The 144,179-nt window shown below is 46.6% G+C and overlaps 5 protein-coding genes across 7 annotated transcripts in view; 4 read left to right on the top strand and 1 right to left on the bottom strand.

The window, feature by feature from the left end:
• The window catches only part of LOC119388778 (uncharacterized), an 18,067-nt gene extending 13,780 nt beyond the window's left edge, over positions 1-4,287 (bottom strand). The window contains exons 1-3 of the mRNA XM_037656190.2: positions 4,171-4,287; positions 2,534-2,606; positions 611-660 (exon numbers count right to left, since the gene is read on the bottom strand). Of these exons, the coding sequence (XP_037512118.1) occupies positions 611-660; positions 2,534-2,606; positions 4,171-4,287 (240 nt within the window). The remainder of the gene's footprint in view (positions 1-610; positions 661-2,533; positions 2,607-4,170) is intronic.
• Positions 4,288-15,096: 10,809 nt separating this feature from the next.
• LOC119391222 (E3 ubiquitin-protein ligase mind-bomb-like) lies at positions 15,097-21,120 on the top strand. The gene is made up of 6 exons (XM_037658895.1): positions 15,097-15,109; positions 16,379-16,429; positions 17,870-17,994; positions 18,079-18,189; positions 20,492-20,596; positions 21,097-21,120. The coding sequence occupies exons 1-6, from the start codon at positions 15,097-15,099 to the stop codon at positions 21,118-21,120; spliced, it is 429 nt and encodes a 142-aa protein (XP_037514823.1).
• Positions 21,121-23,784: 2,664 nt separating this feature from the next.
• LOC119390034 (E3 ubiquitin-protein ligase MIB2-like) lies at positions 23,785-53,424 on the top strand. The gene is made up of 9 exons (XM_037657550.2): positions 23,785-23,790; positions 24,482-24,633; positions 33,098-33,260; positions 38,429-38,583; positions 43,552-43,678; positions 44,398-44,619; positions 49,488-49,645; positions 51,186-51,391; positions 52,181-53,424. The coding sequence occupies exons 1-9, from the start codon at positions 23,785-23,787 to the stop codon at positions 52,408-52,410; spliced, it is 1,419 nt and encodes a 472-aa protein (XP_037513478.2). The 3' UTR covers positions 52,411-53,424.
• A 14,816-nt stretch (positions 53,425-68,240) lies between these two features.
• Positions 68,241-91,324, top strand: LOC119390033 (beta-1,4-N-acetylgalactosaminyltransferase bre-4). Of its 2 annotated transcripts, XM_037657546.2 has the most exons (8): positions 68,242-68,501; positions 69,562-69,762; positions 71,328-71,493; positions 73,923-74,155; positions 76,443-76,627; positions 87,759-87,881; positions 89,556-89,651; positions 90,756-91,324. In XM_037657546.2, the coding sequence occupies exons 2-8, from the start codon at positions 69,589-69,591 to the stop codon at positions 90,886-90,888; spliced, it is 1,110 nt and encodes a 369-aa protein (XP_037513474.1). In that variant the 5' UTR covers positions 68,242-68,501; positions 69,562-69,588; the 3' UTR covers positions 90,889-91,324. The 2 variants fall into 2 exon arrangements, with proteins under 2 accessions (XP_037513477.1, XP_037513474.1); XM_037657549.2 differs by lacking the exon at positions 87,759-87,881 and having other exon boundaries at positions 68,241-68,501.
• Positions 91,325-99,810: 8,486 nt separating this feature from the next.
• Positions 99,811-134,017, top strand: LOC119390032 (beta-1,4-N-acetylgalactosaminyltransferase bre-4). 2 transcript variants are annotated; one of them, XM_037657543.2, is made up of 8 exons: positions 99,811-99,954; positions 107,669-107,933; positions 112,995-113,148; positions 115,119-115,351; positions 117,476-117,660; positions 123,651-123,773; positions 125,550-125,645; positions 133,759-134,017. In XM_037657543.2, exons 2-8 carry the CDS (start codon positions 107,760-107,762, stop codon positions 133,889-133,891), a joined length of 1,098 nt encoding a protein of 365 aa, XP_037513471.1. In that variant the 5' UTR covers positions 99,811-99,954; positions 107,669-107,759; the 3' UTR covers positions 133,892-134,017. The 2 variants fall into 2 exon arrangements, with proteins under 2 accessions (XP_037513471.1, XP_037513473.1); XM_037657545.2 differs by lacking the exon at positions 99,811-99,954 and adding an exon at positions 101,414-101,497.
• The last annotated feature ends 10,162 nt before the right edge of the window (positions 134,018-144,179 follow it).

Genomic DNA, 144,179 nt, shown 5'->3' with positions numbered 1-144,179 from the left:
ACGTTGAGCGGCGCCACTGCTCTTATCGCAACTGGGGGCATCCACGGCCACAACACTGCCACCCCCGCTTCCGCGCACGCGCAGAGCTCTCGGATCGCATCTGTGGTGCGTTAGAATGTAACTATTGCATACTAGCAGTGCTCTGGGCCGAATGAGGAGCGCATTCGCGCACATGTCCTTGCCGCCGCCGCTTGCAAATCCGGCGACAAACCGCCTTCGCGGGCAGCGTCTGCCCCCAGTAATGCATAGCTCAGCCGCGCGAGCATGGCGCCCAAACTTGAGCTTGGGTTCCCTGTTGTGCGCTTCGAACGCGTGAACACTTTTTGCTTGCCGCTTGCGCGTGTTTCGCTTTCTGTCCTTCATTTTTCCCTTGCGCAATTAACTCATTTCGTGTTGTAAGCCAATCGGGTGCTGATCAGTCGCCTACACTGCAAAACTCCGCTGGTCAGCCGAGCGTTGGGACGCGTGTGTTTCAAAATCATGCTGCCACCCTTACGACTGCAACAGCTGATACGAACGACCAACATGTCGTCGTATAGGTAGATGCATGTGAAAACTGATATGCGAACACGCATTTCGACGAAGCACGGGAAAATCAAACGTATCTCACCATGCCATACTCGGACCAGTCAGAGCTCTCGCTTGACGTGGCAGCGTCCACTGGGAAAAAAATAAGCAGCAAGTGCAAAGGTTGAACTCAAAGACGAAAACAACCACGTAATCCAGCGGTTCACTGAATTCACTGAACAACGTCACATACTAGCGCTGAAGAGAAGATCCACTGAATAGCTTTGAAGAGCACTGAATACCGGCCCAAAGCAAGATGTCGTGATCGTGCGTTACGCAAGATCACGTCAGATCATTGAATACTCAAAGAATTTTAACACGAAAGTGTTTTATGCCGGGGTCCACCAAGTACATCCGTCACGGATATGACGTTGATAAAATGGACGCCAACGGGTGAGAAAGAAAAAAACCAAGAAAAAGATACCCCGCTGGGAATCGAACCCACGACGTTGCGGCCGCGACGGCAAGCGCCCGACGCTCTACCGACTAAGCCAACTCGGGAGATGCGAGGCACGGCGCGAACGCGCCTTATATCTTTCACACCTTCTCTTTCGCGGCGGGCGGAGCGGGGCGGTGCCGCCGTCTGTGAGAGGTGAAAAGAAGTAATGCTTCGCGATCGACACTTACTAGCGCTTACTCCGAGATTGCACGTGATATCGGAGGTCATGGTTAAAGCGTCTCAATACCAGAGAGGTAGACTGGCCGCGCTGGCGTCGCCGAGGCACCCTTGACGCACTTACGTTCTTTGCCTTTTCGTGTTAGCGTGCGTCGGCTCATCGGAGTAGTGCAGCTTCCACGTGCACGAACGGGATTTCTCTGCCGCCGACTGCTTCAATTGCGAGAGCACCGACTAACAAAACTGCTGCAATATGCGTTGCAGAAAGGACGCGATTTCGACGGGCGAATGTCGTGCCTTGGTGGAGCGAGAGCAGCGCCTGCGAGACAGAGGCCAGCGGGACGCACGCGTTTGCGGCTCAGGCTACGAACCTCTACCTCCCGCGTTGCTGAAGCGCAGTGTGTGTTAGTGTATGCATGAGCACAGGCGTCGGCTACCCATTGCTAGAAAGCGCACACCGTGCCGTTTCTCTCCTTAATTGACGACGCTTTGAAGAAGTGCATACCGGGTACCAATGTTGATTATGAGCTTGTTGATATCATCCTTACGCGGGATTCACGATTCGCTGTGTCCAAATATATGTTCGCACCGTCAGCTACCACAGTGGTTTAATCATGATCATGGGCGTTAGTCGTCGCGATAGAGACATGCTGTCAACATGGGTGCATCTACGTCAAACGGTTCTATAGCTGCCAAACACGAATAGACATTGTACAAGCTCTCATATATCATAAGCACTACTTCTGTGAAGACACGTTTCACTTTCGTGTTATACCGATTCCTATGACGGAGGGATCAGCCATGTTTTTTTTATACATTCCAGCCTCCGTCATATCCTGAACTTCTTTTAACTAAGCTTGAACTGTAAAACCGGCACTTCGGGAATATATTTCGTGGGCTTTTTGTTTCAGCTTTAACTCAATTCCTCGAGCACGCATTTGAACGTCCTATCTGATCACCGTGTGTCTTGTTTTCGTCGGAGGAGAAATCACTTAATTTCCATTTATAGTTAATGTAACGATAATGGATATCGTATTGCAGAGATGAATACCCGCAATGCAAAAACTGAACGAAAGTGAGTGCGCGTGGTGTAATACGGAGTACACACTGACGTCATCTAGGAAGCCATATTGTTGTGCAGTCAGCCCGGTGAAAGGACACCCTTCTTGCTGATACGCTTATCTCAAGAATAACAATCGAAACTGTGATAAGGGCTACAAAATGGCGTATGGTGACGTTACGTTAATACTGCGCTGTATTTTGGGCAACAATGGTGGTGGGAGGAAGTAATAACTTTTTGTAGCGTTTTTTTTTTGAAAAAGTTTACTCGTATACGTCCGGCAAACTTACCGGACGAAGCCGACCTGCTCGCGCGGACTTTTACGACGCGCACTGTCGTGCGCTTCCTGTTACCACTGGTCCCCTGAAAGAAAAATAAAAATAAAACAAACACCACGACCTATTTAGCGCGAAGGTAAAAGTACTTGCTTAATAACATGTGCGCGCTTTAAAAGCGTTAAGTAAGAATCAGTAGTCATGCGTTTTTTTTATATTTCGGAAAACATGAGGGATGAGTGTTCATAGCAATGCCCTAGCCAATTGTGTTCCGAAACCCACAAGTTTTGAGTGATTAAGGAAGTTAAACGGCTGTATTACGTCTCCAGCTTCATTCTTGCATAAGCAGTTCTGGCGGTGCTCAGTTTACGGCGTCGAAAGCGTCCCGCTGCGTCCCGCAAACGTTACGCTCCATGCGGGAGTCTTCGTCACGCAAGCGTCAAGCAGACTCCCGCATGGGGCATTGCTGCTTCACTCACTATCCTTCTCACGTCTTTGTCTTGTGATGTCATGAGCACGAGCTACCTCGAAATGCGACTATCGAATTCCTCTGTGTTGAACTTCGTTTTTAGCTAATGACACCAGTTTCTTCCACGGGCGCGGCATCGAAATCGATGCAATGGTTTGCCCCAGCCTTATTTGTTAGGCCTAAGAAACTTCCCGCCTAAGTTTGTATGTGGCAAAGAAGGTGCCACCTGAGGCGACAACGGCAGTAGTGAAAGCCGGCCGCGCTCAACGCCATCTGATAATAATAATATTATAATAATTTCTGAGGTCTTACGTCCAAAAATTACGATATGATTGAGGGACGCCATAGTGGAGGACTCCAGAAATTTGGGCCACCCGGGTTTTTTTTTAACGTGCGCCTAAATCTAGGCACACGGACATCTCAACGCCGCGGCCAGGAGTTGGTCGCGCAGACGTTCAGATCAGCAGTCGAGCTCCATAACTACTAGATGACCACGGCGGGCAGTCGCTGCAGATCAAAGAACACCAGATGATCTAAACTTCCGGAGGCCTCCTCTACGACGTGCCTCATAATCATATCGTGGTTTTGGCACGTAAAGCCCTGGATATTATATTATGACGAAAGCCCTAGATGCCTCATCAAACGCGAAAATTGACCGTCAGCGTCAACGCGAGTGATGCAAAAAATCGCGGAATGACGCCACCATATGAGGACGTCATGACGTCACACATCATCAATATCTGTGACGTCATCATAATGTCACTATGACGTCAGATAACATGATGTCACATGATGTCACATGACATCGTCGCTTGGACAAAGGTGGGTCGATCACGGAGGCAGTTCCAAACCAGGTTAGGTGAGGACAGCTTGCGATGCCTCCGATCCTGGAGGCAACGCAAAACCACGTTAGGTGCAGAAAGCTTTCGGAGGGGTGCGGGGAGTGTCATTATATCGATTGAGAAGAAAAAGAGGCTGGCTTTCGCGTTCGAGTCGTCTTAAGGGACCCTGTGAGTTTTTGTCGCAGGACAGTTTATCCTGAGTGATTCGGGACGACAAGTCGAAGAGATGCCGAGCTAGCGTTCCATACGCGGTCGTGGAAGGTTCGGTAGGCCTAAAGAGGTGCTTTCCTCCGTTCAGATCGTTCGCGATTGTCGATAGAATCCCGAAAGCGAGCACTTACACGAGTCACCCGCACAGTCGTGGACACTGTGACGGGTGGTGCCGGGGAGCCCGAACGGTCGCTGTCCGTCGACATCGGGCAGCGCTGAGCCGAAGGAGCCGAGAAGAGGCCGCCCATAAGCGCCAGTCACCGACATTTGAGCGTGCTCAGCGAGCCATCGACGTTGTCGTCGTCTATCTGTATGCGCCCTGGTGGACACTCGCTGTACTATGCAACGCTACGTGGTCCACGTTGAAGATGACCGAAGAGAGACACTTGCGCAGTGCGGCTGTATACGAAAACAGAGAGGATTCGTGAAAAGCTAACAAGGTCCCTTATGCATTCGCCTAGGACGACCAGCAGGCGAAATCCATCTTCATCTTTTCCTTCGCAGTCGATGTATTGCGGCGCATGCAAATACACATATGACCGGCGTAAATTCGAGGGCTGGGTATTTCGGCACATTCGCCGGCGCCGGATTTATTGAGTACGAAGCCACCGCCGGCGTCAACGAAATCTGTAACTCACAACAACCCTCGCTTGAAGAGTTATTGGATGTGGAATTTGCGGTCGCGTTGCGGCGTTGCTGTGTTGGCTGTGCGACGACTTAGCCCACGACTGACGTCTGACGCATCGCAGGCGTCAGTTGTTAAGCTTAAAAAAAAATAACAAACCGGAAACACATCTCTAACAGCGCCGAGATATCGCTAACACTTTTCAGTCAAAACATCATCACGCGCACACGCACGCACACACACACACACACACATACATATATATATATATATATATATATATATATATATATATATATATATATATATATATATATATATATATGATTATTTCGTATGCAGTAAACCTAATCAATTAGGCCCGAACAGCTGTGATGTATGAGGGCTGATTGCGCTAGCGTTCACCATGCGGTGGCCCGAATGACGAGCATTAGCGCGGGTTTTCTGTACGCTTCACATTACTATCGGCAATTTCTGTCACTCCCCACGCTTTACCCAAGAATTTCAGCATCGCCCTCCGAATTTGTGTTTAAATCCTCAAATTTTTTATTTATTTTCTTTATTCCCTGAGTAATTACGGACCCCGGCGGAAACATTGGAATAAAAAGTTTTCGTACGTTCGTCCGTTATCTTGAACGTTTGCAAAGTATATATATATATATATATATATATATATATATATATATGGAGCTAAGTTTGTTCTATGTAGCAGTTACAAAAACAGGACACCTACATCTGCATAGGCACTAACTTAGCGAAGCCTGTGAACCGGTGCTCACTTTCGGAGTTTGAGTGCGACATGCAGGTAAACGATAGCTCGTTTCTTGTTGGAGTGGCCGACATGCGTTTGCCGTGTGAGCATTTGTGTCAAACGAAGAATTTAGTAACACGCTACACGAGACATTAAATACCCACACGCAGAGATGCTCACCGATACGGCCAGTGCTTCTGAAAACGCTTTCAATTACAAGTCACGCAATGCCTTGACCTCCCTTTGCGCGAGTTGTTTACCTTTATCGTCCTTTCAATGCTCCATACGAAAGTGATCTCGAAAGACATGCAGCGACGAGCTCAACTACAGGGAGTTCAGAACAGATGGCGCTACGTACTTGGTGACGGCGTGTTGTTGTTTGACGCCCAGCCGGGCTGCCCGAGAACAAAAATATACAGGAGTAATTATCCGAAAAGAAAAGCAGGATCTACTCAGCACATTGTTATGGAATGTCGGGACCCCAGTTTGAAGAAGTCCACCTTTCACATGCGAGCTGGGATTCAAAATGTCTGGAATTATTAACTGGTGAGCGGTTGAGAGGAGCAGGAAAAGTTTACAAGCATCGGTGGAAAGCAGCCGGGATGGGGTTTGTAAAACATGAGTCGTTTCAAGCGTCAGAGAGAAAGAACTAACGAAATGAAGAAAGAATGAACAAAATGTAGATAGAGAGAATGCTGTAGACTGCAATACGTGCTATAACAGCTGAACATAAAAAACATGTACAGAGTCTATTTGTCCTCGCGCCGTTATAAAGGAGATAGAAATAGTGGTCATCATCATCACCTGTGCCGGAGGCCTCAGTACCACGTCTCTCTATCAACGAGGCACCCTAGGTTTCGGAATGCTTTGATGACCAGAATGTTTCTCGAAGAAATAAAAAAGAGAGGGAAAGGAGGGCGTAGCGCAAGCTTTTAAGAAGGCGTGGTGCAAGGTTATAAACGAAGGAACAAATAATAAGCGTACAGAAACAGCGCTCTTTCTGCGTTTTTAACCTTGCGCCACATCCTTCGTAAATCTAACGATGCACCGATCGACCAGTCTAACAACGCACTTTGTTAAAAAAAAATTACACCATCTCCCACTAAAGGGAACCATGAGGGGATGCAAAGCAGCATTGGGGGCGCACACCAAGTTTCCGTTATGTGTACTCGGCGTTTCCGTTAGTGTGTGACGTTTGTATTGAGTGTTTGTGTTATCATTACGTTGTGTTTGTGCGTTGCTTTCCGTTAGCGCCGAGTGAACGAGTGGCGCCGACGTTGACGTTGCAACTCATCTGAACGGGAGCGAAGCGAGAATGACGGAAGCCGACCGAGTACACGCGCTTATATGCACATGAAATGGGGGAGGGAGAGGAGAGAGTGGGTTACCAGCTGTTTTTGGCTGCGGCACGGCTGCATGACGTGGGAGGAGAGGCTGCGCCGCGGCTGCAGCGCGGGGGAGGAGAGGAGAGAAGGCGACCGAACACCTGCGTGAAGGAGGAGAGTGGGAGAGAGAGTAGGCGAATGCGCAGTGGAACGCGGACGCCATCACCGACGACGGACACAGCCCCGAGCAAAAGCTGCTTCGCATCTAAAACACACTAATCGGAAATTTGATTTTGCGATCGTTCTGCTACCATAGCAATGGCGCTTATGTACACGGTTTAGGATTGAAAACTGGGAAAGTTGGTAAGGATTCGTAGCGAGCATAATCAAAGCAGCGCAAAATGAACGAGGACTGAGAAGGAGTGGACACAACACGAACGCTGACTTTCGACTGAAAATTTTGTTGAAAAAACACCTTAAAATACTGTTATCTGCGTATGCTGTTACAAGGCTCAAAAAAAAAGAAAAAAAAAACCCTCATGACGACACTCTTGGTTAGACGCAAGGAAATTGATCTTAACACTGGACTGTGAACGATTACAGTAGTCTAAAAAGGAAATTGCCTTATCCTGGAGGGAAAGTGAGGGCTGACTAATAAAGTTACGACCTGCCTTCTGTATTCTGTAGGCCTAAAAAAATTCACGCGTCAAGTGGCTGAAAATAGAATCTTTGTGCGATAAAATTCCGCGGTGCACACGCAATCTCGGCAATAAATTGCCAAGTGCGTCGAACATTGCCTCTCAGGGCATTTGGTGCTCCCTGAGGCGCGTGTTTACACATCGCCCCGATTGACCTACGTAGACACTTCTACACGTGAGGGGGATGCTTTACACGACATTAATGGCACCTTGCACAAATACACTCGTATATGCTTATTAGGACATGGATCTTTCACCACTAGGTCCTTTTCTGCTTGTTTTCGCGAGCAGCGCTTGTGTTGTGTCCACTCTTAGTCCTTGTACATTTTGCGCTGTTTTACTTATACCCGCTACGTACACCATTTGATTTGTCTAATCTTCGCATTTTCAATCCGGTTTCAATCGTTTCAGTGAAGCTTTTAGTATACGTTCTTGTGAAATTTCCAAGCAATCGTGGTTTTCCACTAGCATATATCCCTAAGAAATAGGAATTGTCAGACTTGTAAAGCAACATGTATATTATTGCGAAAATGTTAAGTTTTCAATCTCACGAACCGTTGGCTGTCGACTGAGGAAAGTTTGGGCAAATCAATGCATGGGCTCACTGTTCTCATCGTGACATAACTGCCAATATTACAGCTTACTTGCCCTGGACTTGGGGCCCCACCCATGGAGCTCATGACCCCTTACCACAAACTTTTTTTCAATAAAGTTTTTATTCTTGTAATGTTATAAAGCTCACTTACTGCGCCGCCCCCGTTATTAATAAACGTTGTCATTGCAGCTCCCTGTAAAGCAATGGAAGGCAGCGTTATGCCTTCGGTGCTGTCAAGGTCTGTTCAACGTTTCCTCTCACCATAGCACACACCTCAAAAGTTTACACAGTTGAAGCTGTCTCTCACATCGAGGCCCGCAGACACACACACACACACACACACACACACACACACACACACACACACACACACACACACACACACACACACACACACACACACACACACACACACACACACACACACGTGTGTGTGTTTCTGTGACGTGACATGTCCGTTCCTATTTACGGCTTGTCAAGCGGTACTACAAATATATTTGTTGGCGCTGTGTCTGTGTGCTTCACTCCGTTGTCCCGTCTCTGCGCGCTGTTTCACGCTCAGATATGTAACCAACTGGTCTGGCCGCCTACAACCCGTGCCTTTAATTCCTCATTTACCTCTATAGCATCGATACTGACCACTTTGTGCGCACGAGACGCTGCCGCAGTTGACACTTTACCCTCACGAGTCTGGATATCTCTTCGGCAACGCTGCAGCGGCCTGGGTGGCTTATCTAGCCCGTCGAAGAGGCGGCCCTGATTACAGGCGGCGGACGCGAATGCGTCCGGCCCGCCCGCCCTCCACACAGTTTTGCACACGCAGCTACAGCAGGCGTTGTTCCTAGGCATTGTTTTTGTCGAGCTGAGACCGACGGTGTATTCTGCGGAAAATATGCACAGCGTCATGTACTGATGCCGAGCTCTTGAAGAAATTGCGCTACGTATACTACGCCAATGACTTCGGTTTTACCGAGTTTGTGCCTGTGGTGCTACGGTCACGTTTGAGGAAAAGAAGACGACTACAGATGAGATCTGTTTCTTCGACGTTAACGTTGTGTAACACCGCTTAACGGATACCTCTCTGCAAGTGGTAACAAGGTGAGAAGTAGTTTTCTTTTCGTCGTGCCTTTGCTGTCGGTGTCGTCGGGATTAAGTGGGCGACTGTACGTGTTTTGTAGCAAGATGACTTAACCGCGAACCACTACATAGCGCGGTGATGCCACTGACCTCACTAATTGTCGAGTTAACTTACAAACTCCTCACTCATTTGATTCAATTTACGCAGATACCGAAGGCATGTAAATACTGCTTACAGTATTGACGCGTTTTTAACCTTTTTTTCAGTTCTCTTGTGTTCAAACGGCACTGCGTGCTAGTTTCTGAAGCCGTTGAAAGGAGAAAATGCTTCCGACCAACACACCTGCTAATGATATATTCACTTGTGGGGTTCTACGAGCCAAAACCACGACACTATTATGAGGCACGGCGTAGTGAAGGGCTCCGGAAATTTCGACCATCTCGTGTTTTTTAACGTGCACTGGCACCGTGCATTACACGGGCCTCTATCATTACGTCTCTATCGAAATGCGACCGCCGCGGCCGGGATCGAACCCGCGACATTAGGATCAGCAGCCAAGCACCGTAACCACTATATTATCGCGGTGGACGCTACACTTCCTCGAATGAGCTTGGAGGCCGTTGCTTGATTTCGTGGTTGACATTTCGTTTTTGGAACAAACTCCGTGGGGAGCACGTTTGGTTGATATTGTAAAAATTTCCCGCCTCGTTACTTCGCATTAGCTTTATTGGCCCGAAACTTCCTGGATGAACTAATAGTGTTGTGAGGAGTGTGTCACGTAAGGGTGCTGCAATACCCGATAAAGGCAGCTGGCTTCCAGACAGGGAGGCACGAGAAGAGATCAGAACAGCACAAATGCCGACTAGCAACCTGGTCGTCACTCTAACTTCTTTTATCATGAACCCGTCCCTGTCCACCGCGATGGTCTAGCGGGGACGGCGCTCGGCTGCTGTCCCGAAGGTCGCGGGTTCGGTGTACTGTGCGATGCCAGTGCACGTTAAATAACACCAGATGATCAATATTTCCGGAGCCCTCCACTACGGCGTGCCTCAATCATATCGTGGTTTTGGCATGTAAAACAACAGATATTATCATTATGAGTCCGTACGAACTAGCTGAACTTTCTATCATTCTGTCCTGCAATACAATAACGTATAAACTCAGCTAAGTGCCTTATTATCGCGGGCTTTCTTTAAATGACGAAAATTAAGAAGGCTGGAACACGAAAAAAAAAAAAACTTCATTGGTTGTACCTGGAGCCCTTCTACAAAGTGATTAATCGTATTTGGGTTTAAAATGAATAGCAATGTGGTTGCCATTATTAATATAAGTTAACTAATTAGGCGCTTCACAAGAACACTCTTAAGAGAACCACATAGCGCTCAGACAGTTAATATGGCCTTGGCTGCACCCTGCTTTGGTTCATCTCGCTTGTTTTAATATCCTTGGTTCAACTGGCACAAAGCACCAGTATCCATCTACTCGTTGCGGGACTCGGTAGTTCACGCGATGTTTTGGGCTGTTCGAGATAGATAACAATCTTTTCATGATTACCCCGGCGACGTTAGCCTGATTCATCGCCTGGCATGCTACTGCAGGTGTCGGGTGTTGAATATAGTATATACAAGCATCACATATACACACAAATAACGCGTGCTGTGACGAACGAAGAAAGATAATTTTCGAAGGCTCGTTTCTTTGTTTGAAACAACCTTAACGAAAACCTCTGCTGGGTTTCATTAACGTACAATCTAAGTACACGGGCACACATATACACAACTGGTATGCGGGCAGCCTATATAATTTGAACATGTGAGTGAGTCGAATGAGATTTTTCCCTTTGCCCATTTGTATAACATTGATTGTTGCCACATGTGGGCTCGGCCCGAAAGATTAATCTGAGTTGATTATTGCTGCCATCTCCCTCTTTCCCAATGTCTTCTTTGCGCGTGTTCAAAGTGAGCCATCATCGCAACAATCGGAGGCGTGTAATACTACTACTACTACTATTAATAATAATAATATTAATAATATAAAATAATTCTTGAGCTTTTACGTCCCAAAACCACGATATGATTTTGAGGGACGCCGTTCTGGAGGGCTCCGGAAATTTCGACCACCTGTAGTTCTTTAACGTGCACCCAAATCTAAGTACACGGGCCTCTCTCCCGCCTCCGGCCGCGGCGGCCTCCATCGAAATGCGGCCGCCGCGGCCGGGACTCCATCCCGCAACCTTCTGGTCGGCAGTCGAGCGATATAACCTGTAGACCACCACGGCGGATCCCATGGCTCGTCAAAGATGCCTGACAGGGCAACGCATAAAAACTAGTTGGCACGCGCGACGAGCCACTGATGTGCAGCCAAAGTTCAGGGTCATCCCAAAAGAGCTTACTTCTCGTACCCGTTTTATCGCTCTTACAAGCAGCATTTCCTAGAACGCTTATCTGGTGTTGGTACTTCCGCTCGAAAACTGGGGCTGACGACGGATAAAAAAGCGTTTGCGTCAGTCAAGCCTATCGCGTAAGAGAAGCGCCGATAAGCGCTTTTCTTGATCGGCGGAATGTTGTAACACTTCAATTTCCACAACTTCTAACGCATCAGATCAGCTGAATAGACTATGTGTAGGAATGTGGCGCAAATAAAAGCGTTGAAAGCTACAAGAATTCGAGCAACATGCTGGTGTTAAGGAGGCACGGGGGGGGGGGGGGGGACCTTCTTGTGAGGCATCCAGAAAACCACGAAAAGCTCGGCTTATCTCTAGTAGTATTGTGCATAATGTGCGGAAAAGACGACCACAAAGCGCGCGGGACGTTTGTGTTTATTTATGGCCGAATATTGCTGATAATATTGTTACCTTTATTCTTCATATATCTTTACAACTCAAAGTGTGTGTCAACTGACCGAAAGGCAAGCACTTAAAGCGCGACGCACTCTGTGATATCCATCGAGATAATAATAATAATAATAATAATAATAATAATAATAATAATAATAATAATAATAATAATAATAATAATAATAATAATAATAATAATTGATTTATTTAACGTGCCCAGGAACAACCGTAAGGTCTTTGTGCAGGCGCACGCAGAAAAACAAAAAAACAACAACAAAAATAAACAATACAATACAGACAGTTTTCAGAAATAAAAAGAGCAAAAACACGTAGACAAAGAGAAATGAACACAAAAGAGGAGGAGTAAAATAAGACAACACGAGAAATATTGACGGGGAATAAAAAATTAGATTGCATATATACAACTACGCGGAAAGACTGAGAAGGGAAGACTTTGTACATTGTGTCACACTATGTCAAAACAGTGCAAAGCTCGGATAATAATAATAATAATAATAATAATAATAATAATAATAATAATAATAATAATAATAATAATAATAATAATAATAATAATAATAATGGTTGGGTTTTTACGTCCTAAAACCACGACACGATTATGAGAGACGCTGTCGTGGATGGCTCCGGAAATTTCAACCATCTGGTGTTCTTCAACGTGCACCTAAATCTATGTACACCGGGCTCTAGCATTGTCACCGCAGCCGATAAACCATCGAAATGCGGCGGCGGCCGCAGCCGGGTCTCGATCACGCGATCTTCGGGTCAGCAGTCCAGTACCATAACCACTAGACCACAGTGACAGGGTTAGGGTTTAGCCTAACCCGCGAAATGCGGCCCCCGTAGCCTGGATCCAGCCTATACCATACCACGCAATACGGAAAACCAGTCCGTTTGCTCCGTGTCATCACGTTTCACGCCGCACGTGTGGGGGCCATGACGTACTTTGAATTGGCCAATAAAAAGAGCTCGTAGTGCGCTTTTCTTATTAGTATTCCGCATTCCGTGGCACGGTATAGGCCCGCTGGAATCGAACCTCTGCACCCGTGCATAACAGCGCGACACCGCAGCCGATAAGCCACCGTAGCGGTAATCTTCTCCAGTCGCTACACTGTTAAAACTAGCTGCATTCAGCGCGTATCAACCAACCTAAGTACAATCACATTTAAGATCAATGAACTCTGAAGTGTTTATCGGGAGTTCTTCGGTCCGCGGACGTCTTTTGTATTCCGTTAATGCGCGAATGCAGTCGCTGAAGGCTGGTCACTAAGCGCTATCGCACGTAGCCTATGTGCTCACTTGTTCTAGTTGGTCGGTGCTCTCAGCGGACGCTGTTCGTGTTAACTCATGTCACGGAAAACACAGTGTCAGAGTAAGTCTACAATATATATGTCTACTTACATATTATATATGTAAGTCTATTATTATATTATTATATAGTAAGTCTACTTACATATTATATATGTAAGCCGCCATTGTGACGCTTCGACTATATTGGCAGTGATGGGTAGTACACACATTTGCTTGAAGTTATGATGATGATGATGACGATGACCTCTTACTAGTGGCGCTTACCCACAAAGGGGGATGGGCCTTGAATTTATGGTAGTACACGGCATTGGAAAAAGAAGCTATGGTAGTACACGGCATTGGCAAAAGAAGATCGTGGTCCGCGGCAAACCTAATTTAGTGAGAATTCAGAAAGCAAGTGCTGCCACTATGTCTAAAGTAAATGGGAGGAGATAATATAAAAAAACAATTGAACCATCTCGGCAAGAACATAATTCGGGAAGCGGCAAACTTTTCAATCTTTACAAAATATGAAAATGCGCTGATAGCGCAGATGAGACAGTGAGGATTCGAAGTACCCACTTTTTGTTATTTGTATTTCGTCTTATACATAGAACTTTCCACATTCCCCATGACGTGTTTTATGGTTAATATTACCATGTACTAAGGAACATTATGACGTGGAAAAGGTGTGGCCGTGAAGTATGGGCTACCTTTGAGCGAGGCTCTTATACCACAGCAAAATCATTCTGCAAATTGATGCAGTGTGATCGAGAAATATTCAGCGAGAGTTGATTATGATACATGAAAACACGTCACTGACGATTCATCATTATCATCAGCCTGTCTAAGCCCACTACAGGGCAAAGGCCTCTCCCATGTTCCGCCAATCAACCCGGTCCTGTGCTTTCTGCTGTCACGTTATACCTACAAACATCTTAATCTCATCTACCCACCTACTTTTCTGTCTCCCCCTCACGCGTTTGCCATCTCTTGGAATCCAGTCAGTTACCCTCAATGACCACCGGTTATCCTGCCGACGTGCTACGTGCCCGGCCCATATCCATTTCTTCTTCTTGATTTCAACTATGATATGCTTAACCCCCGTTTGTTCCCTGACCCACTCTGCTCTCTTCCTGTCTCTTAAGGTTACACCTATAATTTTCCTTTCCATCGCTTGCTGCGTCGTCCTCAATTTAAGTTGAACCCTCTTTGTAAGTCTCCAGGTTTCTGCTCCGTAGGTATGGTAATCGTCAGTGCTCCGCACTGATGATTACCATACCCCCTATTGCGAAATTACATCGCAATTGAGGACTTGGGCGTCGGATGCGCTGAGCCACTGCTTGTGCAGTGCGTTTAATAGCAGCGGTAGACGAAGCACTTCCACTGGTTGAGTCTAAGACGCGCCGACGCGCATGGTCCTGACACCTTTCTTTTGGAAGGATTGAGAGAGAGAAAGAGAGAGACAGAGAGACGGAGGAAGATGAGAGACGGGGAGGTCCACCAGAATCACGTCCTGTTCGCTACCCAGCACTGGGGGAAAAGATGGAATGGGTGAAAGTTGTACACATCGCGGTGGTCTAGCGGTTATGATGCTCGACTGCTGACCCGAAGGTCGTGGGATCGAATCCCGACCGCAGCGGCCTCATTTCGATGTAGGCAAAATGCTGGAGGGCCCGTGTACTAAGATTTAGGTGCACGTTAAAGAACCCTAGGTAGTCAAAATTTCCGGAGCCCTCCACCACCGCGTCTCTCATAATCATATCGCGGTTTGGGGACGTGAAACCCCCGACAATTACATTATGAATGGGTGAAAGTGGAAGGCGGCCGCGCTTGCAGGAATGATTGTCAGAGGTGCGTGACTGTACGGGAAGGCCCCGTACAAATTTTCGCTCGCGGCAGGAGTCACAGACGCGTGCTGCCACGTTCTGCGATCCGCGAGTAGTGCACGGTACTCGCTGTTCTTCATCCTACCCTGTGCCAGTCTTTCGGTTACAACATACGACGTGAAACCCGCGAACTGAAACACGTTATGTTAGAGCTGAGCTCTAATATAAGCTTACCCGTTGTTACATGAAATGTATCAGGGCCAGCAAGCGTATTTGTAAATCCTACCCAAGTGCTTTGGAGCTCATTTCCAAGTTATGCGAAAGTGCCATGCAAGTGGCTATCGCAGTTCGAAGGTTACGGGTTCGATCCCCACCAACAGCATTTTTGTCCTTTTTTTTCGTCCACTTTAGTTAATTTCGATTTATGTTATAATTACTACTCTACAGTTACACTACATCTAATGTCCCTTCTGATTTCCTTGGCTTAATTTTCTGTTGGTTTCAGAAGGTTGTGTCTAACAAAGGAAACGAGCCCCTCGAATCATTTCCTTGATTTCCTTCTTTCGTTTCTTGTGGGAGAGCACACCTTCCTCTTCAGAGTTCTAGATGGTTTCTTTATTCTTTTCTCTTTTCTATTCTTTTTTTTTTTGTTTTTCTAAGCGTCCGCTGGCACCATAGATATACTTCCGTGATTTCTACAGTGAATTAACAGTCTCATGTTCCCAGCGCAAACGTTGAATGTGGAGAACGATAGTAGACAGACACAAGCGCGATAGCGACAAGTGCGTTATCACACCCCAAGCTCAACTTTTGTAAACGCAAGATTATGTCACCAACTTGCCCAGTGAGCTATATCTGGCTAATTTGTATTTCTTTGTTTCTTGAGGACGACGGGCTTGTGCAAATGCCTTCGGCTGGAGGTCCTGTTCTGTTCGCCTCTAATTTCTTTCGTTCTTCCCCTTCTTTCTCAAAATACGTCTTTCTATTCTCCTTTTCTGTTCACCCCGCGCAGGGGAGCCAACCACAAGTCCTTCTGGTTAACCTCTCTGACTTTCTGTTTCCTTCCTTTACTATTAGGTGTGCCGATGATCCAGCGCAAACATCAATTTTTTAAAAACAAATTTCTGAAATGGGCACTGTTTCGGTTTGGTAGTCATTTGGTGTTGAACTTACGAAGCTGTTATGATCAGAAGGACATCAGTAGCAGCATGCGTCTCATGACACATCGTGACCGCGACAGCAAATGCAATACTAAGAATATAGGCTCTCATGTAATTCTCTTTCCTTCATGTAGGGCTCTCAAACATGGGAAAAGGGCAGTCCAAGGCCGCAGAGCCTCCACAAGGTGAGGGAATATATTTTCTACTGCTCTGTGGGGGCACCTGAAACATTGTGGTTGGTAGGAAATTACTCACGTTATCATTAGCATGAGTTCGCACACGAACAATTCGACAGCGAGTACACTATTTTGTTCCGTTTGTTCTCTAACGTGTCAGATTTGTATTAGACTCTAACACGTATGTCATGGGTACATCAAGCAAAGAAACAGTCTGTGTAGTGATTCTGAATCGCGTTATTATGCAGTTACTCGAAATATGTGCTGTAAGCAGTGTTTTTGTTGTCCATGTTTGAATTTATGCTGTTAGTACGTTTGTATATGAATAACATTCTCGGTAACCTTCTTAACACTAAACTAGCGAAATATTTCGCCTGTATTATAGTTTTTTTTCTTGTTAATTTTATTGTGGCATGTTCGTTTGGTTTTTGTCCAAAGTAAAAATTGCTGCTGTCTCTTTGAAGCTTTTCAGACGTTTCAAATGAGCTTAGCGTCTGTTACGGCCCTTCTTCAATAACACTTCGCATAAATAGATATAGAAGCGATTTGTTTCTATATCAAGCTTAGCACACCACCGCGAACAGATTGCGGGTATATTTTTTGCGTGCCGAAATCTATCACATTGTAAAATGCACGAAACTTTTATTTTATTTTTTAATTGGCAAAAAGGATGACTTTTTCGTGGACTTTCACCAGTAAACGTTGTGAAGTTATTTGTTGAGGAAATACACGCGTTCAGGATGCCGGCACGTGTTGGCATCGTCGAAGCGAAACTGAAAACAAGATGATAATTGTGAACACTGCTTTTAATGCTTGTTTTAATGCACTGTATCATAAGAGGAGCTTGCCTAGCACTCAAGCTCACTTGTTGAACCGCCCAATATAACAGTGTTTCATATTATATTATAATTAAAAAATGGGTTTTAAAATGAAGGCGCTGTTTCGCAATTACATATAAATGATGACAGAAACGATTGCACACGGTGTCGATTGCACAATTTATTTGTGCTACTGCCAACTTTGTGATCTTAAACATTGCATCAGGCGAACTCTTGGGTAGCTTTTGGAAAGTGTGGTGCGACAAAATCCCGCACTTCAAGGTGCCAATATTAATGTACACATATATGTTAAGGGCCACAGTTAAGTCACGAAACTATCTAGACAAAATAAGCTTTCGATGATAGGGTTCTGTTTAAAAATGTATTCGCTAGAAGCGAGGTCTCAAGGTTTAGAAAATTTTTAGATTGTAAGCTTCACGGCACTTGAAAGACTGCAAAGAACCTCCTCAGTACAATTATTCACAGTGGCGTGGGGCGGAACGCCTAGCTACACATTTCTTGTAGTGCTTAAAGCATGATGGTTTACCTTAAAAATGAAATGTGAGCGGCTCGAGTTTCTCTTTCTTTTTTTTTCTTTCTCGCTGCAATCACCGCCATTTTTTTTCACCAGGTGATGGCGCGGACAAAGAGCCAGACGGATTCAAGGTCGGCGACCGCGTGGCAGTCACCATGGACGTCGAAAACTTCAGGCTTCTTCAGAACGACTATGGTGGATGGGAAGCCCAAATGTCTCTCGTAAGGTTCTCGCATAAGATGTGGCGAGTATTTGCACATAAGCTTGGTACAATATTTATAACGCACAAACCTTCGCTTCTACAGATATTTGGGAACGTCGGCATCGTCCAGAGGCTGTTGCCCAGCGGTGGCCTCATGGTTAACTACGAGGTGGCCAATGCCACGTGGCAGCTGAACCCTGTAGCAGTAGAAAAGGTGAGCCACATTATAATAATTATTATTAGACGTTCGTACACAAATACACAAGGACACAGAGGAAAGAGGGAAAGAGCAGGCTGACAACAGCTGCCTAGAGGGGCACAACGCCTGCCCACTCTTTCGGGAGGAGGGAAGAGATAGTGGAAAGGAAGATGGGAGGAAAGAAAAAAGAAAGAAGATAGGAAAATAATGGAAAAAAAATGAATTATATAGGGTTGTAAAAGAAGTTCACACGCTCCCTCATGCATTTGCCTAAGACGACTGGAAGGCGAAAATAATTTCCTTCTTTTTCTTCTCAGTCGAAAGCTTTTGGCACCAAACGTGGTTTTGCACTGCCTCCGGGATCAGCCCACCAAGCCACATGTCACGTGATCACGTCATCCCATGAAGTCACGATATGTGACGTCAAAAATTTTGGCGACCTGTGACGTCAGGACGGCGTCATCACGTAATGACGATCTTTTTGCATCATTCGCGCTGATCCCGACGCCAAAGGATACTTTTCGCGTTAAATGAGGCATCTAAGGCTTTCGCCGTCATGATAAGCTCATCCGTGACTTGTGACTTAAGTGGTGGTACTTTCACTCTTAGCGCCGGCTTTGTTTGTACCGTGTGCAAACAACGTCGTTTAATCAAAAACTCACGCGCTGATAGTCCGCAATGTCCTTGATGTGAAATTAGATGAGGAAACTTGTAGTGCGGAACTATAGGAGGAGGAGGATTTTTATTTGCAGTACGCGGATCTAGCCTTGCATATACTGCCGGCAATTATTTCTTCCGAACGACTCCTATCAGATGTGACGCTTAAGAGTTGTTACGTTATTTGAGTGCATCGGACACCAGACGTAGCGGGTTTAAGATGATGCTAGGTTCGTGAGAAACACATTTATTGCATATCGTAGCGCTAAAGGTGATCTGGCGATCTTTTGAAAGCAAGCGATAATTTAGGAAAGTACTGACTGGACTACTTATAACCTACGAATACTTCTAAGTGCGCTGTGCGTGTTTTAATTCACCTGACTATTTTACAATCTTCCCGGCCTTCGCGTAACTTCCCGTGAACTTCTTGCGCGTCTACCTATGCACTCTCGCTTTAGAGTACTTTAGGAATTTGACTTTAACAAAAAATTCTGCTGTTCGCCTTTGAGAGTGAGTGCATTTTTATGTGCTTGTCACAAGTGTTTTACGTATGCGCATTTTTATTTGAAAACTATAAGATGTGCCAGTTACAGGTGCCATCATCTATTACATATCTTTTATAAAAAGACGAATTCATGCTGGAGAAAGTGATTGTAGAAAAATGCCGACAGTTGTGCTGTAGCACATGCCTCATTCATAATAGCAACTGCAGTCGATGAACAAAGATAGCCTCAGCTTCGTAGCTTTTTGACAAGGGGCTCACTTTGGCAGCAAAAAATCCTGTTGTTGAAACTTTTCCTCCTTTTTGAGGCTTACTGCTGCTCAACCGTATCCAATAAAGGACCAAAGATAAAAAAAAACTGTGGAGCTTGCCTGTACACTAGAGGGGCGGGAAAAATAAGTGCCAGAGTTCATGCCCCCAAAAGTTTGGGAACAAAACAATGCATTTGCATGTATCTGCACTACAAAGGTAATCTAAATGAAGGAGACTTAGTAGCGTCCACTGTTTTTGTGCGAGAGTGCGAACAAATAGATATTGAAATACCGGGGTTTGACATGACAGAACGACGATATGACTGTGAGGCACATCGTAATAGGGGGCTTCAGATTAGTTTTGACCACCTCGCTTTCTATTACGTGCGCACAGATTTAACTATACTGGCACTTTTATATCTCGCAGTCATGAAAATGTAGAAGTGGTCGTTGTGGCTGGGAATCGAACTCGCATCCTTGTGCTTAGCTGCGCAGACCCAAGTCCACTGAGCTACCACAATGGGTGAACAATAATAGTGTATTTCTGGTATTTCCCGCCATCATATTCAGTATATTGATGATCTTAAGGCATGACAGAAACGCAGAATGACCAGTCATTGTAATGACTTGGGCAACATAGTGTGCTTGGCAGCTCTAAATGTTAGGTGTCGGTATTAAAGAGGGAGAGAGAGAGAAAGAAACGAGGTTATTAACGGCTTGAAATAAATTTCCTCTGTTTTTTCTAAGCCTAAAGAAAATGCATCTATGACGAAGTCTATACGAAGTCAAGCGCCTATAGCAGAACGTCCGAACAATTGGAGTGAGTCTTATAGCCTCTATTGCCTCAACTTGTTCCTGCTCTTGCTCAATCTTACACAGAACAATCCGTATCTGCTTTTTTACTCAGCTCATCGCCTACAAAACGGGAGATAAAGTGAGGGTATGTGTGGCGCTTGAAGCGATGAAGGAGCTGCAAAAAGGCCACGGTGGATACAATGAAAATATGAGGCCGGTGAGTATAGACTCATTCAATGTGATCGCCACGCTTTCTGTCCTTAACTATACGCGGGAGCAAACGTGCTCTAAAGGCTCTATCTGTTTTGGTCTAGCTGGCTTGCAGTGGAGAGGTCTACGTTTATGTAGCTTCGGCTACTCCATTTCTAGAAGTCCTGCAGCGCAAAAAAAAGTTACCCAACAATAAATACGGACAAGTGAAGGAACAAAGACATATAGCAAACTGAAAGAAATACAGAAAATAGCATGGCAATGGACAGTTCACTTCCAGGAGTTCACATTGCAATAGAACGTTTACACGTACACATATCTGTTGAACTTTTACCCACAGTATACGGGCTACCTCATCACTTCATATATAGTTATGCGTAGCAGTTCATCACAAGCACTTATTTAGACCAGTGTCCACTAAGAAGTCTTTTAAGATGTTCGCCTTTTGCTGAAGATGCTTTCGGGCTATTTCAGTATGGGCCTTTTATTGTGAATATCTTCGCACAGAGGATGGGAAATCAGCCCAAGTAAGGTCGACATTAGATTTAGATTCCACATAATGAACGTCTTAGAGAAAATCAAACTCGATGAGCTAATGCTCCTATGAAATCGTTTAACAAGATGACGTTACATGAAATCAGCGCGTGATAGGATCACGTATTCACGCCAGCGCATTACCTCAACTACATTACGCATAGCATATTGTTTACCAATATAACGGTTTTACAGAAATGAACATAGAAAGGGCGACAATTAGATATCCAGGCTAGAAATTCAGGGGGAGAGAGATTGAAATAGAGCAAAAAAAGGAATGAGAGGTAATACATGGAGGGTGAATCAGAGGAGCGTCCTCCATCTGCCCTACACAGCAGTTGAGGGAAAGGGGAAAGGCAAATAACGTCGGAACTTTCCTGTATGGGGTCGGACAAAAAACGGGACATCGTTCGGCAAAAGATAGCCCTCGAAATAAGTTATCAAGCTATCAATAGTATTACGAAATTTCCAAAGTGCTGCAGCGACTACTTCGGAGGCGACCCTAATCTTTGAGACTCGGGTGTCTGGCGGCAGCACTCGCTCGTCGGCGTTCGGGTGCCCTGGTCAATTCCTCGGGTTAACTTTGTGGTTCGCGCGCTGCCGAGGCGAATCTCGGAGGCCACGTAAAAAGAAGCGCGCGGTTGAGATCTGCTCCGCCAGGTGTCGCAAGGATCCCAGCTGCTCAAATTTTTTCCGTCCAGCCTGACTCCCCCATTTCCACTCCCATTTATTATCAGTGAAGTTTATTCATCATTCTCTTTGCAGTGAACTCCATCGATTTAGCTTCATTATTTATCCTTACAGTTAATTGACCCTTATCTTCAGTAAAGGTATGCTCCGCTATCATATGTACCCAATATAAATGTTAACTTGCACCAGAACTATCGATTTGTTTTTAAAAGACTTTCAGAATATTCGGAAAACCGCAAGTAAGTGCTCGACCAGAATTGCTTGGAACAGAAAGGAGAGTATCAGTCGGTGCTTTCGCCACTAAAAAAATATTTGCCTTTTTTTCGTAATTAGAGATAAAAAAAGACAATATCACTACATGACGCATTCAAAACAAAATTAATATCAACATAAATGAACGGTAAACATAGACGCCTGCAGGACGATATTACTGCACACCAGCTTCTCGCGTGCCAGCGTAACATTTGCATACTAAAAGAGGTTTGTCGTTTTTTTGCAGTCCATCGGAAAAGTAGGCGTGGTCGTTAGAGCCATGCCCAATTACGACGTGCTCGTACGCGTCTGTGGCAAAGTGTGGCTTTTCAACCCTCTCTGCCTGGAAGCCGCTCCCAACTCGCCTATAGACAGACCAGGTAATGTCTTATGGAGTGGACATTTCGCCAACAGTCAGGAAAGCTGAGTTAACCCTAGCAGCTTCTTTTGCAGGATTTACTGCTATTGACAAATATTGCGATGCGGGTTTGTTGGCACGACCAATCAATCAATCAATCAATCAATCAATCAATCAATCAATCAATCAATCAATCAATCAATCAATCAATCAATCATCAATCAATCAATCAATCAATCAATCAATCAATGCAACTTTATTTCGACGGATAGACTAGTCGCTGGTCCAATGTAATGTGCAACAAAAGATGTACAGGACAGCGAAGAGGAAATAGGACAATTTATTTTAAATCGGCGCTTTTTAGCTTGTGACCATAAGATAAGGACGCGTAAAGTAATGTGAACATGATGTAAAGTAAGCACTAAATGGAGCACATTAGCGCAAGCAGGGCGTCTATGTTTTTGAGTGCGAGAGCATTTCGTTGGCTATCACTACCCACCTTGCCTCTAGTCTGGCTGGCTGTTGTGACCGGATACAATGAGCACATACAAAGAAGTAACAAAAGAAGAAGTAGTCCTTATATGACGAATTGAGCCAATGCTTGCAGCGTGGTAAGCGAGCGTTTATCCTTGATACCATGACAGCACTTGAGAATGGGCGCGGAATATGTGTGACCACGAAGGTGAATGGTACTGTCACCATCGAGCCATCGCCATCACGTAGGCGTTCGTCTAAGAATCATGCGAGAATAACTGTACGTGCTCCGGAAACGCGCAGTGAGTTTCACTGTTGAAGCGAATTAAAGCAACCATCACACTCCGCAAAGCTTCAGCTTGGGATAGTTGGTACGGTATTCTAATGTGGTTGCGCTGAGTGAAATGCACAAAGGGCAAACAACAAGGAGAACTACTCAGGTAGTGCTTGTCCGCGTATACCTGTTTGCGTGATCGTGACAATTCACGATCACGCAAAAGTGCGAAGAAGCCGATGCACGAGTTCAGAAATGCAACGGTTATAAAACGCTGCACCGTGCTTTCGAGCATAGGTTCAGTAGTGGTGTTCAACCATTTCTTCACACGCTTCCCCAATACGCGAAAAAAAACAACATCTCAGTGCTCGATTGCTGTTGTGGCGGGCCACAAAGAGAACACGTTGGTTGGCATTTTGACAAAACGACCGCAATTGTTACTATGCAAACTGCCTTCTTTTGTATACAAATGTGCCAACCAAGACATGTCTTGCCTAGACTTTTCTTTTGCTTTTCAGACAGCTCCAGTTCACGGTCTTCTGGCGATGACAGGGATGTTCTGACCAGTGGCATTGAAGACTTACGGCAAGCGATCGAAGGACTCGGTGAGCTTATGCAGGTTGGTTACCGTTCTACTAAAAAAAAAAAACAAGCCAGGCCAGTAGGAACAAGCTATCCTGCCACGCCCTTTCGTTAAATAGAATAACTTATGTTCAAGGTGGACAACCTTAAGATGCATGTAATTGTGAAAGTAAAGCTGAAGAAAGCGTTGCAGTGACACCTTTGTTAACAGAAATCCTGATTTGCACGCCTTCGCAGTTACTTGCCCTAACGTATGCTACTAAATACATTGGCGTCCAGTTAAAAATGTACCAAAAGCGTTCCTCTCACAGTTCAAAAAATTCTTAGGGGAATGCCATGGCATGTTTGAGTAGACTTGACCATCTCTTCTAATGATTAAAGAAATTAATGCCTGCTTAACAGGAATAGAAGAAATATGTGACAATTGGTATCACTCATTTATGTCACAGTGGAAACCTTTGTCATGCGCGCATTCGTTCACTCCTTCAATTCACTCAAAACGTTTACTCAGGCGATCTCCCGCATTTGCGATATTCCGGACAACGTCGCAAAGGCATTTACTCGCACACCTTTACTAACATCACTGAACTTTCGCAAGGCATACGTCAGTATGCACGTTTTCCTTTCATGGTGATTGCGGTACTACCGTTAACCGATGTTTTCACATTCATTTACTTCAGAAAGAAGTTGCAGGTAGTGTTAATTTCTGAACATCTTGCACTTTACAGAGGGCACGAAGAGGTAGCCTCCAGGAATCGCCCTTGCACACAGCGTGTTACCATGGAGATGAAGAACTGGTAAAGACATTGATCGATGCCGGAAATGACGTTAATGTGAAAGACAAAGATGGCGACACGCCTCTGCATTACTGCGCGTACGGGTGAGTGGGAAGTTTGTAATAGATTGCGATCAGCGCCCAAAGGCGCCATATACAAGAGTATAAATTTAGCTTTAGTAAATTGAGTAACGCTAATGCAATAACGGAACAGCCGAACTTGAATTAAGGACAGCGTTAGCGAACGAGAACATATACAAAAGCCACATATGGCCAGCTACCGCTTCGAAGGGCCAGAGTAGGGGCTAGTTGGCTGTGCATAGTTGGCAATTGTCACGCGCTGTCTGAACACGAAGAAAGATGGAAAAAACAAAAACGAAAATTCCACGTACCGTGGAAGTCGATAATATGTGAAGCATGCGGCGGGAAGGTGACTGTGGCGTAATTTTTTTTACTGAGCGAAACGTTACGAAATTATGCTAAAGATTTGTATACATTTTATACGCACACATGTATGCTGAAGAGCCGCATAGTGTTACAAACCAGTTGTTTAAAGTTAGGTAACGCTGCCAAGGGAAACGTGGGTATTACAACACCAGAAGCGGTAAGCTGATATTTAGTTCTTATAATTGTCCGTTATCGTGCAGAAAGCACGCACGTTTCACCAACCCGTGTGCATGTGTGGAAGGGGTTCACTAACAGTTCTTGAACAAAGTCATCATCACCGTGATCAGTGAGCACTAGACGCTGGTCATGACTTGTTATAGTAGAGCTGTTAGAAATCGTGGATGCCTCGGTCATTTCGTCGACAAATTGTCTGTATATAGAGCCGGCGAGATGTCGGAATCTGAAGTCACCCATCGCGTTGGTGAGGTTTAGGCCGTTGAGGCTGGTAGGCCTGGATAGGGCTACGTAGACCAACATCACTGGATGGCGCTTGTCATATTCGTAGGCTACCTGGGCGTATGTGACCTACGTAGCCTAGTCTACAAAGCGGCTGTCAATCAATCTGTCATCATCCTCGGTCAGCATGAGGCCATCGCCCAGCCTCGTAAGAAATGAAGAGGACACTGCGTCGTTCTGGCGGACTAAGTGCACTTTACGCTGCGATGATGTGAATATCATACGTAACTTTCGTTAAAGGGGCCCTGCAACACTTTTCGAGCATGCTCAAAAAGCGCTGCCGATCGGTAGTCGAGGCTCCCGAGAACACGCGAGCCAAATATTATAGCGATGCGCACGGCCTGGAATTTACAATAAATTCTCAAAGTCAGCTGAAAATCGCTCCCTCTTCTCTCGACAAATGATGTATTAGTCCGCAAAATATGACGCGATTGTCGGCAGTTCCACCATTGGCTGATGTTATAATCACGATAACACCCTCATTATTACATTCGTTGTTAATTTTGAGTTCAATAAGTAGATAATATGTATGTTTATATTCTGTTATCGCGTTAAAAACACCGAACAAACATTAATATTAGCACTTCCGGTCTCACCGACAGCTCGTCTGCTCGTAGTTGCGTGGTTCCGTTTTCTTCGCCATGCGCAGTGCCGAAAACGTGAATATTTCTGTGCTTTTGACCATTGCCGGTTGCCGTTGAGAGTGGCAGCCGTTCGAGTGTTGCCTCGTCAGCTGGGAACTGCATCGTCGGCACGTTCTCACGACCGACCGAGGCAGCCGTGCAGCATGTCTCCGATAACAATGCTGGCGTCCGGTAATGGCGGCGCTTCGGGGTCGTCTGCCAGTGCCGTCTTACGAGGCGGTGTATCGGAGTATGGGCCGAAACCGATCTCAGCTGTCATTCGTTCCAAACGAGCGCGCAGGTTTGCTTCCATGGTTGGCAGAGCGATGAAAACACTACGGCGTTCGAGGTGCACACCCAACATTACCAAACCGACGCTCAGTTTTCAAGCACGCGCGATACACATCGGCTCCGCTCGACGAGAACGACGCAAGCCGACCGGAAGTGGCGGCACAGACCACGTGGTTGCGCCCAGACGTCAGAGAGAAAAAAAATGAAGAAAAAATTTCCGCCGGCGCTCTTGGGCGGAGCCTCGCTCGTTTGCGCTCCCTCCCTCGAGTCGCTGCCTGTCGCTGCCTAGCTCTCCGCGCGCTCGCGGCGTTGAGTTGAGGGAGAAAGCTGCGGAACGTGATCTCTATAATTTGGTAACACCACTTAGACTTGACGGATTCGAAAAATTTTTGCAGCATATGACTCGTGAAGAGTCATACGTCAATAATGAGACTATTCCAATATAACTAAGAAAGGTGTTGCAGGGCCCCTTTAATGTATTCCTCCGGGGTCGAGCAATGCCTCAATATAGCTTGCTGAATGATAGGAATACAAGTGTAATGCTTATTAGACTGCTATAAAAGCGGAGCCAACACTAGAATTACGGACGTTAATCTTATATGACGCCTGTATCTTAGGGAGTACATATGTAGTGTTTATTGCTTTCTTGTAAAATTAGATACCCAGCACCACAACCACAACTGACGTTGCACCGACATTACGCCTACATAGGCTGGTTTTCCAAACCAGTTTGTAGACCTGGCGTGGCTTAGTGGTAGAATACCTGATTGACACGCAGAATGCTTGGGTTCGATTCCTGCTTGGATCCTGATTTTTCTTCTTTCTATTCGTCGGGTCAACGCTGCCGATGTCGGTTTTTCTTAACGCTCTCGAATTTAAATTACTTATGTCTGTTCTCGCTGTTCCTGGGTAGATATAAACTGTCAATCACCTGTGGCAAATACCCGTGCACCGCGGCCCGTAGTAAACGGGTATGTGCCACACGTGTCTGGAGGAAAGGGTTTGACGACGCACGCGCCAGGATTTTCACGTTATCCATGTCATGACCACACAGTCATATTCGTCAAGTCCTCTTACCCTCCCAGGCTAATTTTGGTCTACACAAAGTTAAAGAGGCGATCACGAGAGCACCCAGACGTAGGCGGCTAGATAGATAGATAGATAGATACGTAGATAGAAACGCTCAAAGTGCCAGAGGTTCGCTAAGAAATGCTTCGCATTTAAAAAAAAAAAAAACGCCAGGCCTTCGCGTGAAGCGCAGCACAGTCACAGCGAAAGCTAGAGAGAGAGAGAAAACTTTTATTTGTGAAGGCCTCAAGGATTATCCTCGTTGGGTGGAGCCCTTAGTTCAGGGCCCCATTGGCTCGCGCCACACAACGTGCCCGCTGGATCAGCCGACGCTGCTCCTGCGGCTCTGAGCTGGTCAGCGCAGTCTCCCAAGAGGATTGTGAGGGTGAAGGAATAGGGCGGCAGCCCGGTGGTTGTGGGCATTCCCAGGTGCAGTGATACACCGTGGGCTTCGCTCCACAATAGGGACAGTATGAGGGATATTGTGTGGGGTGGAAGAGATGAAGGATGTAAAGGCAGGGGAATGAATTAGTCTGAAGCTGCCGCCAGGCAACAGCGTCTTCTCGGTTGAGTGATTTGTGTGGTGGTGGGAAGTACATGCGGCTTTGTCGGTAGTGTTGTAGCGTTTCAGTGTAGTTGAGTGGTGCTGTTGGTGCATCGTCTGGGTTGGACAGCTCTTCCGATGGCGCCCGGTTTGTGAGCTCTCAAGCTACCGCATTAGCGCGTTCATTGCCATGGAGAGAGGCGTGTCCAGGTGTCCAGACGATACGCACCCTGTGTAACAAAGTGGGGTGTATTGATGTCAGGATACGGTGTGTGTAGGGTGTGACCATTCCTTTCGCTATGTTCCGACAGGCAGTTTGTGAATCGGTAACCACGGTAATTGGTTCGTCCGGTGCTGGTAATTGTGAAGCGTGTAGAAAAGCTAGAAGAGCGGCATTTTCTAGAGCCCGTTATAAACTATCTTGGGGCTACTAATACAAGTACACTAGCAAGGTACCCACTACGCCATAAATCATAATTTTTGTGAAGTTGGGAAGCACCCACTACGCCATTATTCGTCACTCTGCGGAGAAGCGACGTACCAACTACACATCTGTAAGGCATTATGTGCACTTTGTTGACGCGATGGCTGATGACGATGATGAATTATGGCTCAGCCCTTTGTAATGGGTTGGAAGTAGGGGTGTGCGAATATCAAATTTTTCGAATACGAATCGAATACGAACATCCACCCTCGAATATCGAATCGAATATCGAATATCAAAGGAAAATGCCTCCACAGTAACAATATTTTACTTACCATGTAGCTATTTGAAAAAAAAAAAAACATTAACAGCCTGACTGGTAACACAACATACACTGCTATCTCCAGAACACAATGTCCAGGCTAGCACAATGCACATCACAAGACAAGCAAATATCACGGCACAATGAAAGTAATGACTAGATGTTATCATGAAGAAATATGAGTTGCTCCAGATGATCAGGCAGCAGGCGCTCCCTTCTAACAGAGCCACCCCCCCCCTACCGCTGAAAAGCCACGCTCGCTTGGAACAGAAGTGGCTGGTATAGGGAGTTACATGGGGCAAAGCTTTGCCAGACTGGGGTATCTGAAGGTGCCTACAGTCCGCCACCAGTCACGTGGGTCACTGTCTTTCTTCAGAAGTGGTTCCGCATAGTGAACGAGTGGTAGTGTGGCACGTTACGGCCGCACAATATTCAAAATGTGCGGTTACATGATCGCCAACAGCGCTGCACGTCGGAGATGCACCAGCAATAAATCATACGTATTGGGGCGCTCGTCGCAGGCAGATATCGTGCCTCCGTGTACTTACGATGTTTATCGCCCCTCTCGGCAACGTTTTTAGCGATACGAACGCACCATAAATGTGGAAGACAAGTTATTTTTTGCATGATAATCGAATTGCATATTCGAATTTTTCGAATATTCGAAGTTATCGAATATTCGAACTTTTCGAATACACGATTTTCGAATCGAATACGAATATTTCGAATGTAATATTCGACGAATAGTCGAAATTTTCTAATATTCGCACACCCCTAGTTGGAAGCATTAAATGACCCATTAGTTACGCAATCCGCATTGTGTGACGCCCGGTCGTTATTTTACACTCCCACAACGCTATATAACATACCTTGATGTGAGAAATACAGAGAGAGAGGGAAAGAACTTCATTGAGACCCTGAGGAAATGGATCATGGGGGCCTTATGGGTCCTTTGGCAACCAATAGAAGTGCACTTGCGAAGAACCCACTACGCTATAAATCATCATATTTTTTTTAAGTAGGGAAGCAGCCACTATGCCATTGTTCGTCATTATGCAGACAAACATGGTACCCGCTAAACACCTGTAAGACATTTGTTGATGCCGTGCCTGTTGACGATGAAGAATTATGGCAGAGCCCTTTGTAATGTGTTGGAAGCAATCAACAACCCACTAGTTGCTCAATTGGCATTGTGTGACGCCTGGTTACAAAATTCGCCTTGTGTGACACCTGGTTGTAACTTTGCTCTTCTACCATGCTATATTATATATGTTCATGTGGTTCCTTCGTGACATGAACCGAGCCATGAAAGGAAGCAAGAATGGCCCGACCGCTGGAAGGCCAGTCATTCCATCTTTCTTTCCCTTTCCCCATCCCCTTAATGTAGGGTAGCAAACCGGATGCTACGATTCTGGTTAACCTCCCTGCCTTTCTCTCGTTTTATTATCTCTCTCTCTCTCTCTTCGCGACATGAAGACTAGCTCAAGTTTGCGGCGAGACGACAGCGCCGCGCTGCGGCTCTGGAGAGAAGCTCTGGCGCAACTGGGTGCAAGCGCAGCCGACTCAACCTGTTTGTCGGCAGCGGGAACACGCGCGCGCGCGCTGCTCAGTCGGTGCGGGGAACTGGGGCGCCGTGCCGAAAGCTTGGCACGCTGAACCGAGAGGCTTGCTGTGCGAAGCTGCATTTCCACGTTAGCAGAAGCGACCCCGCGGAAGCGCAAGCGAGGTCCGAAGTATCGCGGTGTCGTAGCCTGCACAACAGTGCAGACAACACCAAGGCACGCGATTCACGTGCGAAACTGTATCGGTTCCCGGGCCTGTCGCACGAGAAATAAAGGGGGCAAGCGCCGATAGCTGACAGCGCTGTCTCACCTTCTATTTTGGCTGTCTGAGTTCATCGCTTTCGTTCGTTTCGACTACCTGAATCGGTACGTAACGCGGCGCATGTACGCAGCGACTACAGCAATGGTTACTCGCTGTCTTCTAGCATTGTGAAAGTCCAGTTACGGTTGTAGGTGAAACAACTTTGTGTCTTGATTCCCCGTGTTCGTGAGACCTACCCATCGTTGTTGAACATTCACACTCGTGTTATACCGTTAGCGTTGCGCAGTTCGTTGAATTCAACTGAACTCGGCACATTGTCAGAAGTTCGGCGCCTGCAATTCACGCGTCGGGAAGGCTGATTTACCACGCCGGAACGGACGTCTGTGCATTTTCAGCAAGCTTTGACATCGTTCTGCAGGTTTACTTTGTTTTGTTTTTTTTTCACTTTATTAGGGTGATATATATTTAAGCCACTAAATATAACTGGAACTTAATACATGCTTTGCAATTGCAACCTTGAAGAAACCACCCTCTGACTTTGTACGATTTTCTAGGCGCGTTCGCGCAGCAGGTTTTATACGCCTGTCAAGTCGATATCCTCATAAAAAGAAAGTGCAAGCATGACGCGAGAGCCGAAAAAACGAGGCGAACAGTTCATTTTGCTTCAAAGTGGTTAAAGCTCAGCTAGCTGCCTCGCGTCTTAATCGGCGGGTGATTCTCCCGCGGCACGGAGGACTGGACTCCAACCTTCTCAGGAAACAGTGCCATGGCCGTATAATTTCATTTTTTCGCACGCCGCAAACGTTTGTTCACGAAAGTACACGGCTGCTACTGTAAGCATGCCATATCAAAACAACAATCATATGATTTGTAGTCCACAACGCCGATTATCGATATCATTTCGGAGTGCATGTGGACCATTATTCATCTTTAACATGACAGAATGAGACTTACCTCGAGGTATACGTCCTATACGGTGTAATCGCGACTTGGGAAATGCATTTCGCTTTGAGTCGGGCGTCGTTGTCGTCGATCGTCTGCTCTTCACCGTAAACGTGATTGACGAGCCTTTGTCCTTTTATCAAGTTCACTTTACGGAAGTGCCAGTCAAGCTTGAAGATCCTTTTGAAGCCGCACTGCAAGCGGTACATTGTGAGGCGCCGCAAGTGCTCCACGAGAGCTCTGCACGTACACGGAAGCGAGCGGCAGCGCGTTGGAGAGAAGGAAAACGCGTGTTGGTTGCACCCAGATTGTATTTTTATGCCAGAGATGGCGCTGCCTGTCGAGAGCAGCAGCGCCACTAAGCCATGCTTGGGGAGCCTATAGGGTCTTTTTGCAAAGCACCTTGAAGCACCAGCATGGCTCTGAGGTAGAATTCTGGGCTACCATGCAGAGGGCCCAGGTTGGAACCCCGTTCCATCCTGAAAATTATTTCTTATTTTGATTTTTTTTTTATTTCGCGCGATAGCGATTACGGACACCGGTGGCGGCGGCGGCAGACAACTACGGCGCCAAAAAACGGCCGTTGTTGTGAGCTCATAACTTCTTTTGCTGTAAAAACAGACACGTACGTAGTACACAACGCGAGCGCGAACTGACAACTCGCTTTCGTATAGTGTACTACGTGTGCATCTCCGTGTTCAGACAGCACGCAACAATTGTCAATCGTCGGCTACCTCTTCGTGAGGTTTCAGGACCAGCTCGCCTTGACAAAACGAATTCTGAGAGCATGTGCAGCAGTTAAGCAGTGGAAATATAAAAAGAAGCACTATGTTGCATTCTAAAGGAAGCTACAACTTTACACAGCAGGAAGTGGAAGATGGAAGCGGCGATGAAAGAATCCTTAAACAGGGGGTGCGCGCTCGAGCCGACGTTTCGACAAGTGGACTTGTCTTCTTCAAGGCTGGAACTGATTTACGTGAAAATCAGTTCCAACCTTGAAGACAAGTCCACTTGTCGAAACGTCGGTTCGAGCACCCACCCCCTGTTTACGGATTTTTTTCAACTTTACACAGCATGTTTTGAGAACTTTAGTTACACAAGACTGCCAAAGGGCGAGAATATGGTTTGAAATCCGGGTCATCAAAATCGTCACCGCTCAAGCTTGGGTCCTTACCTATTCTACTGAAGTGAATGGAGAAATTTAAAGCAACACTTTACAAGTTGAAATTGATTTAGTGTTGCGCTTAAGTGTGCCTTTAATAATTCGTTGCTAAACATGTTCAGTGTCCTATAACGCATCCCTTTTGTGAGGTATACAGTAACAACCACCTTACATGCGCTGTCATAAGTAACTTCTTGCACAGGACAACTGTGGTATTTTCTTAAGATATGCTAGCGTTCTTCCCTGTATTGACCGGCAGTGACCATGTTCACTTGTTTGTCCATGTGCCGCACGCAGTTTCGTAGAAACTAAGGTCCCGCTTTAATTCTTTAATCAATAAACTGAAGTGTTTCGTTATATCATTGCCCTGTCTACTTTTCCTACAGGGCTGAATGACTTAGAGGTCATCTAGAGAAGTGGCAGCGCATGAAGGTTAACGAAAACAAAATCTGTGTGCATTTTGCAGGAACGAGCCCGGTGTCATACGCCTTCTTGTGAGAGCTAGAGCGGACTTGAATGCTGTGAATGAGAAGAACCGGACTCCTCTACATGTTGCTGCTTCAAAAGAGCACGCGGACTGCGTTCGGACCTTGCTCTCCTATTCACGTAGGATCAACGTAAACTTGCAGGTATGTCTTGTTTCCGGCATGTGCAAACTGCTTCCTAATAGTATGGCGGTATCTTAAGCCAATTCCGGGTGTTAGTTTGTGCCCAGTGACACGAAAAAGGCAGATGGTGGTGTTGATGGTGATGATGTTGCCACAGGCGGGGTTAGCGTGGCAGACCTGGCCGGCAATTGCTCCGCCTGAGCGACTCTTGCCATGTAGCATATCTCACCATACATCACTTAAACCTGCCTCTCGTAGAAAACGTAAAAGTATAGTGGCCACTTCCTTGCAAACCATCTGCACATCTGCCAGAAACACAAGGGGCCAAACAACGAAACGTTCCTTTCCTTCGACCGCGTCCTCACCTTACGTGAGGCCTCCTTACAGCCAAGTACCGACGGAGGAAGCAACCATACTCTGAAAGCTCCCTTCACCCGTCCTCGAAGGAGGAATGGTTGCCGCGCTCCTGCGTTCGAGATTATCGAATATAAGCTTTGCTCACAAGCGTTTATTCTGAAAAAAAAAAATGTTGGGTCACCACATCACTTCCAAATTGAAGTGTTAATATAGAGACGCGTGTAAGCTTTCTTCCAACTGCGATTACTAAATATGAAAAGCCACCGTAGTCGAGCGCAAAACGGGGTGCGTTCTAGCAACACTGAAACGCCCGCCTCTTTAAACGCTGTCAGTGCGCGCACGCTCGCGTCTCCCTGCAGAGGTGGGGGGGGGGGGGGGGGGGGGGCGGAGAGTTGCCTCGGAAACAAGCATCACGTGGGCTAGCTGTGAGGTGAAGCGCTCGTTCAGGGCCAGGAGCGGACCTAAGGGCACACGGAGGTAGCCCCAAAGCAACCTTAAGCTGAGGAAGCGCCAAGGAAGCCTTCACCGAGGGCTCCTCAGTGAGGAAGCTTTCAGAGTGACATAAGGCGGCCTCACCGAAATGAAGGCTTCCTTACTGAGGAAAGGGACATTTCGTTGTTTGGCCCAAGGTCTTCACAGCATCCGTGGGGAAACCCTCTTTTCTTCATAGTGGTCCATCACTCTCTCCCTTTCGGCGCAAAAGCGCTTACAGCACCAGATGTAGTGATGTATATCCCCAGGTTCATTGCACTCAGTGCTCAACGGGGAAGGAGCGCCCCTTGCTTTAAACAACCATGCAGGAGTGTAGGCCGATCGCGTTCTTACTCTATACAGAAGGGTTGGCTCGGCCGCACTAAGTCCTCTTATGACACAGGGCTGATGGGACGAATTCCATAAAGACCGAAAATGGCATTGAATTGTCTCTCTTGGTACTTGCTGATTACTAGGAGCTCTGACTGTCAGTTGTCTTGACAGTGCTCCGTTGGCTAGGGTATCTGCTCTTTCGTTGCCGCTGACACCAACATGTGAAGGTATTCACTGGAAAGCTATCCTGATGCCTTTTATGGTAGCGTGTTTCTGTGATGCTAGCGACTGGCGGCAGAACTTGTTTGTGGGAGCTTCTCGAGAAAGTTGTTGGATTGCCGACTTATTCGCGATGCGCAGCGCCTATAAGGGCGCCACGAAAGCCGCGAAGCGGCTGCCGTTGGAACCGCTGGCGGGTCGCGTAGCAGACGCCTCATTTGCGCACGTGCGATTAGCCGCTTGTGCGCGTCCCAGATAATTACTTTTGCGGCGATTGTGTAAGCAAAGGAGCCGCACTTTATAATAGTGGACATGTGTCCGATGTCACAGCTGTGTGGGACTACAATGTCACCATACGCGCCAAGTGTTTGCCACAGACAAGCGTCAACAAGCTTCCCTACGAAGTGTAGCTCATCGTAAGTACACCGCTTTCTCTATAACGTCCCGATCACTAACGCCTGCATGCGTTGACGCGTGAACCAACGTTTTTTCTCTACACAGTAGCTTCGTTTACGTGCCATGTGTTTATATAATAGATTTTGAGGGTGCACGCGCTGTCGCACCGGCGTATAGATTTCACAGGGTCGGCCACGCGAAGGGTCAGCGTTGGTAAAACTTTGAAACCAGCACGATAAACTTGTGAAAAAGTAAACGATAAGGTTGTCGTCATCAGTGCAGAAGCGCACAGCGAACATTCTGCACCGATGATCGCATTCCAGTGCCATCAATAGGTAGAATGCAGCCGATTTCGTACAGCACACGTGTGATTCCCCGGCGCTTTTGTAAAGGAGCCGTCACCTGCCCTACATTATCTCGCATTGCGCTTCCCGCCATTCGTTTTTCAAGAGAGCCTAGATATCGCGTCTTATCAGTAATAACAACCTCATGTGAATTCTAGCGTCGACAGTGCAGGCGAGGCGACCAAGTGTAAACGTAGTAGCGTTCGCTGAAGACGTAGCGACATAAATGGAGAAATAAAAAACACGGTACTCGTTCTAACACTGCCGTAAACAAAGCGCGATTGCTTAGCTTTTACGTCGTACAGCCGCAATCCACCGCCGCCGTCGCTCTCGCTCATGAAATAGCACGGTAAACCTGTAGAAGTGCGTTCTTGGCGATTTTTTCTGTGTGTTTGAGCAGCCGACAACGCAGCAGTTATTTTTCGACATCGTTGAGGCCTGACAGAGTCGTTAAATCACGGTGAAAACACATCCATCCGTACACTCGCGTAGACGCTCGCGGGAACACTGCTCGCCGGGACCCGTCAGCGCTTCCGAGCCGTGGCGGCAGATGGCGTCGTCGGCGCTTTGCGCATCGCCTATAGTCCGAGAGAATAGCAGCTTGTTGGGCGGGTCCATTCTTCAGTTCTCGAAGAGCAGCAGCAACAGCGGCGCTCTCTGCAACTGTCAAAGAGAATGGGTGGTCCAAGCGACCAGACCATGTAGCTCCGATAGATGGAATCCAATATGCCACAGCAGAGCTGTTTTTGTCGATACTGACGGAACCGTCTGTGTATACGTGAAGATGGAGTAGTTAACCCCCAAATGCTCGAGCATCAGGCAGCGCGCTGCAGTAGAAGGTGTCGATCGCTTTGATTGCAGCCCAGGTATACTAAGGTCGCAAATAACGTCTTCAATCAACTAAGGCGGGCACTTTGTTGCCTTCTTTTGGGGCTTTTAACACCGAGGATATCTTGGGTATTTAGTGCCGCAGAGAGATGAGATCTGTGCCTGGTTTTGTCTTCTGATGATGGTTTTTTCAGTGAAGGACTCACTTGAGTCGTAGAAGTTGGGTCAGTAAAGCTTGGGATGCCAGAAGACGTAGCGGTAGAGACTGGGCCTCGTGTACGACCTTCTTGTTTGAGGCATGCCTTCGAAACTCCCAAAGACAAAGGGAGGCCTTTGCGCTGTAGAACCTCTAATCGTTCATATTGGGTCTCGGATGGGCACATAATTGGCAGTTGGTAAAGAACCTGGCTGGTCAATAGTGCGCTATGCAATACGAGCATAGACTTTCGGTGATTGCCCGAGCGCATACCAACAACTCGCTTGAGGGCCTGAAGTCGCTGTACTGCTGCTTCTGAGAGAAAGTCCACAGCTTTCCTCCATGATAGCCTGTTGTCCAAGATCACTCCCACGAAACGTAGCCTGTCGTATCGGCTGACTTTCCAAGGTTAACTGCAACCGCGTGGCCTTTCGTTGTCGCCCAGGAAATAGAAAAAGAGAGGATTTCTCCGCTGCTGTTGACAGACCGAGTCTTGATAGGTGGGCCTGACTGGTTAAAATTGCTCCTTGGGCTATTCGTTCACGCCGTTTGTGGCTGTATTCCGAGACCAAGATGCAGATGTCGTTTGGCATATATTGACATCCGTTTTCGTCTGAGTCGGCGCATGCAACTCAGACGAAAAAGGCAGAATCGCTCGATAAGCAACTCTCGTTTAGGTTCAGACGAAGTGTGGTCCCCGACTGATGTAACTCTGTAAATACCTCCAGACTGCTTCAGTTTCATTAAATATTTCTCCCAGAAAGCAACATATTTCGGAGATTTTACAAATCAGTATCAAATTTCCAGCAAGTTTGCTTCTCTGAAGCAATTGCATTAGCAATTTCTTAATGCCCATATTTTGACCACAGGCCAAAAAATTTGTCCGCATGTTACCGAACATATATCTGCCAAGTGCAGCCTATATGGCGTTTCGTCTCTTTAAGACATCAAAAATACATAAAAGGACACAGAGCACGTACCACCACTAAGATATCACAAATTTAGAAGAGAACGCAAAAAAATTTGTAGGGTCCATTACGCATTCACCCAAGACGACTCGAAGGTGAAAGCCATCTTCTTTTTCTTCTCATTCGATGAACTGATCCTGCCCTGCCAGCCTCCGAAAGCTTTGTGCACCTAGCGTTGTTTTGCACTGCCTCCAAGATAGGAGGTACCTCACTTGGCTTTGCACTGCCTCAGTGATCGGCCCACCTTTGACAAAGCTACGATGTCATGGGACGGGGCATCATGTGAGGTTGCGTCACGTGACGTGATGTCACGCCAAAATTTGTGACGTCAAGATGACGTCACAAATTTTGTTGATCTGTGATGACATCGTGACGTCATGTGCTGACGTCATCACGTGATGATGATTTTTTGCATTACTCGTTCCCGACGCCGCAGGGCGTGGGAGATGTCGACGGTCAAATTTCGGGTTTGATGAGGCATCTAAGGTGTTCGACGTAATATATTTACACCGTATTTACAATGACATTACTGGACGGCACAATAGCAGCTAGCTCGCGTGGTTCGTAAGCAACGTTGTCTTCTGTAATGAGTTATGATCATAATGAATATTGTGATTAAAGGCTTTGATAGGTAAAACAGATATCGTACAGCACAAGCCTCAACGGTTCCATTCACTCAAGAAATTGAGTGCATATTAACTCACACATCCCAATTTTACCTACATGTGAACTCATTGCCTGATTCCCAATGGGATTGCATCGGTTTCGGGCGGCGTGTGCAGTGTGGCCATGCCGTTCTCTCGTCTCATCCAGAATGTTCCCTCACTATATCTCGCCGAGCTCTCCCCGCAGCCGCTCGCTCTTGCTTTAGCGTTGCTCTGGACTTGAGCCATATATAGTCAATCGACTGCCGCCGTTCGGTATTCGAAAACTCACTCTTAACGTTCGGTTTTCGAGCAGTCACATGTACTACAGTCGTGAAGATGACGTAATCGATGTGTCTCGTTTCTGGCGGGGTCGCAAAGTGACACATGTGATGCTCTCGCATTAACATATGTTCTTCGATTACCCTGTAAGGACGCCGTAGGAGACACGGCTCTACACGATGCCATCACCGTCGAGAACACGGAAGTCGCCAGCCTCCTGATTGATTTCCGCGCTATGGACTTGTCACTGAAGAATCAACGGGGTTTCAATTCCCTGCACCATGCCTGCTTGAAAGGCAATCACGAGCAAGTATTTGCTTTTTTTTTTCATTGATTTTCACGTTCTTGTTGACTAACTACTCACTCCTAGCTCTAAGGACTGGGTAGTTGCCATGGCAATCTGTAAATTCTTCTAAAGTAGTCCAGAACGTACACTTAGGCGTGAGACATTTTCTAGCCTCCTTGCCAGGCATCGTACTTAGTAGACAGAGTGGCGTGCTCAAAAGGGCCTTGCCACACTTTTTTAAGTAGTCATCGAAACGTTTCATTAAAGGAGTTCATTGCCTCACGAATCGACTGCCGCAAAAAAATTCTAGGATTCGTCAAGTACGAGAGGAGCAACAGGGATTTGCCGCAAGCTTTAAGCGCTTTCTCTCCCCTCCCGTACCAGCGAGAGCGCTGAAAGTTACTCAGAGGAGGGATGAAATGGCAGCAAGAAGCTACCAACGTCCGCCAGCACGTGTTATGACATTGAGCACTATCTTTTCTTTCTTAATGACGATAGTCTTTCTCGGGGAACTTAAACGCAGAAATTTCGGTCTGTCTGTCTGTTTGTCTGTCTGTCACCCGACTCAGCCACCCTGCCAAAGTCGAACCACTTTCCGAACGCCCAGCCATCTTGAACAGGTGGCTACATAGGCGTGCGCAGGGGGGGGGGGGGGGCAAGGGGGCGAGAAGGGGGGGCGCAAAGTCAGCCCTATACATTGTAGAGGGGGCGAGAAGAGGGGCGCAAAGGTAGCCGCATACATTGACATAATAGGGAGGGGGGCGCTGCGACGAACCTTCGCCCCCCCTGAAGGGGAACCCTGCGCACGCTTGTGGGTGGCTAGATTCATACTGGTGTGCATTGTCGATCAAAAAGCAAACATTACGCATATCTGAGGCGCAACATCACTAGGTATTAGGTGGTATGTTACTTTAACAGAAGATACATAGATACGTAATTAAAAGACCCTAGTTTCTTAAGCTGCGCTGAAAATCCGACTACGCTGAAAATGCGACGCCATGCACGGCGACGAACGCCCTCTGCCACGGAGGAAAGAAACGCTCTGCACAAGCTCATGTTTCCCGAGATGGCGCCCATATCTCACGCAGCATAGAGTTACTGTATATGCTACCTTTAGGTAGCAGAGTTGCGCATCCGTCTTCCAAACGCCGCTAGCAACCAAGCGTTGCGGAGAAGCTGACAATCGGGTCAATTCTGGTATTTCTCGATCGCGCCGCTGTAGCGAACTGGATCGACACTAGTCATTCACAGTATAGTTAGTCACCGATCTTCGACACGCCAGTCTTGCCGATCGGTGACCCAGTAGGCATGTCGCCTGCAAAAACCGAGCGCGTCTTAGCCGCATAGCTGTCGTTGCTAGCCATACCTATGCGCAACTCTGCTACCTAAAGGTAGCATACACAGTAACTCTAACGCAGCGCTCGTCTATCGTCTTTCGACGGAATTTGCAGCGAAGCACGCAGATGCGCGGCCAATTTTTTTTCTTCGAACGCGCGGCTTACTCTCAGTGTGATCGGGAGTGCTCATGGGCACGTAGTGGCATCCAGCGGTGGCGGCGGTAACTATGCAGCTCACGATTATCAAATCAGCTATTGGCCGATGACTTTGTGTTTATGGCGCCATCATTCGGGTTTATCACATCAATTATCGAGTGATGAGGAAGCGACTTATGCCGTATTTGAGAATTATTTGTAAATTCCAGACCACGTGCCGCGCTATAATGTTTAGCTCACGTGTTCTCAGGAACCTCCACTACCGACCGGCAGCGTTTTTTGACCATGCTCAACAAGTCTTCCAGATTCCCTTTAAGAAGCCAGTACGTAGGTGGTAGAATCTCTCCCTGGTCATTTTGTTGCTGATGCAAGAATAGCGAAGAAGTGAATTAGTGTATAGAAGATCTGAAAACATGGGGCCTCGTGAATTAATCTGTCAGACATCGGAATAAAATAAAACAAGTCTGGCGGCGCCGGAATTCCCACCGCTGAATTTCTAAACCGACTGCCGATATGACAGTTCACTCGCATTTGCTCAAGGCCGTCGCAGATACAAAAGGTGTCAAGCCTGTACGCTTTTTTATTGAGAGAGATAATTTATTAGAAGGCAGAGATGTCAGCCTGAGCCGGTGCGCTCTAGCCTGCTATTCTGCGCAGGGGGAAAGGAAAAAAAAAAGGAGTGATGAGGGGTGGTAATGGCGAGAGGAAAAAGTTATGCGTATATACAAGAACCACGTAACATAGTAATTTCGCTAGAGTCTGGTGTCCAGTCCTGTACTTTTAAGAAAATCCATAACAGCCCTGATAGCAGTTGGTGATCTTGTCTGGTCGCACATAACTGACAAAGTACCAGTGTCACTTAGCGTTGCCACAGCGATGCCGGCCAACGTTGAAGCGAGTGCATTTCGTTGGGACACGTACAGAGGGCAGTCGCACAATAGATGTTTAAAAGTCTCATCAACTTGGCAGCGCTCACAGTTCAGGCTGTCCGCACGGCCGATAAGTTGCGCGTAGCGTCGAGTGAATGCGACGCCCAGTCGAATCATGTGTAACAAAGTGGCGTGGCTTCGGTTTAGTTTAGCCGCGGCTTTGGCACAGCGGCTTTTGCTGCAGCATCAGCTTGCTCGTTGCCTGCTAAGCCACAGTGTCCAGGTATCCATTGGAAGATAATCGTATGACCATTTTTATTGATGCGATATAAGGAAATGGTGAAGCAAACGTAAGGCGTCAGATTCCCTAGCTCTTGAATGAGTCGAGCGTGCAACATGCAGAGTTGCGTAAATAACGTCAGGCAACGTTGTCAGCGTAACACGAGAACATAAAAAATACATGGTAAATACAGTATACGAGTCAATGTACCACGACATTGGGTCTTGTTGTCGATATCGCGTATCAAGCCCTAAATCATGGCAACAGAGCCAGTGGGTTGCCATGCCACTGATTCGGATCGGCGCGCCATCAAGCAACTTGCGCACCTCTTCTTTAGCAGATATCGAATCCTTGAAACGATTAAAGCATTAATTAACTTACTCAAACAACCGAACGCGTCAAAGCGCTTAAATTTTTTGTACAGTAATAGCCAAATGTAATTTCGTACTATTGCTTAAGTTATATATATGTTGTCACTATAACCGTAGCCCCAGCACTGGTGTAGACCACTTAAAGGGACCCTGAAACGGTTTTTTGAAGTTTTGTCAGCGTTTAGGCAAGAGCATCCCCAAATCATTCGCACCAGAAATTTAGTGACACACTGCGTGCCAAGGCCGCTACGGACAATTATATCTATACCCTCCTTCTCACCACTGCCTTGCACCCTCAACTCACAGACACGCTGGCATCGCCGGCGATCACAGCGCTCTCATGAGCGCTAGATGCCTCACAAACATTGCACGATGTCGCAGCTTTACAAGTCATTAATTGTTAGATATGTGGTACACAACACGGTTAGGACAATTCATTGTGTCCAAGAAAAGAAACCTCGAGATAAACACTGTCGCTCAGCTCACGTCAACACGGAGTACGTCGTAACACAGGCAGACAACGCTCGCTGCCCACAGGAGCTTCAGTGACGTGTACTGGACATATCCAATCAGATCAGCCGCCTGCGTGACGTCGCGCTTCCAATACGACGCGTACTGGAAGTGGGCGGTTTGAAAACGCGTTTGGCTGAGCCGATGTGATCGGTGGCGATTCGCAGCTTTAGAGCCTCGTAATAAATTACAGAGTTTACGCACACAGCTTAAATCAATCTGTAAATTATCGTTAGGACTTGCTCTACCGGCCCAATGTGTTCGTACAAAATCGTCAAAACCGCTTCAGGGTCCCTTTAAGACGAAGTTATGCAAGGCACGAGCAATGTTGAACGTTTCGGCTCTCGTCAGCTGCTGGGAGCCGCCGTATCGAGGCTACCAAAAACTCATTCACATTCACAAACACAGAAATGCATCAGAATGATTTCGCATATCTTTCTAGACTTCTCGTGTTAAACGGAACTTTGGAGATTTGCTGTGAGAACGTGAGAGCCAGCGGGACTTTATTTGAGATATTCCTTTTTTTATTCTTAACTACATATAGATGCTTGGTTTAACAGCATTGTTCCACGGCGACGCACGTACTAGAAGTAAGCGCTTCTAGTATATGTGCTATGAGAAAGCGGCTCCATATGAACTGCAAACAATTCAACAGACCTGAGTTTTGTAACACCGCCAGAGGAAGCGTCAAGATGGCGGATGGTCACGGCGATGGTTTGTTAGATTAGTTGTGACTTTCTGCCAACCAAGTATTACTTCCGCACATCTCCATAATTACTTTCATTATTTCTTAAAAGTCCTCCAGGCTCAGCTTCTGTGGCCAAGCTTCCCACTTGGACGTAAAATAGCCTTCGAACTTTCAATTAAGCTAATTACATGTGTGATCTTTCTTTGAAGGTGTCCTTTCTGTTTGCCCAACTAGTTAAAAAGTCAGAAGGCGGGATCAATGTGTTGTGTCGATGTATATTTCCATATTACTTTACTCTGAACAAAGTAGAAAAGTTTAGGCAGAATACTCCAGCGTGGCAGAGGAACAACGGCGGTTTTGTAATAGGGATCTTCATAACATTCACCATCATCGCAAGCGCTTCTAATATCATGTATTACAGTATAGTATAGTATAGTATGGTCTAGTATAGTACATCCATCCGTCGTAGCTCAAGTGATAGAGCATCGTACGCGTAATTCGAAGATGTGGGTTCAGATCCCACCGATGGGAAAATTAATTTGTCGTCTACTTCAATTCCTCTGAACTTACGTCACAATTTGTACGCTACATTTAAAGACAACAATTAAAGACCTCTATGCATTCCTGGCCTAATTGTCTGTTCGATTCATTTGGCCGTGTCTAACATATAAACGAGCTCCTCGGAAAAAGTTTCCTTATTTTCTCAGATGTGTTTTAACCTGGTAATTTACATATGTTTGGAGGAAATTTCCAACACAAACTCTCTCTGCGTTTCAGGATTGCAGAGAGAATCCTGTCGAAGCGGCCCAACTTGCTGAACGTAGCAAAAAACGACGGCTTCACGGCTTTACACTTGGCGGCGAATAATGGACACTACCGGGTTGCGAAAACCTTGTTGGCGAAGGTAACGTTCTTGGTACTTTCCATTATTGGACTTGCATTCACACTATCGTAGTGCGCGTTGCCTTAAGGTGCGATGATTGAAACCCGTACGTCACGTGCGACCACACGCACGTCAGTGTACTCTGGAATTTTCAACCGGAAAGCGAGCATTTCCAAGCTTACCCAAATGATCGCGCTAAACGGGTTCCCATCGAGAGCCAGAAATGTTGCTTTCGCGAAAACACCACCAGTTTTGAATATCTCTCCAGCTGTTACTCCCATGCAGTAGGCGACTGCAGGCTTTTAAGAGGCAAGATTGAAAATGTTATATAAGAAAAGGTGCAGTCGTTGCCGACTTAGCTGTTGCGTTTTACCTCGCTGAATACGGTGAATTGAACGGAAAGCAAGTATGTTCGAGACAAATCACTGGAATTGTGTGTGTGTGTGTGTGTGTGTGTGTGTGTGTGTGTGTGTGTGTGTGTGTGTGTGTGTGTGTGTGTGTGTGTGTGTGTGTGTGTGTGTGTGTGTGTGTGTGTGTGTGTGTGTGTGTGTGTGTGTGTGTGTGTGTGTGTGTGTGTGGAGCAAGACGCGGGAAGCCCTTCTATTTAGCGGAGCAATTCAATGCCCGTGCGAAATGCGCACAATCTTCGACAACTTATTGCACCGGTTTTATGTGTGGTGCTGAACATTTATTGACATCGTCACTGCCCATCAAAAATTTCGCACATTTCCTTTTTGCAGAGGGAATCCGACATGAACGCTCATGCATCTAAAGGAGAGACGCCGCTTATGTTGGCAGCGATCTTTGGCCACTGGGATATTGTCGAGCTCCTCGTCGAGGCTGGTGCTGACGTCAATCGACAAGACCAGGATGGAGACACCGTGCTTCACTTTGCCATAGGCAGGTACCAACTGACGGCACTCCGATCGTCGGGTACCTCGAATGCTCCCTACTTGTCAGCGGTGCGTAGTGGCAACATTTATTTCTTGTTGAGCACATGCCTCACTTATTCGTGGCCGGGCCTATGATGCACTCTGCAAGTAGGCACATGATAAGCGCACTATGGACTGCAGGGCGAGTAAGAGAGAATCAGCTTTATTAAAGTAAGGCTCAGAGATTGCTGGTTGCTGTTCGTGGAGCCTCTCTTTCAGGGTCCCGATGGCTATGACCATGACCAACAAGACATCTCCTGGTGTCACTCACGTTCTCCTGTATTTATCTTGTTCACTGTAGTGTTTTTAGTAGGGGTGTGCGAATAATCGAAAGTTTCGAATATTCGCCGAATATTACATTCGAAATATTCGTCGAATATTACATTCGAAATATTCGTATTCGATTCAAAAATCTTGTATTCGAAAAGTTTCGAATATTCGATAACTTCGAATATTCGAAAAATTCGAATATGAGATTCGATTATCATGCATAATATAACTCGTCTTCCACATTTCTGCTGCGTTCGTATACAGTCGAAACCCGCGATAATGAAATCCTGAGGGAACGAAATTCTCACCGCAACGAAATATTTTCGGAGCACCGGCGAACGCCCATAGGAGTCAATGCATTTCGTAACTCACGACTATGAAAGATATTCATACCGCAGTCCCTCATTAACGAAATTTCTGAAACATGAGTGCGCAAATAATCTACTCTCGCAACATTAACTACATTCGAAAACTGCTGAAATGCATTCGTGCTACACTTAAATTGTGCAAAACTATCGCTACAGCGCACTTGAGTAGCAGACGCCATCATTGTTTGCAAAAAAACATAAAGCTGGCGACAATCATGATGATGATGGCTTGCCGAAACACTTGCTCGTTATCGCGGACTACGTAGCCAAATTCACATTCCTCATGGTGTTTCTTTCATTGGCTTGGCTCTGTGCTTGGCTTTGTCGGCTTTGCGCGCACATGGTCGCGTGTGTTTGCCATTTGTGGAGCGTTTGCTTGGTCACTTGGTGTAACGTGAACTGTGTGTTGCGATTGCTTCGTCCGATTTCGCTGCCTGCGAAGATGCCGCCTCCATCGAAAACGCGGAAGTTCTTCACGCTGGAAGATAAGGCTGCAATCATCAGTGAGGTGGAAAAGGGCAGAAAAAAAATGGAGATCACCGAAAAATTCGGCGTTGCGTGCAGCTCGCTGTCCACGATTCTGCGCTGATCCGCGCTGATCCAGCGGAGCCGGAAGAAGGTTCGCCTGTAGGCGCACTTGATGACGGTACTGGTGACAGCGCAGTGCCGCCGTCACTGACCAGTGCATAGCACGAACTTTGTGCCGTGGCATACGAGATTCCCGATGGAGAGGCATGAAATTGCTGCATGGTAAGGCCCGCCAAAGCAAACTTACTGACTTTTGGAAATAACATGTGTTTTTTTTTGTAAATTCCATGTCTTTTATGCCGCATTCTCGCGCCAACGAAATTCCCGCGAGAGCGAAATTTTGTGCTTTCCCCGCCGATTTCGTTAGTGCGGGTTGCAACTGCAGCTAAAAACGTTGCCGAGAGGAGCGATAAACATCGTAAGTACACGGAGGCACGATATCTGCCTGCGACGAGCGCCCAATGGATGGATGGAAGAACTTTATTGTTTGTCCGGCAGATTAACGGCCCGGGCTCAGGTCTCCCATGTCGGGACGTCAAGGCCTTGCCTCTCCGCCGCTTCACGGGCCTGCTGGACTGCCCAGAGTTGGTCGGCGAGCTTGGAGCTGCGCAGAGCGGCTTCCCACCTCGCCGAGAGAGCATCGGGATTAATACATTTGCAAACTAACACTTATCCTAATCCACTGCTATATCACCGAATATACCCCGAGATCTATAACACCAGCATCTGTAAGATCTGCCAGACAGACACAGCTACGCTTAAGCATATGCTCTGGGAATGCGAGGCTAAAGCGCCCAAATACGGATGATTTATTGCTGGTGCATCTCCGACGTGCAGCGCTGTTGGCGATCATGTAACCATACATTTTCAATATTATGCGGCCGTAACGTGCCGCACTACCACTCGTTCACTATGCGGGACCACTTCTGAAGAAAGACAGTGACCCATGTGACTGGTGGTGGACTGTAGGCACCTTCAGATACCCCAGTCTGGCAAAGCTTTGCCCCATGTACCTCCCTATACCAGCCACTTCTTTTCCAAGCGAGCGTGCCTTTTCAGTGGGAGGGGGGCGGGGGGGAGGGGGGGTGTTGTCTCTGTTGGAAGGGAGCGCCTGCTGCCTGATCATGTGGAGCAACTCATATTTCTTCATGATAACATCTAGTCATTACTTTCATTGTGCCGTGATATTTAATTGTGTTGTGATGTGCATTGTGCTAGCCTGGACATTGTGTTCTGGAGGTAGCAATGTATGTTGTGTTGCCAGTCAGGCTGTTAATGTTTTTTTTTTCAAATAGCTACATGTTAAATAAAATATTGTTACTGTGGAGGCATTTTCCTTTGATATTCGATATTCGATTCGATATTCGAAGGTGGATATGCGTGTTCGATTCGTATTCGAAAAATGTGATATTCGCACACCCCTAGTTTTTAGCGTGAGAGGACTTGTGATACTACTCGCCTTGCCTTCTTCGTTGCAGTGCCGATGTGACAGTGTTACCACTAGTCGACTGAAGGAACACGCGGCTCTTCATTTTACGTCAATGTACCCGAGTGTCTAAATAATACATAGCTGCCTATGCTTAACACATCAGGATATATGTCTGTCGAAGACGGTAGTGGTTAGGATATGAAAGTGGTAGATTAGAACCGGTTTTAAAATTTGATACGTGTGTTTATTTTTTTAACTTTTCTGTCCTTCCATCTAGGCATGTAAGCATGCCGTTGGGGTCTATGGCGGCAATGATGGCAACACATTTTTTTTTGTTGACAAAACATGTAACAATTCATCAGTGTAATTGCTTGTGACGTACGGAGTAAAGATCGCGCACACTCGAAGATAGAAAGAAGGCTGCTTACAAAAAAAGTTCAGATTTCTACTGGCTGTTGTAGCCTATGGGTTCACGGTATCAAATCTCAGGCTCGATCCTTGTAATGGCGGCCTCATACCGATGAAGACGAAATGCAGAAGCACAAGCGCACTTATAGATCCTGGCTTACGTTAAACAACCTCAGGCGATCAATATTAATTCGGAATCCTCCGGTACGGTTTTCCTCAAACGCTGATAATGATTTTGAAAAGTGAAGCTTTGGAATTTGTTGATAATTTTGAAAAGATACTTCTTTTGCCTCGGACGGAGTCCATGTATACACTTATTTATAAAATGGAACGGCATGAGAAGTTAAAAGGGATTGAAGCACGCATGGCACTGCAAGTAATTGCAGTAAAAGTAGCAATGCTTGAAATATCAATTCAGTATTTATGCCTCTAGTTTGTTATGAAGCCCGTAGAAAATGCAACGAAGGGACCCCAGCAGAAAATTTTAAGATAATGCCTGCCCAAGCTGAGAGAAAGAAAACAAAGAGTAGTCATATGGAAAAGACAGGGAAGTCTTCAGGTTGAACTCGGTCGGCCACCTTGTACAGTGGAAAAGGAAATGGGGACTACAGGACATTCGGAGGAGGAGAGAAGTACATCGTGCCCATTTTGCGACGCTCCAATCAGCGATGTAACTGTCACACACCTATTGTGGACATGCACCGGTCTACAATTAAGCCGTCGCCGTCACCTACGTGCAACAGGCCTCAGGCCTGGCCGACCACCCGACCTTGACCGCTGGATTAGTGGACCTCACCACCGCTCGTTACTGGACTTCATACACGAAGCAAATTTATATGTGTATTTCTGAATAAATATTATGCCTAAGGGCAGACTTTCGAAAAAAAAAAAGAAGATCATACTTTGCATGGGCCCAAGAACACGAAGAAGTGTTCGTGGTCAAATTCGTCACAAGAGATTATATATGGGCTGATTCATTCCAAGAAGCGCATCAACGCTTTCGTAGCATTGCGTACATCGCGGGCGTACCAAGCCATGGTTTCAAGATCCTATTTTCTGTGAAGAGCTCGTCATGCAGTTCCCGTAATGCTGTGCTGACGTGGAAGCCCCTCGGACCGACACACAATAGCCGTTTTGTGGTTTTTTACGCCACATATTTTGCAGTCTTCACAGTGCGCCATTCCACTGGTGAATGAGTAGGCGCTCGTAAAAGCGCCTGTAGTACATGTTAAAGGCGGCGTAGTAACGTTTAGTGATTCCAAAAAGAAACAAGCAAAGGGTGTAAGTTTCAAGTCTGGGTCACGAACACACGCCGAACCCGAAGCGAAAGTTGCGCTCTTTCTGTCCACATCGTTTGTTTCCCTTTGTTCGTCCGAACGTATGCGCATCGATTCCAATCACAATGGAAAGCTAATTTACTCTTCAAAAAAAATCAGTGGAGCGTAGGTGACACTTTATTGGGTTTTATATCGCTCACGCGCATATATTTCAAACCTCGCTGTTCACATGCTCCAGCCGAGAACGCAAGCTTCTGGCTTCAAGCACATGTCTTTGTACAAATCTGAGCCCATTGCTGCTAATTTATTAGAGCGTAACTCCGAGGAGGCTTTGTTAGCATAGAACATGATTTTTGTATAAAGAACAGTTCGATTAATTCAATGAGTATATCTTGTGTAGATCCCATAATTTACCGTCGCAAGTGCTTCCATAATCGAGAACCATCTTTCATAAAACAGACCAATGATGAAGTTTTATGCAAGTTCACAGTGTAGTATTGTTGAATTAGAATAGCGGCATTCACAGCGTAGTATTCTAGAGTGCGCTAAAAGTTTTGTGCCTATTCATGTGAATTTAACACTGCTTTACATTTACGATTTCAACAATTCCTTCTGCAGATTGCGCAGGAACTGCCTAATGGCCGCTTGGCTCCTCTGTGCTACCTAGCCAACCGGGGAGCCGACGTGTACATGATGAACAACAAGGGCATCTCGCCCATGATGATTGCTGCCACCATTGACATTTCAGAATATATCGCGGCGTGGGCTTCGAGAAGGTTAGTACGGTATTATTAAAAATTATTGAACAAGCGGTGTCGCTGAAGCCGGCGTTTCGACCCGCGGACTTGTCTTCTTCAAGGCTACCATTGACAAGTCCGCTTGTCGAAACGTCGGCTACAATGACACCCCGTGTTCACGCAGTTTTCATTTCTTGAAGCTTCCATTTTCCCCTGAATTTCTGGCTTTTTAACAGCGAAGCAGTTTAGGCTGGCGGTAACTTGTGCTCCGTCGTAAAAAAAACCTATCATCATGAACCGGCGCGCGCTCTCTTCATTCTGTTTACAGTGAAGGTGTTTAAGCTATCGGTAACTTGTTCTCAGTCATACAAAACTCCTCAGGTGGGTGTACTCTACAGGAATCGGGTACAAGCCCCACTACCGTGTAAAGCAGGCGCGAGTGTCGCACGAATACGAACACGCGAAAAAGAGAGATAGAAATAAAGAGAGAGACAGGATGAAAGCGATAGAAAGAAAAAGGAAGAGAAAGATTGAAATAAAGGGATTGCAGATATAAAAAAAGATGGAAAGACAGAGAAAGAGAGAGAAAGAAGCAGAGAGAGAAACAAAGAAAGGGAAGGAAGAGAAATACACTTAGAAAGTGCGAGAAAGAGAAAGGAATAGATAAAGAAAGAAAGAAACAGAAAGAAACAGATGCAAGAAACAGATACAAGAAATAGAGAGAAATAGCAAGAAAAAGAAGAAAAAATAAAGAGAAACAAGCAAGCTCCCCCCCCTCCTTCCCCAAAAGGGTCACTCGTAATTAAACAGTCATTAAAACAAAGGCACGTTTCGAGATCCGTAGGTATGCCCACATATGCGTACGGATCTCGGATTACACGGGGTAAACAAGGTGCTCGTCCTGTATGCATTTCCTAGTATTCGGTTACTTTGCGACTTTTTAGGACTAAGTGCTTACGGATCAATACACATATCTTTGACATGTCGTTGACTGAGCTTCAAGAAGGTTTGCAGGATAGTGCACGTTTCATTCACAAGGCAAAACGGAGGTCTACACGCATACTAACCTTTAGAACGAAGGATGTCCCCAAGAAAAGTGTTTTACGCAAAGTATTTCTGAAAAGAAAACTTCAGCCAATCCTGTAGTTGGAAGTATCATAGGCAAAGTTACTGTGGAAAGAAATGGCAGCACCAACTTCTCCTTCATTCACTTTTATTTCAAAACAAAAAAAGATCCCGTAGGAACAAAAAGCTTTGCTAATATATGCGTCCCCTCGTGAAGCATCTGCGCCCCCCGAAATGACGTGTCTGCGAGGATCTCATAGCGCTGTTTCATTTTCACTATGGTGGTCCTGTCAGTGAGTTGCTTCTTTTCTGACAAGGATTTCAGTTGACCAGATGGGTACGTTAAACTCGCGGCCATGGCGTGCGCAGCGTTCTCCAACGGGGTGGAAGGGGGGAGTGGGGGCAAGTTTTCACCTTTGAAGTACGTAGCCCGAGTTGCAATACCTTGCTTGGATATTTAAGAGCAACGAGACCTAATGGGCAGACACGTGAAGACGATGAAATTTTATCACAGCCGATTTACGGAGGCGGAAGCTTCGAAGGCATCCCGGCAAGGTTCAGCGGGTCCTCAAGGCAGGGAAAAGTGCAAGATCTGCGTTGAATCTGAAGCCAACGTTGTCTTCGAGCCATGTGGTCATCGGATGACCTGTCAAGAGTGCTGCGTACGCTGCAAGGTCTGCCTCACATGCGCCGTGCCAGTGCAGGCGAAAGTTAATCCCGGTAAGATTCTGGTTCAAGATTGTGGCGTCGGGGGAGGTAGTGTTTGTCTATTACTAGTTTACTGCCCAAATATCTGAACTAGATAATACCCGCCTGATGGAATATAGCTAAATGTCGAGTGTTTTCATGCGAGAAAGTAAGAAGTATGCCTTTATCTGCCGCTACTCCCTATCCATTCTGTGTTTTATCTTTTTTAGGCGATTTATTCGATTCTTCATGTATCTTTACCGAATTGAGAAAATTCTGGGAACAATCGTGAAATTTAAAGTTACAATGCAGTTGGCAGAGAGTTAGCCGCGAGCTCTGGCCACTATGCGCACAAACTAAAGAAACTCAAGATTCTGAGGGTTGCGTCCGTTAGCCGTGCTATGGCGTCATGGGTCATGCGAGCAACAATCTTGTCGTAAGAGCGTGTGTTGTACACACTTTACAAAGCATAGGAGTTCTTCTGTGTGCTGAAATAAATTCGCGGTCTGGAGAGAGGGGTTTTAGCACGAATAAATCATCAGAAAAATCCATCGCATCCTCGCCTATGTCCACGAGCCTATGTCCCATTTCATTCATGACATGAGGGGTTTCATGACGTGCGGGTTTCATGACATTTCATTCATGACAAGCGGTAACAAATATTATGTTTGTTTAGCTCTCGATGCGGAGACCACCTTTTCGAAGCGTCGAGAAACGATACCCCCTTTTAATCTGCGGGATAGTAAAATGTCAACTGTAACTAAACACGTCTCGCCTACGTCAAAATTAAGACCGAGTGATTTTGCTGTTGTTAACTTGCAGATGGGACACCTATCAGAAGCAGAGAACAGAATCAGACGACGCAGAAAGAACTGGATAGTCGGCTGCAAGAGCTGGAGGATCGGCACACGTGCAACATTTGCATGGAAAAGCCACGCGACGTCGTCTTCCTTTGCGGACATGGCTCGTGTAAAGTGTGTGCCGGCAATATGGACCTGTGCCACATGTGCCGTGTGCCAATCGAGAGGAAGATTACCTTATATTTGGACTAAGTGCTAATTCTGTACAGACGTGATTACTCGTATAACGGATGCAGTGCCAATGCTCATTCACTTTGAAACACGATAGTGGTTTTATTTTCGTTTAAGAAAGCAGCAGAGAGATGTAAATGAGAGGGTGAGTGCGAGACAGGAATACGTTTAAAATATGAATCCGCCGTTTCCAATTTCGTTTGCTATTTTGCGTTTTCTCTGCTTGTTTTCCAGCTGGATATACCGATGACAATCCTTTCGCAAACGCCTCCTGGAGTTATTTAAAGAGGAACTATATCCGGATTGACAAATCTCAATCTCATTGTCATTTTGTATCGGCTACGCCGGTGCGTCAGCGTCTCAGCCCATGCGAAGCCGTGCTCATGCTCCGCTGCAGCACGTGCGACGTCTTTGCCATTGTGATATTTCTGCGGCCGAGGCGTTCGAGCACGATCATTCCTCTTTACCACCATCTTTATTTTTAAAGTGGAAAGGCGGAAGCGTGATCGTACCGCCACATCCTCAAAATAAACAGCTGTGTGTGGAGCGAAATCATTTCAGGCCTAATCTGCGCTAGGGTTCTTTTGTGATCCTTTGGGAATTGAGTGTGCTGCTACCCATACAGTTCCACGACACGATACTCAGAAGACGGGTGCTGAGAACCCCACATAAGGATGAAGCTTTGGCTCAGCAGTGACGAGTGTGTTACCACATATCCTTTAACGCCCATTTTTTTATGCAAGTTCCGCATCCACGAATGTTCTTATATTTTCACCTGGCTGACAGAATGAACGCGTACCTACACTGCCAAGATTAAGTTTAGCGGAATGGCGATGACGTCTGATTTTCGCGGCGCGTGTAGATATCTACGCCATTTAGCTTCCACTGGACGCAACATTCAAGCTTGCATGAATAAATTGGTGCTGTTCACAATGTAGTCATTGGTTTATTTGTTAAAAGCACCTGCACTTGCATGTAATTTCCAGAGTGTTTAAAGCAATTTTGAAGCTTCTCTTTCACACTGAAATAAATCAGTTTCACTGCATTTTGCTCTTGGTGCTTCATTCGATGACGCAGGCCATTATGACGTAGAGTAGAGAGCTCGGCCACCTGTGTCAACGACCGGTTACTTTGCTCATTTCTTGATCGTAAATTTACGCACGCGTCTAGGAAGTTGTGCCATGAAAAGCAAGTTGGTCCGAACGCGCTATTCGAACCAGACTTTCAAGAGGCTCAACGAGTGTCATAAAAAGCGCAATCTATAAGTAAAAGTGGTAAGTGGCATCGTGAGGTGCTCCCCGTCATTGGTTTCGAAGCTTCTCTTCGTGTTCGTCATGACATACGCGACGCTATTTGCACTCACAGTCTAGCGTTTCTGCAGTAGCGCGGTAATTAGGTCAAGAAGAACTTTCTTGACAATAGATGCAATTAGGCATGAAATTCTACTGGTTTGCAACTAAATAATGATTCAGTGCGGCACTATTACGCGTACGGCAAGAAGATTAATAATATAGAAAAAAATGCACCAGCTATGAGTTCTGACCACAAAGGCGCTGACAGAGGCAGCGAAAGTTTTTTAGAGCGAGGTGAGTAGTGGTGACGCAGTTGTCATGGTGCTAATGGTAGCGAAAGAATCCGAGCAGTAAGTTTGACTTCCTGAATGATGATTGCTGGTGATAAGAGGCTGTCAAAAAAGTGAAACGATCTGGTGAGGGAGCAGGATGCAGAGGTTAAGGATTCAGATAAATTGGGATATTTTTAACACGCTCTAGGAAATGTGGCCCCTCACTAGTTTTGAGAGAACTACAGTGATTGGCAATAAATGTTGGGAGCGATCCTCAAGACTGCATACGGGAACATTTTCACTACCGACACTAAAGTAAGTACTGTTACAATGACGAGGGACTAACTGTTGTCACACAGGGGACCTGACATAAGTAACTTGCTTCAGTTTAATACGTTTGCCTGATTTGATGTTCAACAAGTATAGCGTGCGCGGACAAGAAACTCTGACAAAATTCATGAGTCTTCCTGATCAAATAACGTCCAGGAGCCAACCGAAACGCAACGCAACGGTTTTAATTAATGAACTTGAGTTCATGCAGCGAGGAATAAGAAACTGGAGAGATATGCGTGAACTTGCGCAATAAGGGTCGTTTCTGCATTGTGAACAAAGAGCTTATTTGCGGTATTTGTCGTTGAAGCAGAAAAAAATGCAACATGATCACAATATTTCTGTGGCAAAGAATTGGTCTGTCTACTTTTTATCTTAGCGAAACTTGAGAATGTAGTTGGCCATACGTTTTGTTCACACTAATCAGCCGCGCAAAACTTTGCATATACTTTTTTTATTGCTTTTATTGATAGGTAAAACAACCAACATTGCAAACATGCAGGCAATATGGCGGTGCTTGGAGATCTTCATGGATATGCGCGAATTCCCTCAAGGGTAACCCTAATGAGGGCCATTTGGTGCTGCAGTCGTGGCTTTCAGTCGTGTGTAATACAAACACTTCCATGAGCTGCTAGGGGTAATTTGTCACTCGAGAAGCCTAATTTTCTTGTGTTTGTGCCACCTTCGTAAAATGTGACGACAACGTGTACGTCACTCCTTTGCCTTGACCAGATTTCCTTCATTCTTCAACCCGGGTCACAGAGGGGGGCTTGTTGGTACTGCATGCTTAAAAAAGAGGTACCGCCAGTTCGACGCCGTCAAAACTGTCGAACAGCGAAACTGTTGCTCCCTTCTACTCGGACCTTCGCAGTTCCTAGTTTATTGCTAAGTTTTCTGTAAGATTCCTTTTTCTTGTATTTGTTTGTTTGTGCTAAGTTGGTTACGGGTCGATGGTCTTACGGGTCGGTGGTTCCGTGGTTACGGGTCAATGGTTTTCACGGCTCGGAACTGGCAGTACTTTACTTGTAAATCCCCCTCCCTCCGACTACGTAAATGGGGCATTAAAGCGATAAAGTACTGCCAGTTCCACCGACCCCTTTCTTTGTACTTCACGGAGCCTCTCACTGCCGTACTCCGTTCGGTGAGGCACAACCTTTCCTCCTTTCCGCCGAGCCTCACTCTCACCCATGAGGTCACGCTGTGAGCAGCCCCCCCCCCCCCCCCCGCGTAGTCATCTAAATGGATGCACCAATTCTACCACATACTTCTACTCAGAGGGACCTTTCACGTCATTATTTATTGCGCAGGGTTTAGTCGACGGCATGCTTTTTGACGATAACGACAATCAAGGAGACCATGATGTTGCATTTAAGGAACTGTTTACTTCTCATTTTTACCCAGGAAAGCCGGGGTCAAATAGCAGGCCTTTCTGAGAAGCACGTCACCGCTATTTTCATTTTTGCCCATTGCGGAGCTTATCTCAGCAAGGTGGGGAGGGATGAGTGATATGACCCCCTCCCCCTCCTTTTAATAGAGAATACCGCTCACGCCTATGCAGGCCTATGCACGCACACGTGCCTACGCACGCCTCTGAAAGTGGCGGCAGGTCGCCGCAGGCACGGACACTATCAGCGCCCTAATCGATCGTGGGTTCTTTGCCGCGCTGCAGGCGCACGCACACTACGTGAAGTGTAGGCGGTCGTGCTAGACGGTGCGACAGATCTTGCCAGCCTGTGCTGGCAACTTCCAGGACGGTCTAAGGAGCCCATCGCACACCACATCGGAGTTTTACTTGATCTGGAGGACAGCACCTACCCTGGGGTTAAGCTGCTCGATGACGGGCCCGGGAACAGTTACAATCGCTTGCATATAAATTTACGACGATGCAACTTCCCAGCCGTATCCTGCTGCGCTGGGAAACTTCAATTCTGGGGTTCCATAAACATTTAGTAGATGTACTGCCTGCGAATTACAGTTTAGGCTTCGAAAATAATCGCATTCCAATTTTACCTCGCCGGGATTATGTCGCCGCGATTTGTCACAGCTAAGACAGAGAGTGCCAGGAATGTACGGCAGCGTTTTCGTGAAAACTAAGAAAACACTAAGAAACACGCTGTTTAAATGCCCGTTAAGGTTTCCGCACTTAAGTAGCGTCCTTAAGTAGTAAGTAGAAGCATGACATTTGAGATTCGCTTCCAGCGCACCGAGATCCCTATAAAACTCTTGCCGGTGAAAACAATTTCAACGGAACGTAGTTTTGAAGACTCTGGACTCTTCACGCTCAGAAATATCTTGCTATTAATTAGCGTCATTGCATCAGGCAATAACGTAGCCTTGTGAGCAATATTTACACACTTGAAACGCATCGGTCTTTCTGTGGAGCTGTGTTCCAGCGCGGAGGCATGGAAAGCAGGGATAGTATGGTAATTTCCTTTGTTTAATTGGGGCTTCTTTGCAATCTATAATTCGTCGCCCAACATGGGTATGTTAACTAATGCGAAACATAAAATGTTTTCCATTTATGTATACGGTTGCAGATACCACTGTGTTTATTCAACATGCGTTCGTGAAACGACCAATCATTAGTCCTGACATTTTGAAACATCGTGGCTCTACTCCTATTGGACAGCTAGACGCGCATGTCGCTACGCTCCAACAGAAATAGCCAAGTTGTATTCGTCAAACCTTATGCTTTCTCCCAAGAGGCAATGTCGACATACACGTGAATAAGTCATATTTATAGACGAAAAGGCGCCTGAAAACATTTCCGTCAACCGTGCTCTTATACAGCTGTTGTTGGTTTTCGAGATGTTTTCAAGAAAAGGAGCGCTCTACTTGATCGATGAAGCGCTGTGAGCTTTAAGCGCTGTGCTGAGCCTCGCCACAGGAACTTCGCCGAAGTTTCTCGAAGTGCCTTTAAGTGACTGCGTCTAAGCGACAAAAAACGGCCTCAGTCAGACTTAATGTGAAGGATTTTGTCCGCTGTGACTGCGGCCTTGCCACTCGAATTTGCCGAAGCCGTGACTCGGGCTTCACAGGTTCGTACTTAATAGGCCCTCATACTGGCGAAAGAGCAAGCGGCCAACTACACCGATTTCGGTGAGTAGCCAGTGATTCTTGCCATCGTTAGAAATTAAGTACCTCGCGAACGGGCGCAACATTTCGCGTACTGGAATTTTTACAGCGAAACTGTTCCCTTGCAAAAATGGATTTAGACAGTCTACAGATTGTTTGAATCCATTTTCAGACAGTCTGTATACGGTTTAAATCTAGTTTTGTAAAGGTAATATGCTCGTTTCTAGCGGATCGGTGCTTGCGTAGGTCGAAAACGACAGCGGTTGCCATCTTGCCATTGCGCGCAATGTCGGCGTTGGGCAGCAGCGTCAAATGTAGTTTTTACGGACGCATATAGGACGTCTTCTTACAGCGAAATCAATTGTAGTAAATTTTAAAGAAGAAGAAGCCGACCAGTGCGGGCGTGGAAACATCGGTTTCCGCTGTCTTCAATGATTGTTCGAGGTTTTTTCACCTCCAACCATCGTAAATTTCGCACCTATCGCAGAAGGTTACGCGGATTCTGTAGACACCGGATTTAATTCGATGGGTGGACACTTGCTCCATATCGTGCGTTCCGAAGTGCCAACCATGCCGCAGCCTCGCTCACCCTAACGGGCTAAGCCTAGCTCCAGCGAGCGAAGGCTGGGTAGGCCTTGGCCTAACCAGCAAGTTTCTCCCGTTCACCATGGAAATCTTAGAGGGCAAAGTAATTTCGCCTGAAGAAGCCAATTGCCCGGGCTGGATTGCGGCCTACATCCGTAAACCAAGAAAAAGCAAGGCTAACCAACCACAAGACGCAGCACCTACAGGTACACGTGGTAGACGAAAGGGCGGCAGCCGCACCGCCGGACCGAGAAGCGCGTATCAACGGCTCGTCGCTGCCTCGAGACTCCCTCAGCTACCGAGGAACACATATGGCATTATCGTAAGGTCCCGAGACGGCCTCAACGTGTCTAAAATAACACCGGTCTAGTTTGAGCAAGCCCTGGCAATAGCGGCAGCCCTGGAGCCTCAAAACCTTACGGAAGACTCCATTTGCCCCAACGTAACCCAGAACATGTTCGTCGTGTGTACCCCTAGCGAACGAAACGAACGAGCCTACACCACGGTACAGCAACTGCGGCTGCCAGACACCCTGTACCGAGTGGCGGTCTACCGGCTACACCCGTCGACACCTGCAAAGGCGACATCCGAGCATCGACCTCGACCTCAACGATAACCAGCTCCGAGAGCTTATCGTCACAAAACGCAACCGCAGTGCCCTGGAGATGAAACGCATGAAACGCACCATCTTGCTCCAAGGAATGCAAGTTGCCATTTATGCGTACTGCAGGGCCAGCTTAAATTAATGCACGTTTTTCCGCCGACACGGAAGTTTGTTGCAGCTGCGGCAGCCTCGGACACCGCGCAGACGTTTGCCCTAACCCAATCACAACGTGGTACCGGACGTGTGGACTTAAAGCTCCACACGAAAACCACCAATGTAAGCCCCACTGCACCCTCCGCGGCGGACCGCACCCCACCGCCGACAAGGACTCCAAACGCAAGTTCCATGGATCGTGCGACAACGACGGCGCCGACGCCGAAGCCGTCAACGTGGCCGTAGCCGCTCCCGGGGACCGAGAGGAACGAGCTTCCGTGACTGGATCGCCACCTAGAGCACATCCGCGACATCCAGAAGAAGCTGCTCCGTCACACCGGCAGCGAGACGTCGCAGCGCCCTCCGCAGCTGCTCCCGCTCCAGGGGACGCTATCCCACCCTCCATGGCTAGGCTGACATGGGCGGACCGAGTCCAAGGGAAGCAACAACAGCAACGGAGCCCACCACCAACTAAACAGGTAACGGGACCCTCATTGCCAGAGCATCAATGCGAGGTAGTCACAACCCTACGCCAAGAATCAGCAGGCCTTCGGGCCACCATACAACAGCTGACCACGTTACTAAATGACCCGAGGCAACAGATACAAACTTGCACAGCCCCTAAACCTCTACCCTAATCCTTGGTAGACTTTAGTAAACCTAACCGCAGAGCCGCCTCTACTCTCCGAAACAGACAGTGGTGATAGCGACACATCACGAGACACTCTAGACGAAATCAGAGTGGCTACAGTACCGGCAATCTCGCCAAGGCGTTCGTCAACTGACCACTTTACACGAGCTTTCCATAGCACTACAAGCCAAAGACGGGCATTGCATTCTCGGCCTCCTAGTCGAGGCTACCGGGTGTCATACACGAACGATAACACACATCACAGCTAAAACGGAAAACATGCTCCGACTCATCCCGTGAGTATCGGGTCGCAGGCAAGGCCTCGGTGAGGCCAACCTCCTGCGCATACACTACCACGCGTTCCCAATGAGCCACATCAATTACGTTGCCTTTGCCCACAACTAGACAAAGGTGGAAAAGACGAAACTCAATACACTCATGCGCAAAAGCGATAAACAAGTCCTCGGCCTACCCGAAAACACGAATACCTCCCATCTCGACCAACTAGGCATGCACAACGACATCGAGGCCCAAACCACGGCCCAAGTGGTCCGCCTCTACTCCTCCAAGGCAGGCTGTCGACTTCTAAACGAGGCCGGCATGTCCCCACATTCCTACCTTGAACGCGCAGCAACCCTCCCGAGAGATGTCCAAGATACCTACATGGCAACCCCATTCCGACCAAACGTCCACCCACAACACAACAGAAGCAAACGCCTGGCCCGCGCTCGCGCGATCCTCTGCCGCACCGCCGCGAATCGCGACTCTCCCGTATTCGTCGATGCGGCGCACTACGGTAACTCCACCACCTTTGCACTCGAGGTAGTAGATGGCAACTGAGCCTTACGCTCAGCCGCCTCGGTTAGGCTCGGGCAGGAGCAGCGCCGTTTGATCAAACGGGCGCGGTCTTACACGCTATCGCGAGAGATATCAGCAGATGTCTCATACCTTTGTACATGCTCCGCTCTCACCGTTTACTTCGCGTTGAAGCGATGTAGACAGCACAACAGCTTCGCTCGCTGTAGAGTTACTCCAACTCGCGTAACTCTTCAAAACGCTCTCTGTAGCGCTTTGTATAGCTACGTCAGATCGGACCCTAACGCAGTTAGCTGCTAGGCTTACTTCGTACAGCATTCTAATTTGTTTCTATCGCCAACGTTTCTGGTGGCTATCGTACTCATTGCTTTGCCCTCATTGCTTTGCTCGTTGATTGCTATTGATGCGAAACCGTAACGTTTAATGGTATTATAATAAGAGAGAAGTGAGGTAGTTGGTACGTATCCATGTTAAAAGACAGGGCGTGCATATGTGGACACAAGAGAGGCATCAAGACACCACAAACGCCGACTAATAACTGAAGAAGCGCACAGTGGCGGAAAAGAAAGAAGGCACAACAACTTATCTGCACATGCCCGGGCAAGAGGCGATACCTATCAATCCGGCACGCGTGGTGGTCTATGTGAGAGAAACTGTTCAGGCATGCGATTTCTTCTTCATGCAAGTTAATCGACGGTTGGCTCACACGGGCGCTACGACTGTTATGGGTTATGTCATGCCTTAATCATTAGACGCGTTTCTTCATTCTTGTGCCTGTACAAAACTGCGCATTCGTCGGATTTACTGTTGCTGTTATGCAAAGAAGTGAATTGCTGCATACATTGCGCACTTATATGTACCACACTCTCCTCTAAAGGGTGATTAATTGAAGCTTGTACGACACAAAACGCTGTCGTTGTTTCTGACATTACCTTTATTACTGCATGGGAGGCAAGGCGAAGGTGCCATGCGTGATGACGACGATTTGAAAAAAGAAATGGATACAGCGAAATCTCTTTCATGCTTTTAAATGCTGCATAAAGGTGACCCACTGAAGTGTTATCGTTGCATAAATAGGTGATATCCTCTTCGAATGATATCTCAGTGTCTTCGATAAGGCGACATCAACAGAAACATTTTCAAATCAGTTGGAATATTCTGAAGTGCCGTAACCAAGCACGGAATCTTCGTCAATAAGTTTGGAAATACGTTGACAATGCTTCTTATTTGATAATGAATTTACAAAGGCGAGAAAGGCTACATTTTGTCCAAAATAATTGGTAATGGATTGATGCTATATTTTTCAGCTAACATAACATACTTTCGACATACGAATCTGTACGAACACAAGTTAAAGGAGTACTATCAAGAAAAAATTTAACGAACTGGCAAGAAGAAACGTCTCGTACGCGTACTCGCGATAACGAAAGGTTTGGCCCATTATATATAAAAAACATTGACACACACACACATGGATCTGTCCTAATAGTCCGATATACGCACGCCGAATATATAAATGGAGATATTAAGAATCTTAGGGTATAATACATTAGATAGGTTGATGTTCAACAGTAAATGATTTCAGGCAAGCGAACATCATTCGTATTAAGAAAGTCATGACAATGGACCATACTTGTTGCCCAGTTGTGGGCGTTCTGCTGTAGTTCTTTCCAAAGCTCAGTTTCCAATGCCACGTAAACGGTTCTAGCTCGTCTGATTGACAAAGTACCTGTCGCGTATAATCTGCTGCCGTAAAATGAAACTGGGTCACAGTGAGTGTTTCCTAGTTATTTAAACCAGAAGATTCATTAAGTACAAAATCACGAAAAAATATCTTTGAGCAAGTGTACTTAGTATCACGGGACTTCGTTACTGTAAGCCTGTGTCAAAGGTTCACGCGAAATCACGCCCTTCGCGATACATTACTTGAAGCTGAGAAATATTTAAAATAACCGAAGATTTTATTTCACTAGCGTATTCCACAAAAGCCATTTGTACCCCCTGCTTCTATTTTATCGTACTTTTCATGAATGAATGAAAAAAAATAAACAAAAAAAACGTTGACATTTCATGTTTTGGAGACCTTAAAGGAGAAGTACGCGATGTTTGCCCTATCTCGTTGCCGTTTTGTCAAATGAACCTTGCAGTGAAGTTGTAGTGACGTTTTCTCGGATTTCGTTAGTTTCGTTTCATCTTCCACTGATACGTCAGTGCCACCGAAGCCACGACGCTGAATTTCTGACTTTAGCTGAACTATAACACGAAAAATTCACAGAATAGGCGAACTGAATGCCATCTATGTGCCCGTATGACACAGAGGAGTAACGTGGAATTAATATACTTTCGTGAAACTGGCAATAAATCTAAACACAAGCATTTGTTGACGTACACTCCATGTCATGTTCTTCAATATAAGCGAAAATTTCGTTTACCACGTCGACTTTCCATCGCGGGCGCTGCATGCTTGGATGGATGGATGGAAATAACTTTATTTATACGTCCTGTACAGGGTGTTGCCACCTGCCTGGCTAATCCCACGTCGGGACCGGGAGGTCAAGCCTCCCAGCCCTGTCATGGGCGTACTGGACAGCCAGGACTTGGGGAATATGGGCGTGAGACTTTATCATCCCTGTAAAGACACATATGAGAAAAGAATTGCGGCAGATCCCACGCATGGCGGGAATCCACGTTATGCGGAGCAGCCAGCGAAGAGCCGGCTACGCAGCATTGTTTGAGCCAAGCGTTACCAGTGCATCGACGTTTCCGTGTAAATCAAGTAGTTACATGCGTGACGTGGGTTTAGCAGGCACCTCGATTACAGTCTGGCACTTAAAGGGTAGTTAATAGGCCGACGTAATGTCGCAACTCGAATGCAGATGTCGGTTACATCGGGGAGAGATGAACGCCTGAACGCACTTATCTGCCTGTCATAAGCAAAGTTCGCTCGCGCATTCCCGTGGGACCAGGAAACGCTGGACTTCAAGTGACAGAGTAATAGAAGACTAAGAAAGAGTTCCCTTGTCGTGTCCTGTCGAAGATACGTCTTCTTCAGAATGATGTGAACCCCTTTATTGCCTTGTAAATTCGTATGCGGAAAGTGGCAATTTTTTATTTCTATTTGACTGGCTCTAGTGCCTTTCAATCATTTTCGAGATTTGATCTTGTCCGTCATGCAAAAAGAAGTACCTGGTGCGAATACAGGCAACGATGATTTTTACAAATCATTTTAATAATAACAAATCAGTGTAATAAACAACTTAATGTTCACAGGGAATTAAAAGCATCATTAAACATATATTCATATTTCCAAAGTAAGCTCCGTTTGTTCTTGTATGTTGTGTGTGTGTGTGTGTCAGGCCCGTAGCCAGGAATTTTTTTGTGGGGGGGGGGGGGCACTTGCTGAAGACCTTGACTTTTTTACAAAAACACCTATTTTCATTACTTTTTTGTCGGTAAAACACCCCCTCCACCGGAATTTCGGGGGGGGCGGGGGGCCGGGCCCCCAGGCTCCCCCTCTCTGGCTACGGGCGTCGTGTGTGTGTGTGTGTGTGTGTGTGTGTGTGTGTGTGTGTGTGTGTGTGTGTGTGTGTGTGTGTGTGCGTGCGTGCGTGCGTGCGTGCGTGCGTGCGTGCGTGTGTGTGTGTGTGTGTGTGTGTGTGTGTGTGTGTGTGTGTGTGTGTGTGTGTGTGTGTGTGTGTGTGTGTGTGTGTGTGTGTGTGTGTGTGTGTGTGTGTGTGTGTGTGTGTGTGTGTGTGAAGTTTGACAACAGCGACCGCCGGAATTCAGGGTGCTGAACTGGGCCAGCTGTGCACTATGAGAACGAAATCGAATGTTGGTTCTTACAGGACGGAGCGCACAACTTATCGTTTCTAAGCACTGCTGCAACGCGGTGGGCCGTTCTAAGCAGTGCAACGCAGTGGACCGCAGCATTGCACTGCTTAGAACGGCCCCCTGCTTTTGTCCACTGCCGCAACGCAGTGGACAAACTCAATGGATCTTTTCCAGCTGCACCTTTCGCGCATGAGCGGGCGGCTAGCGCACTGTTAATTGCGAGAACGGTAGCTACGCTATTTCTGCTGGGAGCCTGTCGCTTCATCGGCACTGCTGTTCGCGCTGGGGGAACACGCGTCCGTTCGCGAACACAAGCAGGAGTGACGCGCTGCCGTAAACACTGCGACAAAGTATTCAGTAGCCAGAATGTCGAAATTTCCTGCTTCCAGCGTGGCTTCCTGGAATGCAAAATGTGTGCTGTAGGATGTAGAAATACGTTGAACATGGGCTCGCGACCTTACCAATGACGCAGGTAGCGCATAGCAAACGAGGTCAAAAAGAAATAGCAGCTGGATTTCAGTTGACGCCATATGTGGCCTCGGCTCCCCAAATCGTCCCCGTTTATGGAATAGTGCTGACATCAAACGAAGCAGGCGATGCTACGCGTCAAGCAACTGGCATCGCCCTGGAAATCATCTCGTGCCTGTAGAAGGTACTTTCAAAATTATACTGTCTTTTTAGACGTTGTAAAATAATACAGAAAACATCCGTTCCAGTTCTTCTTTAGAAGCGGCTGCAGCACTTGCTGTATGGCGCATTCGCCCCTTCGTTAATTCTTTTGTGGATGTTATCTTTCAGCAGCGTTCGGCTGATGCAAAGCTCCCGGGTGTGGTTCCCTACCCTTCAGCGTGATTCCGACCTGGCTGTGGTTAGCCGTAAGACTGCGTTCTAGATTCTGACATAGCGCCATCGCCAGAAAATTTGCCACGAAGGCATTTTGATACTTCGAAGGACCTTACATACCTTGCATTAAAATTCGTGGGATGTTTCACTGCACAAGAAGAGCACAAGAAAGAGAGCTCGCGAAAAAAAGTGAGAGAGAAAGAAGTGGAGGACTGAATACGGGTGGCATACGAGCTGCTTTTCTTGTTCAAATGCTCGCATGGAATATGTGGCGGCGTGAGGAGCGCTCTTCCGACTCTTTGAACACGTTGTCCGTCGCCCTCCTTGAAGCCCCTTCCAGCGAAGACGTCGAACCTTACTTTCGCTTCAGTGCACGCTTAAGCTAATTCCTACATCAAAGGACGCGATACGTTTGCGTTCGCCGCATCAGTCGTTTAAGCGCCGGGGCCTTGCCTTCTAGACGTCTTTATTTCTCAGCCTCCGTGGTAACTTAGCAGCTAACGTTGTTGCGCTGATAAGCTCAAACACATGGGTTCGATTACTCGCCATATCGGCCATAATCTGATGGCATCATATGCAAATAAACCAGCTTAGTTAGATTTAGGCCGTGGTAAAGAACCCCACGCAGTCTAAATTATTCCGGAGTCCTCCGAATAGGGATTGCATCTTAATAATATCGTGGTTTCCGCGCGTAAAATTCTGCAATTCGCAAGAGTACGTAGCAAAAAGTTTCTACAACTACACGAACAAAAAATGACATGCTACGAGCTCTTCGTTTGTGGTGTCGTTGTTCACTTTGTAGTTGCAGAATATTTGCACTCCGTACCGTTACATTCGTACCAGGCAGAACGGTCAAGCTGTTAAAATCCCAGATTTCGATTCAACTAGCTATATATAGGACTCTGTGTTTTCGCATAAATCTGAAAAAATTCGATAAACACTCGCTGGCAAGATTTTTGGCAATTCGAATTTACCCGATAAACTCTGATTTTAGCGGCCAATATCATGACCCTGCTTCGCTCTCTATCGAAATGGCATGTTTCGTGCAGCCACGAACAATGCTTGTCAGTCTCGCGGCGGCGGCTGCAGCTTGCGGTGAATTTAGGCAGCGGTGAATGGCAATCTGAAATGCGACAGAAAGACGTTTGAGCCTTTTCTGACGTTTCGCCTGGGGCTGGGTTATGCGGATCGCTCAAATGGCGACAGCGGCACTGTGTTCAGTCTTTGGGCAGGCGCTGACAACAAGTGATGTTCCTGGAATCTCGATACGCAGCAGGGCAGCAGGGCATGCAGTAGGGATACGTAGCAGGTAGGTGCAGCCACGAACGATGCTTGTCAGCCTCGTTGTGGCGGCTGCAGCTTGCGGTGAACTTGGGCAGCGTGAATGGCAATCGCGTTCCTGGCTGCGCCATTGGTACACTCCTTCCTCGGATGCTCACCTTTCGCTTCAGAAGAGGCAGTTGTATACAGCAAGGGCAACAATCACGCGAAAACATAATAACGGTGACAGAGTTTCGGGTGCAACAACGTATCAGTCGCTTATCTTAGATCTCAGAAAGGAGTGTACTTTTGTACTGTTATCTGCTTTTAATATGCGCTGTATATGAACGTAACGCAGTAGTGATCACTTTTCTTTAAGCATCTATTTTGTTTACGCACTTCGCTTAAGTCTCATTTGCCTAGATTCTAGCTTCTGCGTTGGACCTGTGTAACGTCTTGCCTAAAATGCGCTCACTGTATTATAAAAGGCTTCTATACCGTTGAGATGATCCTGCGTGCTTGTTAGTCATTCGGCCTGCTTTGTGAGTCCCCACAAAACCGCCTCACCCAATGGTTGCATCCTTACGTTGGTCTTCAGGTGTACACGATGTACTGTCACGTTTGGCCGAGTTGGGCTCCAAGCCGGAAGAAGAAGACGCCGCGAGAAGGAAGGACGTACTTTTATTGCAGCATGCTTGCCGAAAGAAGGTGTGCAAAAAGAAGCGCCCGCAGCGTGATCCGCAGTCCTTTTTAAAGGAACGCCGTGATGAAAGGGCGAGGGAAAACATATTAACGCACATGCGCGATAACAGACTATCGTCCGGAACAGATGAGCCAGACTTGGGCGCCAGCTGATAAGTGGAGAGCGGTGCGCTAACGCAACAGTACACTCAATGCCCAATACAAGCGCACCACCTGCTAAATATCCCGGCATTTTTCATTGATACGTACGACCTTGAAGGCACGGAGAAAAGTCGAAATGTGACAAACGGTGCGAGTGTTTATTTTCAGTAGCTACAGGGAATGTGCTGTGCACCATACAGCCTCTTTAAGGTTAAACTAACGAAAATTGTAATTAGAAAAAGTGTAGCCAGTGGTGTAGTTCTAGATCCCGCACTAAATGCAGTTCAATTACTGTGAAACTTGAGGGTGTGCATAGCACGGACACCCAACGATTCCCGTTCGTAGAGTTCCCACTGCTCCGTTTACCAAACCGTCGATGACGTCATTGTTTGAGGAAAGAATGTACGGTTTTTCTGGCACGAGTAGAATCTTATTAGAGAGATTCGCAAACTCTGTGTGCGACGTGCGTGCTACTTTTTGCTGCGCTTTATCGACTTCCTACGGTTGTTGCGATACATGTCGTCTGCAGCGAGTTCCGTCAGGTTGCTTCCCCCTTCAGATGTAGCGCCGGAGAAGCGCCGGTGGGAGGAGAAACCGTGCTCGAGGTGAGGCGTGGCTGTCATCCGCATGTTTCCGAAGCGTTTTTAGCGATTTTGCTATTTCTTTTTGGTTATTTCTGTTAATTATAGTAGTATTTCAGACCTTGCTCGTATTTTAACCCGGTTTTGAGCATGGCTAGCCATGTTTTAGGCCTGTATTGATCACTTTATTTTGAGTGCGATCACGCCACACGAGATGGATGAAAAGCCGGGCCCCTAAAGTGCTACGCACATAAAACGCGATGATTGTCTTTGTCAGGGCAGCGACTGCTCTGACGACGACAAGTCCTCTTGTCGAAGCATAATTCGCATTTGTATTGCCTGTTCAACCTTTCTCATCAGTCTTGCAGGTAAACACGCAGAACACGAGCGCCCGACCCCGACATTAGGCACAACTACAGAATCTGTTAAACGTCATCTCGGATTCCTGCATTCAAGCTTACAGTAAACACGCACATAACAATCAATTATGGTACTTGTTTCCAGTACAAAAGAACAAAAGGCCGACTGCGGGCTGCCTAAAGATAGAGGATGTCAGATTTTTCTTCGGTGCACTGACTCCGCTAAGCACGTTGGTACAGCCAGGGGTACGATTCGCGTGTGCATCAAAAGAAACCACAATGTCTTTGTTCGCTCTCACCAACTACTAATGTACTAGTTAGTATTGTAGACGTCACTTGCTCACTGATGGGAGAATAAGCAGACCTGTGTTGCCGTGGCACAAAGAGTGCTTCGACGACACGCCGCCTTTTTCGTTTTTGCGTGCTGTTTCCATCGAGGCTGCACCTCGTCAACATCTGGGATTCACAACCTGCACAGTAAAGTGTCTAAATATTGTTCACGCTTTCTATGACGGGGTATGTAAGAGAGCCTCACCACGCAGCGGCTGTGTCGGTGTCATTTACGGTGAAGCATTTCGCAGTTTGTTCATAAGCAACGAAAAGCATGTACGACTTCAACTGTTCGGTATAGTATGTCGTAAGTTGAACATCTCTCCTTATGCATTTTTCTTTTTTTTTCACTCTATGAATAACGATCTTTAAAAAGTGGCTTGCGTCGAATAATAACTGCAGGAAGTGCTGATATTCCGGCGTGTTTAATTTATACGCTTTTCTTTCGAGCAAGTTTTTGAGAAGTTATCTATTTGCAGAACGCTCTCCTGTCACACACTGACATTTAGTCCTTGAATTAAACTTCAGTTAAATATTTAGTCGAACTTAAACCTGCAATACGATCCTGGTCTTGTGCATGTGCAGCAAGCTTTACAATGTTCAAGGCTGAGGAAACAGCGCTACGTGACGAGTTTGCCACGTTTATTTGGAGCTGTCTTTGTGTTACGAGACAGTATAATCTCTTTATCACTTTGACGTGGTAGCTTAAGCCTGGTCAAGCTTTTTGTCAGGTGAATAGCCTTCTGCTTAATCTGCGTGCGTGATGTTGAGCGTCCGTTTTTGCGTATGATGTTGCAGCGTCGTCATGTTCAGTATATTTTCAATGTGGTTGTGACATCAACATTTGCGCGTGTACCGCAGATGCTCCCGGGGTTTTATGAAGTAAGTAGTTGAGCTATTTCCTTTTCTTTTTTTTTAAAGTTCACTTCACGATATAAAGTACACATTTAATTCTTCCCGGAACACAGCGTCAGCAGCAATAAAGCATGTGTGCCTTTTCTTTCCACTTCTTTCTCGAATATTGTATGTCGTAGCGCGAAGGCAAAAAAGAAAAAGACAATATGTACACCAAGTTGAACGACCCGGTTCGTGCGGCCTTCATCGAAAGAGCGGGAACTGTCGCAGTCACTCTTCTACTCTTCAGTAATCTATTTTCTGCGCACTTAATTGCTTTGCTGCTGGACTCGGGGAAAAAGAAAAACTGCTGCGTTGCAAAATCCAACTCTTCTGAATTCAAAACAATGTTTGTTAGTCCCCCTTCTGCAAGTCCTTCTGCAGGTTCTTTGGAGAAATCACTGATGTGATTGCCAACGGCTTCACGGAAACGCAGATCAAAAGCATATTCTTTGTGTATTCTTTGTGTGCAGATTCTTTGATTTGCGTGTAAACTAAAGATGTTGCCAGCGGTAAGTAAAAAAAGCGACATGGTGGAGAGCGGCCGATGGATCTCACGTGTAGCACAGCCGTTGGCGCGAAGCCGCCCCTTCAGATTCATCGTGGTGACAGCAGTAGTGGTAGCCCTGATCCACTGGTGCTTCGACATGGATGACCTGAAGGAGACAGTGAAGGTATGTCGAAAGCGCGCCAGCGCCTGTTTATAGCGATCTTCCGTGTGTATTGCTGACGTATCTATACAACACTGAATGTGTTGTTGACAACTTAGACGTTGCATACTCAAGAGGCATCTCGCCCGGCACCATTTAAGATCTCTGTTAATCGCTGTAAGTTGTAAATTGTCATACGAGGAACATCTTACGAAAACAATTGTCCGTTAGTGAATATTTTAGAAGAGTAAAAGAGAGCGAGAGAAACGAATAGAGAGACCAGGAAAGATAACCAAGCAGGTACTCAGTTGGTGACAATACACTGGAGGAGGAGGCAATGGGGAAAATATGTGAAAGAGGTGAAAAAGAAGGAAAAGTAGGGCGCTGCCTGGCTTCCGCAGAAACTGCGTGCTTTGATCGGCCGGACACGATCGCGGGCGGGCTGTCTTGACAGGGATCAGCAGACGGCTCGTGACTATGTATACATGCTTCTCTCTTACCGCTGTTTGAGTTCAAGCCATAGAAAGCGCAAAGGACTACCGCTCGCGGCAGGGGCCACGTTTCCTTACGCCAGTGTTTTGTTTAGTTACGCCAGGTCCGATGCCAGAGGAGTTAGCTGCTGGCTTTCCTTCGTATAACAGTCCAGCAGGGCTGGAAACAGATAGCCAGAAAAGTATTCCGGAATACAGATATCGATATACGCGTGCTTTAAGCCTAAAATAGACATAATGAGATACATCTGTCTTTAACGTAACGAGATATTTCCAAGATACTTCTGCAGAAAGGAAAAAAAAAAGGTATCCCGGAATAAAGAAACATGACCACTTTTGTGGCACGTGGCTTCCCCACCGCTCCGGCTGCGGGAGAGTCAGGTGCCACAAAAGCCCGCTGCACGCTTGTAAGTGAATTAACAACGCACCCTGGCACGCTGAAGGTAAAGCTGGAACCGTGACAAAGAAGTTAGCCACCGTCGAGCCACTTTGCCGCCGCCGCTTTGGTGAATGCTTTTGGATGTGCTACCACTTTGAGAACTGAACGTGGGTGAAATCCACTGTTTCAAAGCGGCACTCGCACGGTGGCTCATGTAGAAATGGCTGGTCACCAGAAAAAAATTAGGGGTGCCGCACCGGTCTTGATAGGCAGCGACCTTCGTCGGACGAGACAGACAACACTGCCTGCGCTCTTGTGCTGTAAGCGGCGACGGGCGCTTTACCACTTTGGCCTTCTGTGCGTGTGGGGAACCCTTCGCCGCCCTCCCTGTTTCGCCGACTGGCGACGCGCCTTTTCTTGGCTTTGCATATAGAATTAAGTGCTCTTTTTTCCCTACTTCAGCTCATTTAGAACAACAAAAAATGTAACGAGATACCCGTGTCCTGCATATATATATATATATATATATATATATATATATATATATATATATATATATATATATGTATATATATATATACATATATATATATATATATATATATATATATTTATATAGCCCTCCACTACGGCGTCCCTCATAATCATATCGCGGTTTAGGGACGTAAAACCCCGACAATTATTATACAGAATGATTGACTGGTTTTCTTTACTTTCAGATCGCTTCGCTTCGACTTCGTTGGCATTCGGAGACCATCAACTCTAGTGAACAAGGCACGGAAATGCCCCCTATCCGCAACGGTGTTCCCGAGGATGTTATGAAAGATAGCAAGCGAGCAAAAGCGTCCGCAGAGAATTCTTGTCCTTTAATACCCCCGAAATTAGGTGAGCACCTGTCTGCGTCATTTTTAGGGCTGACATTAAGTGGCACTAATACATGCTGCCATACTCCGTTCTACAGCAAGCGCAGATTTCAGGTGCCATTTATTCAATGGATCTAAAATGAAAATGAAGAGGCGGAAAGCACTAAGTAAACAATAGACGATTGTTTTCGCATTCGCTGGGCATAATACAACAAAACTAGTTCTCACTTTTGGCATGTATATAAGGTGCCGGCCCTGACGTCATTCCATACTGCCATCGCGTTAATAGCTAATTGAAAGCCTAGATTTGTTTCCTATCTGTTTGACCTTAGAAGCACGTTGAAAGCTGAGACTCGTACAACAAGAAATCGTACGTTGACGTCACGATAATATCTCTATATTCTAGGATGATGCTGATCCATGTTGAAGCTACCGTTGAGTGATTGATTTTGTAGTACCACGGGACTATTAGATGTAAAACCATGAGATGTAAAAAAAAAACAATATTAGATTTGGACGCCGTATTTTCGTGATGCACCCTGCACATAATACAAATTAGTCCCATAGACAAAACTGCATATGGAATATATAAAACGAAAAAAATAAGCAAGCATTCGTAGTTGCTTTCTAATGCTCCATACTCCCAGGATGTTTTTCATGAAAGTTTGCTTGTTTTTCTGGGCACTTCTCTGCAGACATCGTGTGGTGCAATGTCACCATAATTGTAGTGAACAGTACTACTGGGACATAAACGACGACGTCAAGTTGTAGTGTCAAGACAAGTGAATTTTATTAGTTTCTTTGCATACAACGTAGCATCGTTAGTGACATGTGGTACATTAGGAGGTCCCATAGTTAGGCACCAAATGTAAAGAAAGCACTTTTTTGTTAACGGCTTTGTGAATTTTCCACAAAGCATGACTACTTAAACGGCGCATTTACGGCGCTATTTTGACCTCTCACGTCAATATTCTACAATATTGTACAAAGGGACGTTCTGTGCAACGACATCTGCCTAATATAAGCAAATTCCAGATGCAGGCACCACCATCCCGTTAAACAGTATACCTCGCCAATAGTTTGCGTGTGCAATTATCCAGGGTGTCGTCTTAATGTGCCAAAATATTAAAAGCGTTCTACAACGCCAGTTGCTTTGCATCTTGTATCTACAAATTTTCTAAATGGATTCGGCAGCGCGCGACTTGAACCAAATGGAGCAAAAATGAGCTGTTCGGTATCTTGAGCTGCTTTTTCAGATGAAAAGACGTCAGTATTGGCATCAAAAATTGTTTTTTTTTGTGTGTGTGTTTCGCGTGGCAAAGACAAACCATTCGATAAGTGTTTATAAATGTGATGTGAGGAAATTCCCACAAGCTGAGCACCTGCTTTCTGAAGCATCGATAGTGTTCGCCGCTGCCCTTATTATTATATTTAATACACACTATGGTACACACTAATTACGTCAAGAATGTGTTTTTCGGGAACCATTCGTATATGAAATTGCCAGGCTCGGAAATACGTACGCTCAATTAAAAAGCTTTCAAACCGCCAATTCCAAAAAGAAAGCAAAGCTTGATTTTTAGAGTAATTTGCAGAGGCAACAAGCAAGCAGCAAAACAGACGATGGCTTCGAATGCAGTAGCACGCGTTGACAATTCGCATGCCATCCTGGTTGTTAGCGCTGCGGAAATATTGAGCATTATTCAAGGGGTCATGAACTACCCCTTGGGCTTGGTGAAAAAACACATCCGGCGGAAAGCAGGCACTATTATGATCTTGCGTCTTGCACGGCAAGGAGCGTTTACAAGTGGAGCGCGAAGTTGTCATTTTCTAAGGCGCACGTTTTTTCTCGTAGTGGCCTGTGCTCATTCTCTTCGGAGCTGCCGGCGCCTGCTGTTTGACGTCGAACAACAGACAGCATGCGATTGGCCAACGGCCAACATAAATCAAGTGCGGCGTTTAGATTAGATAAGCTTCTTGCCACTGGATGCCGCCATGTGCCGGCGCCGCGCTACTTAGTCTGCCAACGTTGCACAGTGAGCCACATTCGCGCACAAGAATCACAATGGGACAGAGAGATCGCGTTTCATCCCGCCCGCTCAAGGTCATGGCTCGCGCTGGCGTAAGTTCATTTCCCAGTGCTATTCCTCTGTGTGTGGCTTCCAGGACAATCGTCGTGACGAGAGAAGAGAGAGTGCCTAAATCAAGCGACAAATCCCTGCAACTTCTGTCGCTTTTGATGGATTTGAGAAATTTTTGCGGCAATCTATTCGTGAGGCAAGAAACTCCGATGCTGAGGCCATTCGATGATTTTTTGGAAAGTGGTTCAGGGCCTTTTAGCGCTTCTTGGTTTAAAAAGTTCTGATGCCATCTGTACAAGTCGTTGTAGAGTAGAGTTTAACTTCCTGTCGTTTCAACTTTTGATACCCACTTCCCTTTTCTCTATTTCAGTCGGAGACATCCCCGTAAAGATGGACGTACCCTCCCTTGAGGCTGTAGAGGATGAATTCCCGGATGTAATGCCAGGAGGCCGCTTCCAGCCAAAAGAGTGCACTTCAAGACACAGGGTCGCCATACTCGTTCCCTACAGGAATCGCACCGAGCACCTTAAGATATTCGCGTACAACATTCACAAGGTCCTCTCTCGGCAACAGATCGACTACGGCGTCTTCGTCATTGAACAGGTGCGGTGGGGAAACAACTTAGTTGGTCGCCCGGACGTATTCGCATGTATGGGAGCTTTGAACCATGCGTCGAAGAGCTATTTGTTCAAGACTGTGACTGGAATTTAGGTTGTTTAAAATCTGGTCTGGTAATGATCTAATTTGCGGCAATTCCAGTTTCCACAGTTCACCGAAGGTTGTTGTGATTTCTGATTTGTAAATGTAAGTCGGCATGCTTAATTTTATTGAAAGTGTTAATATGATGATTATTTGACACAAATACACACACCGCTGGAGAGTGTGAGGAAGTAGGCTTTGAATTGCGACCGAAAGGGGCATAGCGCCTGCTTACTCCATAAAAAAGGAGAATCGCAAAGGACGTTGAATAACAATTAGGCGGAGAAAAATAAGAGGACGACCAATGCGAGCACGGAGTAAAATATACGTATAAGAACAAATGCAGAGGAGCTAGAAGTTATTGCACATCACTGCAATGCAAGGCCCTGATTAAAAACACATTAAAGAGTCAATGAGACTGCTGACGCTTCCATTTGCGTTTAGAGCTCCTTCCATAGACAACCTAATCTCATGGAGTGCCGTTTTTAAAAGACAAGCTGATTATGCTGATGTGAATGTTCTTTGAAGTTACCTTGTTTTTACAGTGGCGCAGAAAAAGGTTACAACAGAGTGATATTTTTTGTGGAATTTCCTTGGCGTTCAACCAATTACCGCCGTTTGAAGTATGTGCTTGTATGTCTCAATATGTTTTTGAGAACTTTAGCCCTAATCGTCAGTGTTGAACTGGGTTGTTGATGTTCGAAATCATCTTTTTTTAAGTAACGCTGTGCAAACAATCTAATAGCCACCATTTGCTGCCAGATTAAACAATTAAAACGAAAAAAGAAAGAAATTGCTAACTTAAGAGGACGTAGAGGTATTGTAATCCAGCAACGATCAATAAGGTTACTGGTCAATAAGCCAGCAACGATCTCGCTGAAGTCAGGTTGATTGATATAAATGCTTGGTGCACAAGAAAGGCAGCGTAACTAGAAACGCCCCACCATGGAACAGAGCATGCTTCTACAGGTCAAGGCACTTAGACTATTTGCATGTCGGACTCATATAAGGGCGATAAATTTATTTCTATAAATGCATGACGAGAGTGTGAATAGAAGGCGAGTGTGTCGTCCGACCTTTTCAAACGTCATAAGCCTTAGTCTTTAAACATTATAAGCATTGTCTTATGAAGACAATACTTATAAAGTCGGTGCACTTTAGCACCTGATGTTGCTGTAGCTTTTGGCAACAACGACGCAAACAAAGCCACCAGAAATGACAACTGCTGTTATTCTATCCAGCCTGATGGCGCTGGCCAAAGTTTTCGAATCGTCAAACTAATCCCATCGAAATCCATGGTGGGGCGTTTACTCTAATCAATGAATAAGCGCAGTTGGAACAAAAAAAAACAAAGTGAAAAGAAGAAACGAACACGACACCTTTCAGCATGTAAGACGATCGATGGGTGAGCTTGTTGGTACTTAAATGTTTAGAAAACTTTTTCATTTGCGCCCAAAGTTTTCTAAAAGAAATTTCCCGCATGCTGCCACCCGTCGTTTTTGCATGTTCGCGTGAATGTGTCCTGGTATGTGTTCTTGTGTGTGTGTGTGTGTGTGTGTGTGTGTGTGTGTGTGTGTGTGTGTGTGTGCCTGTGCGTGCGTGTGTGTGTGTGTGTGTGTGTGTGTGTGCCTGTGCCTGTGCGTGTGCGTGCGTGTGTGTGCGTGTGTATGTGAGTGTGTGTGTGTGTGTGTGTGTGTGTGTGTGTGTGTGTGTGTGTGTGTGTGTGTGTGTGTGTGTGTGTGTGTGTGTGTGTGTGTGTGTGTGTGTGTGTGTGTGTGTGTGTGTGTGTGTGTGTGTGAATTTTTCGCGCTAAGTTTATTTGTAACGAGTAAATGCGGATGTTTTTGTTTCACATAGTTATGGATGTAAGTATCGACTACGGTATCACTTATTCTCTTTTACTTGCTTTTACATACTAGGAATGCCATTGCTTCGCAGACTCTTGTATTATTTGTTCCCATTTAACCTACAAAGCTTGCCATTACCTCGTAGATTGTCCCGTGCATCTCCGATGCTTTTCGCACTCCATATATATGCGTTGGCGCGTGTGTGTCCTGCTGATTTTTTTCGCTAAGCGTTTTCCTTACGCTTTCCTATACTGAGCTTGCATTATGTTCCATGCCTGCTCCCAATCCTGCCTAGGACACCTGATATAGGCCGGCAGTTACGTGATACATAAATCAAAATGCAGGGTGACAGCGCTGGCTTTAACCGAGCGAAACTCTTCAACATCGGCTACGTTGAAGCGACGGCCCTGTACGACTACCAGTGCTTCGTGTTCCACGACGTCGACATGGTTCCTGTTGACGACAGAAATGTGTACACCTGTCCGGAACAACCTCGACATATGTCCGTCAACGTCAACAACAAATCCGCGTGAGTAGAACGAACTTTTATCAGTATCACACACACGAACTGCTCTTTTTGTGTTTGTTTTCCCACGGATAAGCGCCTATCTGCTATCTGAAGAACAATAGCTGAATAGGACGCTATTCAAGGAAAAATTAGTTCATGAGTTTCAGTGACAGCCGAGCGCGGCTCTCCAATTCTTCAAACTTCCTTTAAGTATTGTGTTCAGACCTCATGCCCACGTGGTCAGTTTTACAGCGAAAACCGTTATGAGATCACAACAAGGGCCGTTTTTGGCGCCGTAGTTGTCCGCTGCCGCCGCCGGTCTTCGTAACCACTATCGCACGAAACAAGCAAAAAAAAATCTAAATAAGAAAAAAATATCCGGGGTGGAACGAGGTTCGAACCTTGGCCCTATGCGTGGGAGCCCAGTATTCTACCTCAAAGCCATGCCGGCGCTTGAAACTGCGTTGCAAAAAGACCTTATACAGGCTTCATGTCGGGAAGGAACCGCATTAACATATGTAACGTAGTGTGCTAGTAGAGTAAAATAACAACCAGGCGTCACACAACGCGAATTCTGTAATCGGGCGCCACACCGTGCGAATTGCGCAACGAGTGTGTTGTTGAATGCTTCCTATCCATTACAAAGTGATCTGCCACATATTCTTCGTCGTCATCAGCCACAGCATCAAAAAAGTGCACATAATGCCTTACAGGTGTTTAGCGCGTACCGCGGTTCTTCGCAGAATGACGAAAAATTGCATAGTGGCTGCTTCCCTACTTCACAAAAATTATGATGATTTATAGCGTTGTTGGTTCCTCGCAATTGCACATCTATTTGTTGCCAAGGAAGCCCATAAGGCTCCCATGATTCATTTCCTCAGGGTCTTAATAAAGTTAATTCTCTCTCTCCGTTTCTCCGGTTAACGTATGTTATAAAGCGTGGTAGGACAGTTAAATAACGACCGGGCGTCACACAATGTGAATTACGTATCTAGTGGGTCATTTAAAGCTTCCAACCCATTACAAAGGGCTCAGCTATAATTCTTCATCGTCATCTACACTCTAAGAAAAAAAAAGAGTATGCGTGACTCTTTTCGGAGAGTTCTGACTTGCCACGTATAGGACTCTCTTTAAATAGTCACGGTGACTCTCTTGGTGGGTCAGGGTCGGCTCGCTCTAGGAGTGTCCCCTGACCCTCTAGGAAGAGTGGAAAGACACTCATCCGAAGGATCACGTTACCACTTTTAGGGAGTCAGACGACTCTTGCCGGTAACACTCCCACAGGGGTCAAGTGAGCCACACCGAAGCGTCAAGCGACTCCACAAGTATTTTAAGCTACTCATTGGACCCTTGCTCTACTTTTGCGCGACTACTGTTGGAAATAGTGGAGTATTGATTTTAATCAAGTCCAATAATACTTGCCATTCTGCCCAGCGACTGAAAAAAAAGAATAGTTCAGTTTTAGCATTATTTTAATAAAACTCGTCAAAACAACACATATTTTCCAGCAAAGTTATATAGAAAGCGCGAAAAGATGGTCGGTGATTTCCAATTAAGTTTGCGTATTCCTCATTTACATGCTTCTATGAGTATAGCCAACTAAAATGTGTGACTGTGATGTGCACAGTGTCATATGGTGCTAAATAAACAGCAGAAATCGCCATCATGTTTCCATATTTATTCCTTATGATTAAGAATAAATCAAAAAGTGGTGACGGCTTGAGGCATCAGACTTGTGGCTTGCTAGGTTGTCGCTCCTGTCCAGCGTGAGCATCGTGAAAAACGGTATCTGAAAAGCAGAACGTGACATTATGATGAGAAAATAAAATTGCAGCAAAGGTTTGCAAAACCTACACAATAAGTGGTTCAAACAGACATAATAAAGGCTAACAACAAAACAACAAAGCACATCCTCCGGCAGTCAGGGGCATGCCGTGAGCAGTTATTGACCGCATGTTTTACAAACGTAACCCATCCTTAAATACTCAGATAAACAGATGCGAGTACGAGGGCCCGATCGACACCCAGCGCGTGCGTACGCCGTCTACGTCGAGATCAGACATGTCATATGCTAGAATTAGCGCACAACTCCCACAATCACGTACACTCACTCGATTCTGTTATAACGCCCAACGTCATCGCAGTGTATGCAAACCACGAAAACAGCAAGCACAAACGGGGGAAAATAGTGCACGGCGGCGGCCGCAACAACGCGCGCCGTCGAAAGTCTAGAGCTTTTGCACTTTACCGGCGAGGCGTGTCCAACTTGAATGACTACCGCGTACGTTGTGGAAGCCACCGTACTATATCTGCACCTCAAACTACCGTCTTTAAGCCAACAAAAACCATTATATATAGTGCGTCTGAGCGTTCTGTACACAGGCTTTTTTTTTTTTTCACGTTCCTACGCGCGGAATGCACGCTGCACACTCAAGGTCGATGGAAATGTTATTATGAAGAAGACTAAAGTGCATCTCAAAACGACATCTTGCACCTTCAGTAGTGCAGACACAACGTGCGATCAGCAAGAAATAACCCTCGATAATTGTTTGCATCGCTCGCTTTTCGGGAGCCTGTACAGCAACGCGCATAACGGTGGTAACTCGTTAACTGACAGCTTTAGTTGGGCATCCGCAACAGCCCCGCGGACGAAGGCTGCTGTTGGAAATGGCTGGCAGGTTCCGCAGAGCTGCTGCGGACGCCCAGATAAAGCTGTATAATTAGTACCTACGAAAGCAGTACACTCACCGTTAACTGGCGCCCGTTGTCGGTGTCCGCAGCTCCATGAATATTCCGCGCTCCAAGCATCACTTCGTGCACGGAGCCGGCGTCAACACCACCTAAGACGCGCAACCAACGCAACCACACAACGCATTCCAATAGACGATGAGACAGAGACTGAGACGACTGAGAGAGGAGAGCGGCGCGCCACCCCGGCGCCAACCCTGTCTGCGTCAGCGAGCAAGGTGCCACAACGGCGACAACGGCGCCAAAGGCAAGCGCGCGATATGTATGGCGTATACGGCGGCTCTTCCGTGTACCGAAGCCAATCGAAAGGCGCTTCGGGAGGGTCCAGTGACTCCTTTCAAAATGCTAACTCTTTTTCTCTGCCTGTACCTTCCAAAAGGGGTCAGATGGACAGCCGAAGAGAGTCACGGTTCCATGACCCTCTTTTGACTCTCTTTTTTCTTAGAGTGTACCGTCGCATCAACAAAGTGCACATAATGCCGTACAGATGGTACCTCGCTTCTCCGCAGAATAATGAATAATGTCGTGGTGGGTGCTTCCCAACTTCCCCAAAATTATGATTTGTGGCGTAGTGGGTGCGTTGCTAATGTACTTGTATTAATAGCCACAAGAGAGTTTATAACGGCTCTAGAAATGCCACTCTTCCAGCTTTCGCTGTGACTGCGCTGCGCTTTCCGCTCAGGCCTGGCGTTTGTTGTTTGACAGAACGATGTCCGCTTTAGTTTTAGTCGTTCTCAGAAGTGAAAGCTGTAAAGGGTTCATGAATATGTAGCTGGTTGGAAACGTGTTGATTGTAGTTAAACGTCAGATGTCCCAAATGCGCAGCTGTTTGATATAGCAAGGTACGTAGTTGATTTATCGTCATTTCCTGCGCAGGTTTCTGTGAATGAGTGCGCGCTGACGCTCCACGAGTTCATATGTGAACGCACCGTATGTTGCACCTGTGGAAGTCTTGGCATGCGGAGAATCGACGCGAAAAGTTCAACGACGGTTGAACTGTGCGTTCTCCTGCGACATACTGAACGCTAATTAATAACGCGCACTGGAATGCGAAGCAAATCAGCTTTTCGCCAGCGCAGTAAACCTGTAAGGCTGCTTCTACGACGGCAAAAGAAAAAAAAAAGTCCCATGTCTTTGTCATTAGAAATTTCGTGTTATTTGCCCATGCATATAATTGCGCATTTCGCATGATAGTCTGCAATACCACTCCGAGGGATATGTAGCGTGGCACGGATTCAGACGTGGATACGTGTTTTTATACAGTCACCATGCTACAGCCTCACCTCGCGTAAGATCGTTGTTCGAGAAAGGCAATAGTTTTGTATGGCGTGTATGTAGATTGATGTTATATATTGGCTTCAAATCGAGCTCGTAATGTCCACGTACGAACCTAGAACGCGGAGTCCACACATCACTTTGTGGTATTATCCGGTTTCACGAGAGATCTCTTCTTTGATAGTCCTTTCTTTGAGAAATATTTCTCTGCCTTGTGGATATTAGCAGAAGCTAACTGTTTACAGGGTGCATAATCAGAGTGCATATATGCACTCTGATTTGATAATTTTGATTTCTCTCTGTGATCTGCCTATAAGCATTTAGTTATAGTGATTAAACTCGACGATAAATATCTCAAGCAACCAAATGAAACCAACAGATAATTATGCGAAGGAAAGCACACATTATTTTTGGTGTTTTTTTTAACCGTAATGTCGTAATTACGACATCAATTGCAATGAATCAAAGTGGACAAAAAAAGACCTTTCTGTCGGTTCGGCCCGAACACACAATCTTCGAACCTTCGAGCACTTCGAACAATTTCTCTTCCATCGTTCAAATAAAGCATGGAACACACGATACGACGTTGCATCCGGTGCGACGTGCGGCGGGCCGGTACGGCAGCCGGATTAGAGTCGTTTCGTCGTAGGGGCTTCGGATCTGTCGTCCGGCACACGTCAAACTCGGCAAATTTTAGTCGTCCAGTCGGGACGCTACAGCCAATGGCAATGCGGGAAACGGGTGACGTCGCTCCGCTAGAGACGCCGGCCGGTTACCTCACCACTTCCCAGTAACGCCGCTCACGGCAACATGCAAAAAAAAAAAAAAAAACAAATGTTGGCTACGATTGGTTTCTAACCCAAAATAAGGTATAATTCAATAAAGTGACGTATTTGAAGTGTTTTACTCTAGCAAACAATAGCCCAGTGCCAAAACCTTCGCGCAATTGGGGGACGCGTAGCGGAGGCATTTACGCAAAAAGCACTCGCCTGGCTTCCATCTTTGTTCCTCACACAGAACGTCGTCAAAACTAATGCAACATATTAACGCATGATATAAGATTACAAACATTAACAGTGTTGACAAGGATAGGCGCTCTATGACGAGTTTGCACTTGATCTCAAACGGCTGCGGCAATGGCGTCCGTCTGGCTATAGCCTGCCCAGTGCCTTCTATAAGTCTTAGAGGAGGCGTTGGCCTACCGCTCCTTAAAGACTAAAATTCTCATCACTTGCGGAAAGCTCGAGCCCGATAGCATCTGGCTTGTCATTATCGCGTGCTGGCCGCCATTGTTCGCTCGCCTTCACTTGTGACGTAACCACACCCGCAGCAGCCCTTACGCAGTCCGCAGCGCCAGATGATATATGGGTTCAAGATTATGTATGCTTGCTCAAAACGTGTGTGCAAGAGTAATAATAATTTGGTCTGTAGGTTTGTTAAGGACGGGATGTTGTGATACGTTTTTGGCTTGTAAACGCACAGTTTCATTGACTACGTTCGTTTAAAACGAAGCTGCTTTTTATGGAGCTGTTTGTTTCGTACTTATTGACGAGGATAGGATCTCTTGCGAGCGGACATCGGGGCGTTAGATATAGACGTAGCCTGCACGCTGCTCGCTCGTTCGTACCGCCGCGCGTCGGATGGGACTCCGAATCGTATACCGTGCGTTCAGAGATACAGTTTTCGAAAATCGCGCTGCAGTGAAATGCGAGAGGTTGCGAATTCGCAGTCAAGCAAAGATGTATGCTACAAAAGTTAATACAAAATGTCTTGTTAATTAGTCCGCTGAAACTCGGGTTAGTGGCGCGAAAGTCCTGACACCTCGTCTTGCGTCTTGGTAAAAACGCAACGTTCACTATGTTTATAGCAAATAAAAATCAGTAAAGTCAGGAAAAACAATGTCGACCTGCACGTACTACGTGTCAGTTGAGGATGGCCTGTAGCCCTCTGACTGCATTGTTCTTCCAGGAGTTGCCAGTCAGGTACCTATCAGCCATCCGAAACGAAAGCAGCTGTGCGCTGACATTTGCCGGCCAGGTGTTATTTTCCCTGGAGAGCAATGTACATTACAGCTTTTGACCTTTAAAAGTGGATCTCTTGAAGGCCTCCGTTGCTCCGTGAGCCGCGAACAGAAAATGATCAGAAAAGATAAGATGAAAGAAAAGACGAACAGAAAAGATAGATAGATAGATAGATAGATAGATAGATAGATAGATAGATAGATAGATAGATAGATAGATAGATAGATAGATAGATAGATAGATAGATAGATAGATAGATAGATAGATAGATAGATAGATAGATAGATAGATAGATAGATAGATAGAGAAAGAAAGAAATAGAAATAAACAGTGACAAAAGAGACATACACAAAAACAGAGAGAAGAGATAAAAAGAAAGAAATAGGGGAAGAACGGAAAAAACTGGCAAAGCTTATCCAAACAGCAACAGCCAGAACTGCCTAGGTGCCCATCAGCTACGATGTCTCCTTAAGCCGTGTACCGACGATCGGTACACGCAACGTACGGATCGTCGGTAAGGATCCTGACCGTAAACGCATTCAACGTAATGAGCTTGTTCGGACGTTGTTGTACTTAGCGTAACGTACGTAACGTTTCGGGCGTAAATGTTGGCGGGCCCGCGACTTTTACGACAATTACTGATGCGACCGTTATGTACGACCAATGGGCAAAGCAGTTTGTTTTAATTTTTCCGTTCATGGGGCTTCCGTCCTCTCCAGATTCCGCGTCTTCATGGTTCTTGAACTTTCATGCAGTAGCGTGTCTGTGCACTTGGTTTGCCGGTGTTTATTGCTTTGTGAGCCCGTGGCCAGTAACCATGACCCGTGTGGAAGCGTCTTCGCTGTGCAGTGATGAAATACTCATAGATGAAGTGCGACAGAGGCCCACACTGTGCGACCAGCTTCTGAAATCGTACCACGACAAGCAGCGGCAGAACGGCGCCTGGCTGGACTTTTGAGAGAGGTTGGAACTTTGCAGCTGAACGATTGTTGACAATGCACGAGCTGCAAAACGTTCACGTAAAATACTTGCTGCAGCATATAGTGTCTGCCGCGATGCGCGTATCGGTTCGTGAAGACGCTGGCGTAACTTAGAAGGATACCTTTGTAGCGTTTATTGGTTGATGCTCAATTCAGAATTTATTTTTTTTGCACTTTTTTATAAAAGGCGAAATACTTACATGCCTCATCAAACGCGAAAAGTGACCGGCGGCATCAACATGAGTGATGAAAAAAAAAAGTCATCGTGTGATGACGTCAACACGTGACGTCAGAGGTTACCGAAATTCGTGACGTCACTATGACGTCCCATCAAGTGTCCTCACATGATGACGTCCACACATGGCATCGTCGCTTGGTCTGAAGTGGGCCGATCACGGAGGCACTGCAAAACCACGTGACGTGCAGAAAGCTTCCAATTCATCCGATCCCGGAGCCAGTGCCAAACCACTTTGGGGGCGGAAAGCTTAAGGGCGGGCTGGGGTGGGATGAGGGGGGGGGGGGGTCAGGCATAAATACAATCAACTGAAAAGAAAAAAAGGACGGATTTCGCCTTCCAGTCATAGGCAATTGCATAGGGGTGGTGTGATTTATTTTATTGTACTTTTTTGCGGGGCGTGTTGGTATTGGAACGATAGATCATCCCTTTGCAAACCCAGAAAATGACATTGTGCGTGAGTTTGACGTCGAAGCTTGGCCAACGTCTACTTCTTCCTTTTACCCACGCATGTGCGTCTTCATAGCAACCGACATGCGCAGCGCCAGTTTGTTCCCCCCACTCGTAGACCCCCTTTCAGTCAGTCGGCGAGAGCCGCGTGCCGGCAGGGGCGCCCGCCTCTAGACCTCAACTCCTGTCCCGTGGCTCTCGCTGCGGCAGCACGAATAAAAATGCGGACAGCGTGTCGCTGTTTGCCGCGCGGGGACGCTGACGCGCGGGACACCGCCACGGTATGCTTTCAGCGGTAGCTGCTGCTATCGCTCGACAAGCTTTGTTTAACCGCGTTCGGCCGAGTCATTTGTTTTCAAGCTTTCCAGCTTTCATAACTCGGCCATCTTTTTAAAGCGAACCTTCCTTTTCTTGTTCTAGTTTGGGTTCAGTTCGGCGGGAAATTGCAGTTAGGAGAGTAACCTTCCGTACTCGCTTATCAACCTCCATCGAGTCAGGTGGCCGCAATGACTGGTGCTTGCACCATGCCTTTAAAAATGAGAGCTTATGCAATATGTAAATGTCGGACAACTTATCTTAGGGAGTAAGCGCTCTGAACAAAGCTGTAGTACTTCATCAGTTTTTTTAGCGCGTTGCCTTTGGACTTCAGTAATTTGCACGCGAAATCATTTCAAACGCCTGGAGCACCCGCCTCGTGCGCCACCGATGGCGGCGCTGCGAAGGGCGCCCCGGTGACGCAAATGGGGAGATTCGGCTTCTGTCGTATGCTAGACTCTGGCTAGTACAGCAGCACTTTCGTTATGGTTCGCTCGCGTCGCGCGGCGCTCCTCGACTACTAATTGTATTTTCTTCTCGCGATAGTTCTATTGGTGGCTGCTGGTATTTGAGGAGGTTAAGAAACGTTTACATTTAACGTATCTTCTTATACCCACGGCCATCGCGGTCAGGATCATGCCCCCGAGTTAGTAGCGTAACTCACTGAGCTGGATGGCGTTGAAATATCTTACGTGAAAGCGCGAACCTCTCGCCAAGCCAGTTAACCAGAGGCTAGGCTGCTTTTGAAGCGAAGCGCGATCGCTATTAGGGCTTATTCGCAAAAGTTAGCGTTGTGTGAACAGGCTTAAACAAAAAATTCACACTTCACTCTCAGTTGTAGTCATGTGGACCTATGTATACAAAACGTTTGCCGACCAAATAAAATTGGTAAGTTCACCGACCAGTGGGCGATTACGGGCAGCTAGCATGGATTGGGCGAGTTGTATGCACAATAAATGTTACGCATACCATCGGCGCCGAATGAAACGCCAGCAGTGGTGCGCGTAGTACTGTTCGCACCCTTATGATCAGAGATCAGGGGCGTAGCCAGGGAGGGGGGGGGGGGGTGAACCCCCCCAACCCGGAAGTTTTTGATTTTGCATTATTTATATACACGCGCACATACAAACGCACGCACGAACATACATATGGTTTAACCCCCCTCCCTCCCCACCCCACCAAGAAGGCAAAACGCCTTCACTTGGAAATCTTGTACTCTATCAAAACTCACAAAGAGGACACGCCCTTCAGAGCAATTGTGTCTGAACGGAGAACATGGCAATATGCCGTTTCTAGCTATCTTCAGAGGCACGTATCGGCTCTTAATGTTGCCGATCCGTTTCGTGCTCACAATTCCGAAGCTGTTGTTCAGTATCTTAAGGTTAGAAACCCAGGTGCATGCTCTGCTTTCAGCAGAGATGTCAAAGATGTTTTTTTATTCCTTGCCACATGAACGTCTTTTGCAAAATGTCAAGGTATGTGTCTGCGAGGATAATGACGAAGTTTGTTTCCGCAATAAAGCTGGAATCAGTGTTGAAGGCTTTATGCGGCAGCCTGTTGTTTCTAACTACGAGCTCACTGACTGCTTGTATTCAGGCTATCGGACGAGGTTTGATGCATGGACTTCGATGACACGTGCGCCGCACCGCTATAGATCTTGTCAAATAGTCAGAAAACGAAATGTTTATGTCAGGGGTTTCAAACTCACCTCAGCCAGGGGGCCGCACTCACAAAATTAAGTATCCGTCAAGTTCCTCAAGGGCCAGGACAGTGAAGAAGGTTGGAGAGGAAGAGAAATGGGGGGGGGGGGGGGTAGTGATGGGGAGTTCGAAGAAAATGTCAGCTAACGTTGCCATTTGAAAGCAGGCCTTCCCATATCTCACGTACGAGTCATTTCTCAAGCGGACTTGACGTCAGCTTTCGATAAACATCGATACTGATCTACAGAATTACGCCGGTGCTGATATGAAGTTGTTCCATGGTTCCGTTTTAACACTTGGCGACCACATCGGTTGCCTCACGAAAAAAAAAAAATGATTGAGACCAGCAACGTTAGTGTAGTTCATGAACATACATAAGGAACTTAAAGAAAAATGGGACGAAGACAGTCATGTGCGAGCTGGGCCGCATGTTTGAGACACCTGATTTAGATTATACGTTCGACTGGCGAGAGCGCGCAACCGAGAAGCTGCTATGTAGGTCCCCCTCTTGCTTTTCCTCTTGCTCGTTTTTAATGATCCGGATGCTAACATCAGGTGACGACGTTATTCTACACAGAAAATATTTGCAGAAAGACCATTAGAAAACTATGATATTAATGCGACAGCGTTAAAGAGCTCGTTTCGCAGAAACTCCGGTGTCGGCGTTTTTGTTAGTGAGCGAAAAATCAGCGCTATCCATTAGCGAAATCCGAGATAGATGCCAATAAAGAAATAATAAAAAAAAGCTTCGGTTCGAGTGGGAATCGAACCCACGTCTCCTGCGTGGCAAGCAGGTGTGCTACCACAGAGCGACGTCCATGCTTGAAACTGTTTCAAAAAAAAAAAAACTGTAGGGTTGTTATTTAGTGCGAGGAGTGTAATATTGCGTGGCAGAAGCGTACAATCACACCAGCCGTCAAGACATGTAAGTTGCGCAACGAGTGGTTGATTTAAGGGCCCACCAATTACGAAGCGCACATGCGTAATTAATCTTCATCATCGGCAACAACATCAACAAAGTGTGAAGCTGCACATATGTGCGCGTGTCGCCTTACAGGCGCGTAGCGGGTACTTCGCCAATTCGCAAAAGGAAGATTTATGGCGTTGTTGCTGGGCACTTCGCAACTGTACTTGCAGTAGGCATTCTACGCTAGCTTGAAACGGCCAATTTTACGTGCACACACGTTCCTTTCCTTGCGGACCGGTTGGGGTGTCCATCGAGAAATGAAGCCAGGCTAGCGATTGAGAAGGTGATGTGAACGGGCCCGATTAAGCTGTGGCGTTCTGCTATTGAAGGCGAAGCTCAAACGTCCTCCAATTTTTTTATCTTTTGCATGTCGTGCAAAGAGAACGCAGTCTCTTGAAGCTGTACTATGTTCATGATGCGGGAAGAGATGACAATTTTCGTGGCTGTGCTTTTTTTTTCAGGGTTTACTACAATTACTTTTTCGGCGGAGTAAGTGCAGTGACTAAGGAACAGATGTTGCGCGTCAACGGGTACTCCAACAAGTACTGGGGATGGGGAGCTGAAGACGACGACATGTCTTACAGGCGAGTACACTTGAAGTTGCAGCAGAAGGCACGCAGCTGGCAACAAACAATGTTCCTTGCGGAGCGTACTAAGCGTTCTAAACAACTGAGCATATCAGATATCAATGATGAGATTCTTTACTCTAGTTCTAAACATGAACGCTTAGAAGCGACAGCAACTGAAGATGACAATGTGCGATATGACATGGCATGCCAAGAACTTGAGTCCGGAGGAACTGAGCTCTAGGATAGCCGAATGCTCCCCCCCCCCCCGCCCAGGTCAATTCGGTGGCTTCGCCCACGATGGCACAGGAAGATATGAATCATAAAGTAACTAGCGAAAGTGGCATATGTGAAAACAAATGCAATTATTCTACAGTGGTTCGTGTTAAAAGAACAGGTTCCCCACCCCTGCTTCCCAGATTGCTCGTTCTTTTTTCCGTGCTGTTCTGACGCATCTAAACATGTTGAAAACAAAGACTTAGCAATCTTTATTTAGCACTTAGTTAACCCTGTCGGTCGCGATGCTGAAGCGGTTAAGGTGCTCGGCTGCTGACCCCGAAGGTCGCGGGTTCGATCCCGGCCGCGGCGGTCGATTCTCAATGGAAGCGAAATGCTAGAGGCCCATGTACTGCGCGATGTCAGTGCACGTTGAAAAAACAACAGATGATCCAAATTTTCGGGGCCCTCCACTACGGCGTGCTTCATAATCATATCGTGGCTTTGGCCCGAAAAACCCCAGATATTATTAATATTATTATCTTAGTTAACCTACAGACTTCGACTTTCACTTACATGTTACTCGCAACATTACGCATGTGTTCCGAAAATACAAAATTTCGTGAATTATATAGTTTTCAGAAAACTGTAACAACAGGCGTATCTTATTTGGTTATTCGCGTTCTCACTTGAACAACTCGAGCCTCGCACTAATGCTAGTTTCGATGACATTACCAGTTAGACAGCGGCTTGGTGAAGGTATACCCGCAAAGGGCAATCAGGTGGCCGCGTGTTTGTTATAAACCGAGGTTCAGCTCGCTAGTTAGGTATCGGAGCGATGTTCACGCTTAATTTGTCTCAACTAGTGGTAGAACGCGGTGCTTTACACGTCCATGCTTCACACACACACACACACACACACACACACACACACACACACACACACACACACACACACACACACACACACACACACACAGGTTGAAGTATTAAGGCATTAAGGATAATAAGGTGTCTGCATGCACATGCAGACACCTTATTATCCTAGACACGCCCGGTACCAGAGCGGCACCAATGCGTACTCGAGTGTTTTTATTCATTGAGCATGGGCTTTCAACTTATAATAATAATAATTGCTGGGGTTTAACGTCCCAAAACCACGATATGATTATGAGAGACGCTGTAGTGGAGGGCTCCGGAAATTTCGACCTACTGGGGTTCTTTAACGTGCACCTAAATCTAAGTACACGGGCCTCAAGCATTTTCGCCTCCATCAGAAAATGCGGCCGCCGTGGCCGGGATTCGATCCCGCGACCTTCGTGTCAAAAGTCGAGCACCATAACTACTAGACCACCGCGGCTTTCAACTTACAGCAGTCATGTTGATGAATGGGTAGGCTCTGCAGGCGTGAACTTTCAAGCACTGAAATGCTTCTACGGTGTTACTGAGACACTGTATTATCTTTGCTTAACGAAGGCTGCAAAAATATGGCTACAAGATTTTTAGGCGTCCACAGACAGTGGCGAGGTACGCTACCCTGGCCCACGTGAAAAGCAAGCCGAGCGATCAAAGGTGAGATCATTTGTTTCGGTCAAGCATGATTATTCGCTTAGGGAATGACGGGTTAAAGGCCTGTACTGCTATATTTCGTTTATTTCGTGTACAAATGGTTCCAATGTTAGCGTCAAAGAAGTCATTACATAATAGGGTGCTAGGAAAAGACATGGTGACGATTTGAACAAGAAAACATATCGCACGTACACGCTAACACCTGACTAACTGCAAAACAGGTGTTGCATATGTTCAAAATCTAAAGGTGAACATAGGACCAAATTCTGTCTGGTTGGGGACGAACTAATTGTTGAAACAGAGTGACACCAACCGAGGGAGGTAGGGATTAAAAGTAAAAAATATTTTTTTAACTTTACATAAACGAAGAAACCCGACATTTCGGGTCCCACTCGGACCCTTCTTCAGGGGTGACCACTGACCTCCGCTACTGGGGGGCACCAGAAAGCACCAGTTTTATAGGCTTCTTTTCTTCAGGCCATGGGGTCACGCCTGTTCTCAATGATGTGCTGAAGTCCACTGAAGTAGACGCTCGGCAGCGCACCTGTAAACTGGTTGACATTACCGAGTGTCACCTGGATGTGCCAGGATTCCACGAAATGAATCTTATGGTAATTGACCTCTAAGTCGACTTCGCGGGGGTTTTCAACAGCGATGAGGTGGTATTACAGCGCATCAATGCCGCGACCTCCGGGTCGGTAGTCGATCACCATAACCACTAGACCATCGCGGCAGGGGCTGACTGATTCACTTTCTACTTGTCTAGACGAGACCGGTTGAAGCCGTTGATACTGGACAAACCCGCTTTCGTTGATTAAAAAAAAACGTGCGGTCACTGCTGCGATAGCATTTAAGAATACCTTTTTGGCGAACCAAAAAAGCTGTTTCTCGCTTCGTTCCTACTGCTTGTCATATGCTATATCGCGCGAATCAGGTCATCACCAGTTACGCATGAATACCTACAGTGAAACACCTTCTGCAGTGACAATAGCCTTCAGTTATTGCAGTTATTTGGATCTTTGCACATATGTATACTTGCTAGTTGGCCAGTAAAGTATAGGTATGTGCCAGGAGGCTTTGTTTCAGCGATTTATTAACCAATTTCAGGATGGGTCTCCTCAAAAACTGGGCCAGCCGCATCACCACGGATGGCCTAAACAGCCTCAAGTACAAACGCTTGGACATGAAATTTAACAAGCTCTACACGTGGATACTGGCTGACCTACGAGAGCCAAAATGACACGCAAGTGTGGCCGTGCCAATCGACACAGAGTTGAGACCACGTCTTCGTGCAGATGCGCATGTAGAAAAGGCCACGCGCTTTAGTGTTATTGTGCCAAAGACGCATACTCGATCGGCGTGTGCGACGCAACGTGTTTCACAATATTATGGCAATTTCGAGCAGGTTACAAATATTGATAAACACACACAAACTTATACTGTTCTTTGGACAACGTCTTCTTTAAAGTGATGTGCTCGACGCAGTTCGCTCAAAGTGATGTGCGCAGAGAGATCGACGGTGTTTTGTGTGTGAAAACCATTGGAAGGCTTCCCGAGCATACACAAGAAAGCGTCATGTTCTGGAACATCAGCGGATCACAAGCTCAAACTGTGTACGTTATGTGATGTGGTTTCCCATTCTTTTGTTCACGAGCGGTATTCGGAAAGAATGTGTTATATATATATATATATATATATATATATATATATATATATTTGTGCGAGGAGCGGGATAAGTGGCGAATTTTCCAACGAATTTTTTAACGAACTTTAGCAAATAAAGACCTAAAACTAAACATGTTGTCTTCCGCAATCTGATCATCTTCGCAAACGGATTCTTCTGGCCCCGGAAGAATGAATTACGGTCAAACGGATGTTCTATAGAGAACACGGGGGCCTAGGCGCATGAAGACAGCTTGGTAGAAACTAAAAGCCAAATAGTAAGGAAGGTTACATTTCATAGACGGAGCAGTTTGAATTGGTCATTATGATTATGATCATCTTAATTATCATCATCAGTCAGGCTGATGAAGAAAAGACGAAGAAGAAGAAGATGATGATGATAATTTTTAAAGAGCAAGCGACATGCTTTCACGGTGGACATTCCTGGTAAGTGCGGATCGGCGCCAATCATTTGTCATACACGACTTTACGTTAAAGTTAAAGCTTACCCTACATTTTACAAGCTTCTGTAGCTTTTGCGATTTCAAGAAGCCAATAGAGCTGCAAGTTCCGCAGCCATCGATGTCGATGGGTGGTCTGTCTTGAAACTGATGGTAGTAGGTCGCGCTGGGACAAACGCTGCTCAGGGCGAATACAGGAGGGTTGTTGATCCACCAGTACAAATATGTATGTGGTCGGCATGTCTCCCAAGTTAAAAGAAACAGCGATAGCTGCTCCACTAGTGGCGATGAAAGCTCAGATGAAAGCGCAGATGAAGGTACTTGGGTAGTCAATCATGAACAACCTCAACGATGGTTGATATTCAGCGATTCGGAGGGAGGAAGCCCTAAATTTGTTTCTATGGTCTCTACGGCATGGGCCATTCGAACAACTGGTCTTGGAGATTGGAGGTTAGAGATTTCGCTCCTCAAGTATGAATGCCCCTTTAAGGTGCATTCACACCTGAGAAGCGAAAAGGAAGCGAGTACAGCAGAGAGAAAGGAAAACGTTGTCCGCGCGCATCGACAACATTCCCATTCATTCTGCCGCTGCTTCATGCCGCCGTCTTCGCCATTTCTACCTACTGCACAAGGAAATAAAGTGGATAGATGACACTTCTCCCGTTTTCTGAGCTGTTTATTTCGTGTCCAATACAAAGCTATGGGTGCAGAACACGGAGAAGAAATAGTTTTGACCTTTTAAAGCATTTGTTTTAGAAGATGCGCCAGCGGGAGCTACATAGCCGAACACCCCGGCTGCGGCAGCGGTTGATTCATTCGGTTGTGCAAAGACAAAATCTGCTGGGGCACGCCGACAAGCTGCTACTGCACTTTCTGCTAATCCCCGCCTTCTTGGCAGTGTTAATCAAAATCAGACTCATGAGGATTGAGTCCTTGTAAAGGCTGTGAATCTTGTCGTGCAGCGCAGGTAGTTCGCAATTGCGTTGATGCGAATCATCGCCGACGACTTGGCCGAAATTTTGAATTTCTGGCTGGTTGCTTACACCACGTGGTTTACATGCTAGTCCAGCCACAGTAGTGCTTCCGGAAGGCGTCCCGCTTTCGCGTGTCGAAAAAATCGTTTCGGGACGATCGGGCTCGCCGTCTGGCTTTTCGCAGTCTTAGGCGGCGAAGCGAACGGATTGCTGGTGAATTTTGCCGCTTTTTCCCCTTCGAGACCAACTCTTCGGCAAATGTCGTGACTTGAACACGGACCTTCCTTCGCGTTGAATTCAGAAAGGCCGCGATAAATAATTGGAAATACATACTCGGCAGATGTTTTGTATGTCAGTTTCGTGACAGGTTCTACGAATCGTCTTCATATTCTGAGAATTTGCCATTTACACATGTAGCGCACGACGTTAGCGTCGCGACGGCGACCAGTAAATAATAACAGCGCGTCTCACGCTTATCAGTGTGTATCTATTTATCAGCGCGTCTATCTCACGCTCATCAAGGCACCTACGTAAGACCAATAGGTGGCGTAGAATGCAAGATGCTTCAAGGCACACTCACAAAGACATAGTAAAAGCATATAGCCGGGTTATCACCGGTGACTAAAAATGTGCATCACCAAGTTTGGGGAAACGTCAAGGATGACTCAAAAGGCATAAAAGTTGAAACCTTTGCCTCGAATCGCGATCGCAAATGATATTAGGCCGACACGTCCGAGAGATGATTTACATGTTGTGGGGATTGGGGCTTGCCCGTCGCCATTGCGCGGGTTTTTCGCCTATTTCTGCCATCCTCATGTCCGATCATGTCGCTCCCCTCCTCCGCCGTCCTACGGCGCTGGGCGAGCGGGGGTGACGTTAAACCCCCTCACCCCGGCGCCGGATCGCGACGGTGGCGCCACGTTCGAGTCTCGCGTCTCGCGAGAGGTTGCGCGCGGCGGGGGAGTCAGACCCTCTCTGGACCTCGTAGGGTAAGCACGCATTTTCTTTCCTGTCCGTCGGCTCCTTTGTTTGGGCTCGCTCGGACGGAGTTCGCCAACGGTGCCTTGCGCCAGCGGCGAGCGCTTACCTTACGTTGTCCTTTCCGAACGCTAGGCTGAAGAGCGGAGCGGTGCATTCGCGCGTGGTCTTACTACGCCGAAACCGTATCTATCGAAGCCAACGCGAGCGGAGTTTGCCCTTGCTCGAGCGATCGGGCCCTGTTCTGGTCGCTGATCGTGAGAGCTCGCAGCATAGTCGCGAGGGAACGTTTCTCTCAGCGGCGTGTCCCCGTGAGCCCTTTTGCCCGCGGAGACGTGCTCGCGGCACCCTTTGTGTTGTACTTTCGCCCGTGGCGTGGTTAAGCCTGTTTTTGCTTCTCCCGCCGCCTTTGGGAGCGGGCGTTGTACTGCGTTTTGTGGAGTTGCCGCAGGCAATAAAGTGTTGCGGATTTCGAGAGCAGTACTGTGTACTTGCCGCGCTACGCTCGGCGCCTTGTTTGCGCTTGAACGTACGTGTGCAGCGGCGCGCTAGTTCACACGAGGCGACGGCAGACGCGGCCCTGTGGCTCGCTAAGTCCGAACCCCCGCTAGTGGCCGTACTCCTGTGAGGTACGTGTACACTACACTGGCGCCCAACGTGGGGCGCCAGTGTAGTGACCACGTAACTCACAGGAGTACGGCCACTAGCGTGGGTTCGGACTTAGCGAGCCACAGGGCCGCGTCTGCCGTCGCCTCGCGTGAACTAGCGCGCCGCTGCACACGTACGGTCGAGCGCAAACAAGGCGCCGAGCGTAGCGCGGCAAGTACACAGTACTGCTCTCGAAATCCGCAACACTTTATTGCCTGCGGCAACACCACAAAACGCACTACAACGCCCGCTCCCAAAGGCGGCGGGAGAAGCAAAAACAGGCTTAACCACGCCACGGGCGAAAGTACAACACAAAGGGTGCCGCTAGCACGTCTCCGCGGGCAAAAGGGCTCACGGCGACACGCCGCTGAGAGAAACGTTCCCTCGCGACTATGCTGCGTGCTCTCACGATCAGCGACCAAAACAGGGCCCGATCGCTCGAGCAAGGGCAAACTCCGCTCGCGTTGGCTTCGATAGATACGGTTTCGGCGTAGTAAGACCACGCGCGAATGCACCGGTCTTCAGCCTAGCGTTCGGAAAGGACAACGTAAGGTAAGCGCTCGCCGCTGGCGCAAGGCACCGTTGGCGAACTCCGTCCGAGCGAGCCCAAACAAAGGAGCCGACGGACAGGAAAGAAAATGCGTGCTTACCCTACGAGGTCCAGAGAGGGTCTGACTCCCCCGCCGCGCGCAACGTCTCGCGAGACGCGAGCACGCGAGACTCGAACGTGGCGCCACCGTCGCGATCCGGCGCCGGGGTGAGGGGGTTAACGTCATCTCCGCTCGCCCAGCGCTGCCCAGCGCCGTAGGACGGCGGCAGGGTTGCCGTTGGTGGCTACTTTGCGCCAAATTGGCTACTTTACGACCCAGTCTGGCGACAAAAATTTCAGGTTGGCGCCATGGCTACTTTCTGGCTACTTTGAACCTCTATTTTAGCGCATTCAGTAGCCATTTTTCTCATTATCTGCAGATAAAATACCAAGCAAGCCTGACGACTACCCTTTGTTTCCAAGCTTTTCTGACGTGTCAGCCAGTGTATAAGCGCGTGTCCTAGCCCCGCCGTGAGTCTGGTGCTCATCGAGGCACCCGAACGCAACGCGCGGTGCGCCTGCCGAGACGGAATGATGAAGTTCTTGTTCGCCCAGTCAGTGTCTCACACCCACTATGGGGGATAGGCCATGAATTCGATAGTTTTAAGAATTTAAATAAAAATTAAGAAATTGGAAATATAACTTACAAATAAATTAAAGATGAAATTTAAGTACGCCTTTTGGCTAAGATCAAACTGACGAAGTTGCGTGCATGTTGGCAAACGCGTGCCTAGCACGCTGTTCACGCTGCCCGCCATCGATGCTGACGCTACGAGCCAGTTTTGTAGTGCTGATGCACGGCGCGTGTTTTCGGGTGAACTTGACAGACACAGAGATCCGCTACAAAATGAAGCTGGACCGGTCATCTTCAAGCGGATATTGCTACTTGAAGCTGGTCGTGCTTGAAGTCGCAGACTTCAAGCACAACCTTCTGCCATTAGTATTCCTACTGACTGGTTGGCTGGAATGTTTCAATCTTACTGTCTCTCTGGCAATTACTATAGGGAGTATGCACTGAAACTGAGCCGCAATGTGGCGCTGCCGTGCCCCGAGCTGGGCGCCATTTTTGCGGTTCTCGTGCAGCAGCCGACCCACGCTTGCTACTGTGTTTGCTGTGTGTACGCGCTAGGTGTTGTGTGGTGTTTCCTTGCCTTCCGTGTACTCGCGTGTTTCATTAACGATAGTACAGCGTTGGAATTGTCCCCTACCACTGCGTGTTGCACGGATCTAGTCATTTGCCTGGCTGTGCAAGCGATCGCCGTGTTGCTGCAGTGAAAAGATGCTGCTCAGCGACTACGCCAAGTCGCTGTCTGATCCCGAGCGCAGGAGATACCACATCAAAGTCGCAAAATGCGGTAGCGACGACCCCTTGGCGCTTTCCGATGACCAGTTCACGAACGATGTTGGCTGCTATCCCAGCGTAGACGGTGCGGATATAAACGGTTACCTTGTTCACGGGACAAGTTTCGTGACGCGGGAGCAGCTTAATTAAGAGCTACAAATCATTGGAGGCTCACAATTATGTCACAAGCGGCCTCGTGGAGCCACCAAGAGTGAAAACTCTTCGTGATGGCAACATCGTCGTCGTTTCAAAGGTAGGCTGTACATATTGTACCGCATGTTCCCGACTTAACGGCTTGTTCTAGGTATCCGTAAAGTTAGTGATCGGGTGCTAAAGTGGTAAAGCTTGCTATCAGTCGCTGATGTGGCGCCCAGCCCATCGCACTTTCTTGCCGCTATCACTAGATGGGCAGCCAAGTTGTCGCTGTGTTTCGCGTGTTTTTAGCGCTTGGAGCAGGGGCGGCGCCAGGATTTTGATGCTAAGGGAGGGGGGCACCGAAGACAAGCGAGTTCCTTCAGGGGGGCCGGGAACATATGCGTTGTGTTTTGACCATGTTTGCTCGAGGGGGCGGGCAGAAATTTAGGGGCATCTCCAGCATCCCCCCCCCTCCGGCGGCTCCCCTGGCTTGAAGTAGTGCTCTTAAAATCTAATTGCGCGCGCTAAACACTGATTTATCTTACTATCTGCGCAGGTCCGCCACTCACAAGCGTTTAAAGAAAAGCCGCTGCTGCCGTGACTACTAATCAAGCCTGATGGTGAAGTTCTGTGCGCGCACTGCACGACATAGAACCCTACCGTTGAAAGTTCTCGTCGTTGGGGCTGTTTCTTGTGCGGTTGGAGCAACCGTAAACAGCGCAGTTCACCGTAGCCGATTGACGCAGCTCGACGCGCAACAACGTCCTGCGGCTTGGGCACTTTTACAAGTCCATGCAACACGCAGTGGTAGGGGACAGTTCCAACGCCGTACTATCGTTAATGAAACACGCGAGTACACGGAAGTCAAGGAAACACCACACAACACCTAGCGCGTACACACAGCAAACACAGTAGCAAGCGTGGGTCGGCTGCTGCACGAGAACCGCAAAAATGGCGCCCAGCTCGGGGCACCGCAGCGCCACATTGCGGCTAAGTTTCAGTGCATACTCCCTATACTATATAAAATATATACAGGTGCACGGAACTTATAATATGTTCATTTATTTGCAACTTGCTTACAGCTTGAAGACCAAGCATGAAGGAGAAAATAACTGTGCTCGTATGCTATTTTATTGCTGACACAAAATGGTATTATATATTGTTCAATGATAAAACCTCTTTTCATAATACCGCTTTTCTGCCATTTGGCTACAAGTTTGGCGATAAGATTAAAAGACCTGGCTACTTTGGCTACTTTTAGCTTGAATTCTGGCTCCTTTTCAAATCTACCCAACGGCAACCCTGGACGGCGGAGGAGGGGAGCGACATGATCGGACATGAGGATGGCAGAAATAGGCGAAAAACCCGCGCAATGGCGACGGCAAGCCTCAATCCCCACAATGTTCATGGCAGATGCCTGTGCTTTGATGTCGCTCGGAGGTTGATCTGCTGGAAGATTGCCGCTCGCCGGTGAGAAGCCCATTAGTGACCTTTGGTAATGCAGCTCTGGGGGTCTTACCGAGGGCGCGCGTATTACAGGTAAGTGGGCTACTTTGACTCACCTGCCTTCGCTTTCTCTACTTTTTCCCTGTCTATTCCGCCCTGTTAATTCCCCGAGCTAATATCCATAGCTTTGTTATACTTGTTTTTTTTTTCAATCTTTATCTCCGCATTTGTATTGATACCGCTCCGATAATATCTATTAGGCTGAATAGTGTTCTCAGTTATCAAGATTAACGTGCGTGATTATTACTTACCTTCGCATATGAATAATATCTAAGGCCTGTTTTCTGTGTCACCATAAATATGCCCGTCGTACAAGGATACGAGTGCGCAGTGTCGCAGTTGTAGGCCAAACTGAAAATCCCGGGCCGCTTACATACTCGGTGTATACTCGCTGGACCTCTCAGGAGCATCGTTCTTCATGTTTTACTTATCTCGGGGTTATTTAGTACCAAATAACGCTTTTGGGTGGCAAGGCTTCTTGAAGACATGTTTTCAAGTCAGCCAGGCAATTGTCCCCTGCCGTCGTTTCCTTCGATACTGTCCACCGTGACCTTTCTGCGCTCACTGACCGGGAGCTTTTCGTGCAAACTATGCTGCTGTACTTCACATGATTATTCTGTACCCCGTCACAAAGCGGGAACCGGCTTGGATATTGATGAGGAAGTACAGAAATGCGCCGCTGTTCAGATACGAAGGTTCACCTCTGGCGTCTTTAGCGCACTTCAAATAAATTTCCCAGCGCACCACTTTAAAAATGATCAGGAGCCCTTGTATAACCGGGAAAATGGGGGCAAGCGAGGCTTGACCTGTGCGTGCCTGACCTACTACCTTTCTTTCTCTCTTTCTTCCTTTCTCTCTTTCTCTCTTTCTTCCTTTCTCTCTTTCTCTCTTTCTCTCTCTCTTTCTTTCTTTCTCTCTTTCTTTCTTTCTTTCTTTCCTTCTTTCCTTCTTTCTTCCTTTCTTTCTTTCCTTCCTTCTTTCTTTCTTTCTTTCTTTCTTTCTTTCTTTCTTTCTTTCTTTCTTTCTTTCTTTCTTTCTTTCTAATTCTCATTGCGCGATGCTCCCACCTAACTGTTTCCTTCCTCCATGCTGGGAATTGGACCTTCATTCACGCGTTTAGCAGCGCCGCACATTTTTTGCTACAGGCAACAACGACGGTCATGCGTTCATAACCAGGCAACAACGAAACGTGGCAACGTGAAATTACAAGTGACCTCGATATAATACGATTGCCACATCAGAGGCGGCTGGTCGCCAACAAACCCACGATCGAGAGAGCAACAATGATTGAGAAACGGCGCATACACGCATGTGATCGGCGCACGTTCGAGGGCCGCATTTGTGTACGCACGCCGGCGCCGAGTTTTTTGCGTACGACACCACCACCGATATCTGTAAGTCAGCTTCGATTGAGAATGCGAGCTTTTGACACCAAAGTTTCGTGACGTCAAAGCTACCACTTAAATTCACCCAAAGGTCAATGCTTTACTAATAATGAACCAAGGAGTTGAATTCAAGAACGTTTCGGTGGTGATCAAGCGTTAATTATAAAAAAAAAATTATATTCTATTTCGGGGAAGGCAGGGTTCATTCGTAAGACTGAGCGCTCTGTAATATGTGTGCTCTGTAAAGAACGGTTCCATGTAATTTTATTGCTCAACGAACCAGGCTTACAAAATCCGACAGACCGAGGAATTCATGCTCCACGTGGTGCTATGTATGTATCATTAGTAAAAGCTCTTTCAAATGTTCCAAGACGACCTATGGTGTCTTCGTCAACATACTCACTGTTCCGAATGAAATAAAAAAGAACTCTCCGATAAATGTCAGCTGGTGACGTCTGCAGAGCCTTAAGAGTATAATTGCGCGCAGTATGGATGAGCGGAGTGTCGCTCTACCAGACACCGCGGAAAGCCGGCGCGATGCAGCCGGTGGCAAAACAAATATCATTAATTTGTCGAAACAGAATAGACGACTGTCGGCACGCGCATTCATTTGGCCAATTAGCAAGGTAAGAGCGTTTTTTTTACTTCTTTTTTGTGTTCTTCTTTGCGCTGAGATAGCCAGGTACTAGCATATCTTGAACACAGCTGAACTGCTTTAACACGACAGTATTTGAAAATACTTGCTCTTTCGCTTCGTATATTACGGAGTAAACGGAACAGTAATCCACCACTTTGGAAACGCACTGCGCTGCAGTGCTGAGGTAATATTCAATGCAAGGAGTACAAGTGTGTGAATGTTGAATGTGTGACAGTGTGGCAAAAAAACAAGAAAAGAACTAGCAGTTGTTCCGTGTACGAATACAACCGATGAGCGAAGCTCCTTATTAATGGGACGCAAACGACTATGCGCCTGATCTCGCTGCTGGCTTTCATTAAGGCGGCAGGCTGGGGACCAGGTGGGGAGAGCGTCTGCTGCGCTCGGTGGCGGGAACGAGTTAACGAGTCAGTGTGCGGCGAGCTCAGCGCAGGGAGAGGTGTGCGAGCGGTGATGCGGCGGGGAGCTTCGACGGCGGCGACGGAATGCCTTGCGCGGCGTTCGGCGCGCGCAGCGTTTCATTGTCTTTCTGCGCCGGCGCTGGGGGGTCTGCTAATACCTTCGTCAAAACGCCCGTAGTGCGCTAGAATGATTGTTGTCATTTCACAATCCGCGATAAAGGGGGCGAAACTCAACACGACCATTAAGCCAGTTGTGCACAGAGCTTATTTCTTTTAACCTCGAATTTCTGGCGCGCTAGAACCAAACCACTCAAGGCCTAAACATTTCCTCTTAAATCACCGGCCACTGCAACCTAAAGCGATACTTAATAGAAGGGGGCTTCAACGGCGAGGACGGGTTGAGGGACTAAGGAGCTTCCCTATTAAAAAAGCCACGCATCTCCACTAAGTGAATCGTGAAGAGTGGGCGAAGCTCTGGGTATCGTATGGGTAACCGTGGGTTACCCGAGCGTTGCCCCACATAATGTAAATTGAGTGACATAAAGTGACATAAAGTGAAATAAAGAGTCGACGACAAAGCTAGGTCGTAAGGTCCATAATGTCTACGTTGAAGTCGCCGACTAATATAAAGGGATTGTGCATGTATGTGTTCTATACGGTTCTGTAACGATTATGATTGATATTAGTCTATTGTTAAATCTGATGTTTTGATTTTACATGGTGCTGTGCCGTGCGCACGGACACCGAACGGACGGACAAGCATCGGCCTTAATGTGCTTCGCCCCTAAAATAAAACGAGGTGACGGTAGTCTACATCAGTATCATTGCTTCAGGTTGGCGGAAAATGTGTTGCTGGATCTTCCTTTTTCTTTTGCCAAAACTTGTAGCAGTTCTAAACAATTTCGTTGCTTGTATGTCGCAGGTATAAATTTGACCTTAAAGTTTAACTAACTCCACGGCAATATTGAAATATTAGTATATGCAGGCTTCAAAACACGGATACCGAATATCTGGTAGTACACTGAATTGTTTTTTTTTCAAGAAGGTGAGCTGAGTGTATCAAGGTGACGTGATGCAAGGAGTAAAGAAAATGCTTAGCGTCACAGGTGTCACGTACGTATGCCACTGACTACCACAGTTTGGGAAATTACCGTAAGGACAATGCGTTGACAATTACTGGCGCTCGAAGCTTCCAGTAGCCAACACATCTTCGTTCCATTCAGCGGTTATTGTTAAGCGTCAAACGACAAAGTGTGCCAGATGATCTATATATCAAGCACATGCGTTTTCTGTTTAACATCAACAATTTGTTAAATTCTAGCACGTAAACGTGAGGAGTGCGAAGTGATATTTCAGTTTGTTTGCTTCAAATAATTCTTACCTCGTCAAAAGCTCTTAAGATGCTTAAAGAACATGGAACCCGAGACGCTAACGTTGTAAAAAAAAAGTCGAGAGAAAAAAAATAGATGACATTTCGGCAACTGGGTAGAATGTGAAATGCTACAGCTATCTTTCCCGCAGCTTTGCAGATGTACCAGCCTTTTTTTTTCATCTTCTTGTATTGCTTCACTAAAACTACCTCACCAGTATTTTAATGTCACGGTTTTACCAATTCCAATTTATGGAATGTTTTACAGTTCACGCATGACAATATATTCCTGACAAAATTGCAATCTTTATGGTTTGTATTTCGTTGAAGCGTTTGGAAGTTTTGCAATATATGTCGAAGTCACGTGCCCAGCCCCAGAAGAAGAAAATGTCAAGATACACTAATTCACCGAGAACGGCGCGATGGCTGCGTCCACGGCGACAATGGAGATGTCGAAAGGAACGCTCCGCGATTCCGCACGAAGCGGTAAACCGAGAAAAAAAATATCACGTCACCGTCAAACTACGGGCAGTCTTATGTGGAACTTGCAGATGACTCTTTTCTGACTGAACACGGAATCGCTTCCCGTGCTGTCGCCGTTGCTACGCAGCAAAACGGAAATCAAAAGATCGTGAATACAATACGCAGATTTGTTAGTGATATATGTATAACGTGGAAGCAGTAAGGTCATTGCTGCTCAAAAGAGTGGTTCAAAAACAGGGCAGATAGAGAAGGTCCACCCGTCTGCAGCAGCGGATGCCTTGTTTCTCGCGACGTTAATTGTGCTTATATAAAAAAAACGCCAGGCCTGCGCTGAAACCGCAGCACAGTCACAGCGAAAGCTGGAAGAGCGGCGTTTCAAGAGCCCGTTGTAAGCTCTCTTGGGGCTACAATACAAGTACACTAGAAAGGTACCCACTACGCCATAAATCCAATTTTCGTGAAGTTGGGAAGCGCCTACTAAGCCATTATTCGTCATTCTGCGGAGAAGCGAGGCACCAGCTACACGTCTGTAAGGGATTATGTGCACTTTTGTTGACGCGACGACTGATGACGATGAAGAATTACGGCTCAGCCCTTTGTAATGGGTTGGAAGCTTTAAACGCCCACCAGTTATGTAATTTGCACTGGGTGACGCCAGGTCGCTATTTCCCTCTGCCGTCATGCTGTATAACATACGCTGACGTGGGAGAGAGACGGGGGAGGGGTGCGAAGAACTTTACTGAGACCCCGAGGAAATGGACCATGCGCTTATGGGCTTCCTTGGCAACCAATACAAGTGCACTTGCGAGGAACCCACTACGATATAAATCATTGTAATTTTTGAGAAGTAGGGCAGTAGGCACTGTGCCATTTTTCGTCATTCTACGGAGAGCCGTGCTATCTGCTAAACGCATGCAAGGCATTATGCGCACTTTGTTGATGCTGTGCCTGATGACGACGAAGAATTATGGCAGAGACCTTTGTAATGGGTTGGAAGCAATCAACAACCTACTCGTTGCGCAATTCGCATTGTGTGACGCCTGGTTATAGAATTCGCGTTGTGCTACGCTTGGTGCTTATTTTACTCTTCTACCACGCTATATTGCATATGCTAATGTGGTTCGTTCCCGACACGAAGCCTGTATAGGACCTTTTTGCAAAGCAGTTTCAACCACTGGCATGGCTCAGAGGTTGAATACTGGGCTCACACGCAGAGGGCCCAGGTTCGAACCTCGTTCCATCCTGGAATTTTTTCTTATTTCGTTTTTTTTTCTTATTTCGAGCGATACTGGTTACGGACACCGGCGGCGGCGGCGGCGGCGGCGGCGGCGGACACCTACGGCGCCAAAAACGGCCGGTGAAATGATCTCATAACAGCTTTCGCTGTAAAAAAAGCATGGCTGATCCCTCTGTCATAGGAATCGGTATAACACGAAAGTAAAACGTGTCTTCACAGACGTAGTTGAGCGTTTGTTGTGCACTGTTTCGACCCGAGGGCGAGGGAATGAATGTTATAGCAACAAGTTGTAATGTCACGCGAAGAACGGCAAGCAGCTCGAAACTTGCAACGCGCTGCTCAAGCAGAAAGGACGCACGGAACGTACACAGGATGAGCGCGAACTAACAACTGTCACAGCTTGACAGTTAAAGCGCGCTGGTCAAATACAGAGGAGGACGCACAAAACGAACGCGCAAGTATACACAGGATGAGCGCGAACTGTCACAGTTGTAACTTATTTCTTTGTGAGCAGCGCGCTCCTTTCGCAAAAGCGGCCGCTGCAGTGTGCGAAGTGACCTTCGTGCTCTCTGTAACTTCAACGCAAACTTGCGGTGAGAGCGCAAGACGGACAAGACAAGGGTGGGCGCACGAGCGACCACGCCGTGTAGAGGCGCACGCTCATCTCAACGTGTGGGGCGACGACCTTTCAAGCGCGCCCTTCGAGCCCTTCGCGCCATCTCGCTAGTGATAACGAAAACACGCTGATGTACCACCGATCTCTGAGTACCGCCATCGGCAAATGGTGTATATAAGTAACACGCCGTTAGTGTGACGAAGAACGTGCCGTCTGTGGCGGAGTCTTTTCGCGCTGGGGATCGAGGGGTCGTAAGTTCGACTCCCGGTGACGGAACTTTTTCTACTAGTTTTTTCTTTGCCACATGTTAGTCTTGATATTTTATAACGCGATATCCGTGACGGATATGCGTCAGTGGAGCCGTGGTGGACCCTGGCATAAAACACTTTCGTGTTAAAAAAATCTTGGATGCAGCCAGAGGCGCTGGCTGCATTCATGTTCACTGCGCGGACGGCGCCGAGCAGCGTCTGTGTGCTGTCTCGTGGTTACACCACGCGCTTCTGGTGCAATTGTAGACGCGGTTGTTGCTGCTACAAAAACGGCTGTCTGTCTAAACCAAGACATGCCACGAAGTTAGATCTCTGCAATCTAGTGGTCTCGTCCTTACCCAGAGCAAGCAGAACCGAGCTGTAGATCGACAAACTTGGTTTAACCGCGTTCAACCACGGCAAATGTTTACCACAATAACTTGCCGCAATATCATAATAGCCTGCAACTGAATGCAGGAGTATATTAGCTGACCTGCTAACAATAACAAAAGCAACAAATGCGAGAGCAACAAATTGGAATGTTATACGAAGTGAGCTAGCAGCTAACTCTTTTGGATACGGTCTCGCGTAACTCTACAATACGCTGGTGTAAGCAAGTACGGCCGCTCCAATGGGTGAAGCGGTTTTCGTGTTGTCTGTCGTGTCAACGCGAAGTAAGCAGTGAGGGTACATCACGTACAAGGTTATACGAGCCGTCTGCTGATGTCTGTCAAGATAACGCGAGAGCCAGCGCTCGCAACCGCGTGCTTATAATCAAAGTTCGGAGTTGCTGCTCGAGCGACGCACCCCTCCCCCCGTTGCACCCACCAGAGCCGCATCACGCTCCTTCGCCCGACAAAAGACGGACGGGGCGCTGCCTCTTTGCTTGAGGAGCCATCAACACCAGGACTTGCACGCAAGCCGCTGTTATCGCTTGTGCCCTTCGTGCGACAGAGATGGTCGGCTCGTTTTATCTCTGCTTCAGCCATGCACGTCCTCAGCGTTAGCGTGCTTTTCACTAGCACGTAGAACGGGCGATGCGTGGGGCGATGTTATCGATTTGGACATTAGACGGAACAGGACTGCGACTGCGACGGCAAAACCCCGCCGAGAGTGTCTATCTAATCGCTATCGCAATGTAATGGCGTGTGAATTTTCGAAAGCTGAATATACGCTGACTTTTTTTTAATTTAGAAAAATTGCGAAGGATGCTACGAGATTAAGGTCCACTTTATCATATGCAATGTAGGTTGTACGCGAAATGATGCAAGGACCAGGCGGTATGATAATTGTTCTCCTTTTGGATGGCGGAGCTGAGTGCCAGTGAACATAGCATGCTGGCTTTTCGGTGATGGTATGCCAGGCCGTTAGACACCGTGCTCCCTTTGGCTACTTCACTGCAGTGCCGTTCTGGTCATCTTTTTAACGAAGAAGGCATCCGTATTGGGGCTGTAACATCAAGTATTTTCGTTGTTATGTGTTTTAAAGACGATAGTGTTTCTTGGGGAACGTAAACGAGAAAATTTTGATTGTCTGTCTGTCTGTCTGTCACACGATTCAGCCACCCAGCCAAAGTTTAATCACTTGCAGAACGCCGAGCCATCTTGAACTAGTAGCTGCGTTCATACTTTTGAACAATTTCGATCAAAAAGCAAATATTACGCATATCTGAGGCGCAACATCAATACGTAGGTCTTAGGAGGTGTGTTCCTTTACTAGAAAAATCCGGCCCCTGGTGCGCACTTCAACCACTAAGTGCATACTTATTAATGTGTATTGTTACACACACACGCAGACAGACACACACGCGCGCGCGCGCGGGAATGGTACATACAGGTTTTTGATCTAAAGCAAAAGTCGCATGGCCTCCAAGATGCACGCCGCGCGCTTGCCATCTCGGAGGCCATGAAGAGTCTCACAATGCCTCACAGATGGCAGCACATTATCTAGCGTTCGCTGTTTGCTTGATCAACGCCTCCTCTGGAAAAGGCGGCATTGGCTTGATATGTTTTCCGCTAGATGGACATAGTTGTCCATTTCCTTTCTCGATTTTTCGCTCACGGATGATTTTTCGCTCACAACCAACGGTCCCCGCGGTCCCGACACCGACGACGGAATTTCTGCGACACGAGCTCTCTAACGCTATCGCGTTAAAATGCATAGACACGTAATTCTAAAGAACCTAGTGTTTCTTAGGCTGCGCTGAAAGTGCGACGCTATGCACAAAAAAACATCTGAGCGGATGAGCCGCGGATGAGACCAGGACTCATGTAGTACGGCCGGCAGAAGACTATCGTCTTTTTCGCTTGGGGGCGTATGTTTTCTTGAGCCTTTGTTTTTATTGTGCCTTGAAATACACAAACCGGCGGCAGGCGTAAGAAGCGTTCCGCTGTACTACCAAATCTCCATATACCGAGCCTAAGAATCTTTTGCGACATGCTATTTATATGTGCATGTTCATAATCGGAGAAACTCGAGCAGCGGATTTGTGCCGTTATGAGCACGTATGTCTGAATTTCTTGAGCTATAGATAATTAGTTGGTAGTGTGTCATATTCACAAAAATTTGCGCCGCAAGTTCCTTCGCGCATGACTATCCATCGGCTTGCTCAAACTACGATTGTGCTTGGACAAATGTTCATACTTTTATTTGCCGTACAGATGACGGTTCCAATGTGGCAAAGTATTCAGCGCTAATGATTTAAGCAATTATAAATGCGTGTCGCATAGACATGCAGTGTAGCACTAATGTCATTTGTAATAACATTTTCCCGCTCTTCTATGTTTTGAAAGCAGTTACGTTGAGACTTCAGGTGCATTCTTGCCGTCTCCGTCGACATGAGGTTTCGTACAAAGTCCAAACCGATAACATCGGCGCCCGCGTCGTATGGTATATGTGCGACTAAAAGCGTGTGAGGGCAGCCGACGATCGCGGCTCAAGCGGAGAAGAAAAGCGCCGGCCGTCCATTGTCGCGCGAATGGCCCTCAAGGGGGTTGTCCTGCCGCTTATATGTAATGATCTAATCATTGCCGGCGTGCTAGAAAAGTGGTAGCTTCTACGTTCACCTCGCTTTTGTTGTGGCGTCATGTATCTCACAAGCAAAACGTAGTGCATAACTAGAAGAATGTTGCTTGCGCCATAAAATCCTGGAGCCACGTCCAGTCAATATGGCCGTCCGTTTTAAGTCCATGGGACCGAGATTGAGTAGCATTTGCTGCTTGGCTGGTCAGTTTATATTAATGAAAGAACTATCAAACTATTGTTACCTAATGCAAAAAAATAAAGGAAGAAGTTACAGCTAATCTGAACTCCTTGCTCATCTTTCCTGCAGCAACTACAGATGAGGCAGTCGTGTCGTTATAACCTACGATACGAGACTGTTGGTTTCAGAGCATATTTAGACCCAGCCGTTTGGTTGTGCCATGATTGCACTGGTAGAAAATAAAGGAATGAAGAAGGCCGAAGGCAAGCGCAACGCATGTTACTTATGGAGCCTGCCACGAAGCCGCCTTCTAAGCTTCATCTTGGCAACAATCGCAGTCTTCGTCCTAATGCATTGGTTCTTCTACATGGAAGAAAATAAGGAGGCACTCAAGGTACGTTGTTCAGTAGACTCACGAGCACTATCTGTACAACAATATAAAATACACCGAACAAGTTGGTACTTTCCTGCAAACAAGTAACATCATCCCGTACTAACTTGTGCCTTTTCGCAGTGGCACAAGCGGTGAATCAGCGCAGAAGCAGCAATGCAGTGGTTATGAGACAGTGGCTCCGTCCCTATCAAATGCTGTTGTAGAGCGCAGCTCTTAGGCGCCTGTTCCGGCGTTGAGCGGCGTCGCCGTTGGCGTCGGATGGCGTCGGCGTAACCGATAAAGCGAACGAGGACGAAAGACAGCGAACGCGGAGTCGGACGACATCACGAGCCACTGGCCTCTATCCTCGCTTTCTTCCTCCGTCACGCGCGCTGGCCCCTCGGCCGGAGCTCATGTGCATGCAGGGCTGGCACGTGCACTGCGTCTGGCTTCGTTTGCCGTAACGGGGCTGTCGATGTTTCGCTTGGTTCGCGACGCCTGCAGTGCACAGAGTGGTGTGTGCAGCACTCGAGCGCTGGCGGTTCCTGTGGCAATATGTAACGACGTAACATTACTATAACCGTGGACAGTCAAAACTTCAAACAGAACTGGCGTTGCCCGACACAAAGCGGCGCTCAGAATTCGCATAGGCAGTATCGTAATCGTCGGTGAATTTCAGGGGCGAAGCTCCTTATGCCGTGGGTCTGTCCGTCCTCCGTTTGTATGTTTGTTTGTAGTAGCCACCTCTAGTTCGTGAGAAGCGCGCGTTCAGGTATGCAGTAGAAGAAGACGGCGTTGACGAGTGAGACTCTCGTGCATGTTCGCCTGTGTGGCTTTCTTTCTTCTTTACTACGTCTCGTGTTTTCAACGACGCCCGAAGACAACATGTCAAGCTTGTAGAGGGTGTGAAACGGGACCCCATACTTACTGCGGTGGACGTTCTCTGTCATACCGAGACGTGGAACGCCGAAAGACCGTATATCCAAGGATACGTTCCAGTCGTGTGCATCGATGATGCAGAGCGTCCTGCAGGTGGTGTGGCCGTATGCGTCAAACAAACAGAAAAGGCACAAAATCTGAAAATACTACAAACGACACAGAGCCCCAACTGTGAATATGCTACCATCGATTATGATGGATGCATCATCATGACCATGTACCTTGCACCCAATTTGTCGAGTGGGAATATCAAGACATTCATTGACACGGTATTGTGTAATTATGACCAGTACAAGAATAGACCATTTGTGTTAGTTGGTGACTTGAATGTCGATATTACCGAAAAGAACAATGAGTGGTTAATACAACACATGGCAGCCAAACATGCTCTCACGTGCACGTCCTTTGATCATATGAAACCAACGACCATCCGAGGGACGTGTATAGACCTGGTATTTTCAAATTTCCAATTGCAACCCGTACAGGAACCGCTATCCCTTCATTTCACGGACCATAAAGCCGTGATAATGAAGGGACAACGCAAGCCAAGCATCATGTAATTAAGAAAAATAAAAGTTTGATGTGTGTAATTTACACACAGTGTTTCTAACTCTTTAAATGCTGATTGATGGGGCGTCACATAGAAAATTCACGGTTTACCGATGATTCCCTCCGGAGCTTCGCCCCACTCATCATCATTCACCACATGGGTATGCTGTGATTTTTTTACATGTTCAATACATTTATCTGTTCCATTGGCGCACATTCGTGTGTGCGCGTGTCTGTGCGCACGAGAGATAGAAAAGGCTTTTAATGTCAAACCAGATATTTTTGCAGGCATGCGTTCTTTACCTACATGATTCTGTAACTGATGAACGGGATGATATAGTACAACATGATTTTTGAGAGATAATGCAAAAGAGTGAAAAACCAGAAACAGTAATGAGGAAACAACGGATAAAGAAATGATACTCCCGTATTAACGTATGATAGACTTGATGGAACGAATAATGGTTATGAGGTAGGAAGAGACATTTCCCGAAACCAATGTCCCCGCAATGGGCAATCAATGTTCGAAAGTTGATGCTCCTCTCAAGAACAAGGAAAAATATCCTTGTCCTTCACAACTGTTTAACTCAGAGATAACGTTTCCCGCGTGCTCACAGTGTTTCTGAATGTTGAATGCCGAACCACTGGGTGCAACGCAGTTGAGTTTTTGAACAGTCACATAGGCAAATCTTCAGGTAAGGAGGTTTCACTCCCTTGTTCGAAAAAGAGACAGACATCGGGAGACTTTATGATCCCACAATCCGTGAGGTCGCCGAGGATGTTAAGACAGTGCCCAAAGGCGTGTGATGTTTTAGCGAAGCGTGCGTCACTCTAATCGCAATGAGAACGACCATTTTCGGAAGAGCGCGGCCACGTAGCATTAGTGGTAGACTGTCACTTTTTCTTTGATGTACTGAACCTGCGCTGCTCTTGGGTACTCATCCCGAAAGATGGCCCATTAAGGTTCTGTAAAAGCGTCTGGGCGCACCTAAAGACACCACAACCTTGGTGAAATAGTCGAGCATCCGCCGCTGCTGTGGGAGGCAGAGGATTGCTGCCTTCGGGTATAGACCAGAATTTCCAGCGCTCGTAGGGAGCCGCCATGTTTGGCCGACCGAGGCGCCGCGGTGCGAGCATTTGCTTGGGGGCTGCTGAAACGCGCTGGCGTACAGCGCGGTGCACCACGTTTGTGGCTCTCAGTAGCGGGCGATGGCAGATTCGCGAGCGCTGCAGCCGCTCAGTCTTCTCTGAATGTCGGAACGTGCATCTTCTTTCATGCGACTACATTTTCGAACAGTGGAATTGTGCCAGGGAGCTTGCCAAACATCGCGAGAACGTTCAGCAACATCGTCACGAAAGTTTGAATAGTTGCAACGCCGTGCAGTTGTCCACTCTCTTTTTTTTTATAACTGTATCATATCAAGAAACGTTTTAAACTTACGCATTTGCGTATGATAACGGCCAGATGAAGCCTAGTAGGCTGTATTTTATTTTTTTTTTTCTGAAAGGCAGCAGCGACAGATATTTTCGTGCCGCGCTACCGTCCGACTTTGTGCTGCACGATGGCTGCTTTGTGCTCTCTCGCAAAATGCAACGGGATGAATTTAATTAGGCGATTATTTAAGTTTTTAACGCAGAACGCTGTAGCGGAGATTACGTGCGGTTTCTTTAATTACCCCGAAAGGATGGCCTGGCGTAGTGTCCGAAGCCTCTTGTAGCAAAGCTAGACGCAGCGCGCATGCCGGCCCCCAACGTCTGTGTTCTTAAAGAGCAGTCTGCAAGAACACCCCGTCGCACAGGTGCTTTGAATCACTATCAAAACAGACGAAGATTACGTTTGAGTCCGATATTGATTGAGTTCGATCCTGACCAAGCGGCGCACACGCGTGCACTTTCTGTCGCGACGTGCGTCGCTAAGGATATACTCAGCTGCAATGGAAGGATCGCCCCTGCAATGACAAGATCCCTGTCACACGGGCACTTTCGATATCACAATTGAGCCGGATCAGGATTTATCGCCTCGACCTTCCTTTGCTGTCACAGTAAAACTTCGTTGTTATGAAACCACAGGTCGACATGCCTCGCGGCTGTGAGGTTCAAAATACATATGTTCTATAGATATGAAGTTGTAAAAAGTGAAACAGTTCGTTACATCGAGGTTTACCTGCGCCTTTTTGAACAAATTTACAACCAAGGTGGCCGCATTTTGTATTTCAGAAGCGAGATTAAACAACCGCGTGTTCAAATTTCTGTGCATGTTAATAACTGAAGCTTGTTTCCACTCGGCAGCTGCGGTGGCGCCTGTAAGTCTTCAGGCAAAATTAAGAAACATTTGTTAATTGGCTTCGCAGTTTGAGAAAATATCTGGTGAGGTGCATGAATACTGTCTTTCTCATTTCAAGATTCGTCGTTGTCGTTCTAGTAATTCAGTTTATTATTATTTTTCTTTCATCCAGCAGGTGGTCCTGTTTTAACCCATACACTTGCAGTGCAGCCGTTTGAATAGGTAGAAAATATGGCCTCCTGAGCAAAAGCACCAGCTCACTTATTACTTATCGAAATCAAGGGCCTTGAAAAACGTCTGGAATACACGCTGCACAAGCACAAACCGCTCGTGTTCCCGTGAACGTCGCAGGTCTGTTGCATCAGCCGCTTCCTTTTTCTCTCGTTGTTCGGGCACCCAACGACGGCGCAGTGCCACCCGGATGAATTTTTATACATTGCACTGCCGTTCCTAGTATGCGGCAAGCAAGCAACTGAGACTGCAACTTTCTAACAGCTCTGAAAGCACTGACACAAGCGAACACGCGACGCAAGCGCGGCTATCACCTCCCGCCATCAGCAGCCCCCGCCGTCGTCTGCACCACCAGGCGGCGCCTGGTGTCGAGAGTAGCGGCGCGGCTGACACTCGCGCTACGAGGCTAAGAAAAATCTGGTCTATACCTACCGGCAAATAGGCACAAGCGCAATTCCAGCTTGGTGCTCGGCAGAGCGTAGTACAGAGTCTCTTGGGAGGGCACCCACCCTGTGGGAAATTGGCGGCATGGGACCACAAGACCTAAAAACAAGGTCATCCTCTTTTTTTCAAGGGGGGGGGGGAGTGGAGAGCGCGGCTATGCAGCATAAGCGGTAGGGTGTTACTTTTTCTCTCATGTAGTGAAACTGCGCGGCTGTACGTGCATATACTTTCTTTGGCTTCATTAAGCAACATGTATATGTGTCTAGTTTACGATTAGGTTTTCTCGTTTTTAAAATAAGTGCACGTCCTTGTCTGCTCCATGTCGTTTCATACTTTTCAAGAATAGCGTTCTTTTTATTTCAACAATGATCAATATACAAGCGCAATTATTGACAATAAGAGAGGTATAAAAGGTTGTAATGTATTACGAATCAACTATAATTCCTCGACGACATTCATACTTCGACAAGCATGATTCCTATGACTTTGTTCCACGTGCCACAAATTGCTAGCATTTCTATGCTGCGAGGCGATCCTCGCGTCATGTGTTTGCTGCTGTCACCTAAACAAACAATACAGACTTACCGTTATTCACACCTGAAATTGAGTTAAATATGCGTGTCTTTTCTTTTCAGGTTGTTTCACGTCGCTTTTCTTGGCACTCGGATGTTGGACATGACCAAGAAAGGCATCCCAACGTCACCGACATTCTCAAGGATGTCATTAGCGATAGCAAGCGAGCAAACGTGTCGTCAGATAACCTTTGTCCACTAATATCGCCCAACTTAGGTGAGATAATGTGTGCCTCTCCTATAAGTTTATTTTGTAATTTTTATCTAATGATCATGCACAGAGGGTCCCGGTACGGTTTTCTGACCTTGGGACCCTCTTCTGTATATCCTTAACCCTGTAACCATAATATGCAAAATAAAGATTTGATTTGATTTGATTTGCTTTATATCACCTCGACAATATTACTGAGCGCAACAAAAAGGACACGGCACAAAAGAAGGTTACATTCGGGACAAGCACTAACAATATTACCACATGCACCAACTTCAGCCTCATAAGGTCATTTCTTTTTATCAGCTCGACCTATCCGCTGAAGGACACAGTAGTGATAGACAGGATAGTGAAAACATAATAAATACTCTTTAATACAAAGAGAGTATGAAGCGAAAATCATAGATTTAGAATCAAGAACTTAATAAGTTAACATTTTTGAAAGAGTAACAAGGTCGTCGTTATATCTTGTGTCCATATACTGTATGGCTATTCATCGCAAAATGCTGGTTCACGTCAAATGTACTGACTTGTAAGGATGTTTTTGACGTAAATGTAAACATCATTGACAGATATCTGTCTGACTGGGTAAAATTATGAGAACAAAAGTCTCTTCGCAAGAAAAGACATTCACAAACGATACGACGTGAAAACAACACCAATCGACAACAATGAAAGTGACCTCCAGACGAATGCCTCATTTTGACGCGCAGACGACACGTTTGGGTGTGTAGACGATTTGGACGGGGAAAGTCACCACCCAATTCCCTGTGACGGCAACACTAGACGGTAGATGATGATTTCTAGAAACGACGGAATCTCACACTTTCAAACGCCGCTGATGAACGTCTGGTTGTGTTAGGAAAATCATAATGCGCAATAAATATGCTTACAAACTCTTCTTTGGAATCACGCGATAAATGAATCATCACAAAAAGGAAATCGCTGCCAAACATGCTAATGTAGTTTTCTTAGCCGAATAAATATGGTCTGGTTAGCATGTAAATTTCATTAATCACGGTTCACTATTTGTCAATTCTGACTATCCTGCACACGGCACGCGTAATATTTCGATTAGCAGCGTTTTTAACAGCGTTCCGCAAAGGCCGCCTCTGGTGTTATAGACAATTTTTCATAGGTATTTGTAATGAACGCGGTTTTATTTAGGCGTAGAAAAGAAATTGTTCAGCCATTTGTCCAGTATATTTGCAGGAAAGAGAAAGACAGATTGAACTTTGCTTTTTCTTAGGAGAATAACGAGCAGGTGACGTCACGGTGGCCCATCTCTGTCAGCGTAATTGATGACAGGTACTCTTGCTTCTGTAGTATGGCAGCCGTAGTCAGCCATGAATGATTGGGGCCCCGCCGATGTTGAGGTTAAATAATGCGCTGTTACAGGCGGAGGGTGGAATATTCACCCGACAGGATTGTTCGGATGGTCGCCGAAGAGTATGCAGAGAAATACGATATTGTGGGACGTTTGGGAAATTGAACGATTCCTTAATTGCGTAGTGACATGTAAGAGTGCGCTTTTCTCGCACATTAGCCAGCGCATGCCTAAGTGATAAAGGAATAGCGCGGTCTTCGATTCGTTAACACGATACAAGGATCACTCCCATGTTTTCCTCACAAAAGACAACTCGACCATGTCGTCGAGTGCATGAGAATGCCGTATCTGACCGCAGTAGATTTTTGATAGAAGAAACTTGCGTTCTTTCACATGAAACTGAAGATGTCTGTTTTATACACCTATATATTGGACGACACTATAAGACGACATACTTGCAACCATTAGACCTCTAAAATATAGGTCGACAATTTGAAGCGATTATGTGCACGTGATCTTATTCGTTGTTAAGATACACAGTTGCCCATGTGAAAATTTCTAAAAAGCCTCAACATCAAAGACGCGCCGAGTACTGCTTCCGCCCCTCTACTTCATTATCTGTTACGACCTCTGTTTACCGACATTTCAGTCGGGGACATACCAGTGAAGATGGATGTGCCGTCTATGGAGGTTGCAGAGACGGAGTTCCCGGATGTAATGCCAGGAGGCCGCTTCCGACCGAAAGAGTGCACTTCAAGACACAGAGTCGCCATACTCGTTCCCTACAGGAATCGCACCGAGCACCTTAGGATATTCGCCTACAACATACACAGAGTCCTCTCTCGGCAACAGATCGACTACGGTGTTTTCGTCATTGAGCAGGTGAGACAAAGATTATTACAACGTTTGTTACACAGCTCTGCTCACAATATACAGAGCAGTTGCAGATAACGAAGAGAGTGCTTACGCGATACAGGTAATAAAAATAGTCACAGGGTGCCCTATGCATTTGCCTAAGATGACTCTAAGGCTAAAGCCATCTTCATATTTAGCTTTCTTATTAGCTTTCTTTACTTAACGTGGTTTTGCACTGCCTCCGTGACGAAACCAGTGACGTCACGATGACGTCCCGAATTTTGGAGATTTGTGACGTCATGATGACGTCATATGGTGCCGATTTTTTTGCATTACTCGTGTTGACGCCACCGAAGTGGGACGCCGACGGTCAGTATTCTCGTTTTATGAGGCACCTAAGCTTTCGCCTTAAAAGCGCAATTCTTGTAATAAGGCAAACCTGCGTATGCCTGCTTCGGTTGGGCTTATCACTTGGTGCGTGCGACTTTCAGCAGTAAAAAGTAGTTCACGCAAACCTGCATTATCTCCAGGACGGGAACGCCCTGTGGCCATCTCAAGTGACACCTTTGCTAGCCTATAGTGGTCTGTCCCTATATGCGACCAGACATCAATATCAGCCTGTCTTATGTCCACTTCAGCACGAAGGCCTCTCCCAATGAAGGACTCCACTTGTCCTGAGCGAGCTGACTCCATTTTATGCCTCAGACTTTCTTAATTTCGTAGCTCCATTGAACCCTCGGCCGTCCCCATCCGCACTTCCATTCCGATGTTCTAACTGACCATCTGTTGTCTGTCCTGATAACGTGACCTGTCCAGATTTATGACATTGCCTGATGGTAAAGAATTGAAGGAGACGCTCCCTACTAATGAAAATTCATGCAGTGTAAAGGACCCCTGACACCGAATTTGGAAACTCTAGATGTTTGTGTTGTTTGATAGTCCTGCATGCGGGGGCACTTCTGACCGATTATGAGTGACGAGCGTTGCCTTTAAGATATTTTAATTTTGTTTTAAAGTAAGCCTGAGTGCTCATCTGAATTTTGAACTCCTATCAACATAACCACTAGTATGACGTAGACGTAGGCCCCTTGTGACGTTGCAGAGGTAAAGCAAGTGTTGTCGACGTCACAGACAGAAATATGCGCGGTGCATGCACTGTGGTATATTGCGAAGTATGTTTGCTTTCCCACCTTCTCCTTCGTCGGTACGTGTCGGCAGGCAGCGTGAGCTCTCCGTGTGTGTGTTCTCCAACTGGCAGTTCAACAAGCGCGTGGCTGACGTCACCCAATACTGAGCGCACGTCATCACGCGTGCCCCGAGGCGCGACCGCCGCGGCGCGGCGCTAGTTTCTTATCCTCTTTCGGCGCGCGTTTTGAACCTACACTAAAAATGACCACAATTAACGCTGCTAGGATTATTTAGACATCACGTTGGAGCATTTACTGTGTCATTCCGTGGTTACAAGACATATACCTACTTATTACAACATAAATGTCACAAACAAGAAATCGGCTGTCAGGGGCCCTTTAAGGGAAGAACCTTGATTAAACAAGGCGTATCGCGTAAATACTGATGCGAACCGCTTACTTTAGTTTTACCATAAGCGCTTACATAATTAAGAAAAAAAAACATTTTAGTAAACCTTTTAGTATACCACAGGCACCATCGAGTCAGCCCTATCGACTTTTTTTGCAGTTAGATTCATTAATCAAAATGCTCATCACAAAACGGCTCTGCAGGGCCAGAAATATTGCTCTGGCTTGAGTGTAAAGGTAGCCGCGTCCTGTAGTTTGCCTATCGATCCCTGGCTAGGGCATTCTGGTAATTAAAAAATGAAGCGTCAAGTTAAGGCTTCAGTGCACTTCAATAAAGAAACTTGGGCCAGATAATTCAACAGAATGCTTCAGAGGTGTAACCCTTAATGTACCTCTATCGATGTATTACACCATTGTCGACATAAACACAGGAACCGCTAGAAGGCAAGAGCTATTCTTTTGTTTTCCTTATTACAACCTACATTACTCGAAGCTTGGAGTATATCAACCAGCCTGATTAGTGTGCTTGTTGTCCCATAAGCGCGGATGCACAGGTTGTCGAAGCAAGACAAAAAAATACACGCTAAAACCAAGGGACAATGGGTTATTTTTACAGGGTGACAACGGTGGTTTTAACCGAGCGAAGCTCTTCAACGTTGGCTTCGTTGAAGCGACGGCCCTGTACGACTACCAGTGCTTTATTTTCCACGACGTCGACATGATCCCCATTGACGACAGAAACGTTTACACGTGCCCAGAAAAACCTCGGCATATGTCCGTCAACGTCAACAACAAATCCATGTGAGTGCATCTGAAATTTTCGTTCCTTACGCGGCTGTTTCTCGTCCTTAAAGTTTTTAGTAGCACGTAGCACCGAGTGACCTTCTCGCTTCTTTTCCAAGCATACTACTTCAAGCTTCTGCTTCCGGTTTTAAGGTTAAAGCGAGCTCTACGCCTGTGAAATCTGAGTGAACAGCGGACCTGGCAAGCAAGCACTGCCACCTGGTAAATGCAGATTGAGTTCTTTCTTCACCATCTTCCCCTTCTTTCTTCTTTCTCTAATCTTTCTCTTTCTTTATCTCCTTCTATATTGCTCTATCTCCGGCGTTCCCTCCTACTAACCCTCATATCACTTTTCCTCAACTTCATTTTCTTTTCCAATATACTTGCTAAACTATGCTATACCAGGCTACGCTATGCTTTCCCCTCTCCCCTCCTCCTTTTTTTCCTATTAACCTTGACATCACTCCTTCTCAACCCCAGTTCAAATGGAAATCAAACGTTTTGGTTCAAGTTAGGAGATATATCGGAGACATGATATCGGAGCATAACTCTACTCAAGATAACAGCCACTTAACTGTAAGGATAATTAAGGAAAATAATGGACTCAGTTAACTGAAATATTGTCAGCAGCTGGGATCGTTGCGGTAGAACAGATCTGAACCACGCGCTTCTTTCTACGCGGCCTCAGAGATCCGCCTCGGCGGCGCCCGAAGCGCAAAGTTAACCCGAGGAATACACCCGGGGCACATGAACGCCGACGTGCGAGCGCCAATGCCAGACACCTAAGTCAGTGATTACGATCGCCTGCAGAATTTCTTTGGTAATAGGAACATTAACGCCTTTCTTCGCGCTTATGTGACAAAGTGTGGAAGAAATCTTGTGAAAATCACGATTTATTTACGAAGCTTTATGCCGAAGCAACGGTTACGTGTAAAAAGGCGCTCCGAGCGGATGCTTGAAGGACGACACTGCGCAGCTTCGTCGTGACTTGATTACGTCTAGATGTAGGTTTCAGTACCCAACGCATGCTGGTCCAGTTTAATTTCACCGTGAAACGTGGTGCCATTTAGTTAACGTTTGTTGCTGTCAGTTAAGAAAAAAAAATACTCAAAAGTCGATTTGGCAATAGGTGCAACTAAGTGAGTTTTATTATTCGCCTCCCAGGCAGGTCCTCGAAGACAAACAAAAAAGAAAAAAACAGAGAAGAAATAAAGGAAACAGCAACAAAATAATAACCATCCCGATGATTCTGAACTGTATTTCTGTGACACGGCAGCTTGTCAAGCCGACGGCTGCCACTTTTCTTGTTGCGTTCTTTGTTATGATGAAAACTTCCTGCGATAAACACAACCTCAACTTTGTCGCGACATAGTGCTTTCTGCAGTTTAAACTATTTGGATACTCTTGCTTTGTTATAAAGTAGGCATCTACGAGTAGGATTCGTCAGTGGCACCTGAGACATTTTCGCAACCTAGCATTTCTCACAAGAAAATATTATACCGCGACTTCAATGCATCCAAGCCTCGAAGGAACACCTCGACATAGGAACACCTCGACGCCAAGCCTTGACATAGGTAGAGACGTGTCTTTTGTTAGCGCGCGGCGTAATAAAAAAACACAGAAAAGAGCTCAGAAATTGTCAAGTAATAAATATACACCGGAAGGCTAACTGAGACCTGTAGCAAAGGCATGAATGTCAGAACCAACGACAGTGGTGCGAATTTTTATTTTTGTGATATTGATAAGACAATGTAATGACGTCCAATCCATGATGTCCTCAGTGTAACAGGAAGAACGGATGAACGGATGTTTCGATCTTTGAAATGTTTTTTTAAAAAAATAATAATAAATCTCTTCGTATACCTAAAAAAACTAGGAGGACGCTTGAGCTTCGCCTTCAAGAGTAGAACGCGATAGCGTAATCGGGTCATTTTTGCATCGCTTTCTCAATTTCTATAGCCTGCTTCGGTTCTCGGTGCATGCTTCAACCATGCCTTAAAAGGAAACGAATTACTGTGCGCGTAACATTGGCCATTTCAAGGCATCCCAGAATGCCTCTGCAGGTACATTTGAAGGAGCAGGGACATCAACTTTACGCATGTCGCGTTTTTTGCGTCCACGTGTAGCTATCGACACCCCGGTACCGGTTCACCACTAATAATGTGACGGGGGGTGAATTAATATCTGTAATGTTGATTAGTATGACCAGTAACGAGTGCGGTTCAAAACGGGTGGAAAGCCCGCCATTTTGCAGCGCTGGCAGCACTGCCGCGCGGTCATCACCAGCGGTCACGCCCCGAAATGGCCCCACCTCATTGCGTGGCCACACAAAACGGTGACGCGAATTTCAGCTGTCATTACGTCCGCTAGGCACGCACGTGTAGTTATGTCTTCGTCACCACAATCGTCGTCGCGGCGTCATCAGTGTCTACAAGCGATGAAGAAAATACTGAGGTATTGGAAATCACTGCGATTCCCGACGTCGTGAATTATTCTCGCTTCGATCTTCTGCAAAGAAGCTATTCTGAAATCGACGCTGGTCCAAGCAGCGACGAGTAGTCACCTGGAGACGCACGCTTGGGCCATGCTGCCTGGCAAGAACACAGAAAAGGAAGAAACGTGGTGAACAGGAAAGGCGCTCCTACCCTGCCCACAAAAGTAAAGAGTCCGTTGATAATTAACAAGAGGTGATTTTTTCAACGATTTATTAAAGGTGAAATACGTCCGCACTGTTCCCAAAACCACTCGGGTCTACCGATTCTTCCATTACACCGGGCTCGCCTTCTACGTACGTCCACGTGAAGGGGACTGAGTAAAAAAAAATACATGAACCATTTCTCAGCTACTCTATCGCATAGTTATGACCTTTAGTGCAAAGGAAACAAAGCGGTGTGAAGCGCCTCCTGCTTGACGTGAAGGTTTACGACACTCAACTCGTAGAAGAGAAAACAAAAGCATTCTGGCAAGTTGGATGCAGACGCCTGCAAGTGTACATCTTGAAGTGGAGCTTTTCGCTTTTTTTTTTGTTTTGCCTACCTCCTTATTTTGCTGACGTGCTGTTTCTCGGAAGCCCTGCTATTAAGACAGGTGGCATACAGCGAAAGAACGATACGATTTTTGTGGTAGGGAAGTGGTTCCCAAGAACAGATCACATACTATGTATGCAATATGTAAATAAATTATATGTGTGTGTGTGAGGGGGCGTTTCATGAGCCAGACCCACAATACGATTATGAGGCTCGGCGTAGTGGATGGCTCCGGAAATTTCGACCACATGGTGTTCTGTAACGTGCACTGTCGTCGCGCAGTACACGGGTCTCCAGGATTCCGCCTCGACCGAAATGTTACCGCCGCGATCGCTATCGCACCCGCGACCTTCGGAATCACTGTACAACCGAAGAGGACGCGCGCTCGCTCGCTCGCACGCACGCACGCACACACACACACGCACGCGCACACACGCACGCACACACACGCACGCACACACACACACACACGCACGCACGCACGCATGCACACACGCACGCACACACACACACACACACACGCGCGCACACACACACACACGCACGCACGCACACACGCACGCACGCACACGCGCACACACACACACACGCACGCACGCACGCACACGCACACGCACACACGCACACGCACGCACAAGCACACACAAGAAGCGTTAGGTAAGTCGTGCAGCTTTCGTAACAAGGTCGTTATATCGTCGAGACATTGGTTGTCCGCAAGCGCCGTCAGCGAAGATGCGCGACGTGGCTGGTCGGTCGAGTGGGTGAGTGTGACACGACTCTGGAGGAATGTGAACGCCGGGCGCAGCGCCGCGGGGACTCGGCGGTAAGCTGGCGCTCGACAAATACGTCAACGGCATATCGCAAGCAGCGCTTGACGTAGGTTGACGCCGCGGGATCCGCTCCGCGGGTGCGATGACTGACAGCAGATGTGGTTAACACAGCGGACGCAAAACGCTGTAGTGTACGTAATAAAACAGCGGGTGTAAACTGCGCGTGCGCAGGGCACTATGAAGAGCTTTGCGGGTAACGTAAGCGCGTTAGCTATTTTTTTCCCTCCATGGCGTTAGCATTTAGATCCAGCTTGGGGGATTGGCGTAGTCAGCGGAGATATAACGTGAACTCTAGCGTAGATGCAAGTAGAAAAAGACGGCGCCGACCCTGCCCTCTTCTGTCTGATTCCGGACTGATAGATCGTTGTTCGTCGCGGCAGCAAAACATAAATTTAAAACACAATAAACATAAAACAATGCGCGTCTGTCTTGTCGCCTGTGTTTTTCTTGTTCACGCGCTCCAAAAGGCTAAAGATGGACGCCGCCGTTGCTGCTAGAATGTTTTGTCTTCTATGTATCAGATGGCGCCACCGCCGTCGAAGCAACGGCCGCGACTAAAGTGTTTTAGAATAATTCTAGTACTCTGTAGCCGCGACGTCCGGACGCACTCCCATGCATCCCATGTCGTATCAATAAAGTTAATTCTTCCTCCGCTTGCCAGCTGTCTTCTCGTCCTGCTGCTGCTGTGACTTGTCCACAATAAATCATGCTACTGGGTTTCGCTTGCGATGGTCTTGCTTCGGTGAGAGACAACGGCGATAACTCAACGTTGTTTACAATATCCATTCTTGAATGGGGCGCTGAATGTTTGCACTGTACGGAGCATCCTTGTTGATGTTATACTAAAAATTTTTGCAACGGCGTTCTGCAACGATTTAGCGCGCGGAGATCTCTAACGATAGCGCAAGCATTTTACGCTGTACTAAAGCTGTCTGATTCATTGCACGAATAAAATGCATGATAAGGGTATGTTACAGTGTGCATTGCCAATGTGAGAGTAACAGTAGCTAGGTAATAAAAAAATAGGTTTCATTATTTTTAGTTAAGCAAGCACCGCGTGACACTCCAACTTACAAGCACTTACTTCCGGACTTCCCACTGTTCAGAAAAAGTCTTCTAAAAAATAAAGCTCCTACGATTCTATTTGGTACGAAATAGCTGGTTCTGGTTCACGTTATTCATTATGGGCCGTTGACCCAAAGACGCACACATAACTCAAGGCGATGTAGTAAAGCATGGGCAGTCTTGCAGATGTGTAAGCGCTTTTATTTGTCCAATGTCTTCGGGAATAGGAGACGAACTCAGGCGTGGAGAGAGGGAGAGTTTTCGTCGTCGCTTTAGGGCAACATGCGCCTCCATCATGAGTGTGGCTGAGTTCAGCGAAAGCGGTTGGGGACTGTTATACAACATCAAACATAAAAAAAAAATACGTCGTTGATTCCTCTGTCATAGGAATCGGCACAACAGGAAAGTGAAATGTGCCTTCAAGGAAGTGGTTGAATGTTTATTGTATCTCTGAAAGAACTTGCACAATGCTATGGGTATTTGGCCTGTATGGCGCCGCTTGACATGATTGCACCCATTTTGACACCTTGTGGCACATCTCCGCTGCCTCCGCTTTTAGCTCCGGCAGCGGGCGTTGCCGGATTTAATCGCGGAGGACACGGTTGGTAGCTTAAGCCGTGAACGCGTGAAGGCACTTCGCTTCCCGATGGTGCATGTGGAAGCTGCTCTAAGCAGGCGACAAGCCGTCACACGCTAATATTACGGGAAATGGAAAGCACGTAACTGCATCGTCACCGAATAAAATCACCGGGTACACGGCATTGCAGCTAAAGAAGATTCTAAACATGTGTTTTACATGTTACGAATTCAAATCTTTTATAAGCAGTTTCTAGCAGTTTCATAAGCGAGTTTCAAGAAGCGTTGACACCGTCTAACATTTACACTATAAATGGCTTTGTGCAAACATCCAATTAAGCTGGCTGCTAACGAACACTGCAAATATTAAATATATGTGCTGCACATTGAATCTATTCAGCATAATTTTCCAGAAGTTTCTAGGAGAGTTTCCAGTAGCGTTCAAACCGTGCTGCGCACCCTGAACGAAAAGTTCATATTTAGTTATCGAAATAACCTGTTGTTTCTTTAGGGTGTACTACGCACAGTTTTTCGGCGGTGTCAGTGCGGTGAACAAAGAGCAGATGCTGCGAGTCAATGGCTACTCCAATAAGTACTGGGGATGGGGAGCTGAAGACGACGACATGTCGCACAGGTGAGTGCTACCTGCCGTTACGACTGCCATGATATTTAACTTTACCGGCGTTACGTTCAAACCTATCTAGCCTGTGAAAGATGTCACTGATAACACACATAGTCACTGCTGTAACGTGTCATTAAAAGAGACGAATTAAACGTGTCAGTACATGAAATGGACAGTGTGTGATATGTTGACTAAAAGCTGTATCAAAACTGGGATACTCGATGAAATCAGAACTGGAGGTGTTAAGGGCAACTAGTACCTATAATCGGCTATAACTAAGAATAAATATGAGCTCCGCTCTCAGAACTGCGGCGCTCCTGCCGCTCATACATTCATATTCGCAAGAGAGTCGGGCTCGGTGGTTTCAGTTATAACCGGTAAGCATGTTTTCGCTGATAATATAAATGCTACGCATATTAAGAAATAAAATTTCGTCCTGAGCAGTGAAGTCGGAATCTTTGCTGAAATTTGGCAGGAAGTTCAAGTTTCTGGCCGTAAAAGAGCAACACGAAAAGAGGCCTGTATGGGAGAATCGCCCACCTGAACTACGCAAAAGGTGTTCGACGTCACAAAATGAGCAAATGTGATTGGATAGGGCACCTATGCAGATTCACTCTGGGTGGGGCAGCGACGGCTTTAGGAGGAGCTTACACTCATTCTTAAGTTGTAGCCGACTATATCAGACAGCCATTAGCAACATTCTGAGCCACTTACACTTACTTTCATGCAATTTATAAGGCAGTAATCAATTTATATACTTCGCTCTTTTCTGCACATAATTGACAACAGGTCGCCGATGAGAGCCGATGCAATATAATACACGTTTAGTGGAACGCATGACAATAGTTGAAAACGTGGGCTTAATATTCATAAGCAATGCTTATATTAAATAAGAAGCGTTAATGTTTCACCAGTCACCACTCATTGCACCTTGCACTCCTGAGATTTAACAAATTGTCAACTCACGAAATCCAACAGTTCTTAAAGTACATAAACAATTTTAGCAGTATTATCACGCTGATCACGGGAGTGGTCTTTCTGACAAACAAAAATGGGTTGGAGCTCATACGGTACAGAGTCATCACTAGCAGGTTACTGCTATCATTAAAGAGAAAAGTGTGCGAACATCGCATTTCACCATTTCTAACTTATATGAAGGGGAAGGTTAGAGGTTTATTTATTTATGCATACCGCCAATCCAAATGGGGACTATTGCAGGAGGTCATTCAAACAAGGTGAAAAGATATATTTACAGAGAAATAAATTAGCGACGCATTGACTGCAGTTCATATACAATATTAATTTGAGTTCATAGAAGCATGGGTCACATGATAGTAAACAACAAGAACGGATAAATGGTACATGATGGCGACATTCCGCAACAAAGAAAATTTTGAAGTTACGGCCAGAGCAGTAAACAATGGAAAATGGTAAGTGTAACTTTAAGAAACAGGAATGAAACTGCGTTTATTCGAGAGCGTCGCGATAACAGGTGTAGCCGACGTCCTAATTTGCATAAAGCGAAATGTAATGAAGCTGGCCAGGTCTCGTAATACATAGGTCAGACGACCACTGGCCTGTTAAAGTTGCAAAATGGTTTCAAGAGATGCCAAGCACACTCAATGAAGAAACTGATGTCATGCAAGTAAAAAGCTTGCAAGCGTAGCATGGAATGAGCTGGTGTTAGTTGACCTTTAGAACAGCCTGTGAGTCGCTTTGTTAAGCTAGACCTTGCACATAGATTTTTCGATGCAGCTCTGAGTTCCGTCTCTTTCTCTACGAGACCAGGCTGGAAATATATGGCTACAAGATTCATAGGCGTCCCGGCAAAATAGCGAGATACGCCACCCTCGCCCACGTGAAGAGCAAGCCGAACGATAAAAGGTAAGCACGTTTGCGGCGATGAACGTGCGCGCTATTGAAACATATTAGTGCCTCATTACTAGCAGCACAATAGCAAGCATGGCTTGGATGATTTCCGGTCTACACTCTAAGAAAAAAAAGAGTATGCGTGACTCTTTTCGGAGAGTTCTGACTTGCCACGTATAGGACTCTCTTTAAATAGTCACGGTGACTCTCTTGGTGGGTCAGGGTCGGCTCGCTCTAGAAGAGTCCCCTGACCCTCTAGGAAGAGTGCAAAGACTCTCATCGGGAGGATCACGTTATCACTCATAGGGAGTCAGACTACTCTTGCCGGTAACGCTCCTAGGGGGGTCAAGGGACCCACACCGAAGCATCAAGCGACTCCACAAGTATTTTAAGCTACTCATTCGATCCTTGCTCTACTTTTGCGCGACTACTGTTGAAAATAGTGGAGTATTGATTTTAAGCAAGTCCAATAATACTTGCCGTTCTGCCCAGCGACTGTAAATAAAGAATAGTTCAGTTTTAGCATTATTTTAAAGAACTCGTCAAAACAACACATATTTTCCAACAAAGTTATATAGAAAGCGCGAAAAGATGGTCTGTGATTTCCAATTAAGAAGTTTGGGTAGTCCTCATTTACATGCTTCTATGAGTATAGCCAACTAAAATGTGTGACTGTGATGTGCACAGTGTCATATGGTGCTAAATGAACAGCAGAAATCGCCATCATGTTTCCATATTTATTCCTTGTGATTAAGAATAAATCAAAAAGTGGTGACGGCTGGAAGTATCAGACTTGTGGCTTGCTAGGTTGTCGCTCCTGTCCAGCGTGAGCACCATGAAAAACGGTATCTGAAAAGCAGAACGTGATATTATGATGAGAAAATGAAATTGCAGTAAAGGTTTGCACAACCTACACAAGTGGTTCACACAGACATAATAAAGGCTAACAACAAAACAACAAAGCACATCCTCCGGCAGCCAGGGGCATGCCGTGAGCGGTTATTGACCGCACGTTTTACAAACGTAACCCATCCTTAAATACTCAGATAAACAGATGCGAGTACTAGGGCCCGAACGACACCCAGCGCGTGCGTACGCCGTCTACGTCGAGATCAGACATGTGATATGCTAGAATTAGCGCACATAACTCCCACAATCACGTACACTCACTCGATTCTGTTATAGCGCCCAACGTCATCGCACTGTATGCAAACCACGAAAACAGCAAAGAGAAACGAGGGAAAAGAGTGCACGCCGGCGGCCGCAACAACGCGCGCCGTCGAAAGTCTAGAGCTTTTTCACTTTCACCGGCGAGGCGTGTCCAACTTGAATGACTACCGCGTACATTCTGGAAGCCACCGTACTATATCTGCACCTCAAACTACCGTCTTTCAGCCAACAAAAACCATTACATATAGTGCGTCTGAGCGTTCTGTACACAGGCTTTTTTTTTTTTTTTCACGTTCCCACGCGTGAAAGCACGCCGCACACTCAAGGTCGATGGAAATGTTATTATGAAGTAGACTAAAGGGCATCTCAAAACGACATCTTGCACCTTCAGTAGTGCAGACACGACGTGCGATCAGCAAGAAATGACCCTCGATTATTGTTTGCATCGCTCACTTTATGGGAGCTTGTACAGCAACGCGCATAACGGTGGCAACTCGTTAACTGACAGCTATAGTTGGCCATCCGCAACAGCCCCGCGGACACAGGCTGCTGTTGGAAATGGCTGGCAGATAACTTCCGCAGAGCTGCTGCAGACGCCCAGCTAAAGCTGTATAATTAGTGCCTACGAAGGCAGTACACTCACCGTTAACTGGCGCCCGTTGTCCGTATCCACAGCTCCATGAATATTCCGCCCTCCAAGCGTCACTTCGTGCACGGCGCCGGCGTCAACACCACCGAAGACGCGCAACCAACTCATCCACGCAACGCAATAGACCAGGAGACTGAGACGACTGAGAGAGGAGAGCGGCGCGCCACCCCGGCGCCCAACCCCGTCTGCGTCGCCGAGCAATGCGCCACAGCGGCGCCAAAGGGCGAGCGTGCGATATGTATGGCGTATACGGCGGCTCTTCCGTATACCGAAGCGCTTCAGGAGGGTCCAGTGACTCCTTCCCAAATGCGAACTCTTTTTTTCTGCCTGTACCTTCCAAAAGGGGTCAGATGGACACCCGAGGAGAGTCACGGTTCCATGACCCTCTTTTGACTCTCTTTTTTTCTTAGAGTGTAGGAGGCGTCGTTTAACTAACATTAATATTATTATTGCGGTAACAATTACATGGACACTCCAGGCGCACTTTAATAGAGCAGCTGTTTATGCCAGCCGTTGGTTGTAATCCGTCAACAGAAAACTCTCATCATCATGAACCGGCACGCGCTATCTTTGTCATCTTCTTCCTCTTCTTCATCTTCTGCTTCGGTCCTATAACACATGCGGCGATTTGGGCGATTTGGAATAGGATAACTCTGATGGGTGACAGGAAGACAAAGAAAGAGGAATTCCTTGCGAAAAAAATTCCTTGACCAGACGGGATTGCAACTCGCGTACCCACGATCCAAATGTGAGCATCGTAACCACTCGGCTATGGCACGCACTTTTTTTTTCTTTATTACAGGCAAGGAAACCAATGCACTTAGATTGACATTTAAAAAATTAATAGCCAGGCATAAATAAACAGACATCAAACACAGCAAACCAGCCTAAAGCGTCTATAGAACTTTCATATATAACGCTCTTTCTTGTTCCTGGAAGGCGCTTTTTCTTGATCGCGGAGGTTCGGCATTTCTGTGAATAAGTCTTGCTCTCTAGAGATTATGCAGACCAATAAGAAAGATCAGGTCATAGGTTAACGTCCTACTATGCTGCACAAGGGTATGTAAGACTAATATGTGCTACACTACACAAGAATAGTCTATGCTTTACCCTTTTCCCTCCTCCTTTCTTTCTTACTCGCCCTCACCTCCTCACCCTCATGTCCCTTTCCTACCCCATTGCTCAACTATACTATACATGGCTATGCTATGCTTTACCCTCTCCCCTCCTCATTTCTCTCCTCCTCATCATCACTTGCCTTTGCCCAACCCTTCCTACACTATACTATACGTGGCTATGCTATGCTTCTATTCTGCGGCTGCATTTTCGATGGAGGCGAAAATGTTTGAGGCCCGTGTAGTTAGATTTAGGTGCAAGTTAAAGAAACCCAGGTGGTCGAAATTTCCGGAGCCCTCCACTACGGCGTCTCTCATAATCATGTCGTGGTTTTGGGACGTTAAACCCCAGATATTATTATTATTATTATGCATCCCATGCCGGACAAATTGGCGCACGTGTTTTAGGAGCGAAGCAGAAGATGAAGAAGAGGACGAAAAGTGCGCGTGCCGGTTCATGATGATGATGATAATTGCTGATCGCGACTAACGGGACTTCTCCGAACTTAAACAGCTCCGCATTAATATGTCGCAGACATTTGCCCTTGCAAGGACGGACAGATCTCTTCCACCCCAAGCCTCAGCTACCTTATTCAGACCAATGTGCGTTACTGTTGCGGTATTGATCAAGGGGAACGCTAAGATAACGTACAGCACCCGTCTCCCATCGAATACCGGCATACTGCGATGGAGTGACTGCCCACTGACCAAACCAAAATCCTTGGGACTTATCAAAACTAAGGGATGCACCAGTAACTGCACGGAATGATTGCGTTAGACACACTACTTCCTTTACACTTTTCGTATCTGAACGTATAAGTGCAACGTCATCGGCATAAGCAAGGACTTTAACAGATGATGTGCCATAACTGAAACCTGTGACCTTATCCTGAGTAATGGCACTGAGACACAAGGGTTCAAAATAAAGAGCAAAAAGTAGCGGCGAAAGGGGACATCCTTGCCTCACAGAGGAGCGTATATGAAGAGGAGATGAAATGGAGCCCTTTAACCCGCCACGGTGGTCTAGTGGTTGCGATGCTCGACTGCTGACCCGCAGGTCGCGGGATCGATCCCGGCCGCGGCGGCCGTGTTTTCGGTGGAGGCGAAAATGCTCGAGGCCCGTGTGCTCAGATTTAGGCGCACGTTAAGGAACCCCATGTGGTCGAAACTTCCGGAGCCTTCCACTACGGCGTCCCTCATAATCATATCGTGGTTTTGGGACGTTAAACCCCAACAACTATTATTAAATGGGGCCCTTTACGATCAGCCTAGTTGTTTCACTATTGTAGCACATCCTGCTTCTATTGAGCAGAATTTTCCCAAAATTGATATGACTAAGAAGTTCAAAAAGGAAATCATAGCTCACTTTATCAAAAGCTTTAGCCAAATAAATCTAGTTGAATGAGAGCAATCTGCTCATAGCTGTCTGACACGCACTCAAGAATTGAATGGGTGATGTGTTTTCGTCTTTATGTACAGTGTATAGTATACCGAGGGGTGGGATAGGGAAGTGAGAGTGAGGAGGAGAAATGTGAGCGTGAGGAGAAGGTAAATGAGGATGGGAGACAGCGAGACACAGCATAGAAAGAAAAAGAGCAAGAGAGAGAACAAAAGTTAAGAAAAACCGAAAGGGAAAGAAAGAGAGAGACTATCAAAGAAACAGCGCTACATAGACAGAAAGAGACAAAAAGAAAGAGAAAGCGAGAAATAGAAAGAAAGAAAGAAAGAAAGAAAGAAAGAAAGAAAGAAAGAAAGAAAGAAAGAAAGAAAGAAAGAAAGAAAGAAAGAAAGAAAGAAAGAAAGGGAATAAAGAGAAAGATAGATATAAGGAGCGAGAGATAGAAAGAAATGCATAGAGAGACAAATAAAGAAATGGAAATGAACACAGAAAAAAATAGAGAGAAGAAAAAAACAAAGAAAGAGATGAAGAAAGCAAGAGAAAAAATAAAGAGAAACAAACAAGGCCACCCAACTCCATTCTTCCTTCAGGCTTGGCACCACAGCTTCGCCCCACTGCCATGAGGTTCCACAAACAACTACACTGTAAACCTTTTCACACCCATATGGGTGTTTTAATCACTGAAACACTTTTGGTACACCCTTATGTCTGACAATTTTTTATTCAAACGGTGTAAATACAACACAAACGCCCTTTGCACGCCCTTATTTGAAATAAGGGTGGATGAAGGGGATATGTTCAAATATAACACCCTAAATAACTGGTAGGGTGTGGGGGTGTTTCTTGAAATGTTACAGCTATACAGTTTTGTGAAGGTGGTCGTTTTCACATGAACTTAATCAAATCTATAAATATAACATTCAATATTATGCAACTTTAGACTAAAAAATGTGCTTGGCCAAGTGATAGCTACAATATGATAATGTCTGCGTACCTTGTGATGCAGCCATGAAATGTGAAGAGTTGAAGAAAAATGACGCATCGTTTGACCCACAAGGGTTGTTCGTAACTCACTGACTATATAAGCGCCACGCTTTCTATTAGGGTATGTGTTAACGGGTCTGTATATATACGCGGCTGTAGTGACTTGTTCATCTTATGGGTTGTATGCGTATGAGTGAATTCTGTATTGAATTGAGTGAGTGTGTACTATGGGTTGTATATGTATGAATGAATTGTGCATTGAATTAAGTGAGTGTGTGCTATGTGTCTCGCATACCAGTTAACGTGCGCTATCAATATGATGTATGTAAATCCTCTGCATCAGCCTTCTGTTGTCGCCGTTTCTCTCTTAAGGGGCGAGGGTCACCCGATTTTTTTAAGAGTGTGAATTATAGCTATAGTTCTACCCTGGAAGAAGTAGCTATGTCATTTGATTTATAGTGCTTCAGAAGAAAAGGAGGAAAGGGGGCGGGTGTAACCGCTTTATTTATATTTTTGAAAGCGACCCGCCATGGTGGCCTAGTTATGGTGCTCGAATGCTGACCCGCAGTTCGCGGGATCGAATCCCGGCCGCGGAGGCCGCATTTTCGATGAAAGCAAGAATGTTTGAGGCCCGTGTACTTTGATTTAGGTGCACCCCTGGTGGTCGAAATTTCCGGAGCCCTCCACTACGGCGTCTCTCATAATCATATCGTGGTTTTGGGACGTTAAATCCCAACAATCATTATTATTAAATTATTTTTGGAAGGGTGTTAGGGTGTATGTTGGCTTAAACACCCCATTTCACTTTTGCCATAAGGGTGTAGTTTTCATATTACACCCTTGAAAATTGATGCATAAAGGGTGTAAGTCCGTGAAGAACGCCCATAAGGAGGGTGTAATCCTGTCTGTTACACCCTTTCCGTGGGGTGTAAGGTTGTGAGTTATAGACACCAAAAAACACCTATATGGGTGTAATATGGTTTACAGTGTAGTTCTTAAACAACTGGCCTAGGCAGGCGGACCGCGCAATCGAACCTTCGACCAAACCTTCGACCAACACCTCGTACTGACTAAATGCCTGCAACACGAGCCTGAAGGCTGGTTCCAAGCCTTCTTTTGCTCTTTCCCCTTCCACCTCACGAAATGGGTGTCGGCTGCGAGCGCTCGTCGCGGTGTCCGCCATGTCTTCGAAATTACAAAAACGTCTACTGCCATCGCGGAGGCAGCGTCCACTGATAGCTTCGTGCCAATGAATGCGATTACGTGATTTCCTACGCCACCACAAGTAGTGCTGGCTGCAAGCGCTCATTGTGGAGACTACACTGAACCACGGGAACCTACTATGGGAAAACGGACGACGTCGCAGGTATGGTAACGGAGGCATTGCTTAGAAAATTTAGCCATGAGCGCATACATACTTGTCTTTGCAAACGCGCGAGCTTTTTATAGACCACTTTAGCGTTGGCAATGCGCACGTCTTTGAGCTGCTGCAGCTGTTTCACTGAGGCGGAAGCTTGTTTTATACCAACTGTCCGCGAGATCGCGCGGAGAGCCTAGGCTGCGGCGTAGCGCGGCCTTGCGCGCCCTATGTTGAAAGGGACCTGCTTAAAGGACGAAGGCTGATAACTTCGCATACGATGTGCTCTCGCCACCAGGTTCGCGTTCTAGCAAGTGCCAGCGCGAAATGTTGGAACTCGCTTGTCGGAGGATCAGCGATCCCGGAAAGTTGCATCTGTCGTGGTCAGATGCGGTAATGCTGCTGTAAGTGCTCGTACAGACACCAACAGCGTTCCGGCCTCGTCTCGGTGACACTGAAACACGCGGTGGCTCCACTGTAAATGCTAGCACCCACGCCGGCAGCGTTCCTTGACATGAAATATGACTTACTGAGATCATCCTATAACCAACATGCTGGAGCGCCGACACGGTGGGATGCTGCGTGTCTTACGTCATGCGCAAGCCATATAGTAGCAAATAGCCGCAGCTCGAGATTCTTCCCGTAAATATTATCAGTTATACCCTCTGTCTCAGTTGCAAAAGTCGGTTATAAAACAAAGATGCCGACAGTTATCTAAGTAGCTTGATCAACGCAATGACACAAGAGGCACCAGAGTGTCATTTTCCATGCGCTGCGTGATTAAAACTAAGCGCAGGCGATGATGTTTACAACTGTCAGGAACAATAGGCATCAGCGATACCATTCTTTTACTGTTCTCCACTACTGTTTGCTCACAACAGTACGCTTGAATGAAACAGCCTTAGTATGGTTAACGCATTTAGCTGGGCTAGTTGGTACTGATTTGATTAACCCATCATACTAGCGAGCACGCACTATAGACCAACGTAATCTAGTAACGTCGCTACAGACTACACAAAAGGACACTAACAGTTGTCCTGCGTCGTTCTGTGTCTGTGTCGTTCTGTGTTGTCTGTAGTGCGTGTTTGCTAGTGCTATGGATTCATCAATCCAGAGTATCGACATGCACCCTGCTTCCAGGAAGCAGGCAGAGCATATGCTTTCATGCAAAGCAGACGTGCAGTTAGAATAGCTGCATTCAGTACTGCGATGCTAGTTAGGTAAAATTTAATAACGAAAACATGTTCCCCTTGGAAATGTTTTATCCTGCTCGTGATTCGCACAACCATAAGAATGTAGGCTAGCGGTAGGCACTGTCGCCGTTTCAGCCGTTGACCGAACTTCGTTTAATGGAAAAGTTCACAGCTTAGCGCGGAGTTTTGCGCCGTAAATATCGTTTACGGATGCGCGGAAAGGGTATTTATATAAGCCCAATGTGAGTTTTTTTTTTGCAGGATGAGTATCCTCAAGAAGTGGCGGAGCCGTTTACGGAAGGACGGCTTGAACAGCCTGAAGTACAAACGCCTCGACATGGCGTTCAAAAAGTTTTACACTTGGATACTGGTGGACCTACGAGAGTCCACGTGACTTTCGGGAACAACGCGCCAGCTGCGAGACTCTACAGAGCTTACGGGCCCTGTGGCAGTTTAAAAGCAATTGTGAATAAATGCGCGTGACGTGCTTTCTCGAGCCAAAGTCGCACGCTTAAAAGGCTTGCACTCGTTCAATCCCCCGACAACTCTACTACGGATCTGACGCCTCGACAAATATTTATCGCTTATGAGGGACGCCAAAATAGTTCTACAATGTTTGCGAATTAACATCGAACGTTCTTCACGCTCCGATGTTTGCTGGCAAGTGTAATTATGTTTTGTAATAAAACTTCACTTATTAACTGAACACAAGAGACTCCATCTTGTTCTATCGAACTTCTTCTTTATTCTTCTAGGTATAGGCCTCTCGGCTTGCTTCATTCCCCCCAGCATGGTTTACATCCCTCCTGGGATGATACTTGAATATATTTCCAATGGCAGCGGATTCCACGGTGTCATTGGGACCAATGTACCATATGGTCTTCAAGTGTCCTTGTTTACTCGCCCTCTTTATAACGCGAAATGGGCCCTTGTAGGCTGCGTTGAGACTCGGTCCTCTTTTCACCAGCACTAAGTGACCGACCTCGAGTTCTGGCAATGCTGTATTTTGTCGCTTGTCGAAATTTCTCTTCATTCTTTCACGGTACCTTAATACACTTTCTTTTGATCTTACCGCTTCTTGAAGGTTTATGTTCTTGTCAATGCCAAGGCTTACGTCCGCAAGCAGATATGTTGGTCTCCCAGTTGCAGCAAATAGAGGCGTACATCCCAGTCCGGTTGTGTATGAACGGTTGTGGTGAGCTACTGCCGCTTCCAGACAACATTTCCAACCACCTTTAAATGATGGATATATACTAATGTACTGCTTAACGTCTCTGATCGCCCGCTCAGCTAACCCATTTGCGGCCGGATGATAGGGCGCAGTGAACCGCAACTTGATGTTGCGCTTTTCAGCCCATTCCTGTAGCCGACGACTTCGGAAGGCAGGTCCATTGTCTGAGACGATTACCTTTACGTTGTCGAACATCTTCCTGCTCAGAAAAGAAATCACGCTGTTAGCGTCTTCTTTGCCCGGTCTTGCTGCGATCATCCTGGTGCACTCATCAATGCACAAGAGGAAAGCTTGTGTCCTCTAAACTCCTTCAGACTTTTTCCGTAGTTCCGCAAAGTCCAGATGAACTACTTCAAATGGCGTGTTAAATGTGTTGGTATAGCCATTTTCTGCGTTGGTTGCTTGAATTTCACTTTGTTAATCTGGCATTTGTGACAGGACGATACATAGGTCTTTGTGTCTTGCTTCATGCGAGGCCATGTGAACCTCTTTGTCAATTTCATGTAGGTTCTCCAAAAGCCATCGTGTCAGCCTGATTCGGGGCTGTCATGATACAACTCTAATATTTTTGGAACTAAAGAAGTTGGCACGGCAACTCTTCCATGTTCAGTTTGCTGCAAAACCTCAGTTCCTTCCCATATCTTCACTGCATTAACTTCTTCGTCTGGGGACACAATCGCTAATCGCGACATTGCATCCGCGTCCTTCATGGAGGCTCCGGGGCGATGAGTTACCTCAAAGTCAAATTGCTGAAGTTCACCCACCCAACGGGCAACCTTTCCTTTCATTTCCGCCATCCTTAATATATACGTTAGGGCTTCGTGGTCTGTATAAAGCTTGAACTTCACGCCTTCCAAATATGACCGGAAGTAGCGGACGGCTTTTAAAACGGCAAGAGCTTCTTTTTCTGTTGTCGTGTAGTTTAATTCGGTCTTGTTGAATGAGTAGCTGTAGTATCCAGCTACACGAAGCTGTTGGTTTTGTGGTCGTGAGGAATCTCGCTGATACAAGACGGCCCCTGTTCCATAGTGAGACGCATCGGTGTTCAATTCGAAGGGCAGCGAAAAGTCTGGTAAGCACAGCACTGGATCAGAAGAAATTATGCGAACCAATTCTCTGTAGGCGTCGTCACATTCTTCTGTCCAACAAAAGGGAACATCCTTCTGCGTCAGTCTTGTGAGGCAGCGACTTTTCAGGGCATAATCTTGAATGAAGGCTCGAAAATGACCCGCCAATCCTAGAAATACTCGAAGAGAGTGTACGTCGTACGGCTTTGCTAGTTTCGTAATGCGAGTCACGGATTCTTCCTTTGTGTTCTTCGTTGTTCCATCTAAAACTCTGCCCAGAAAGGTGACCTTGGTTTTGAAGAACTCACTCTTTTTGAAATTAACTTTTAACCTAGCATCAGATAATGCTGTCAGTATATGAGCCAGGTGTTCTTCATGGAGCTTTTCACTTTTAGAATAAATGATGATGTCGTCTACACAGACGTTGCAAAAGCTTCCAATGTAGGGGTCCAATACTGCGTTCATCATTTTGTGAAACCAACTCGGTGAATTTTTCCATCCAAAAGGAAGGCGGTTATATTCATATATGCCAAATGATGTTGTAAATGCGGTGTATATTGCTCGGTGTCTTCTTGTAGAGGCACCTGCCAGAAGCCCTTGCACAGGTCTATGCGAGAAAAGCAGGTACAGCCTCCCGTTTCATCGATGATGGTGTCGATCCTCGGCATTGGGAAAGGAATCAGCAGTGTCTGGCTATTTACTGCTCTGTAGTCCGTGCAGAGGCGCCAGCTACCGTCTTCCTTTGGAGCAATGGTAATAGGCGAGGCAAATGGAGACACTGACGGGCGAATTACATTGGCATCTAACATCTTTTGAAGTTCTTCCTTTAGCCATGCTTTCTTCTCTCGTGTCAAGTTATATGGTTTTTTCTTCACAACTGTCTTGTCGTAAAGCTGAAAGGGAACCTCAAAATTTGTAGTCGCCGGTGGATACCCTCCCAAGCAAACCAGTTCGGGGTACAGTTGTGGAATTACACTGCCTTTGTTCGGTATCCGTAGATGGTCCTCTTTGTGTGCCGGCTCCGTTTTGTCAGCTTCTTTATCAACAGACACTTCATCGTTCCAATAAATATTCAATCTCAACCGCTTCATATCTGGATGAGAGAGGAGAAAGTCGTACGCCACTGCGTCTAAAACTAGTGCAATAACTTCTGCAGTTTTAGACCGGTACGTCACTTTCAGACGTACCCACTCACAATACTCTTTCTCGCTTCCATCGTATCCACGCACAAGAGCAGATCTCCCTCGGAATACATCTTCATTATTAGCAATGCTTTTCTTGAGGATAGATACAGACGCCCCACTGTCTATCAGTGCGCGTATGCGTTGTCCATTGACCACCAGGTCTATATGCAACAAGCTTGGAGAAGTCAAACAAACAGTCTCGTTTTGTGTCTTAGGGTCAGACTGAGAACCCTCATTTATTAGTTTTTTTTTCTAATTGCGAAATACGTCCTTCCGTCATAGACTCCATCTCGGTAGTGTGCAACGACTCGCGGTGACTTGCCGCTTGCGAAGACTTTGGTGGCTGCGCACGAAACTCCTTGTTTCCTGACCATCCTGTCCCTTGAACATCTCGATGCGACTTTTCTGTCCTCTCCGTCAAATGACAGGCCATATCTTGAAGTGACTGTCGCAATGTCTCCAAAGTTTTCGGCGCTCTAGCTTGAACCTGTCGTTGCAATTCCCGAGGTAAGCCGTGTATGACGAGCGTTATAACGGAAGTCAGTGGAAGGTCCGGCTCTGCAAGTAGGAGCAACCGACGCTGTTCAAAGAAATACTCGATCACTGGTCCAGACGGGTAGCGGTAGAAAATGGCTTGATCCCATCGCTCAAGCGGGCTCCCACGGAATGATGAGATGAAGCTCTCCTTCCATGTGCTCCATGCATCACATTCATGACTTATGATACGCAACTCGTACCATTTTCGTGCGATGCCACTTAAAAACGGGAGCATATGTTCCACTCGTTGTCCGTCGGTGTCCCAGCCGTTCTGTTTACAGGCGTATTCAAAGAAACTAATCCACGCCTCTGGATTGCCCGACGTACTACCAAACGGTTGAGGTTTCACAAGCTCAGTTGGACGGCTGTCTCTCAAGCTCAACGCCGATAAAAGAGTTTGAATCATTTCATTTTGTTGGACAACTTGTTTCTGCTGAGCTTGAATCGCCTGCAGAACAACGGAGATATCTGCATGGGAAGTTGGCTCCGATGCAGCTGGCTTCTCTAGTTTCGATGTCACAAGGCGGTTGAAAAGGGAGACTTGAAGGTTTATCTTCACAGACTCTTTTTCCAAGAGTTCGTCGAGCGACATAGACGCCTTCTCGAGAACTATTGAGATGAGCTCACCTGTCGTCACGTCGACGGGAAGATCGACTGGCGGATCTCCAGGGAGCGCGTACTTCGTGAAGACCAGGCAGTCTGTGGCTGGCTGAACGAAGAAGGTAACCCACATCATGGATCGTCAAAGCCGACTGCGCTTCATGTTTGATATAACTTATTAAAACAACGAGAGAAAGAGCTGCTCATTCTGTTTTTGCGATTTGCGGATGTTCACATTGATACTCTTCAATAAATGCAGAACGTCTTGTCAAGCTTTCGTAATAGCTGTCTAACGTGTGTTTGCTGCGTAGATGGAATGGAGGCGCCACGCAGACCAATCAGACTGCATGCCACAGTGTTAGTCTTGCTGAGAATAGCTCTGGTCTGTACAGCATGCCCTAGCTAACTCTAGCCAGAGTTTAAAAATACGCCGACGTAATCTATGACGACGCGAATAAATGCATGCTGCTGACTATTGCATTTAGTAAGTGACAGTATTAGTACTTCTGTTCGGCTTGATTGCTCCGCAGATTAATTAGCCAACCTTTGAATCGAGAAGCTGGGAAGAACTTCCAATAATAAAGTTGTCGATAAGTTTGCAAAACGCCCGATGAGATAGTTTCTAACTTTCAACAGCGAAGCAGTTTCAGGTGTCGGTAACCTGTGCTCCGTCGTGCAAAACTCCTGAGGTGGCTATGTGCCACAGGAATTGAGCAAGCCCCTCTACCGTGTACAGCATGTGCAAGTGCCAAACAAAAACGAACACGTCAAAAAAAGAAGGAAAGAGATAGAAAGAAAGAGATAGAAAATAGAGAGAAAGAAAGCGAGAAAGAGAGTGATAGGAAGAAAGAGGAAGAGAAAAATAGAGAGAAGTAAAGGGAACAAAGGCATAAAAAGATAGAAAGACAGAGAAAGACATAGAAAGAAACAGACACGAAAAAGAAATAGAAGAAACAGATAGCCAGACAGAAACAGAGGAGGAGGAGGATACAACTTTATTCAAAAGAAATTTCATGGGTTTGGAGCTGGCCGCTTGTCTGCGGCGACCTCTTCTGCCCATGCAATGACTGCTTTCTGCAGTTTTTCGTCGGGGGACCGTATTAAGGTCTCCCATGTCGTTTCGGAGGGAGCTGGCAGAAGCTCTCTGGGTGGGGGAAGGCCCTCGCATTCCCAGAGGATGCGACTTTGGTTTGCTATGGCATTTTTGTCGCAATTTTTGCATGTTGAGTCAACCTCCCTGCCTGTGAATATCGCTAAGCGGTGAGGAGTGGTTAGAGTGTTCGTTTGAATTCGGCGGAGGACAGTGGCCTGCGCTCTCGTGAGGTTGCTGTGCGGTATGGGGTATAATCTCCTGTCATCTTTATACATATTTGTAAGTTCGTTATAAGAGGTCACTGCCTCTCCCATCGGGGGGCCCGGTTGCAAGGACAGCGCGACCCGGTTTGCTAACCCTCGGGCCACTTTATGCGCCTCCTCGTTACCGGGGTTTCCTGAGTGAGCAGGGACCCAGACCAGATTGATTTTGATTCTGTCATTCTGACTGAAGTTTCTCAGGACCCTGGCTGTATTGAGTCCCACACTTCCCCTTACAAAGCTGATAATAGCGCTCTTAGAGTCGCTAAGGACAGTGTGGGTAGTTGGATTCATAATGGCCAGCGCTATGGCCATTTCTTCGGCCTCCTTGATTGATGCGGCTCTAGTGGAAGCCACATTTACGATTTTAAGTTCTCCGTCCACGGCACTCAGGGTGTATGTGTTGTGTCCCTGGTTGGCGGCATCGACGAAGACCGCAGTTTGGTCTTGCTTGTGCTTTTCGTTAAGCCTATCTGCTCTGGCTTTTCTCCTGGCGTCGTGTCTGCCCGCCAGGGTGTTTTTGGGTATTGGTTTGATCTGTAGGTGATGTCTGATTGCGGGAGGTAGTGGTGCTCTGCCTCCCGTGGTGTATATGGGTTGAATTTTCAGTTTATGCAGAATATGTAGTCCCATCATCGTGTCTGAGAGTCGTGTTATTTGTGCTGTTTTGTGTGCTTCGATCAGCTCCTCTAGGGTGTTATGCATTCCAAGTTGGAGGAGCTTCTCGCTGCTGGTATAAACAGGCAAACCTAGGGCCCATTTGTACGCTTGTCGAATTATAGCCTCAATTTTATCTTTGTCTGATTTCCTGAGGTGATAATAGGGGAAGGCGTAGACTATGCGGCTGATTAAGAAGGCCTAACAAATTGGTGGACTGCTCAGGAGAGTGGCGAATAGACATAGAGGAATGAAGGAGATGGACTTGTGTAGGCTCATACAGAAACAAAAAGAAACAGAGAAATAAAGAAGTAGAAAGAACTATATACAAAAAAGAGATAAAAGGAACAGAGAGAAAGAGAAAGAAAGAGAAGAGAGAAAGAAAAAAAATACAGAGGAGAAAGGAACGCCACCCAGCTGCGCTCTTCATTCAGGTTTGGCACGACTAGTGCGAAGCTTCGGCAATTTTTTATCTATGAAGTATTAGTTCTTTTCTGCTTTCAACAGATGACCACAAAACACACGCGAAAAATACCATGTGACACGCGTTACTCGTGAAGGAATACAGAAAACTTACTCGACTGGCTAAAGCGAGCCAGCTTAATCGTACCAAGAGAACGCTTGGACTACAAAATACACGGCGAAATTTATTTTCCCCGCTTCAGGTCGGCCTTTGTCCACGTGTACAGCTTGTGGAACGATATCTGCAACTTCTCGTACACCACGCTGTTGAGGCCATCTTTCTGGTGGCGCTCTTTCCAGTTTGCTAGGAGGTTCAGGCTGTAAGTGTACGCGGGCCGTTAGACGTGAATATTTCTGGTGTAATACATTGTATGTACCAGTTAATACAGGCATCGAGGGTGAGCACGCCACATTCAAATTTATATAACATACGCCCATCTAAGGCAAAGATAGAAGCTCGGGAGGTATGCGACCATGTGTTGTTTTGTTAGTCCTGTTAATTCTTTTCTATTTGGGAGTTTTTTTATGTAACACCAGTGCTGCGCTCAGAGTAAGCATATGAAATCAATATTGTACCATCTGAGATTTACACTTCTTGCCTGTATGCTCTGCAAGCTGAAATTAGAACATTGGAGAGCAAACTGTGCTAAAGTAAAGAAAATAATGTACTCCTGGTAGTGCACTTGGGACTTCAAGATTGTGTTTTGTAATTGTTAAGTGCTACGAAGTAAAATTTTGTAATATCAAAAAATAACAAATAGAACTGAAAATGAGCTAACATCAAACAAACTTAACTAATTGTGTCAATTTTCAGCCATACTCGCGGGCAACTTTTCTTCGCAATGAAGCCAAGGTTACAGATCAAAATTGCGCGAGTGTGGCCGTTAGAGAACGTAGTCCCCCGATTGCGACAATGTTTTCTGCATGAGAAATAAATCAAATGGCTGAGGTTATCTCTTGTAAACTTGGTTACCACGAGCGTAAGGTGAGCGCCCTCCAGCTGTTTCTCCTCGCGCGGCGCAAAGCTCCTCCCAGTAAACTCGACTTGCTGCGCAACCAGCAGGAAAGAAGGAGGGAGACAGGAAACTGCGCTCTTTCCTGTCTCCCTCCGTCTTTCCTGCTGGTTGCGCAGCAAGTCGAGTTTACAAGTATGAACCAACTAGTCTGCAAAGAAGTTTTGCTTCTCCCTGATGCGCCGCGGCAGTTGCGTACAGCATTTAATCTGACAACGGATCGAAGGCATAGGCAAATATGATAACGGTTGCCATTTCACTGCCGGCTGGTGATAATAAGGAATGACTGCTCGTCATGTCGGGGAGGAACATTGCGCCGATCCCCACTGCCTTGCCCGCGTAATCATGCGAACCACTATTAAACTTTGCAGCGAGATATCTCAGAGCGTGGACATGCTAAAACAATTCTTTCAAGTGGCACCGTCTAAAAACGCCACTTGCTTCCGACTCTTCAGTACAAACACGCCCCCTTACTGCAGTCACTAAAAAGTTCATCATTCAGTCTTAATTAACTGGGCCTAGGCTAAGAGCCGTAATTATCATCTTACTTTGCGCACCTGTGGGTACATCAACTTATCGGCAAAGGTGGTCCTCGCGTACCTCCCAGTGGTAACTTTTTGGAAAACAATAAAGCTGAAAGAGGCCCTGCAACACTTTTCCAAGTAATCTTCGAATGGCTTCATTAAAGGAGCTCCTTGCCTCACGAATCGAGTGCTGCAAACATTTTTAGAATGCGTCATGCACGAGCGGAGTTACAGGGATTTGTTGCACGCTTAAAGCGCTTTCTCTCTCCTTTCATACAAGCGAGCACGCTTAAAGCTACGCGGGTAGGGGGACGACAAGGGAGCATGAAGATGCGTTTCTTCGTCAGCGTGCGTCATGACCTTGAGCACGTTTTTTTTTTCGAACGTGTGGCCTACTTTCTCCGTGATCGCGAGCGTGCGTGCCGGCCCGTGGCGGCATCCCCCGTTGGCCGCAGTAACTATACAACTCACGATGCTCAAATCAGCCAATTGCCGTGGACTTTGGGGTTATGGCGCAGTCATTTTGGGTTTATGGCATCATTTGTCGAGAGAAGAGGGAACGATTTCTAGCTGACTGAGAATCATTTGTAAATGCCAGGCCGCATGATGCGCTATAATGTTTGGCTCACGTGTACTCAGGCGCCTCGACTACCGATCGGCAGAGCTTTCTGACCATGCTGAAAAAACGCCAGGCCTGCGCGGAAAGCGCAGGACAGTCACAGCGAAAGCTCGAAGAGCGGCATTTCTAGAGCCCGTTATAAACTCTCTTGTGGCTACTAATACAACTACACTAACAACGTACCACTACGCCACAATTCATAATTTTTGTGAAGTTGGGAAGCACCCACCACGACATTACTCGTCATTCTGCGGAGAAGCGAGGGAGCATCTCTAAGGCATTATGAGCAGTTTCTTGATGCGACGGCTCATGACGATGAATTATGACTGAGCCTTTTGTAAAGGGTTGGAAGCTTTAGATGACCCACTAGTTACGTAATTCGCATTGTGTGACGCCCGGTCGTTATTTCACTCTCCCACCACGCTTTATAACACACGCTAACGTGAGAAAGAGATAGAGAGAGGGGAATTAACTTTATTGAGACACTGAGGAAATGGATCATGGGAGCCTTATGGGCTTCCTTGGCAACCAATAGAGGTGCACTTGCCAGGAACCGACGTATACGCTATAAATCATAATTTTTGTGAAGTAAGGAAGCAGCCGCTACGCAATTTTTCGTCATTCTGCGCAGAACCATGGTACTTGCTAAACACCTGTAAGGTATTATGTGCACTTTGTTGATGCTGTGGCTAATGACAATGAAGAATTCTGGCAGAGCCCTTTGTAATGGGTTGGAAGCATTCAAAAACTCACTCGTTGCACAATTCGCATTGTGCGACGCCTCGTTACAGAATTCGCGTTGTGTGACACTTGGTTGTTATTTTACTCTTGTACCACGCTACGTTACATATGTTAATGTGATTCCTTCCCGACATGAAGCCTGTATAGGGTCTTTTTGCAAAGCAGTTTCAAGCACCGGCATGGCTCTGAGGTAGGATACTGGGCTCCCACGCAGAGGGCACAGGTTCGAACCTTGTTCTATCCTGGAAACTTTTTCTTATTTCGTTTTTTTTTTCTAATTTCGAGCGATAGTGGTTACCGACACCGGCGGCGGCGGCGGACAACTACGGCGCCAAAAACGGCCCTTGTTGTGATCTCATAACAGCTTTCGCTGTAAAAGGTTGCAGGGTCCCTTTAATTGTGACCACTTTGTGTTTTTATACATTGTCCCACATCCATCGTTTCCAAAATAAAATCCTGGCTACGTCCCTATTGCAAAGCATAATGATATGTCACTCGCCGCTAACACGCTCATGGATGTATAGCATTACCTCTTCTTTACCAGATGCTACAGACTTAGGAAGGGCACTTACGTTCTGTTGCTGCTTCCTCTGTAGGCGGCATGGGCGAGGGAAACGTATCTCGCCACGTCTGCAGACCTCATATAGATGGTCATATTTTGAAACAACAAGCTGGTTGAGGAAAACCATTTTCT

The sequence above is a fragment of the Rhipicephalus sanguineus genome, chromosome 4 (genome assembly GCF_013339695.2).
Source record: "Rhipicephalus sanguineus isolate Rsan-2018 chromosome 4, BIME_Rsan_1.4, whole genome shotgun sequence".
NCBI classification, from domain to species: domain Eukaryota; kingdom Metazoa; phylum Arthropoda; class Arachnida; order Ixodida; family Ixodidae; genus Rhipicephalus; species Rhipicephalus sanguineus.
The sequence above is the reverse complement of the archived record's forward strand: the minus strand, read 5'-3'. Positions and strand labels throughout refer to the sequence as shown.

Excerpts from the sequence above, each read along its gene's own strand:
- LOC119391222 (XM_037658895.1), top strand. Across the intron at positions 17,995-18,078 it reads GGGAAGCCCAAATGTCTCTC|ATATTTGGGAACGTCGGCAT; the intron begins GTAAGGTTCTCG and ends TCGCTTCTACAG. Across the intron at positions 18,190-20,491 it reads ACCCTGTAGCAGTAGAAAAG|CTCATCGCCTACAAAACGGG; the intron begins GTGAGCCACATT and ends TTTTTTACTCAG.
- LOC119390034 (XM_037657550.2), top strand. Across the intron at positions 24,634-33,097 it reads CTGCATTACTGCGCGTACGG|GAACGAGCCCGGTGTCATAC; the intron begins GTGAGTGGGAAG and ends TGCATTTTGCAG. Across the intron at positions 51,392-52,180 it reads GCAGGCGAAAGTTAATCCCG|ATGGGACACCTATCAGAAGC; the intron begins GTAAGATTCTGG and ends GTTAACTTGCAG.
- LOC119390033 (XM_037657546.2), top strand. The coding sequence starts at position 69,589 with ATGTTGCCAGCGGTAAGTAAAAAAAGCGACATGGTGGAGAGCGGCCGA. Across the intron at positions 87,882-89,555 it reads GACGACGACATGTCTTACAG|GCTGCAAAAATATGGCTACA; the intron begins GCGAGTACACTT and ends TGCTTAACGAAG. Across the intron at positions 89,652-90,755 it reads AGCAAGCCGAGCGATCAAAG|GATGGGTCTCCTCAAAAACT; the intron begins GTGAGATCATTT and ends AACCAATTTCAG.
- LOC119390032 (XM_037657543.2), top strand. The coding sequence starts at position 107,760 with ATGATTGCACTGGTAGAAAATAAAGGAATGAAGAAGGCCGAAGGCAAG. Across the intron at positions 113,149-115,118 it reads ACTAATATCGCCCAACTTAG|TCGGGGACATACCAGTGAAG; the intron begins GTGAGATAATGT and ends CCGACATTTCAG. Across the intron at positions 123,774-125,549 it reads GACGACGACATGTCGCACAG|GCTGGAAATATATGGCTACA; the intron begins GTGAGTGCTACC and ends CTACGAGACCAG.